Genomic DNA, 135518 nt, shown 5'->3' on the forward strand with positions numbered 1-135518 from the left:
TGTACATTTGCTTTTTGCTTAAGGAAAGAAGCTTAAAAAACTATGGCTGAAGGGATTTTGCATTGCTGTTATTCGTAAATCAGTTTCAGGTATATGTTTATCTACTTAGCATTCAGTAGGCACCCATAAGGAACTTGATTCTATTCTAGGTGTTGTCTTAGACAATTTTTGATATAGTCCCTGAACTTGGAAATAGGAGCTCTATACAAACAACCCAGTGGTGGGTTTCAATTTTTTTTAGAACTTCTTCTGTAGGTGTGGCCTGCTTTGTGGGAGTGGTTTGCTGGCCATGTGACCGGGTGGGAGTGGCTTGGCAGTCGTGTAACTGGGTGGACGTGGCTAACTTGTAACTCATTTAACAACGCTCTTGCTTATCAACCAAAATGTTGGCTCAGAAACTGGTATTTGAAGCACGCAAGTCTTAAAGCTGTCAAGTTACAAGACCCTTGCACCTCTAACCCTTTAGAAAAAAAAACCAGGGGTGTTCAAACTTGACAGCTTTAAGACTTGTGGACTTCAACTCCCAGAATTCCTCCTCCAGTCATGTTGGCTCAGGAACTCTGGCATTTGAAGCACGCAAGTCTTAAAGCTGTCAAGTTACAAGACCCTTGCACCCCTAACCCTCTAGAAAAAAAACTCCAGGGGTGTTCAAACTTGACAGCTTTAAGACTTTAAGGTTTAGATAGGACTCTTAGAGGCAGGCGGTGCAATTGGTGAGCCAGCCAATCAGTGAATGGCAGGTGGGGCAAGTGTGGTGCGGATGGGTGGGGGGAGTGAGCTGGAACCGGTTCTAAACGGCACGGTAGATTTGTGGAACCTCTTCTGGCAGGAATCCACCCTTGAAACAACCTCCGACCTCTAATGGTATCCATTGAGTAACTTTCCTTTGGAAACATAACCTGCCAGCCATTAACCAAAATATGTTTATTAAAGGTATATCAATATTTTAATGGATAATAGATTTTTTAAAATGCTGCTGTCTGATTATAGGAAATTATGTGTGACAACCACTGCTTAAAGAGCTGTATCATCCGTTGTAACTAGGTATAATTCAGTGTTTCTTCTTTAAAACGATGGGCTTTACATTTACTGAATATTGTTCTGTGCTATCTGTAGTCAAGTACTATCTGGTGATGCTTTTTAATTCATTTTTCTGTTGTGAATTGCACAGAGTTATTCATTTAAGATAGGCAACAAAACAAAACTTATAAATAAATAATTAAACAAATTTGACTGTATACAAATATAATCTCAAAAAGAAAAGAAGATCAGTAGTATACAATGGCTATAATTCCTATCCCTCTGAAGGAATTTTCCACTGAAGGTGTTCCCTTCCGCGCATTCACTGAGAGCAGAACCCCTTCAGCTGGAGTGACAGGAAGCTAAAATCCAAACAGAGTCTCAGTACAGTAAGATAAGGGGTATGGGATACCTCAGGTAGATGGGGGAGGTTCTGGAGGCCACGTGCAGGCCACATGCAAGCTTTTATTTGTTCAGGAGTTGAAAATCCTGCTTGGGTATTGGTACAGAAGATTGTCAGTTCCTGAGCAGAGCTTCCCAATGGTTTCCACTTGCTTAGTGACCTCAGTTGGAGTGCTGGGATTGTGAACACTGAGTGAAGCAGTCATGTGACAACTGGTTTGCTCAATGATTGATAATCCAATCTCAATTGTGGTCCTAACTTGAGGACTACACTGCATTCAATTAAGCTCACTTTCACATACAGCAATTTGCACATCTTTTGACATTCATTCTTTATAACAGACCATATGCTATCCATTACCAGTATGCCCATGTGTTACCAGTGCTACACAATCTACTTTGGCTGCCAGCTGTAATTCAACATGCTGGTTGTTATCTATGAAGTTCATTTGTAGCATAGGGCCTTCATAATTGAGAGTCTGCCTATTTCCAACTGTTTATGTTGACCTGGTCCATTCCAAGCAGAGTTTGGAGGCCCTTCTAAGGCCCTTCTGCTAAATGTTGTCATCTTATGGGATCAAGAAAGTGTGACTTCTCTGTTGCATAATTCAATTCTATTCACTGTATCATCTTCCTTCATTGCCTGCTTGTTTGCTTCCTTCCTAATTGCTGCCTACGTACCTCTGCATTCACAACACTGGATTTTCCCAATTTTTCTCAGTGTCACTGTCTGAACATTTTCAGTCAGAATTTACCCCAAACCTTCCAAGGCACAGTTAATAAACACATACCCCTTAGTGATTTTTTTATATTCACTCTTACTATATACATGGAAACAGCAACAACATTCTTCTAATCATCAGGCACCGATGCAGTCTTCCCACACATATTAAATAAGTCATACAGCCACTCCATAAACAAAATGCATCATTTCTGCCTGTCACATCATTATGTTTCTACCAGCCTTTCAACTCCTATCTCTCCAATTACTTCAGTTCTATCATCTACGCTTGAAACCTCACTATATTTAATATTCTCACAGCATTTATTACTTCTTTTTTGTTCATTTTTCTTGGACTCACTTCAATTCCACTTTTTTGACATATCATCATCGTTTCCATATGGATCTCTAAAATATTCCTTTCCACAAATATTCCTCACTTCAAATTAATCCAAAATTAATTTAATCACTTTTATTTTTTATTCAGTTCCATCGAGTACAAGTTTCTTGTTTGCCTCTTTTACGTATATACCAGACAGTTTTTTAAAAATTTCTGTCAAAATTGTCTTTCTATCATTCTCACTTTTGCATGAATTATTCTTTGACATGCATTATTTTTTTTCACCTGTAGCCTTTTTTACTTAATTTTACCACATTTTCCACACTTCTCAGCATATTCCAAGCAGCTTTAACATTCCAATAGAGGGGAACATCTGTGCCTCAGAATTCAATTGTGGAGTTCTTGATATTCCAAAGAGATATGTTCATGCTGTCTTTTCCCTAGAGAGGAATCAGTTATTCTCCTGCCATCCAGTCCAGAAATAAATTGTTTTGAATGTCATAATCCACATACAATAGTTTGAGATCCATCATGCAAACAAATGTTGTAGACGTCATAAAATCTAGGTTCTTCCACAACAAGTAATCCAATTGGCTAGAAATAATCTTCTCTCCATTTGACTGTGAGTGTGAGCTGTTGATGCTTACTTATATCATCCTGTTGATGGTTATAACACTTCTTCCATCAGGACAATTACAAGCCTCAGGTCAGAATTTGGCTTGTTGTCTAGTCTGCTACCCTACTCCACAAAATCAGAGCAGTACAGCTCTTCCCTTTCAGCCCTCCCAATGTGCCAGATCAGCTGCAACTTCTATTTAGATTAAGCTGTAGAATTGTCACCAGTTCCATACATACCTGTTCTGACCCCGTCCTCCATCCAGTAACGAATGCCGAGACAAGCTTAACTTTAATAGCAAGACACCAAAACCTCGGTGGCTGAAAGCCAAGCAAAACAAACAGATAAGGACCTTGGCAGCAACTCAGAAAAACTCAGGCAGCAATAAACACAGATAAGGCTTGGCAGCAATCCAGCCTGCCAAGCTCACAGTATTGTCCTCCGACATTCAATCCTGTGTTGACTTCTGCAAAGAGGGGCGTGTACACAAGTAGCTTTTTATAGTATGGAGAGGAGCCTAATGACCACCAACTGAGCACAATTACCTCCTGTAATTGCGTAATTTTTCCTGACTCCTAGTAGCTCTTCGATGGCGTGCATCCAGAAACAACTCACTACTGGTCTCCGGCTCACTCTCCCTTGTCTCCTCTCCACTGGTCCGAGGCTCAGGTGCCTCCTGGTGGCCAACCAGCCTCTCTACGCCCTGCTCGGAGTTGGAATCTTGTCTAGGGTCCTCCACATCCTCCAGAGCCGACTCGGAGGGTCCCTCAATGTCGGAGTCTGGTGGCAGCTCCAACGGCTCCTGTTGGGCCACAACACATACCATACACCATGATTTCTGCTTCTGGTAGGTGCTTGCCAACGCTTCTTGGCAGCACCACTATCCAAGCCACAGTCTTCATAGTCAGCAATCACTGATGGTTCTCATCCAGCAATAGGCTGCCAAACTAGTTCTAGAACATAAAAACATAAAAGCATAAGCAGTGCCTTCTGGATCATATCCCTGGTCCATCTAGTTCAGCTGTTCTCATACTAGCCACCCAAGTGCACAAGGAAACTCACTAGACCCAGCAGATGGTCTTCAGAGGCAGTCACATGCCCATCAATGCTAATTGCCATTGATCCTGAGGATTTTCATGAATCAGTCCAACCCATTTTGAAGCCAACCAAGCTGATAAAGAATGCTAATAGCTGACATTTTGGTTTCCCCACTGTATACTGTGGCAGTAAATTTCAAAGTTCAATTATGCATTGTATAAAAAAATGCTTTAGTCTGCCTTGACTCTTCCTAGATTCGATTTCAGGGGGTGATCTCTGATTCTAGTATCTGGGGGAGAGAAAATAGCTTCCCCTTGTTTACTTTCATCAACATCATGCCCCTCAATCATGGCCCCTCTTATTTGCCTTCTCTCTAGACTAAAAAGCACTAAATATCATAGTTTCCACTTAGAGAAGCCCTTGATCATCTTAGTTACCCTCTCTGAACTTTCTCTAACTCCACTATATTCTTTTTTGGATAATGGCTTATTCCAGTTTCTCACTTAATTAATTGACACTTTGCTTTGGGGATACTACTCAGGATTCCATCTATTAATTCAGCCACATTCTGGCCCTCACACCTCAACAAACCTCCTTTAACTCCTTTCTCTGTCTCCCACAAAAGCAACCTACTTTTTCTAAAGCCATATTGGGAGGGTAAAAAGCCAATTGCCCGAACCTTTCATTATGATGACATATATAAATGTATACCACCAATTACTAGACATATATGCTATGTCAGTTTTTCCATATCAACAATTAATCATGCTTTCAGAATGATTCCTTTGCCATGGATACACCTGAATAGACCTACCGCGATTAGTCTCTCTTAACCCAAATATTTGAAATAGATCTTTAGTTAAGCATATGAATTCTGTTCTTTTGGGGTTGTCCATGGCAAAACCACTTTTCCTTGCTCTCTTACCTCATTTTCACTCATTTGTCTATGCCACTTAACAGAATAACATGATATTTGGATCATATGTATAAATTTTGCAACATTTTCCAAAACTCGCCAATTCTTTCATTATAAGCATATTGGAGTATTAATGGAAAAGTATTACCATACTACCAATTTGTGTTTTCATACAAATCCTAACAATCTCAAAGAATCCCATTCATACTTTCTAACATACATTGCAGCCCTTTAATTTATAATTGCATCAACACTTTACTTCTATAGTCATCATCTATATTCCAGAAGAGATCACATTCATTTAAATGCTGTTAAATTCTTCTCTTTTAGTTTCAGGAGTACACAATCTATCTATTTTTCTTCTTCCATTAATTAATGGCCTTTACTGAATCTTTCTTGTGAGTTCCAACTCTTTTTGCTTTTAGCAAGAAAAATGCTGTAATGTAAATATGTTTCACATTCTTCTCAGTTCCTTCTTCTGCTCTGTCTTCTCTTCTCTGATGATCATCATCAGCATCATCCAATTTCCAAATTTTAATAAAATTATTTTTATTCACTGATGTCTTCAGGAAGTTTAATTGGAAAAGCTACCAATTTGACACTATTATTAGTAATTATTAGATAATGGATCTTTTAGAGTGGGAATGAGCATAATAGTATAATGAATAGTAGCTCTAGAAAATGTTAACGTTTCACACAAACAGTGAATGAAATTCAATTAATAAGAGCTTAATGATAATTCCTAAACCAATGTCAGAGAAGGAAACAGATAGGTCTAATCTGCAACTCCATTTGCTTTGGAAAAGTTCCATTAACTTTAACAGGACTACTTTAGAATTCATAAATTAAATTTACAGCGCAACATTCTATTTTTTTGCCTGCTTCACAAGCAAATAGTTTTCTAGGGATGAGACATTCTGACAATTGTGCCTGTCCAATTGTATACATTTATTCATATGTTTCTTCATTCCCCTTTTATATTTGGTGGTACTATGTGTCAGGCCTGCAGCCGGTTCGTTTAGGATCTTTCACCTGCCACACTCTATTATTTTACTATGCTGTTTCATTAATAGGGAATTGGGGGGGGGATAGTAAGAAGTAGAATGTATTGTTGTCAAAATAAAATCCCTTTCTAGAAAGCCAAGGTCATCTTTTGTTCTCTACACCTCTGAGCCCAACTGGAACTGGATGGGTGGAACTGCCAGTGTGGCAGTGAAAGATTGGACCATGTGATGGACTTGTGGGTGTGTGGGCAAGATCTTGAACTTTCAACTGGGTGGGGAAACTTGGAAAGCTTTCAGATTCGGGTTTCCACAAATGTGCCAACATGTCTCTCTTAATAAATTGGAACTTTGAGGAATACTTTGCCTTGGACTCTGATTTAATTTTGGATGATATTTGGAATGCTGACATTATGTGCTGCAATTACTTATAGTTTTGCTTCATGTTTAGACATTGTACCAATGTGATATAATAGCCTGGATATTAAATGTTATCATCAAATGGGACTATCAAAGTATGCTTTCTCTGTTGCCCCCACTCTGTAACAGCATCTCCCCAGAGATAAGGACAGTACCTGTTCCCTAGGGTTCCAGAAAATTGTTAAAACCTGGCTTTGTTTCCAGGTCTGGAGTTGAAGTATTACTGTATATGTTAGACCTGGAAGCCATCTTTTGCATTGGGCCTTCAGGCCTGCTACATTCAATGCTGTGGAAAAATGGGAGGGGGATTATATGGAGTATGGGAGATATATAGTCATAATAACATTCCTTTCTCAGAGAGTCAAGGACATCTTGCCCTGCACCTGGGAGGCATCTCCAGTTGGAACAGTGCCCTATTGGGCCATGTGACGGACATGTGGGTTCTGGGCTTGGGTTTCATTTGGTGGGGGAAACCTGGAAGCTTTCAGATTCAGGTTTTCCCAGATGTGCCAATATTATATCAATGATAAAATGGAACTGAGGAACTTCAAGCCTTCTTTCGTTGTGGGTGTTACTTGGAACCCTGACAGTATAATTGTGATTGTTGGAGGGTCTGTTTTGTTTGATTTGCATTGTTTGACCATTTTCAACTGGATTGTTTGGTTTGATGTTTTATCTGCTTTTATGTATTTTCAACTTTTGTATGCCACCCAGAGTTGGATAGCTAATAAATTTGAATAAATAAATGACATCAAATATAAATGGATATAAAAGGATCACTGGCTGATTCTGGAGACGTGGAAACCTCTGGACATGTCCTTCTTTGCTGCTCTTTTTAGAGAGACATTCAAACAAAAACTAATCAAGGAGAGAAGCAACTTAGAACTGAGGAGAAATTTCCTGACAGTTAGAACAATTAATCAGTGGAACAGCTTGCCTCCAGAAGTTGTGAATGCCCTAACATTGGAAGTCTTTAAGAAGATGTTGGATAGCCATCTGTCTGAAATGGTATAGGGTTTCCTGCCTAGGCAGGGGGTTGGACTAGAAGACCTTCCAACTCAGGTATTGTATTGTATTGTATTGTATTGTATTGTATTGTATTGTACTGTACTGTACTGTATTGTATTGTATTGTATTGTATTGTATTGTATTAAAATACTTTCTTGATAGTTAATAGTATTCTGACCATTCCAACACCATTTATCTTCAGTGGTTGCTTAAAGCCAAATGGATCATAGTGCAGATAGCTAAATTCTGTGCAGCAGCACTAAAAATTCCCTGGATCTTGATGAACAATCCATTATAACCATTTTCTATAATTCATGCTCCAAACCTTATGATATTATCACTATGTTGTATTTTAGTATCTAATAACTATAGGCCATCCCAAGAGCCTGTGCTCTTGTTTACATACAACCAATAGATAGGCTGCCAAATTATGATTTCAATATTGATTTTATTTATTTGTTATTTTATCCTAGAACTTTTGAATAGATACTCTGAGCATTTTTAATTGTGTTGGTCCTTGATTGTAATAAAATATTAAATTTGAAGGTGGTTTCCAGCCAAGTCAGCCATGGAAACTCTTTGGACAAGTCACTTGTTCTCACCCAAACATTATTTACAGGGCTAGTCTTCTGAGGATAAAACACAAGCAGATCACCTGTAAGATAATTTGAATGCTTCGGAAAGAGAGGATAAAAGGGGAGGAACAATCCTCTGTAAATAATGTTGTGTTTAATGGAGACTCCCCAAATTTATTAGACCTCTACTTACTGCTAGTTGAGGATGGTGGCATTTGAACAAAGAATTCTTGTGAGAATGAAGTCAGGGTAGGTTGATAATACTTAATAGCAGTAATTGTGAGAGAGATCATGGAGTCTTTGTGGTAAACCAATTAAATAAGAGGCAACAGTGTGTGGCAGCAGCCAAAAAAAGCCAACACAATCCTAAATTGCATTAACAGAGGGTTACAATCAAGATCAAGTGAGGTACTAATACCACTCTATAAAGCCTTAGTAAGACCACACCTAGAATACTGCATCCAGTTTTGGTCACCACACTATAAAGAAGATGTTGAAAGAGTGCAGAGAAGAGCAACCAAGATGATTAGGGGACTGGAGGCTAAAACATATGATGAATGGTTGGAGGAACTTGGCATAGCTAGTCTAGTGAAGAGAAGAACCAGGGGAGACAGGATAGCAGTGTTCCAATATTTGAGGGGCTGCCACAGAGAGGAGGGGGTCAAGCTATTTTCTAAAGCATCTGAAGGAATAATGGATGTAAACTGAACAAGAAGAGATTCAACCTGGAAATAAGGAGAAATTTTCTGACAGTGAGAGCAATCAACCGATGGAACAGCTTGCCTTTAGAAGTTGTGGGAGTTACATCACTGGAGGCTTTAAAGAAGAGACTGGATTGCCATCTGTCAGAAATGTTGTAGGGTCTGCTTAGCGGGGGGTTGGACTAGATGACCTGCAAGGTCCCTTTCAGTTCTGTTAATCTGTAATCTGATTTTAAAGGGTCACATATTGTAGACTTTAAGTTATACTGAGATTTTTCAGTATAACTTAATGCCCAACCCTTTTTGCATAGCAATAAAAAAAAATGTGAGATACTGTTTTTGGGGAAGGGCTATGGTTCAGATCATGCTCCAGCAGCAGTACATGATATTGTGCCTAAACCAAAAGGGAAGAATTATCTTAATCCCACAATCATCTCACAGTTCTTCAGAGTTTCCTTAAATCACAAAGTGTCATATGATAGGAAACGTCCAAAGTTCATAAGGAGACTGAGGAGACAAAGTAGAACCAAGAGACAGCAAAATGAAGGTGTTCCTTTCCTTCTTTGTTTTGCTAGAGATTTTTGGTAAGTAGAAAAAAGTACTATCTAAGATTGGGGGGGCGGGGGTTGCAGGTCAAATCATTTTCTATGTAGCATAAGTGTTGTGTAGAAGAATCAAGAATTTGATCATTTGTGATTTATTTGTAATTCAGTCAGAAAAAGGTAATTTCCATGTAGATAGGTTTTGGGGTGATTTGCAGAAGGAGCATGCTCATAGCAATTCTGCAGCTTGGATTTTTCCATTCCTTTCCTTCTATCTAAGCTTCTCCCTCCATCCTGCAGCCCCCCTATGTGTAAAGCCTGAAGCTACCACTGTGAGATAACTTCTGTTAAATATGCATTGCTATTTAAGATTCAAAGACCAAGCTCCCTTAATGCAAGAACTGATTAAAGCAGAAGTCACAATTTATTTATAGAAATTAAACACAGCAACAGTACCATAACTGTTGAGAACTGAAAATATTTTATTGCAATTTGCAACATTTTATTATATAAAATACCACAGTAATTACATTATAAAATAGAGATTGAATGTTTCTCTGGCAGTGTAATGAAAAGAATACTTAGGACTATGGAGTTGATTTCAAAACTATGATCTAATGTTTAATATAATCCCATCAAGTTTTACAACAACATTGTAATGTAGGCTGGTATTATAATCTTTAAATTACAAATAGCTGAGATGAAAAGAAATTATGGTTTGCATAAACAGAAAGTTCATTTTCCCCACAGTATATCAATTCCCATGATCATATCTATGGTGTTTTGCAAATTTGTATTTTGCTTGCATATTAATTGTAAAATGAAAAGAAACAAAATTATTTATTTACACTTTTCTAGGAATTGGTTAAACATATGTGTAAAATTTTAATTCATGGTAATGATTATCATGGTATTTTATTTTGTTTTATTCAGTGAGTGTAGCTGTACTATCTGCCTTACTGTAACTTTCTGTTTGACAAGGAGAGTAACACTTTTAATTGCAGATAGGACTTTGCTCAGCTGAATTTCTTTAAAAAAAAACCGATCTCCACAAGAAGCATAGATAACATCTACTTTATGCAACCATTTATCATACATTGGAAATCTTTCAATCCCATGATTCTTTCACCTGCATTTATCAGTGACAAAATCCAGAATCAACTTGTCAGTTAGGGTAAAGCTAGAACATGGATATTTCTATAATTTAAAGAGGCAAAAGATTTTATAATGGAGCTTGGATTTTTTTATTATCCAATGTCTCATACAGAATTAGTGTTGAATGAAGTGGAAGCTACTATTAAGTTTTCCAATACTTAGGCCATGCATCATTGAAGATTTGTTTCTATTTGAAGTCCCATCTAGTTCAAAGATTCGATGAGTGAACAGAAGTCATCATCACCAAAGAGATGTTGTACACAAATCACCAATATTTATATATTTATTTAAAACATTTATATAGCTGCCCACCTTATAACAAACTTCAGGCAGGCAAAAAGTAAAACAATATAAAAACCATATCAAAATTACAAAAAATAAACACATTAAAAACAAAGTATGTTCCTGCTTTGGCTAATTGTCTCTGCTAAGTGTAGCAAGTTATAATAATAATACAATAGCAGAGTTGGAAGGGACCTTGGAGGTCTTCTAGTCCAACCCCCTGCCTAGGCAGGAAACCCTATCCCGTTCCAGACAAATGGCTATCCAACATCTTCTTAAAGACTTCCAGTGTTGGGACATTCACAACTTCTGGAGCAAGCTGTTCCACTGATTAATTGTTCTAACTGTCAGGAAATTTCTCCTCAGTTCTAGGTTGCTTCTCTCCTTGATTAGTTTCCACCCATTGCTTCTTGTTCTACCCTCAGGTGCCTTGGAAAATAGTTTGACTCCCTCTTCTTTATGGCAACCCCTGAGATATTGGAACACTCCTATCATGTCACCCGTAATCCTTCTTTCTATTAAACTAGACATACCCAGTTCCTGCAACCGTTCTTCATACATTTTAGTCTCCAGTCTCCTAATCATCTTTGTTGCTCTTCTCTGCACTCTTTCTAGAGTCTCCACATCTTTTCTACATCGTGGTGACCAAAACTGGATGCAGTATTCCAAGTGTGGCCTTACCAAGGCATTATAAAGTGGTATTAACACTTCATGTGATCTTGATTCTATACCTCTGTTTATGCAGCCTAGAACTGTGTTGGCTTTTTGGCAGCTGCTGCACACTGCTGGCTCATATTTAAATGGTTGTACCACTAGGATTCCAAGATCCCTCTCACAATTACTGCTTTTGAACAAGGTGCCACCTATACTGTACCTGTGCATTTCGTTTCTCTTGCCTAAATGTAGAACCTTACTCTTTTCACCACTGAATTTCATTCATTTTATTAGATAGTGCCCAATGTTCAAGTTTGTCAAGATCCTTCTGTATTTTAAACCTGTCTTCTGGAGTGTTGGCTATTCCTGCCAGCTTTGTGTCATCTGCAAATTTGATGAGTTCCCCATTTATTCCCTCATCCAAATCATTGATGAGATGTTGAAGAGTACTGGGTCCAAAACAGAGTTAACTGACATTCTGTCAACGAACTAACCAGTTCAAGCCCTAGGCAGATTGTGTGGAAGTTGGAAAGGGTCTGCTCATTTTCTCTGCAGGACATTAATACAACCAAGCAAATGATTGAGTTGAAGTGTTGCTGTTGTTGTTTTGAGCTTGGTGGTGGTAGTTAATTCTTCAATTTCTGAGATCTAGGAGTTGCAGGAAGCAGCTTCTGTTTCTGTTATGTTTTACTCTGAGTCTGCCTTGTTTTCATGCAACTATTTCTCTCTTATGATTCATTGCCAAGGATCAGAGCTTTCTGGATCCCTTGTTGCCATCACTGGCTCATCTGGACATTTGCAATCCGGATCCTTGTTCTTATCCTCACCCAGACTGTTTGTTACTCTGTGGAACAGAAATTGAAGAAAAAGCCATTGATGGTTGCCTAGCAACTAGCAGACACATTTACAGTTTAAGAGTTGATGAGAAAAACATAGGCAGGGAATATCAAATATTTACTTCCTTTCTTGTAATACCACCCACGAAAGTAGAAAACCCATGCTAGCTTGAAGCATACCAGCATTGGAATTTAACCTCAAGGCTTCCTCACAACTCAGGGAATGGTGTGAGATGAAGGATCTGTGACTTCTTGTTTGCTAAGGGCCTTTGTTGAAAGTGTGAGAGGTGAGGTTAGGTTGCCCGTGTTATCAACATGCCCCGGAGCTGAAGTGCACTTTGGCCATGTATGATAGTAACCATGCATTAAATGATGGGCTGGAAAGAGAGCTAAGTGTGAAGCGGTAGATGCTGGCTGTGTTTCTTTGTGCAAGTGGTTAATTGGATATCTGCATTTGTCCTGGCCCCTCCCACATCATCCGGGTGGTGAAGAGATTGGAACAGCAATTATGTTGACATTGAGGACACCACAGTGAACAATTCCACTGAAGGGGCTTGTGGTATATGTTTTATGCTTATTGTTAAATATTAGTTAATATTCAAGATGCCAGTAACACACTCTGGGCTCTCTGATTGGCTGAGAGCCTCAGAGGGTGTTGCCGGCCGAACGTTACTGTTGATTGGCCGAGGGACTGTTGTCAGCGGTTGCTGTCCCGTCCCCGGCCGGTGATTGGTTTAAATTTAGTATAAGTACCTTGGCGCGAGTTTTGTTGTTTGAATCGCTGTCATCCAGAATAAACCGAGTTGTTAGTTGAAACCTGGCTGCGCGTCGTCCCTCCGTCAAAACTTAAAACTGGCGACGAAGGTGGGATTTGGCGATTCCACGCAAGCCTAGGTTAGAGAGAGAGAGGTTCTATCAGCTAGCTGCCACAAGTCGCTACTCGCGCCGGCACCGCACGCTGAGGAAAAAATTTTCCTGTCACGACCTCCTCCCCTCAGCTCCTCACTCATCAGCCTGCCGAACTCTTAATCAACATGAATTCCTTACCGCCATTCGCTCCTTTTGGCTCCGCCGGCGAATCCTGGGAAGGATTCATGGAGCGGTTTGAAACTTATCTAATTGCTACCAAAAATCAGGCTCAAACAGATGAGGAGAAGTGCAGCTTCTTTTTATCATGCTGCGAACCCTCTATGTTCGCCTCAGCCAGAGCTATGGCTGCCCCCAGACCGGCATATAAGTTAGGCTGGGACAACTTAATGGCGAAATTGAAGGGGCACTATGCCCCGACACCCTCCAAAATTGCCCGCAGTTTCGCGTTCCGGAGAAGAGTTCAAAAGCCGGGAGAGTCGATTAGTCAGTTTTTAGAAGCCCTGCGCACTGTGGCGTCCCAGTGCGATTTCTCAAACCTCGAAGAAAATTTAGTCGAGCAGTTTGTGTGCGGAGTGCGGGATGTACATTTAAGAAGCCGCATGTTCCGTCATCACGATATAACACTACTTCAGGCAGTGGAGATAGCCAGAGCAGCCGAGCTCTTTGAGCAATCCACCACAGATTTGGAGCGGCTGCAATTGTCATCCCAAAATCCAGGGCACGTTCAATTATCCAGGCCCAACCCCCCTGCCGGGCCTGCTCGTGAGTGGGAGGCTCCGAGAGGCCCATGGTCGCGCCTCCACATCGATTTCGCTGGTCCTTTCCACGGCCAGAACTTCCTGGTTGTGGTGGATGCCTACTCCCGGTGGGTGGAGCTAGTCCTCATGGGCTCTACCACAGCCGAGAGTACGGTTAGGGCTTTACGGAAACTGTTCGCAACCCATGGGTTGCCGGACATAATGGTATCGGACAATGGGCCCCAGTTCACATCCACATTTTCCAGGAGTTCTTGGCCGAGCAAGGGATCCGGCATGCGCCCATAGCCCCGTACCACCCGGCCAGCAATGGCCGGGCAGAACGGGCAGTCCGCTCAGCGAAGGAGGCGCTGGGCCGCATGGACCGGGGCGACTGGCAGGCGAGGGTGGCGGCTTACCTGCTAAGCCAACATTCCACCCCCTGCCCAACTACCAACAAAAGCCCCGCGGAGCTCTTGATGGGCCGGCGCCTGCGGACTCCCCTGGATAGGCTTCACCCGCTCTATTCAGGGGATCAGCCGAGCAATCTGGGGGTTCTTCCTCCCCGTTCCTTTAAGTTAGGGGATTCCGTGTGGGCCCGGTCCTTTGCGGGGGAGCCTAGATGGGTGCCAGGTTCTATCATTGACCTGACCGGCCCATGTTCTTTTAGGATCCAATTGGCTGATGGATCCCAATGGAGACGCCACCTGGATCAGCTAAGGAGGCGTCTCCCGTCGCAGGCTGGTGGCCGCGAACCCCCGAGTGACAACACCGCAGTACCGGGGTTGCAATGTGAAGCCTTCGCCGCACCAGGCCTCAACCTGCGCCAACCACAAAGTTCTCAAGCCGAGAGACCGCAAACAAGGGCCTTCGCCACACCAGGCCCCCACCTGTGCCAATCACAAGGTTCCCAAGCCGAGATACCGCAAACAAGGGCCTTCGCCACACCAGGCCCTGCCTACCCAAGCGCCAACTACAAGGGCGCTGCACTTACAGCTCAATCCGAGGACACGATCCAGAGGGTCCCTCCTACGGTCAGTGACGCGCCCCCACGGCCAAACCTACCTTTGCAGTTGAGCCCGCCTTCTGGGCCTTCCCAAAATGGCGTGCCTCGGAGCTGCACTCCCTTCGGGGAGGAGCTACCACGAGGAGGTCCTCCTCCGCCGACGACTTCCCCTGCAATAAGAAGATCTGGGCGGGTCCGGCGCCGCCCAGCATACCTTAAGGACTACGCATGCTCCGTTTCGGGCATGCGCAGAACTGGGGGAAAGGGGTGTTAAATATTAGTTAATATTCAAGATGCCAGTAACACACTCTGGGCTCTCTGATTGGCTGAGAGCCTCAGAGGGTGTTGCCGGCCGAACGTTGGCCGAGGGACTGTTGTCAGCGGTTGCTGTCCCGTCCCCGGCCGGTGATTGGTTTAAATTTAGTATAAGTACCTTGGCGCGAGTTTTGTTGTTTGAATCGCTGTCATCCAGAATAAACCGAGTTGTTAGTTGAAACCTGGCTGCGCGTCGTCCCTCCGTCAAAACTTAAAACTTATCATAAAGCAGTGGTTGGGATTTCCATTTTGTTAAAAGCTGTAGTGGAGACAAATTTTATTTGTGCATATAAATACTGCCAAGGTTGGGATTTCCATTTTGTTGAAAGCTGTAGTGGAGACAAATTTCATTTGTGCATATAAATACTGCCAAAGCTACTGGCTTATAATTGACTCAAAACTGGGGGACAAATACAGAATCAAGCTAAACACATTCTGTCACTAAATCACATGACATTAATAGAAACTTCAAGAAGAAATTAGATAAGGAAAGTCTATGTTTATGTGTAATGTGTGTGTGTGTGTGTGTGTGTGTGTGTGTGTGTGATGGAGAAGTGTTAAATATATTTTCAAGTGTTGACATTTTAACCAATATAAGAATTTGACTGATATTTTTAATAACTTAAAGCTTAAAAAATCCCAATAATTTTGGTCATCAGTAGATTCAAACATAAGCATATTACATTACATCCACTCCAGCCTAGACAATTCTCGATTTTTCTTGTTTTACAGTCAGAAATAGAATCAGAGAGATGAAGCAAGCTATTTAGGCCATCAAATCTAACCTGCTGTTCAATCCAGAAATCCAAAATGAAGCATATCCAATAGATAATTTTCCAGTCTCTGACTGAAAATAAATTTTCTCCACTAGCAAGTCATAATGCTATTCCCCTATCCTGGAAATGGCACAAAACTGTTTCAGCATGAAATGTCATGTCTTCATTGCCAATCTGTATCTAACTTTTCTTGCTCCTGTTACATTACTCGGCTTTAAGATAACAAATGACAAAAAGGAATACATTTTAAAATCTATCCTTAAATAATAGCTTGAATAAGGAAGAAAAATACTATTCTAACACTGATATAAGTATGGTTAAGTTACATTTGCATAAATCATGGGCTAGTGAGATGAAGGCAATATCACAGAGTCTTGGGAAGAAAAGGATTGTGCCGGTGATATTGTTAAGTATAGGTAGGGCATGATTTTCATCCCAGGAAGAGATTTTACACTTTCCTCAGTAACAAATCGATTTCACTATCCAAACGTCTGGGCTTTCCCACCCACCCCTCTAATTTTCAACAACAAGAGGTTTTCTTGTAATTTAGGTCAATCCCTCTTCCGCACTCTGTGGTTAAGAAAAAGATATTGACCTTCTGTGTGATACTGGTCTAGAGACTTGAAAACCTTTATCCATTCTCTCAGTTTTACCTTTTTTTAATTGATCCAATTTCTCTGCATTTTTCTTAAGGTAATGCAGAGAACCGAAGATAGGAAGGGTTCAAAATGGGACTGACTAATGCATAATAAGGTGGACTTATTATTTCCTGTGATTTTGATGTTAACAGTTCTTTTGATACAACCTAAAATGGCATTTGCTTTTTTTAGTGCTATGTCACACCTCTGAGTAATGCTGTGGATGATCAAATACAGTTCCAGTTCATACATATAATTACTATCTGCAGTCATGGCTTTTTATTTTCACTTCTGTTTTTAAGGCACCATTAATAAAAAAAATACTTTTTATTTCTTCTCTTTCTCTCTGTCCACACTGTCATCTAATCGGGATGATTTATTACATCTTTGCCCCTTAAATTTCACAAACTCCTGTTAAGTCTCCCTGATTGGGTCTGCCAGGAAGAGAACAGATTTATTTTTTAAGTTGTTAAGAATAGTTTCAAACTGCTATGATATTAAAAAAATGTATCTACCATATTTTTTCTTCTAAATTGAATCACATAAGTTGGTGAGGAGAAATTAGGATTGAAATTATAATAATGAGGGAGACTTTTTCTAACCCCTTCCTCTATTCAAGAAGTGATCCACATAAAAACATCCTCTCTGAAGTTGCTATTACTTTGGGGAGAAGTTTCCATTGATGCTATAATACATGGGTCACCAACCTTTTGGACTTCAGGGCCACTAAATTCATAATTTTAAATCCCGCGGGCCACTAATATGATCTGCCTAATGACCGGAGGGGTGGGCGTGGCAAGGTGGTCATGTGACTGAGTGGGCATGGCCAATTTGATGTCACTCACATTGAGGGGCGCCTTGACAGCCTCTACTCGCCACTCCTCAGCTACCCACCTGGGCTCCTTAGGGCCCCAACAGGAAGGAGTTGCTGGAGCTAAGCAGTCTCCATGAGAAAGATTTGGCAAATAGCTGGCTCAGTTCAAATTGGATCTGACCAAGAAGGAGGCTCAGCAGAAGCACCTAATCGAGGACTACAAGCAGAGGCTTTCCAAGGCTTTCCAAGCAGAGGGAAGACCTGCAGGACTGCAAGGCCATGTGCCAGCACCCGGAGGCTTTTTCTGTGGACCACCAAAATTTTCTCGCAGACCACCTGTAGTTTACAGACCACCAGTTGGTGACCACTGCTATAAAGGAGAATATTTGTAGCTCAGGATTGAAATGAGGGGTCCTTGTTGCTCTCCGAGGGTAATGAAACACCTGCAAGAAAACAAGTAAGCTCAGAAAGCAATAAGGGCCCCTCACTATAATATTTTCTCTTTTAGTTCTCCCTCAGCTTGGTGGCGTTTTGTTATTATACGAGATCAATTTTATTCTTCCTTAAAACTAGAAACTTGATTTTATTCTCTGTGATAGTGTTTCGGAATTAGAAGAATGCAACATAGCTCATCTTTTTTTCAAGGTTACACATACTCAACTTCTTCAGTGTCTCTTTGCAGGGATTAGATTCCAGTTCCTTGATCATCTTTGTTGCCTGTTTCTGGTTTAATTTTTTTGATTTTTTTAAAATTAAAGCTATGATTAGTATTACAAAAAATGCTGAAGGTGAGGGGTCAAGCCAAACAGACCTGTGATTTGTAAATTATACTTAGGTTAATATAGCCTAAAATTGCAATTGTTTTCTTTGCAGTCACATCACTTTGTTGACTTATATTCAGTTTACAATTACAATTCCAAGATCTTTTTCATAAACACTATAAACCAAGGCGAGCCAGGCATCTGACAAGTTTGCAATTTGATGATCCCCCTCCCCTTTTTTTGAAGCTCCCCTCTAGTCATCTGGCATTTCTCAAAGGTTACACATAAGAACTTGGTCTGATTAACACCTAACTTTTTCAATATACTTCAGCAGGGGTCTCCAACCTCTGGTCTGTGGACTGGCATCAATCCATGGCATGCCAGAAAATGGTCCACGCAAACAAGCAAAGACTCATCCGCAGGATCCAGGCAGCACATGAAGCCATGCCCCTTCCGGTCCATGGAAAACACTCTCTCCATAGAACCGGTCCCTGGTGCCCAAAAGGTTGTGGGTTGCTGTACTGCAATATAATTAATTTGTCCATGAGATTTAAACTCATCTAAAGTAAGTAATTATCCTCTGACCATCTCTGTATCAGTCACAGGCTTCATCTTCCCTGTCATCTTCTTCCCAATTTCCAGGTGAAGCAATATTTTTATTACCCCAAAGCATTGTGTCTTCTAAGCAGCTGATATACAGTTTCCTTTCCTTTCCTTCCTTTCTTTCTTTTCCTTACCTTTCCTTCTTTCCTTTCCTCCGTCCCTTCCCTCCTTTCTTTCCCTTCCCTTCCCTTCCCTTTCCTCTAGTGAACTTTGTACCTCAACTTCATTTGCTAGTGAACTTTGTACCTCAACTTTGCACCAACTCCAACTCTTCCTTCGTAACCTGGTCAGCAACACAAGTCAGAAATTTCTCAGAATAACTGTATTTACATGAGGGGAAAAATATGTTTTGAAGAGAGAGAATTGTCAACGGATTTTGTAACGTCCCTTTCTTAGAACAAAGGGTGATAGAGGAGAAAGATGGTTCATTCAAGATGATTGCTTCTGCTGAACTGACATCTCCAAAGTAGATGATGTTAAAGGTACCCAATTACTAGCCAGAGATTGTTATTTCTGGAGCAGATACATTTACAGATAATGTGCAGAGAATTAAACAAGAAATCTACTTCTACATGATTTGGTTACTTTTGTACAAGTGATACATGGATGAATGATAGCAAATAATGAAAGATTCTGTATCTAGGAATATTAGCTGTGAGAAAGGGTGAATGCAATAAAAATTTACAATTCTTTGTTATAGTTAGGCAGTTATAGACTCCACAGACCATGTCTTCTCAATAACGTATTTGTTTTCTTGGTTCTATCAACAAATCAACTTGTTTGCGGGTGTGTATGTGAAGATCCTTAAATAATCTCACATTTATTGTTTCCCAAAGAGGATTTTTTTTCCTTTCAAAGGCTGCAGTAATTTAATACTTGGCTTAACAATAATGTTTGGTCTAATTTAATGGAATATACAATTTCTAATTGTGTTGAAGCCCCTTCATCACATATTGGCATTAGAAAAAGACACTGTTCCAAATAATATAACTTGCATTTTCTAACAAAAGTAAATTGAACATATGAGAACTTTTCAGACATTAGCTTGAGTGAATTGCTATGGAAGAAAAGCTCATACTTCTTAATTTGTTCTACTTTGCTCCATAAGTTATGTGAGTGTGTGTTTTTGAGAATCTGACAAAGATTAAATGAGTATAAACTATACATGCAGGTTGCTCACACAATTATAGTCCTTGAATAGGCAAAATCTTTGATTATAAAAGGCAAACATTAATTTCAATCTTTCTGCATGTGCATTCACACAGTACAGAAGGAGCTGTGCAGGATCTACGAATGAGCAGAAGAACGAAAGAAGCATTACTTGGATGGCGAGTGATCATCTTGAGATGCTTCACCCACTGTCTAAGAATGGGCCCAACATTAACCAAGGGCATATTCATGCCACCACCATTTCATTTCTCAAGTCTTAGATGCAATAGAAAGCTGTGTATGATTACTGGATTCCCCCATTCTGATGACCTGAAATGCTGAGTACAAGGGGCAGTGCCCAAGCCATTTCAATTTCTTTAGAAACACTGACCACAACTTCACATCAAAGAGCAGGCATGTAGGGCAGAGGAGAAAAATGGAGAGAGGGAGCGAGGAAGGAGTTCTTCCATGTCAAGGAAAAGGGGGACATTAACAAAATAGTAAATAATTAATTAGTAATTTCACCTTACTTTTTTTTTTTTTGCTTGTTTGCTTCCAGCACTGACAAGCTAGCATTTTCCTTATAAGATCACAAGTTCAAGGGTTTAGGAGAAGTGGTAATTTATTTATTTAATGTATCATACATGGACTAGCAATATAAATTAACATTTCAACTAGATTAGCAGAGTCCAATATAAATATTAAATAGATATATGTTCAAATATTAATGACTAGGCCAGGGGTGTCAAACTCAATACCATCATGGGCCGTATCGGGCCATATCGGGATGGAGTTTTTTGCCTTTGAGGATCTGGGTGGGTGTGGCCTGTGCGGGCCATATCTGGCCCATGGACTGTCAGTTTGACAGGTCTGGTCTAGGCCATTGAAGTGCAGCATCATTTACCTTAAAGAAATCAGATGCTGGACTGGTATATGCCCTCAGTTTACACCCAGTCAAAATATGGTAATAATTCCCTCCAATGAGAAAATGAAACCTCAGCAAACGAGGGAAAAGTAATATCATAGCAATTTCTCCAAGCCAATGTCTTCCCAACATGGCTGACATTCTGGGAACCCAAATGTCTGGACCTTCTTTCAGACTGGTTCAGAACCCTTCTGTGGAAGGGCCCCTAAAAGGCCTCTTATGGCGGGATCCTACTGTAATAACTGGGAGCCAGAAATCTTCCTTACTTGATCTCACCTATGGCAATTCCATCTCCCAGGACAAAATTCACTCTCTGAGAAGACTAGATATGCGAGAAAGTATTTTTAAAATAATAGCAATTGACAGCTCTTCATCATAATGAGTACAAAACACTGCAAGGGTCTTCCAGGGCAGGAATTAATTCACAATTCATTTGCTATGTTTGTTTAGATCTCAATTACATTGGATGTGACAGAAAATCAGGCTGTCCAATATGTATGTATGATTATTTTCTTTGAATGTTACACAAGAAGCATGAATTGTGTGAGGAGCTGCTGACTATAGTGCTTGCTGGATTTTGCCATATTTAAAGCCTTTCTGGAAATTCTCTAGAAATCATTGTCTAAAGCAGGTAACTAAATTGCAGTGGAACAATATTTGAGTAGAAAATAAACAACACTGACAGGAAGAGGAGACTAGTTTGGCTAAATAACAAATGTGTCCCTACCCCAATTATTCTGTACTTAAAGTGAACCTTCAACATTGGCTAATTGCATGCCTGCCAAAGTATACAGAGCAGAATTACTTATAAATCCATTTGAGCATAGCAATACCAGCAATACGCATTCTGCCATAAAGCAAAAGTGCTGTTGAAAATATAACAAAGCACAACACATAGAGTTGTTAAGTCTTTGTACTGTCATCAAGGACATCAATCAGTCTGACCAGGGTGTATCAAGTGGCATTTTAATACCTGGGGTGATATCTGAAATACACAGAATGCTCATTTACAAATGAACAATATGCAGTACCTTCAACAGATGCTTTCACTTTCCATCCATTTGCCAAAAATACATGTTGCTTGGTCGCAAACATTTTTACAAAACTTTTTCTATTTCTAGTAATGCACTGTGATGCTCCACTATCAACTACCCACAAATCATGGTCTATTGGTGCATTGCTAGACATAGCCAAAGTAGACATAGCTAAGTAGACATTAGGGTTCTTCTTAGCTTTTCTAGTATTCTGTTGTTTTGCATTTTTACAGAATCTAGCTATATGTCCCTTAGCCCCACAAGAAAAACATTTTCTAACAGTATAGGCAGTCAAAGATAACTCCTCATGTTGTGGAGTTTCTCTCTCAGTTGTTCTCTTTCCATCCTTCTTCTTGACTCTTCCAACAGCCGTGCAGTTATGTCAGTCAATGTTAGTTCATTTCGGGATAGGACTTCAAGGAAAGATATAAAATCATCATAACTCTCATCCAGTGAGGAAAAAATGATGTAAACTTGATGTAGCTCTGAAAAAAATCAGTTCTTTTTCATGTAGCTCCTGGAAAACTCCTTTCATAAAGTTTAAATGAGCTAACATATCTCCACCTTTCAGAAGACGTGCCCTAAACAGTTTGCGTGTGGTATGTATATGTGCACCTACAGTGTCACATACATAAATCCTCTTCAAATTCTCCCAACATCTTGAAGCAGAATTTTCTCCACGAATATGTACTAATTGTTGGTCAGTCAGGGTAAGACCAATTATATACAATGCTTGTTCGTTGCATCATTGAAAATCTGCTATCTTCTTGGCATCGTCCTCGTCATCTGGATCCCAAGAAGTTACATCTGGTGGATTCTGTACAGCATCCCATAATCCCTCCCTACGCAGGAGTAGACTTCATAGACCAGGAAACATAGTTTGTTCCATCCAACCAGGTTATCAGTGATAGACTTGTTGATGGGTCGTGTGTCATCTTCTCCAGGATAGTAACAATTACAAAAATAAACAACTGTCTGTATACGGTATTGCATATCAATACCAACTTCAGCTACGTCTGGTATAACCTGGGCCCATAACCAATGTTGGGTAAGCTCCCCATTGGAGAACGCGTGCGTGCAGAGAAACGTAGTGAGCGTGGTGTAGAAGAACGCATAAACCAGCATATGGAGACACTGAATTGTGAAACAGATAGTGTTTTACTTCCATGGGAATAGAGGTATGTAGAGTCCAATTCATACACGGTTAAGACAGTCAGTCACCAACGTTCACAGTTAAGGGGCGATCCAACAAACACAGTCCAGAACCATATAAACAGTTCAGTACACAAAAATCGCTAACAGTTGCAAAACTCACGCTGGTCAATACACAACATATCTACAACCATCATCCAACAATCAGCCTCTAACAATCAGCCTGGCTCCATCTTATGGCCGCTTGAGGAAATAGCCATCAATCACATTTACAGCAGTAATTAAAGATACAGTATTACTATCATGGTTTATATATTGCCAACCCAACTGTTAGATTACATTCCTAACACACAACTACTTCATTTTTTTAGTGGCTTAGTAAACACACACACACACACACACACACACACACACACAATTAAAATATATTGGTGTGTTTGTATAAATGTATTTTAATAATTGGGTAAATGGTAAAGACACACACACACACACACACACACACACACACACACACAATTAAAATATATTGGTGTGTTTGTATAAATGTATTTTAATAATTGGGTAAATGGTAAAGACACACACACACACACACACACACACACACACACACACACACCATTTATTAAAGTGACATCCCATTTTTCTGTGGTCATATCTCCCCAGTCAAAACTTGTGGATATTATAGTTATTTTTCTTTCCCCCTCAGGCTCTTCAGTTGCTGTGTACAAACAGTGGATTCCAAATACAAATTTTGAAAATGCTACTAACTGGGATCAAAACCGAATCCCGTGTGCCAAGGATACCGTTCTTTTTGGGAGTACTAAGGTGCTTAATTTTTGAATCAAAACCAAATTTGTCACAGCCAGTCTTTTCAGGAATGTGGTCTTTACACGTCTTTATTCCTTCCAGATTGTATCAGTTTTCGTCCAGGCATCCCACTCTTTGACAGACATGGTAAGTATACTCATTATTGTGACATGTTGAACCAGAGTAATGCCTAAGTATATGGCATACTTAAAATTATACTGCAAGTAAGTGAGAGATTATTTTTGTGCCATTTCTATTTACAGTATGTTGTAGTACAAGTATATTGCCTTTCAGAATAATAAAGAAAAACACGCCCAAACAATTATATCTGGAGAGCTTGGTCAAAAGTATCAAGGTGGCAGTCAAACTGTGATCAAAGAAAATGCAGTCAAATGCAGTCAGAAAATGCAGTTTTTGCAGTGTGTGTGTGTGTGTGTGTGTGTGTGTGTGTGTGTGTGTGTGTGTGTGTGTGTGTGTGTGTGTGTGTGTGTATGTATGTATGTATGTATGTATGTATGTATGTATGTATGTATGTGTCTGTCAAGTCCTTGGACTTATGACCGGAGTCAGGCAGAACAAACTGGGACTTCCCTTATTGGTTCAAGTGCGCCTGTTGGCAGGCGCGGAAATTGCAGCCCTCGGTTTGGCTACCCACCTGATAGCTGTCATATAAATAGCTGTCAGACAGCCCCTGTTGTCGCTTGTTGTTCCTAGTGTTCATTTGTTAATAAAGAGCTTAACCGCAGCACAGCGTTTGTCTTACCTCAGCTTAGCGAACAAAGCAGTATGTATGTATGCAGGTCTTGGCGTATTCAGGTCTTTTCCCGTGTAAGATTGAGAGTATCTTGGCAATGTTTCAATGAGGTCCCACTCGCCATCTTCAGGCTGGTGCCTCCGGCTTCGTGCTTGTTGCGAGCAAAGCGTGATCGGTGCTGCCATCTTTCTATAAATATTGGTGGGAGGGTGTGGAGTGCTGGCTTTGTTGCTGTAAGTGGGCTGGTTCGCTGTGTTGTTACATCTTGATTAGTTGATGGTGTTGCTGTACACAGATTAGTCGGCTGCTTTGTAACATCCCGTGTGGCTGAGGTACTAGCTGTGTGCCCATTAGTCTTTTGTGTTGTAACGATCTGGGTATTGGGCTGTGTGATGACATCCTGAGCTCTAGTGTAGTGATATCCTGTGCTGCAACCTCCTGGGAGGATGGCTGCATTGTAACATCCTGAACCTTTCTGTTTTAACCTCCTGAGCCTTTGTGTTGTAACCTCCTGAGTTCTGTGATGTAATGTCCTGAGCAGATGACTGTGATGTAACCTACCGGGCTTTGGTTTGGCTCCGGGTTTGCAGTCTGGCCATGTGTTCATGCTGTGTGTCAGTTTGCTTTGTGTGGGGGCTGAAGGGGGACATGGCAGCAGTTGGTGATGCCGCTGTAGTTTGTCTTTTGGTATTTGGTATTTGGTATTTATTGTACATTTATAGGCCGCCCTTTTCCCTGAGGGGACTCAGGGCAGCTTACAATAAAAGGGGAAGGGGAGTGTAGGACAAATACAAAAAGAAATGTGAACACGAATAAATTAAACAGTAAAACACAACATTCACTCAACATTCGGGAGGGGCGAAAGTAAAAACTTATCCCCAGGCCTGACGGGCTAGCCAGATCTTGAGGGCTGTGCGGAAGGCCTGGACGGTGGTGAGGGTACGGATCTCCACGGGGAGATTATTCCATAGCATCGGAGCCGCAACAGAGAAGGCTCTCCTCCGAGTAGTCGCCAGTCGGCACTGACTGGCGGATGGAATACGGAGGAGGCCAACTCTATGCGATCTGATGGGATGCAGGGAGGTAATTGGCAGAAGGCGGTCTCTCAAATAGCCAGATCCACTACCATGGAGCGCTTTATAGGTGGTGAGTAGGACCTTGAAGTGCACCCGGAGATCGACAGGTAGCCAGTGCAGCTCACGGAGGATCGGTGTTATGTGGGCGAACCGTGGTGCGCCCACGATCACTCGCGCGGCCGCATTCTGGACTAGCTGAAGTCTCCGGGGGCTCTTCAAGGCAGCCCCATGTAGAGCACATTGCAGTATTCCAGCCTGGAGATCACAAGGGCTCGAGTGACTGTTGTGAGGGCCTCCCGATTCAGGTAGGGCCGCAACTGGCGCACCAGGCGAACCTGGGCAAATGCCCCCCTGGTCACAGCTGAAAGATGGTGGTCAAAAGTCAGCTGTGGGTCCAGGAGGACTCCCAAGTTGCGGGCCCTTTCTGAGGGGTATAAATTTTGTCCCCCCAGCCTGAGTGATGGTACGTTGGTCAAATTTTTGGGAGGAAAACACAACAGCCACTCGGTCTTGTCTGGGTTGAGTATCAGCTTGTTTGCTCTCATCCAGTCTTTAACGGCCTCAAGACCCCGGTTCATCACGTCCACCGCTTCATTGAGTTGGCACGGGGCGGACAGATACAACTGTGTATCGTCCGCATATTGATGGTATTTTATCCCGTGCCTCCGAATGATCTCACCCAGCGGTTTCATGTATATGTTAAATAGTAGGGGGGATAAGACCGACCCCTGCGGCACCCCATAAGTTAGGGGCCTCAGGGACGATCTCTGCCCCCCCACCAACACCGACTGCGACCTGTCCGAGAGGTAGGAGGAGAACCACTGCAAAACAGTGCCGCCCACCCCTATCTCCCGCAGTCGTCGCAGAATGTCTTCTGGATGGTGGTTGCATTTCTTCTTTGAGATGGGTTTGGGTTTGAGTCTGGTGAGGGTGATTGGTGGTGGCATCCTGTGTTGTTCTGAGTCCGGTGTCAGTTTTCGTGGCTGGGATTTGTTTGTTGACTAGGGCTAGTTTCCAGATGTCTGGTAGGTGGGAGATTAATTTGGTTCCTTCAAAACTGAACACTTCAACAAGAGAATAATTATGGAAGCCATTGAAATAGAGAAACACCACCACAACATGAATAAACATGACAATACCTCCCACCTACGAGACATCTGGCAATTAGCCCTAGTCAACTCAGGATGTTACAATGCAGCCAACCTCCCAGGAGGCTGCAGCACAGGACTCAGGATATCACTACACTAGATCTCAGGATGTCATCACACAGCCCAATACACATATCGTTACAACACAAAAGACTAATGCACGGAGCCAAAGGCACCAGCCTGAAGATGGTGAGTGGGACCTCGTCAAAACGTCGCCAAGATACTCTCAATCTTACATGGGAAAAGACCCGAATACGCCAAGACCTGCATACCTGTACCCATGAAAATCTACGAAAACACATACACACACACACACACACACACACATTCAGATTAGATATGTTTCTCTTATTAATTGAGCAAGATTATCATATGTTAAAGTATGCATGCCAAGTTAAGGTGCAACATTCTGAAACTGCTTCTGACACTAATTCATTTGTTAAGAAACTATTTTGAGTTTGGTTGTAAAATTCCTGGAGGTTTCAGAGAATTCTGCATGTGTTTGAAGATATTCTAGACCAGGGGTGTCAAACCTGTGTTGTCACAGCATCGTCATGTGACATAGCATGAGTTTTTTCTCTTTGGTAAATGTGTGTGGGTATGGCCAGTGCGTGACACATCCAGCCTGTGGGCCTTGAGTTTGACACCTGCACTCTAGAGATTAAAGCAGATGTGAGGCCTCACGGGAGATAAGTCAATAAAGTTAAGTATATTCTTCATCAAATTGATCACAACTCATGGTAACTACAAGGATGCAGCCATTCTGTTTTTTTCTTTGGCAAAAAGGAATTGGTCTGAACTTCCTTATTCTAGGACTCTTTTATATTATTATTTCTTAGTAAAGTCTACAGCTAAACTTTACATTCACTTACTAAGCAGCTCAGCTGTACTTAGATTTAGATCAATTTAGTAGAGCTTTGCCATTTGTGTTGGCTTTAAGTTAGTCCCTTGTTTCTTTACTTTTATGGAAGAGCAACTTGCTTCTGCTTAGTGACAAATGTCAGAATTGTCAGTGCTTGCTTAGGATTCTTGAAAAAATAATGTTGGTCAACCTGGACGGATTCAGTATTAGCTAGAATCGAATTCAGGAACTGCAGATCCTCTATGTTTAAAAATATACTATATTTTTTGGAGTATAAGATGCAGCAAGGTTTTGAAGAGGAAAATTTTTAAAAAAGTTTTTGCACTCTGCCAACTTCCCCAAAACGGCCTGTTTTTCACAAAACCAGGCCCGTTTTTTTTTAAAAAGGCATGAATAGCCCTTAGGCGGCGTGTAGAGTGCTCCGGGGGGGGGGGGGCAGAGGGTCCCAAAAATGAGCAAAAACAGCCCTTTTTTTGCAAAAATGGGCCCATTTTTGTCATAAAAAGGGCATGGATAGCCTTTAGGAAGCTTATGGAGTGCTGCTGGGGGCTGGGGGGCAAAAATGGGCCATTTCTCACTCATTTCTGTCCTCCTCAGCCCCCAGGAGCTCTCTGAAAGCCTTCTAAAAGCTATGCACCGCCATTTTGGTGAAGGGGCAGAGTTTCAGGAAGCAAAAAATGCTGTATTCAGTGTATGAGACACACCCAGATTTTCAGCCTCTTCGTTGAGGGGAAAAGGTTTGTCTTATACTTCGAAAAATATGGGAGATTGACAGCATTTTTATGGCAAATTGTTTATTTGGGTATGTATGCAGGAATAAGGTGAAGATTCATAGGTTCTCATCAGTGGTGGGTTTCTAACGGTTCGGACCAGTTCTCCCGAACCAGTATCACTGCCATCAAGCAGAGAGTGAACCCTGTTGTTTTGAAAGTGGGCCCACCCGCCCGCTCCTGGGTTATACCTACCTTTATTTGATCCCAGCTGATCAGGGGAGGCAGAATGAATTTCCTCTCCTCAGCTGTTTTCTTTGCTTTCCGAGCAAGTTTCTTTCAAGTGTAGTAGGAATGTCAGTAGGAACCCACCACTGATTCTCATAATCAGTACTCCATGCAATTCTTGTTCTTCATCTGTTTCAAGGGGAAACCATAGCATCATCAAATTTCAGCTCTTTTTCAAACCTATTTTCACAACAGATGGCATAAAAGTATGGATAAGATTTGCCTCTCCACTTGGTCTAGTATAATGCAAAATTGAGTCATCTTTCTTCTATAACTTATGATTTCTTGGGACTAATCTAACTTTTGCTGGGAAAAAAACCCCATTACCTTTGTCACATCTGAAGATATATTGGCTCAGGAAATCCAGATAAACATTCTGCTCATAGAAAACATAGTCAGAATTACATTTTGACTCTACCAACATCTTGATCAACTCACAAGCCCAAGGTATTACTTTATTGAGCTAGTTCCTGAGGTACTCAAACCAAATATTTAATGTCTTCTGGTTTGTTTGAATAAATATGGCTGCATATTTATTCTCCACTGTGCTTCTGTCATTGCATGCTTCCGTTTCCCACAAAGGATGAACTATTCTTGGAGCAGCACTTTTATGTCCATTTTTCTTTTTGTAGGTTTGGGTACATGAGTGTTGGGGGTGGTGGTTGGGTGCTGCACAGTGGTGGGATTCAAAAAATTGTATTACTGGTTCTGTGGGCGTGGCTTTGTGGGCGTGGAAAGGCTTTGTGGGCGTGGCAGAGGAAGGATACTGCAGAATCCCCATCCCCCACACTCCTGGGGGAAGGTTACTGCAAAATCCCCATTTCCTCCCCACCCCACCAACCTCCTTTCCTGCTCCATTTTTCTGTTCAGGGCAACAAAAGATCAGCTGGCAGGCTGGGAAGCAACAGGGGTGGGACCAGCCTATTTGTTGGTTCTCCAAACTACTCAAAATTGCCATTACTAGTTCTCAAGAACTTGTCAGTATTGGCTGAATATCACCTCTGGTGCTGCAGGTGTATAATTCTTTGTAATATTTATAATTATATCTTGAAGCTAGCAAGTAACAAATCTGAAGTAAGCAATTTGTTGCTGAACTACAATTCCCATCCTTGTTCCCTTACATGCTGGGGATTCTGGGAATTAGTTAATTACCACTTGGACTACCACAGGTTCTGTGCTTCTCCAATTACACCACATAGATTCCACGTTTAAAAATACCTTCAGTTTTGGCCCAATATAAATTATTTTTCTCTATTTTCCTTCTCCTCGGCTATCTCATTTACAGTGCTCTTGTTATTTCTCAGTTATTCATATCTCCTCTCAGAGTATTATTCTTTCCAAATTATGATGGGTCTCTTATTCAGAAACAAAGAGTTGCCAGGAAACTGGCAACTAACCATTAGTTCCAACTGATGGGATCTTAATGAACCTTCTGAACTGTTGACTAGCAATCAACTAAAGAAAAGAATGGAACAGCACCTTACAGCTAGAATTGTCTTATCTCTTTTCAATCTGTATACACTCTTAAAGAACCTACAATATTGAATAGGAACAATTCTGCAGTTGGAAAGAGCCAGGCTATGTAGCTAAATGCCTTCCTCTGCTTGTGTTTCCTTGTTAACACATTTCTTCTTGTTTCAAATACTTGAGCTTTTAAGAATGGGTTGTGCCCTAAAATGACCCTTTCCCTCTAATAGCTTCATTTCACTATTGCACACTTGGGCATTCTTAAAGCATTTAATAGCCTAGTCAACATGCGCAATGGAAACAAAATTATTTTGAAGCACACAGCCTTTGGTTGCTGCTGTAAACAATGATTCTGTCAACATATCTGCCTTTTCATTTACCCCCCTCAAATAGCATTCGTCCTAGGAACCTCAGGTTGCTACGGTGATTTGATTTCCCAGCGAGAGAGTTATCAACCATTAAATAGCCACATTCAAAACTGCATAATGCAACAACATGCAACCGTCTTTTTCCATATGACTATATCTCCTTGCTTCAGTTGTGACTGGAAGCATTAATTCCATCTCCTGCCACCACTTGAAGGAGCAGGAGCAGGGTCTTCTTAGCTGCAACCCTCAGATTGTGTGACTTGGTGATGCTAAGCTCTTGATTTTTATATTGGCAATGTTATATCCTGTGGGCTGTTTTAAATACATACATTGCTATTCATTTTGATGGCTTGGTTTTTTTTTCTTCCTTTGAATTTTGCACCATTTTGTTCTGCCTCTCTCCTCCCCCTCCTTACCTCCTTTCTTCCCTCCAGCATCCTTTTCTATTCTACTTCCCCTTCCTTTCTCCTTCTCCTCTCTCCTCTTTCCACTCCTCCTTATTCTCCTCATCTTCCCCCCCTTGCCCTCTGTCCTATCCTTCTCTTCCTATCTTTCTTCTCTCTTCTGCTTCCCTCTCTTCCTCTCATTCACTTGGTGTATTTCAGCTTCTGAGCAAACTCCATTCTGTGTTGATGGTATTTATACTTCCATATCAATATACTTAACATATCTTAGTTTTAAAGAAAAAATAAGAGAAGACAGTATACATGTGCAATCATATTACTTTAAAATCTAACACCCCTCGTCAAGCCTAATATACTTCCCTCCCTCCCACTCTCCCCCCCAACCCTCCCCCTGACCTTCCCTCCTCCGACTTCCCAGAACCCATACACGGTATAAATCTTTAACAAAAACAGTCTAAAATATATTTGAAAAAAGAGTAAGAAATTGATAACATCTTTAAATTGAACTTAGCTCCTCCTTGCTAGGCTAACTTTAAACAATTTATATCATTCCTGATCTTAATCATAAGCTAACTGGAATTTCTTAGTCCCATATTTATTTTGAGTATAATCAATCCATTATTTCCAGTCTCGTTTATATCTCTCGTTTGAATAGTCCTTAAGATATGCAGATATTTTGGCCATCTCGGCTAAATTTGTAACTTTCAATGTCCATTCTTGAATAGTAGGCTAATTCTGATTCTTTAAGTCATAGGGTTGGTGGGAGGAATATCCTGGTAGTGTTTGACTGGGACAAAAAAAGGACTCCTGAGGCAAGAATCAGCTCATTCCTCCGCATACCTTCTCTCAGGAAAGTTCCTTTTAAAGGAAAAAAAACTGGCTAAAATCCAAAAACAACACATACTCTAGTGTATAGCAGGTGACAGCATCTTACAAGAGTCTCCAAGTCTGATTTCCCACAGAGGTAAGAAAGAATCATTGGCATTCTAGTCTATAACCTAAGGAATGCATCATATGAGTAAGGCTATCTTAGAAAAAGTAGGTTATGGGTTGGCTGATGTGAAAACTCTGCAATGGAAAAGTCCACCCAGAGAAACATTTTCATGCTTTCCACTTGTGAAAATTACTGTGTAAGGGATGTACTCTGCTCCTAGTCCAGCACACAATGCTCTGGGGTTTCCCCCTCCCCCCTTTCCAAATATCTGTTCTCTGGCAGTAAGGCTCTGAGCCAACACGGCAGAAAGGGATTTAAAAACAAATGGATGTTGAGGGAAACCATCCAGTTTCTTCTAGTTAATATGGTTGATTCTTAGTTTATCTTGTGCCTCTTTTCTTATTTATGGTGTAGGTTTCTTTTCATTTTCTAAGGGTCATGCATGATTTCATCTGTCCAAATAACCCATATAATTTTATTTGTGATAATTTATTCAGGCTGTTTAAATTGCTAATTACTTGACTGTTTAATAGGATAACATGCTGTGTTTAACTGGTCTGTAAGCATCCACATGAGAATTGTACTTCACTGTGTATAATTATTTTAAACTTGTGGTATTTTAAGAGGCTGTATAAGAGGTAAAATGGTGGGATGTCAAAGCTAAACCAATTGTGTTTCTGCACATTATGTTATAGGTTTTTTTTTCAAAATAATGTAAATCATGAAAAAGAAATACAAATAACCAATAACAGGCAGTCCTCAAAACTTACAACAGTTCATTTAGTGACCATTTGAAGTTACAACATCACTGAAAAAGTGACTTATGACAATTTTTCACACTTATGACTATTGCAGCATCTCCATGGCCAGGTGATCAAAATTCAAATGCTTGGGAAGCGACTCATATTTATGAGGGTTCCAGATTCCAGGGTCACCTGATCAGCTCTTGTGGCCTTCCGACAAGCAAAGTCAATCGGAAAGCCAGAGTCACTTAACAATCGTGTTACTAACAACTGCGGTGATTCGCTTAACTGTGGCAAGAAAGTTTGTAAAATGGGGCAAAATTCACTTAACAACTCTCTCACTTAGCAACAGAAATTTTGGGGTCAATTGTGGTCATAGTCAAGGACTACGTGTATTGTACCAGGACAATATTTTCCACTGCCTCTCTTATCCCAACATTCTGGTTTTTCCTGAATTACTTATTGATATTATTATCATGGGACACAGCATCCCATCTATCAACATTACATCAGGGAAGAAGTATAAGGTTAGGTTAGGGTAAGCATTTATTTATTTATTTATTTATTTATTTATTTATTTATTTATTTATTTATTTATTTATTATTTGGAGTTTTTATATGCCGCCCAATCCCAAAGGACTCTGGGCGGCTTACAAGAAATATAAAAAAAAACATAACAACAAAACAATTTAAAACAGACACCCCTCATACATTCATTCTAGTCGGGGCCTGACCTCAACAGTGAGGTCAACAGCCCCAGGCCTGCCGGAACAGCCAAGTTTTTACAGCTTTCCTGAAGGCCATCAGAGTGGGTATGGTCCGGATTTCTGGGAGGAGCTGGTTCCAAAGAGTCGGAGCAGCCACCGAGAAGGCTCTCCTCCCAGGGCCCGCCAGCTGACATTGTTTGGCCGATGGCATCTGAAGGAGGCCCAATCTATGGGATCTTACTGGCCACTGGGAGGTATGTGTCAGCAGGCGGTCTCGAAGGTATCCTGGCCCTAAGCCATGTAGGGCTTTAAAGGTAATAACCAACACCTTGAATTGAGTCCGGAGACCAATAGGTAGCCAGTGCAGCTCACAGAGGATAGGTGTAACATGGGTGTACCTCAGCACACCCAATATGGCCCGCGCGGCCGCATTCTGAACTAACTGCAGTCTCTGAACGCTTTTCAAGGGTAGCCCCATGTAGAGCGCGTTACAATAATCCAGCTTCAAGGTGACAAGGGCATGAGTGACCATTAGAAGCGCATCCCGGTCCAAATAGGGCCGCAATTTACTGCTCTTTTTATTTATTTTTCTTCAAAACAAATAACATGTCCATTTTGTTCAATGCAAGGAAATATACTTAGTGAGTTATGGAGGTAGAAAAATATGTTTGTTTAGGATAGTTTGACCATGAAGTTTTTCACATCCTTTTTTCTAATTCTCACTCATTCCTTTTTTGGTCTTCCCACTTTAGAATATTAGAATTTCTGACATTGGGAAGACCAATTTTTGCCTAGTAAAAGAGCTTATCCGCTATACCTCATGTATCCTATGGACCAAGGGTCTCCAACTTTGGCCACTTGAAGACTTGAGGACTTCAACTCCCAGAATTTCTCAGCCAGCAAAGAAATGTATCCTATGGACCAAGGGTGTCCAACCTTGACCACTTGAAGACTTGTGGACTTCAACTCCCAGAATTCTTCAGCCAGCTGGCTGAGGATGTCTGGGAGTTGAAGTCTACAAGTCTTCAAGTGGCCAAGGTTGGAGACCTCTGCTATGGACAGTCCCCAGCAGCCACGGTATTACATGGTATTCAGCATTATTCTCCAGAATAGTTGCACCCAAAAGATCTTAAGAGTCCAAGCAACGGAAGGCACTCATGAATGAGAAAGCCATTTTAAGAATGTTTCCTCTGGCTTTAGAAAAACATCATGAAAGAATATTCCCAGAGTTCAATTTGATATCCTATTTATGTTTGTAAAACATTTTACTGTATGAATCTTTTAATCTTAAAAACCCCAAGAATAAATAATTGTGTGTGACAGTGCTATTATTACAAATGCTTTAACTCTGCAAAAGGTATTGCTTTGGCGTTCTGTAGTTATTGATTATTTCTATAATGTTATCCAGAGCTCTGCTTTATTTTGTTCTTGCAGCTTGTTTCTTAACAATTCTGCTAGTTTGTTGCTTGATCAATTTTTGTTTAACTGAAGTCGATCTTTTTCATCCCATTTATTTTGTGTATTGGGTCAAAGAGCTCATTTTTATTGAGTTAATGAATGAAGCTCTTGATCTTATCAATGATATTCTTTTAGAGAAAGACAAAGATAACCCTAACTTTAGCTTTCCAGTGCCCGTTTTCATCCAAATGGCTCGGTGTTGACTTATTTAAGTTACTGACAACAGAATCAGCAGAAAAAGATATGGTTGAGAAAAAGTCCCAGAGTTTTAAGATTTGCAGGTTAAATATAAGTGGCAGGTTCAGAGGATTGGAAATGATATAATGATATCATGAATAATAAAGTTAAATGGATTAGGATATATGTTACAAATTTCAAGTTTTGTGGCTAGAAGGATACAAGACTAGGTTGTTGCTTATATTATTCCACTATCTGATTGCACTTAGACAGAGGCTTTTATGATGTTCTCATCCAAATCCAGCTTCTGTTAATTATCCTGAATGAGGTGACAGGATACATGGGAAGAACGTCTGGCTCCTAAGTAGAACACGACAGGGCCCATTCTTGAAGCCTGGTGATCCTGTCTCTTTGCTCTTTGACAATCAACCTGATGCTACCTTTGTTTGCAAATGTATGATTGGCATGTAATTTCCTCAAGATCATTATCCAGCGTTAGAGGGTCACAGGAGTGGGAGTCTTTCCCTGGAGCATAGAGACAAAAAGATTCTTATTTATATTTGGCAGCAGGAAAAAGAAGCAGGTTGTTGGTTTAGGCATGTATGTGTGGAATGACATGAATAAGAGGCCACCAAGCAACACTGGCTTGTAGGTTCCCATACCTAAATTGTAGTTCATAATGCTAAAGGTTGGAGTATAATCTAGCTTCTTCCATAAAAAGGTAAAGGTTCCCTTGGTGCATATGTGCTAGTTGTTCCTGACTCTAGGCCGTGGTGCTCATCTCCGTTTCAAAGCCAAAGAGCCAGCGCTGTCCGAAGATGTCTCCCTGGTCATGTGGCCAGCATGACTAAATGCCGAAGACGCATGGAACACTGTTACCTTCCCACCAAAGGTGGTTCCTATTTTTCTACTTGCTTTTTTACATGCTTTTGAACGGCTAGGTTGGCAGAAGCTGGGACAAGTAACCGGAGTTCACTCCATTACGCGGCAGTAGGGATTCAAACCGCCAAACTGCCAACCTTTCTGATTGACAAGCTCAGCGTCTTAGCCACTGAGCCACTGCGTCCCTTCTTCCATACTAGCCACTATATGTTGCCAGTAACTCCAGCATGTCACCAAATTTTGGTAATGGTAAACAACAAAGAGTTTAAGTTCTTTATTTACACACTGGAGCTGTAGAACTGTGAATGCTTAGGCTGTTCCAACATCTGCCCTTATCTCTTCACACTGTCCATACTATGTCACATACATTACTTCCAAGTAATAGCATCAGCTCCTCTTCCTCCTCCTCCTCTTCTTCTTCTCCTCCTTCTCCTACTCCTTCTTCTACTTCCTCCCACCATCTACCATGAACTTGGTGCCTCTAGTCATCCATCTATCCCAAGCCATAGCAGCCTATCTTACTATTAGTAGACTTACCTCACCACCAGTAGTAGACTTATCTCACCACCAGTTTGAGACAATATGTATGTACATCTGTGTCACCAATTTTTGATATCAGGATGTTGTGTGTGTCTCTCTGTGTGTATGTCAGTGTATGTGTATGTGTATCCATTTATCCCTTTTATTGCTATAGGTATGATAGAGCCCCAGTCCCAGGCATTTATGTATTCCTTGTTTTAGAGTTAAAGACAGTATGGCATACCAGGTTTTCCTGAAAATAAGACCTGGTCTTATTTTCGGTCTCCCAAAGATACATTAGGACTTATTTTTTGAGAAACACAGTATCATGATGGTGCTGAGGGAACAGACCCTGCCACCCTACTCCACCCTAGCCCAGATGAGTGCCCCACCCCCAAGCGCACACAAAAGAGGTGGTGAATGCATGGGAGCCAATGGTGTTTGGCAGCAGCTGCAGCCTGCTGCCCCTTGACCGTCACACAATGAGGCTGCGCAGCCCATGCAATGCTGGTGAGTCCAAGCACTGCAACTGCTGGGCTGGCCCTCCAAGCAGCAGGCAGAGGCAGAGACATGGCGGGAGAGGCACACAATCTGGCCTGCCAGACATGCCACATCCATCCCACTGTCTGTCTTTGCTGGCCTATAGTCATAATACAGTCATGGCCGCTCGGTGTGACACCTCTGCCTTTGCCTGCTGCTTGGAGGCTGGTCCAGCGGTCAAATTGGTTGGGCTCAGCCCCACAGTGTGCCAGCTCCTGGGCTGGCGGGCTGCAGCTGCTGCCAGACACCATTGGCCCCTGTGCACTCACTGCCTCCTATGCTGGCCATGCCCGTCCAAGGGCTGATGATCATAACTGAGGCTTATTTGGGGTGTACGACTTATATTATGAGCACCCTGAAAAAATCACATTAGGGCTTATTTTCTGGTTGAGTCTTATTTTCAGGTAAATAGTAGTAATTACTATTTGCTTGTAACTTATTTTTGCCTTTGAAGTTGTTTCACAACCTGTTTGATCAGAAGAGACAGATTGTCTAAAATTGACTGTAGCTTATCATGGAATTTATAGTTTCTAGGGCAAAATTGAGGTCCACTTTTGATCCTCCCCAAGAGAGCCTGGGACAGATTATATCTGAATATATCAATGAACATTTTCAGTCCCCCAGGTAGCTGAGTCATGGCAATTGGGCTTCTTTTCTTGATGATTCAAAGTGTTTTGCTGCTCATCCAAGTAGCTTCTTTATTTTCTTTCCAATAAGAAAAGAATTCCAGTTGCCACGACTCAGCTTTCAGACAATTATAGTTGAAGTTCTACCAAACCTCATTTTTCCAGCAGGCCTTGGAGGTAGATGTGTCATGATGCTATTCCCTCTTGTAGTTTGAGGTTTTACCTATATGGAGTTTTTTATACTCTACAAAAAAATGTAGGTTTATGTTTTGTATGTATATATCAGTCGTGGGTTGCAGGCGGTATGCCCCAGTATGTGCATACTGGTGCCTGCCAGGAGCACCAGGTACTGTTCCGGTATGGTGCTCCAGAAGCCCACCTGCCTGCCCAAGCTCCTTACCTGTATTTGAGCTCTTCTGTGCTTCTGCGCATGGAGCGTACGGCGCCTGCACGACACTCTTCCGAGCAGCTGGAGCATCACGGAGGTAAGAACACATGCATGTGTGTGCACACGTGTGCACATGTGCTTGTGGGGGACGCTGGGCCCCGTTGCACCATACCGGTTGCAATGGGATCTGGAACCCACCACCGATGTATATGATTACATTTATTTACAGAATAAGATATCTAAGCTGCTCACAATATGGAGTGAATCCAGTGGAATATAAGCCCAATAAACAAACAAGTTTCCCCTAGTGAAATTCAGCATTTATTGAGCAAGACAGACCAGTTATACGATTCCTATATTTCCTAAATAATATGCACACTCATATTAAATGAAATGCCTTTAATTGGTGCAGTTGATTTCTTGATAAAACTAATAGAGAGCAAAATTAAGAATTCATTTTTTCATCAAATATTGTTGTATGTTCTAGAGTGCTAGAATTTTATACCATACTACTATGTTTTGTTGCATTCTCTTTAGCGTTGTGTTGAATAAGACTACACAGTGAATTCATGCATTGAACTAAGACTTCATTCATCCCATTCATTCACATCCATTCATCACACCTCATTTTCACAAGATATAATGACTGAATTGACAGAATAAGCTAAGGCAGGGATCCCCAACCTTTGTGGATTGGCATCCCAAATGGATGGGGGAGAAGGGAACTGGGCCACATGAGTGGAAGGCTGGTACACATGCATGCAGCTCAACTTGCATGAGGGGAAGGCTGACACGTACTCATGTGATTGTTCACCCACCCACTGGTTGTGCAAGTCACATGCGTGCGCAATTTGAGGTGTGCATGTATGTGTGCACCCCAGCCAGCCACTTGCATGGCCCAATTCCAAATGGGACACAGTCCAGTAATGGGCCTTGGCCCATAGGTTGGGGACCTATGGACTAAAGTACAAATGTGGAAAGTGGCACAAAGAAGCACAGTGGGTAAACCCCATTGTAGTTGTGAAGGTTGTGGCTCCTCAAAGCATCTTTCTATATGCACCTTTCTAAATGTTGGCTAATCAACACCTCTCTTCAATTGTGAATAAAGGAAAATAAAGGAAAATATATATTTGGTCTCAGTTCATGGCTGAGGTGATGCTAACTGCTGATAGAGCATTTACCGGAAAATCTGAGAACATGAGAAAGCCAGAGGAGAAAAGAGACTTACAGGACATCCTTGCTTAATGAACACAATTGGGACTGGAAACTCCATCACCAAGTGCTTAAACAGAAAATCATGCGATCGCAACATGACAACATGACTTCCATCCAGTCATTAAGTGAATCATGTCATTGAGCATGACGTGGCCACAACAACTTGCAATTTTACTTCTGCATTCTCCTTAATAATTTAATAACTCTGCTTATTTAAAAGCTGGTTGTAAAGCACGCAAATGGCAATCACTGTGGGAAGCTGCAACAGGTGAAAATGTAAAGCCCGGATGCAATGCTTTTTTGTGGTACATTTGAACGGTTGCTAAACAAGGCAGTCAATAAGTGAGGATTAAAAAATGACTTAAATGTTACCTGTATAGTAGAATGCGAAGCTTTTCCCCCATACTTGTCCCATCAGTGAGTAGCATCTTGAGAAACTGGTCTTTCACATCCTCATTGCTATTTATGGTGGAACGGATATGATTACTGCAGAGGAAAATGCAGAAAGTATTTCTAATAGAAATCTAGGGTGCCTATGTTTTATTCTTAGTATCCAGTGGTGGGTTCTGGATCCCGTTGCAACCAGTACAGTGCAACGGGGCTGGGCGTCCACCACATGAACGCGCGCAGGGCACACGCACATACACACAGAGTGCACAGGCGTACTTTCTGCCTATGACGCTCTGTGATGTCTCCGCGATACTCCAGATGCTTGGTGGAGCGTTGCACAGATGCCGTACCCTGCGTATGCAGAAGCCCCGAAGAGCTTAATACCAGTAAGGAGCATGGGCAGGTGGGTGGGCCCTCTGGAGCGCTGTACCAGAATGGTACCTAGTGCTCCCAGTAGGCATTGGTACGCCCGTAGCCCACCACTGTTAGCTTCCTAATTGGTATAAGAAGATTGCACTCACTTTAGAGTTTCTGTTCCTAGAAGACTGGATTACTGTAACACGCTCTACATGGGGCTGCCCCTGAAGAGTGTTCGAAGACTTCAGTTAGTCCAGAATGCAGCCGCGCGAGCGATAGTGGGTATACCTAGATACACCCACGTCACACCTATCCTCCGCAAGCTGCACTGGCTTCCCATTGGTCTCCGGACACGCTTCAGGGTGCTAGTCGTTACTTTTAAAGCCCGACATGGTATCGGACCTGGCTACCTGAGAGACCGCCTCCTGCCAGTTACCTCCCAGAGACCTATAAGATCGCACAGACTAGGCCTCCTCCAGATTCCATCTGTCGGTCAATGTTGGCTGGTGACTCCCCGGGGGAGGGCCTTCTGTGTAGCTGCTCCGGCCCTATGGAACGATCTTCCCATTGAGATCTGGACCCTTACTACCCTTCCGGCCTTCTGCAAAGCGACCAAGATCTGGCTGTTCCGGCAGGCCTGGGGCTGTTGATGTATCCAGCCCCATCCTAAGTTATGAATGTTGTTGAACTTTTAATGTTGTTTTTTTATTTTTTGTATGTCCCCCCTCCCTTTTTACCTGTAAGCCGCCCTGAGTCTCTTTGAGAGTGGGCGGCATAGAAACTAAATAAATAGCTAAATAAATAAATAGCTAAATAAATAAATAAATAAATAAATAAATAAATAAATAAATAAATAAATAAATAAATAAATAAGAGAGGTTGATCCTGAAAATGCCAACCACACTCCAGAGGAGCTGTTCTACCAAACTGAATGCCTGCTTGGCTCCAAAGAGGGGTAGAATGCTTCTGTTGGCTTTTAAAATAAGGGAAAACCCTCATTTCAGTAGCAGAATTCAGATGGACCATAGGATCTTTTGCATTAGGCTAATATGGAGTTCAGAGGAAGGAACTTTAAGGTAGGGTGAGGGAATATTTATTCACCTGTTTGTATAATTTTGGGATGTGGTGGCTCAGTGGCTAAGATACTGGCCTTGTCAATCAGGAAGGTCAGCTGCTTGGCAGTTCGAATACCTAGCCCTGTGTAACAGAGTGAGCTCCCATTACTTGTCCCAGCTTCTGCCAACCTAGCAGTTCGCAAGCATGTAAAAATGCAAATAGAAAAATAGGAACCACCTTTGGTGGGAAGGTAACAGCACTTGGTGCGCCTTCAGCATTTAGTCACGCCGATCACATGTCCACGGAGACATCTTCTGACAGTGCTGGCTCTTCAGCTTTGAAATGGAGATGACCACTGCCCTCTTGAGTCAAGAACAACTAGCACAGGTAATCTTTGATTTATGACCGTTTGTTCAGTGATTGTTCGAAGTTACGGTGGCACCGAATGGACTTACAAACCATGGCCGCACTAACAGCTGTTAAAGTCCCCACATAATGATTAAATCTGAGGACTTCACCAAACTTACAACTGCAGGGACACTTCAACTCTTCCCACCAAACAGCTCCCCATTCTATGCTATGACCTTTTGGCCCCCTGCTGCCTTGTACTTTGTTGCTCCAGCTGATCTTCACTGACCTTTGCTGTCTTCTTGCTCCTATTGGATGACCAAAGGCTGCTGGATTGGATTGGATTGGGGTGTGTCCTCACTTAAAAAACCCTGATTCTCAGATGAAGATGGCCACTGGGATTGCCATTGCTAAGTGATGTGGTCACACAAAGTCTTGCTTTACGATTGCATTACTTAGCAACTGAAATTTTGTTCCTAATTGTGGTTGAATGTTGAGGACTATCTGTAAAATCAATAGAAATTCAATAAAAATCATGAATGAATAGTTGAGATTTCAGCTGAGTGCTGAAAAGCTATAAAACTCAGCACCAACTGTAGTTGAATGGGAAGGTGGATTTTTCACTTGGTCGGGTTGATTTTCTTAATCATGACCCAAGTTTGCATCAGGAAGCACCCAAACTAGGCTTTAATAATTGGATGGGGCATAAGGAATTTCTTTTCTTTAAACCAATTAAATCATTAAAAAAATAGAAATCTAATCAATTTACCAATTAGGAATTGCAATAATTTTCTATAAAATTATACCAATGAAAATAGTAGTAAAGCAGCGAGGTTCTAAAAAATAATATCAAAATTATTTTTAAAGTGCTTAGAAATATTTAAAAAAAACTTTCGTTGAGAACAATGACAACAAAATGAAATTAAAATGGTTCTAGGCAAGTTTTTTTGAACAGGATTCCACAAACAGGGCACCACTATGAGAAACCCCGTTTTTTTCAAGATTGCTATTTCCTTCTTTATGCAGTGGCTCTAATTAACATCTTAGGATTTAAGTAGGTAAAAAGGATACACACACACACACACACACACACACACACACACAAATACATACAAATTTGTAGTGTGTGTGCGCGTGCGGACACACACACACACACGTGTGAATCAGATCCTAAAGGACATTTAGCAAAAGACACGTGCAAAGCAATTACAACAGCCAACCAAGTTAACAATGTAGCTCTTCCATTTTGAATAAGTTTCCATTTTTTTTTCTCTCAAACGCAATTCTATATTTGCTTCATGCATAATCCAAATACAAGTGAGCAGAGTGGAAATGATTGGTGTAAGGCTACCTTAGACCAGAGGAATGAAGCCACTTGGATTTTCAGTAAAATCCTTAAGACAAAAATATCCCCAAAGTGATTATTTAAAGAAAGTACAATAGGAAGAACATCACATAACCAGGCAGACAAACTATTCATTAATATTATCTTTGGCTGGGGACTTCAGGATGGAGGAAAAGGGCAATCTGACATACTCCTAAAGAGATGATGCTGAGATAGAGAATTGCAAATGGGTGGTGCGCCTGGAGGGGTAGAATTTCTCTGGGTGAGGAGAAGCCAAAGCATTTGCCCACATGCGCTTGGGAAGACAGCGCTTTCCAAGGAAGCCTGCAGAGATTCTACATGTGAATTTAGAATAAGGAGTGCCAAAAGTTGAGAAAGAAAGATTGTGCTTGCAGCCTCAGCGGAGCCTATAATGGACGTTGGGTCCAACCTAACTCCACTTTTCAAAACACATTTGCATTATAATTAAAAGTTACAGAGATCTTTGGAGCAGCCTTAAACCTCTTGGTTAATGTTCCTACAATCCAGAGCATGAATGAAAAGAAACAGAAATAAACAAGTACATGGATTTAAAAATAATCTATACCAAAAAGCTAAGAGTTTGGACTGTGAGAATTTAAAACAGATACAGGATTTGGGTGAATTTGGATTTTGCTTGTTTTCAAGTATTTTTGAAATAATTAATTAAACAAATCAATAAATCGTACAGATTTTTGTGGGAAAGTGGGTTCAAGGGCCTGTCATTAAATCGCATAGACTGTAGAACACATTAAATGGGACTAAAGAGTTAAGAAAATAGAGGAAGTGAAAAGGAAAAGAGAATGTCCTTTCTAGCTGTTGCTCTCTCTTGTTGGATAAATCCAAAGAGTGGGAGAAAAAGATGGCTATTATCACTGAAGTAGTTTAAAAAGGGAGAAGAGGATCACTAACACAGCAAAAACCAATAAAAGGCATTAAAATAGAGATGCTACCAAGGATTTTGAAGAATGGGGAAGAATCAGAGGTGGTATTCAGCCGGTTCAGACCGGTTCTGATGAACCGGTAGCACCCATGATCAGTCGGCCCTGCCCTCCTGCCCCTGCCCTATCCTGTCTTTTATTTCCTGCTTTCTAGTGCATCTCAATTGCATGGCACAGCTGATTCCCCCCCCCTTCACTGTTTTACTTACCGTTGCTGACATGGAAGGTAAGCAGCAGAGCTTCTAAATGTTCCATTTTCAGCACTGCACATGCGCACAAAGCGTGCACTCACTGAACCAGTTGTTAAACCGGCAGCATCCTACCACTGGGAAGAATGTCATAATGTCAGTAGCAATTTTACTAATGGAAGATTTTCAAATATGGAAGACATTAAATTTGTCTTCCATAAATGGTTGTTGAAGTTTTAACAGTATGGGAAAAGGAAGATGAGGTTATAGAAGTAGATGGGGTGTGCATAATTAAATACATTTAAAAAATGCTTTAAGAACTCTCTCTTAGGAAGAAATACTAAATTATGCAACAATACTTCAACACCAAGTTATATTTGCCCAAGAAATATCTATTAGAAGATTCCCTACAAAGAAGGAATACAAAGTAGATTTCTTTGATCAGAGATAAAATAATAAGTACTTTCATACAAGATTGAAAACTTTTGATTGTTGACTTGGATGATTTTTGTTTTTGTTAATTAAAAACGGTTGAATATGAGGAAAGAGGAAATATGTATGAAATTTTAAAGGTGGGAGGATAAGGTTGTAAGCTTCTATTTTCTAATAAACCTTTCTTTTTTCTTTCCTGCACTTTTTCTTTTATCTTTTTTCTTAACTTTGTTTTATATTTTTATATTACATTTATTCCTGGAAAAAATAATATATATGCAAACACACACACACACATGCACACACATACACACACAGACAATCTTTGTCCCTAGTCGAAATGCATGTTAACTTAAAAGCTTTTATTCAGCCTACTTCTCTGTCAAAGGTAGAAGCTAATACACCAAAAATAATTTGTAGGTTGTATGAGATACACTGTATATGTTAGTACAGTTCTGCTAAGTGTATGTTAGAAGCATTTTGGCCTCCAGTGTAACTCCTTCAAAACGGATATAATTTTGGTGGTAGACTATCTTAATACCAGCTTAACAATGGCATCTTTCCTTAGCTACAACCATCTTAAAGATAATACCATGTAAAATCTCCCAACTCACACCAACATTTTCACCTAATAAGTGCTAAAAACTAGAAAGCAAGTTTTATGTAAGTTTAATCAGGTTGTAATTAAGTCATCAGACTAGACTAGGGACCATGAGTTCTAGTCCAGCCTGAGGGACCACGCCAGCTAAGTGACCTTCAGCCAGACACTGTCTCCAAGCCATAGGAAAGAGGCAATGGCAAACCACTTCTGAAAACCTGCCAAGAAAACTGCAGGAACTTGTCTAGGCAGTCACGGGAGTCAACACTGACTCAATGGCACACAGATGCAAAATGCTGGCAAAATGGTGATGACAAGGGACAACAAAATTAATTTGAACTTAAAGTTTTTGTTTTTGTTTTTTAATTGCAGAGATCGTTCAGGGTGCAGACTAATTAGGAGCCTCGTTTCTCCATTGCCTAGCAACTGTATGGAGTTAAAAGAATCTGAGCTGAGTATCTTGTGTGCACTAAAGAAAAAAGGCAGGCATGTTCCGTCTTTTCAAACACATGCATATGTGTGTTTGTGTGAGGCTCTGCGTGTATGTGTGTGTCTGTGTCTATAGTATCTATCTATCTATCTATCTATCTATCTATCTATCTATCTATCTATCTATCTATCTATCTATCTATCATCTAGCTAGCTAGCTAGCTAGCTAGCTATCATCTATTATTTTCAAGCCTATTCCAATCTGAAAACAATTTGTTGCTTTAGAATTCTTTACTCTGTCTTATTTCCGTACTATGTAAAAGAAGTTCTTTTACTATGTAAAAGAAGTTCTTTGAGCAGCTGTAAAATAGGTGTTATTAATTAAAAGCAGTCTATGAAGACAATAGTCTAATGAAAATTCAGATTTATGGTTTAACTGTTTAGCAAAATAATAAATGAATGCTGAGGAGCCAAATGAATTCCTTCTGCTCATCTAGCACAGGAAAAATTAGCAAGGCACAAAGCAGCCTGATAAAATATAATAGAGAGAGATTCCTGTAGGCACACCGTAGAGGGATACTTCCAGTGCTCAGCTTAAGTAAACAGTCTTACATTTCAGTGTAAATTTCTAATTCAACCAGGAGGACAATTTCTCATTCAGTGACTCATGAGGATTTCTTCCCATCTAGAAGGTCCTGTGAGGGTTGTCCAAAAATTGGGTTTTGTTCAGAGACTGCAATTAGCTCAGCTCAACTTGGGGGTTGGCAGTCCTCCCCCATCATTTCCCTTGAGCCCCCTCCTGCCCTATTTAAAGTCCTATCCTTCTGAAAGAGTGTCCTGGAAATCATGCTTCCCGATTATTAGCCTGGAAACTAACATAAATGTGACTACTCTACACCCACACACGAGAAATTCACTGATTTCGGTTTTTGTCCTTTGAGGGGATAAAACACAAGTTTCTTTCTATATGGATGAATGCTGGCTGCATTGACGTGCCTAGAGAGAGCCGAGGTGGCACAGTGGTTAAGTGCAGCACTGCAGGCCACTTCAGCTGATTGTAGTTCTGCAGTTCGGCTGTTCAAATCTCACCGGCTCAAGGTTGGCTCAGCCTTCCATCCTTCCGAGGTGGGTAAAATGAGGACCCAGATTGTTGTTGGGGGCAATATGCCGACTCTGTAAACCGCTTAGAGAGGGCTGAAAGCTCTATGAAGCGGTATATAAGTCTAACTGCTACTGCTATTGCTATGTAATCTCCAACAGTGGTGTTCAGTTTTGATGGATGGTCTCCTTTTTAATGTTTGAAAAATGCCAAAGAAGAATTCTTTACAGTACCGGAATGGGACAACTCTCCACAGCCAATTCACCATAGTACAACTCGCCTTGGCTAACTAACCGCAGGGCAATTTGCTGCAGCACAATTCAACATATAGAAGAGTTAAATTAATTTCAACGGAACCATGGCCAATAATAATAAAATGAAAAACTCAGTACAGAAATATAAGAGTTACAATAATCTCAACCACAATTTGGTCACCAGCAATAAAGGTAACTGAATGAAATGGTTAATACAATGTTAATACAATGGCTCACGGCGAGTTGGCTATGGTAAATTGGCTGTGACCAGTTGTCCTAGACCAGTAATGGCTAACCTTTTTGTCCTTGTGTGTGGAAAGCGTGCACGTGTGTCTACATCTATAATGCACCACGCGTATGACACCTCCCCTGCGTGTTCTGTCCCCCCTGTGCATGTACATTTGACCCCCTGGTGCTCCCCTGCCCTGTGCATACATGTACAACCCCCCGTGCTCCCCTTCCCACCCCCATGCATGCACATGCGACCCCTGCACCCTATTTTGGGCCTAGCAGGCCTCCCTGAAGCCTCCTGGAACCAAAAATGGGCCAGTGGGCCAGCGGGAAGATCACGCACATACGCGGTGGAGCTGAGCTGGGGCGACGACTTGAGTGTACCTTACGTGTACCATAGGTTCGGTATCATGGTCCTCAATCTTTACAGCGCTAGTCTGAATATTAGTGCCAGGATGGAAATGAGGATTTCAGGGTCTATGTGATGAAGCCTCGGTTTAGCTTTGGAATCTAGCAGCTTGTGCTCTGTCCATTCATAGGGCTACAGGAATTTCTAGTGATAGAAAGAGGCTGGGGGTGCATTTATGGAGTCTGATGAAAGGGAAGAGGCCCAGCAGCTCTAATTCATCTACTTCTCTTCTGCTCTTCTCCGAAGTACAGTCCTGCCAATAATGTTTGTACCATTTCATAACATAAGAGTTTTAAAATCATACTGCTTGTACTATGGCAAAAAAGTGGTTTTATCATTGCAAGGGGTAGGCTTGTGTATATAGAAGGTGGGACTTTGTTGTCACTGCTTCCTCCTGAGTGGGAAAGAAAAAAGAAATGGCAGTCACATAAATAGAGAGCATTTCTTCTCTAAAATTCCCCCCCTCCAAGCTTGATCAATATGTCATTTAGCAATAGCAATGCTCCCAGGAAAATGAGCATCAATTTCACTGCTGGCAATAACCCAGTGGCAAGAAGATTGTTCCATCGGGTTGAGCAAAAATAAATGAGAGCCAAAAACGGAATCAAGGCTGCCTAATGGTATACATTTCCAGAAGCACTTTTGTGAAAATGCAGAAATGTTTCACTGGCGTTCAATGCAAAGGAAAGCAAAAGTCTTTGCAGAAAAATAAAATGAAATAAATGGAAGCAACCTAATTTTGGAAGGTGGGGTTGATTCTGGGGATGGGGCTGCCATTAAATAAGGGATAGAGGCAGGCCATAATGGGTGGTGTCAGGCATGGATGACCTTGGTGAAAGAGGAGAAGAGGTGGTGCCTAGGAAATAACCAGAGGAGACAGGCAGGAGCTCCCAGTAATTTAAATGGTCAGAGAAAGAAACTTAAGAACCTGCATTAAAGGATCAAGCGCTTAAAATATTGATGGTGGCACAGTGGTTAGAAGGCAGTACTGCAGGCTACTTCTGCTGACTGCAGTCTGCCTGTAGTTTGGCAGATCAAATCTCACCAGGCTCAAGGTTGACTCAGCCTTCCATCCTTCCGAGGTGGGCAAAATGAGGACCCAGATTGTTGGGTGCAATATGCTGACTCTGTAAACCACATAGAGAGGGCTGTAAAGCAGTGGTGGGATTCAATTATTTTTACTACTGGTTCTGTGGTCATGGCTTGGTGGGCGTGGCAGGGGAAGGATACTGTAAAATCCCCATTCCCTCCCAATCAACTGGGACTCAGGAGGCAGAGAATACATGGGGTCAGGGGCCAGTCAGAGGTGGTATTTACTGGGTCTCCAAACTACTCAAAATTTCTGCTACCGGTTCTCCAGAACCTGTCGGAACCTGCTGAATACAACCTCTGTGTAAAGCATTGTAAAGCGGTATATAAGTCTAAGTGTTATAGTGATGAGAAGTCTATTCTTTCAGACTTGCAAGATTCTGTTAATATAGCCATACAATAAGGTACAATTGTTTGTGTTTCCTGTCTGACAAGCATGGGGAGACATGGTGGGTAACAGGGAGTGGGTCGCTCTCAGGGGACATGGAACTCTTGCCTCATGCAAGTATTGTGTTCCAGATACTTGGTCTCAACCCTGATACCCTATCCGCAGATCTTCAGTAGCCCTGGACTCTGGCTGCTGGTACTGAATGCCAGTTCAGTCTGTAATAAGGCCTCCTTTTCCAGTGATGTAATAATTGATAAGAGGAATATATTACTGAGACCTGACTAGGTCAGGAAAGGTTATTCTTTCCAAATATGCCCAGCTGGGTTTCAAGTGTGACATCAGCTAAGACTCCCGGGCAGAGATAGGAGTGTGGCAATTGTCATCCAGAACCTCTTGTAGCTTTCAGGAGTACTGCATTACAGGTCAGTGGCTATGAGACCCTGTTCATTAAGTTGGGTTCTAAGGATCAGTTGGAATTGTTGCCACTGTGCCAACCTTCCCCGCTGCATTGTGACCTCCCTGTCTGTGCTCCTTGACTTTGTCTCAGTTTGGCAATGGATTTCCCCAAGCTTATGGCGAAGAGCCGAAGTGGCGCAGTGGTTAGGGTGCAGTACTGCAGGCCACTTCAGCTGACTGTTATCTGCAGTTCAGCGGTTCAAATCTCACCGGCTCAAGGTTGACTCAGCCTTCCATCCTTCCGAGGTGGGTGAAATGAGGACCCAGACTGTGGGGGCAATATGCTGACTCTGTAAACTGCTTAGAGAGGGCTGAAAGCCCTATGAAGCGGTATATAAGTCTAACTGCTATTGCTATTGCTATTGCTATGTGAGATTTCAGCTCCCTTTACTGGCAAGGTGGTCTCAGAAATTCATGGCCGCCATGTCTGTCATGGTTTTAGCACAGTCGCCCAGATCCTGACACAGGACAGGTCGCACTCCAAAGCTGATATTCCTGTCAAAGTCCTGGCTGTGTGATTTGAAATTGGGAGAGCTTTTGGACCTATCCTGTTCTCGGACCCTGCTATGTAGGGTGTGGCCTTCTCTCTTTTCCTCTTTAACATCTATATGAGGTTGCTTGTGTCATCGTCACCATGACAATATACTATGATGCCCAATTATATATACCTGCCCCTGGTGAATTAAATAATGCTATGAACATCTTATTCTGGTGCCTGGAGGTTGTTAGGGTCTGGATGGGGAACAACAGGCTTCAGCTGAACCATCCCTCTTGATGTTCTGGAACAGGGGTGGGTTCTGGCTTCTGTTACTGGCGGTTTGCTCAGGGATGCTCTTTGCGTGCACGCATGCACAGTAGTATAAAATTGCTTCTGCACATGCACAGAAACAAAAAACAAGATAGCGCCATCTATGGAGCTGCTGATAGAATCGGTTTGGGGGCGTGGCTGGCCGAGTTACTACCTACCTTTGCGTGGCTGGCCGAGTTACTACCTACTCAGCCAAACCAGTCTGAATCGGTAGGAACCCACCTCTGTTCTGGAAGCCCCCCATGACCTGCTCATGTCACCTCCAAGTCTAGTGGCCCCCAAAATCTACAGCCCCCAAATCTACAGCCACTCAGTCTTCCCAGGGTTCCATTGAAGTCTATTGCTTCCCATCCAGACCAGGAACCTGAGACATGCATAGATGATTCCTCTACTGAGATGGCTACACACACTTTGTCTTTCTCCAAGGTTTGTATATATTGTCTTAATAATATTTAACCTTTAATGCCAATTTTATATATTTTTTTATCCTGATTGTTTTTTATATGCCTTGTTTTATCTGATTGTTGTAGGTCTCCCAGAATAACTTTTTCATGAGATGGGCAGCCATAAAAGTTAATAATAAATAAAAATTAATGAACCCCGTTATAGTCTCAGAGGCATAATTGGCACCAGTTTTGTAGCATTTATCTGTGGCTGGATAGATGTCAGTCATATATAAAAACAGAAGGTATGAACTGCAGGATTCAGGCACAGTAAAGGAATACAGAAAATCACCTGATTTTGATACAGTTATGAGCTGCATTTTAATCTATAGTGTTGATCTTAATTGTGTGCATAACACACACACACACACACACACACACACACACTTACAACTCTGCATAGCATTCTACCAAATTTATTGGAACCAGTCTGCATGCAATTGCGTGCAGAGTTACTATGTATAGCCTCCATTAAACATAATGATGTTTACCGCCAACTGCATAGCCTTCATTTGTGAAATGTGTTTTTTTTTTAACAAACTCTTTTTGTCAATGAAGTGTTACTATATAAAATGCTTCTCTATCTAAGACAGAGGAACAATTAACCATTTCCTGCTTAACTATTTACCTCAGTCACTGATATCCTCCATGCTGATGGGAGAAGAAACAAAAATAAAATCTGATTTTAGAGTAGATAAGTCTTGTTACAGTCACACCTACACTCTGGCAGCCAGTTGATTCTTGGATGCAGATCTTGGTTTTAAGGAGTATGATCTATGGTCAGTCTAACCTAATTGATCATGTGGCATCAAGCAATAATGAAAACATAGATTTTCTCCCGGGCAATCTGTCCCTAACCTATTCTTTCAAGTATCCCAATGCACTCATCTCCACTGTAACTGGGTTCATTTAACTTGCAGCTAAGTGTCTTTTTCTCTTTCCTTTCACCTTTCCCAACATCAGAGCCTTCTTCAGGAGTTAAGGATAATTTGAGCCTTCATTTGTTCTGTGAATGAGGAACCTGAGTTGATTTGTTTATTGATCTATTTGTCTGTTTGGTATTCCCAGAAGTCTTCTCCAACCCCAAAGTTCAGATGTGTCAAAAAACAAACAAACCACCAGATAGAGCAACCAGCCTTAGGACTGAGAATGAGTGTATCATACTCCTAGGGAATGGGTGGTTTAGAAATAGGAAATATACTGTAAAGATGGATAAGCAAACAAGCAAACAAATAAATAGAAGTGGGAAACAAGTTTTGCCTTTATTGTGATGGTTTTACCCGTCAGCAAAGCACACTCTAAAGGAAGAGAAGCAAAGGCAGAGAAATTAAAGAATTGCTTTCTTTTTAACTTCTCTGCAATTACAGCTATAAAGAGAGGACCATTTCAAGCCTTGATATTGAAGCAGAACAACAGAATCCAAACAACAAATATCTGCAGGTATTAGAACAACCTATAATCAAAATAGTTAAAGAGAAAGTAGTCACAAACTATTTAGATAGGCGCCCGGAACAGATACAGAGACTTGTTGAAATAAAATTGTTTTAACACCCTTCACGAATGCAAGGGAAGTAAAAGCCAAGTGTATCTCTGGAGAATCATGTTCCATAAAAAAAGGACTCTTGCAAAGAAAGCTGTCATCTGATCCAAGTCCCCTTAATCTCCCGGGGGGGGGGGGGGCAGAGAGACCTTCCCTTGACATTTGAAGCATATGGCCCAGAGGTGGGTTCTGGATTCTTTTACTGCCAGTTTGCTCAGGGACACGCTTTTCACGTATGCCTAGCAGTGAAAAAACCAGTTCGGAGGTGTGGTGGCTGAGTGACTACCTACTCCCCCGAACCGGTCCAAACCAGTAGGAACCCACCTCTGATATGGGCAGAATCATGCTTGGCAATGTCTCCAGTGCCAGTTTATGTAGACCTGAGGTGATATTCAGCAGGTTCTGACCAGTTCTGGACAACTGGTAACGGAAATTTTGAGTAGTTCGGAAAACCGGTAAATACCACCTCTGACTGGCCCCTGATCCCATCTATTCTCTGCCTCCTGAGTCCCAGCTGATTGGGAGGAAATGGGGATTTTGCAGTAACCTTCCCCTGCCATGCTGACCAAGCCACACCCACCAAACCAAGCCCCGCCCACCAAGCCCTGCCCACAGAAACAGTAGTAAAAAAAATTTGAATCCCACCATTGATGTAAACCATTATAGGTGAGAATCAGCCCTCAGAATTGGGCCTAGAAACCTACTGAAAGGCAGGGCTGTATATGCCAAAAGTAACAGGCCCTCCTGATTAATAATGTGGTCATGAATGGTACTAACTGCAGCATCCAGGTTATTTTTAATGGCGATGAATTATCACAAGGTAATCAGGATGACTTTTGCTGGGATATGGGGGGTGCTTGGTGCTCTCTGAGTTTGCTTGTTTTCCTGCAGACATTTCATTACCCAAACTAGATAACATCATCAGTGCTAGGTAACATCATGGGTGCTAGTGACTAGCACCCATGATGTTACTTAGTTGGGATAATGAAAGAACTGCAAGAAAACAAGCAAGCTCAGAGAGCACCAAGGACTCCTCATGTCAACCCTGAGCTACAAATATTCTCCTTTATTAGCGTTATTGGGATATTGTAGTCTAGGTGGGGCCAATTGGTATAACAGCAGAAGCTGTACAAAGGTCCCTCTGCTCAATTTGTAGGAGCCATGGGTTCAGAAGGACCTCATGTTGCTTCTAGGAGGGCAAACCTCACCAAAGAACAAATGGAATAGATGTTAATAGATAAGCCTGATATTTATAGACATATATTCATACTGCCTTAACACGATGTAATATGAGCTTCTTCCTCCTTATCTTAAGGCTGTAGGTTTTTGTGTCTGCGGCATTTCCTCTGATCCAGGATGATGATCTAAAGCTAAGTGTTCTGTGCTTGACCTAGAGCAGGAGTGTCAAACTTGCAGCATCACGGTGGCGTCACATGATGTATCAGGACTCCCCCCCCCCTTGCTAAAGTGGGCATGGGTGTGGCCAGCGTGTGACGCATCTGGCCTATGGCCCACAAGTTTGACAGCCCTGACCTAGAGTGACAATGTATAGGTTGAATGTCACCATTGTATTGATGATCCTTGCCCCAAATTGATGGGTGACTTCTTCCAGTTGTTTCAAATATATGTTAAATAGCATGGGTTAAAAAGACTGGATGTTCCACACTGGAACATCCAAGGGCTCAGCTATTGTTTCCATGACCAACACATGCTCAGAAGTGGAACCACTTTAAAACAATGTCAGTTCCAAAATGAAAGTTACCAGGGAACTAAGTAAAATTAAGTATAACCTGTTCTGTGAAAATTTGAAGTCCAAAAAATAGCCAAAAATTGCTTCCGGATCAGTCCAAGCATCCATAAAATTCAGCTTTTAGTTTCCCCGCTCACTTGATGAATGCAGCAGTTCCCCCTGCTGGTAGCAACTAATATTTAAAGTTGTGTCACCTGTAAACATGCCCTCTCAAACCTTTTAGTGTGCTTTTAATCAAACTGCTTTTGTATGAAATGACAGTATCTATGCTACAATGTTGTTGGCTGTATTGCTTTTATATCTTTTTCAGGTAACCCACTTTACAAAGTTAGTAACAAGATGTAATAAAAATAAGTAGAAGAGCTACAAAGATGAGTAGGGGGCTGGAGGTTAATACATATGATGAACAGTTTCAAGAACTGGGTATATCTAGACTAATAAAGCGGGGCTAGGGCAGTGGTGGGTTTCAATTTTTTTTAGAACCTCTTCTGTAGGTGTGGTCTGTTTTGTGGGAGTGGCTTGCTGGCCATGTGACTAGATGGGCATGGCCAACTTGTAAAATGTGGTGAAACTCACTTAACAACACTAAACAACCAAAATGTTGGCTCAGAAACTCTGGCATTTGAAGCATGGAAGTCTTAAAGCTGTCAACTTACAAGACCCATGCACCCCTAACTCTTTAGGGAAAAAACCCCAGGGGTGTTCAAACTTGACAGCTTTAAGACTTGTGGACTTCAACTTCCAGAATTCCTCCTCTCGCTCTTCATCTTGATGATGTGCGGACGGGTAGGGGGAGGGAGCTGGAACTGGTTTCAAACGGCACTGTAGATTTGTGGAACCTCTTCTATAGAAGATGTTAGAACTGGCGGGAACCCACCCCTGGGCTAGGGGTTATGTAGTTGTCTTCCAATACCTATGGGTTGTCACAGAGAAGAGGGAGGTCAACCTACTCTCCAAAACACCTGAGGGCAGGACAATGAGTAACAGATGGAAACATATCAAGTAAAGATCCAGTCTACAATTAAGGAGAAATGTTGTGATAGTGAGAACAATTAATCAGTGGAATGGCTTGCCTCCAAAAGGTGTGGGGTGCTCCATCACTGGAGGTTTTAAAGAAGAGATTGGACAGCCATTTCTTCAAAATGATATAAGGTCTCCTGCTTGAGCAGAGGTTTGGACTAGAAGACCTCCAAGGTCCCTTTCAACTCTGTTATTCTGTATCCTTCACTATTTATTTGCCCAATCTGTTTTCTAAGCCACTGAAGTAGACACATCATTCTGCTTAGAAGTGGGAAACCTGTAGCTCCACAGAGGTTATTGAATTCCAACTTCCACCTAACTAAATTCAGCATCGTCAATGAACAGATATCACAAGTGTTGTAATGTAATGACACAATTTATTAACTTCTGGCACACAGTGAATTCTCATTTAAAAATTGTTCTCCTCTGTCTTTGAGGAAGATTCATGCCACCATTTATAAACTGGAATGTGACTTTCCTGCTCATTTTTCATCAGTGCTGGGTGAAAACTATTCACAAGGAGGAGCAAGATAAGCTTTGGATTGGATCATTTATTCATCATCATTTATTGTTTGGATCACATAGTGATAAATCAGAATTACAGAGGATTCTGGCTGTTTCACAACTGGCATGTTTGTGAATGCTTTCTGTTCACTGTCGGTGGACTCTTCTTTTGGATGGGAGCAACTTAATCAACCACAAATGAACTAACAGCCAACAATATTAAGTCAAATCCAGACTAAATCACAAATTGAAAACAAACTTTGCATTTAGCCCAAAACAAACGAGTAATCCAAAATGTAATGCAACATGAAATAGTAGTTTCTTCCCTTTGTGTTTTTAGTTGCTCAAATAGCATGACCAAGCAGAGTATGTGACTTTGGGGGAAAAAAATAAGCTTGAATTTTCAACAATTCTGATTCATTGTTTATATTTAAAGGCAACTACTAGGATGGAAACGTGCATTGCCATTTGAATTTTAGACATATGAAGCGGTGTTTGTAACATCTGGCTTTACTTAATGGTGTCTCATCTATCTCATAAACATATGTGTGAATGGGCTTTTCAAGGAGAATCTAGCTTTTGTCTTTACCACTGATGAAATCTGCATTACTTGGCTTCACAGATTTCAATACTGAGTATCAATTTATTGAGATAGTTCTAAAAAGGCTCCCAGGCCAAGTCTATATTTACCTCCTTCCCCAGATATGAACTTGAGTTTAAAAAGTAAGACTATACCAAAAAATGGTGTAAACACAAAATGTCTATACTGAGTCCTACTTTTCTCCTTCATCAATCAAGAGTTGTATCATAACTCAAACCTGGAATTTCATCTGCCCATTACATATATGAATCAGGCATATTTATATATCTATGTGAGTCAGTGAGTCAGTCAGTCTGTAGGTTGGTCTGTCTGTCTGTCTGTCTATCTATTGATAGATGATAATTTATCTATCTATCGATAGATGATAATCTATCTATCTATCTATCTATCTATCTATCTATCTATCTATCTATCTATCTATGATAATCTATCTATCATCTATCTATCTATCTATCTATCTATCTATCTATCTATCTATCTATCTATCATCTATCTATCTATCTATCTATCTACGATAATCTATCTATCTATCTATCTATCTATCTATCTATCTATCTATCTATCTATGATAATCTATCTATCATCTATCTATCTATCTATCTATCTATCTACGATCTATCTATCTATCTATCTATCTATCTATCTATCTATCTATCTATCTATCTATCTATCTATCTATCTATCCTGAGCCACAGTGGCGCAGTGTTTAGAGTGGAGTACTGCACGCTACTTCTACTGGCTGCCGGCTGTCTGCAGTTCAGCAGTTCATATCTCACCAGGTTCAAGGTTGACTCAGCCTTCCATCCTTCCAAGGTGGGTAAAATGAGGACCCAGATTGTTGGGGGGGCAATTGGCTGAATTAAGTGCTGTGAAATAAGAAATCACATTACTGCTTGGGGGGGGGGGTAAAGCACTGTAAAGTGGTATATAAGTCTAGTTCTATTGCCATCTATCTATTAGAAACCATGCTCGGCCAAAATATGGGTCCAGATAAAAATAAATAATTGAATTAAGCACTTCTAATTAAAATTAAGTGCTGTGAAATAAGAAATCACATTACAACAAAAATTGATTCTCCTCACCCCACCTACCGTATGTTAACCAGGCTCTCTCATATAGTACACACATACCAATACACATCCCCCCCCATAGCCATTTTATATAGTACTTCAAGAGATCTGAATCATTAGAATTGCTGTGGGATTACTGGGGAAGAGAACAGTGTTTAGATAAATTAATATTTTTCCTTATACACATACCTGCAAAAACAACACATTCATTTAAATCATTGCAAAGTATGTAACAAAATTGCATGTTTAAAGTAAAGACATAAAATATTTATACATGGCAATTGCATCTATTCATATCTACCACGTTGCAATTAACTCCAATTAATAATACTCATTACTGTTCATCAAAACTGTGAGTCTGGGTTTAAAAATAGAGATATCTGTAGAATCCCACTTTGGAATGGAACATTATTTTTAAACTGTCTATTTTTATTCTTATAAGGTAAGCACCATTTAAACCAATGTAAAAGCTATACTGACTTTGCTACAGGTTCACTGAATATTAACTTTTGCTAGCATATGTCTAATTAAAAAAAAAAACAAAGGAAAGAAGATTCCTGTAAAAAAAAAGTGAAAATATCAGCCTGGGGCGAAGTAGATTCATTCATGATCCTGATTTTGCATCTTGTTGAGGACATATGATATTATCTGAAAAAAATGGCAGTGTTTTTCCTGTGTTTTGTTCAGAAGAAAATAATAGTTTCAAGGGAGATTGATTGCAGTCTCATCCCCAGGGATATTTGCCAGAGCATCTGTTAGGTTACATCTACTGATTTCTACCAAAATTATCCCCTCTCAAATTGGGATTATAAACTTGGTCCTACAATACAGCGATATTCCTTCACTTTACATTCTGTCCCTAGTCTTTCAGGTCTTCCATCAGAGTACTCATTATGACTGTAACCGAGTCCATCCCCCTTTGCTGCTGGTCATCCTCTTCTTCTCTTCCACCTTTCTTAGCCTTAGAGTCATTTCAGAGCAGTGGTGAGTTGCAGGCGGTATGCCCCGGTACGGGCGTACCGGAGCCTGCTCGGGGCACCGGGTACCGTTCTGGTACGGTGCTCCGGAGGGCCCACCCGCCTTCCCGAGCTTTTTACCTGTCCTTTAAGCCTTTGGTGCTTCCGTGCACATGCATGGCGCGTACAGCGCATGCGCAACACTCCGCCAAGCAGCTGGAGCGTCACGGAGGCTTGCGTAGGCGTCGCAGGCAGGTATGATGCATGTGTGCACTGGGTGCATCCATGTGGGCAACGCCGGGCCCGTTTCAACCGTACTGGTTGGAACAGGATCCGGAACCCACCACTGCTTCAGAGAGTTAGGACTTCACATAGCGTGTCTGAAGTGACAATTGACAAGTGACAGTGACACTTGGTTGAATTGTTCAAGTAATCCATTAGCTTGCTTTCTTGGCTACCCATGGAATTCCCATGAGTCTTCTACAACATTAAGATGCAGCAATGCTAATACTGTTTTCATTTTGCTTCTTCAAATCCAACTTTTACATTTTTTGCATTTTCTAAACTTTGTAGCTGTAGACACATCATAGTATTCAAGTATCTTTTTCAAAATTCTCCTGGATATCCCATAAACTGTTCATCTGCAAGATACTGCCTCTTAATTGCTGATAGTTATTCCTACAGTTCAACCCTGAGCTCGGTTTCGATCGGAACTGGACTCCACCCCCGCAGATCCAGCCGGGACACAGGGGAACAACTTGGTAGACCATCTCTGGGTTGAGTTTCAGGATGTTGCCTCTGGGGATGTGGACAAGGCTATGCGAGCTGTGAGTTCCTCCACCTGTATACTGGACCCGTGTCCCTCCTGGCTGACTGCCAACAGCAGAGAGGTGACACGAGGCTGGATCCAGGCGGTTGTCACCGCCTCTCTTCGGGAGGGACACCTCCCCACCGCGCTTAAGGCGGCGGTGGTGAGGCCCCTCCTGAAGAAACCGTCCTTGGATCCAGCAATTCTTAACAACTATCGTCCAGTCTCCAACCTCCCCTCTCTGGGGAAGGTTGTTGAGAAGGTGGTGGCCTTACAGCTTCAGCGTACCTTGGAGGAAGCTAACTATCTTGACCCCTTCCAGTCTGGCTTCAGGCCCGGTTACAGCACTGAAACCGCTTTGGTCGCATTGACCGATGATCTCTGGAGAGCCAGAGATGGAGGCTATGCGTCCATCCTGGTTCTCCTCGACCTCTCAGCGGCTTTCGATACCATCGACCATGGTATCCTTCTGCGACGACTGCGGGAGGTGGGGGTGGGCGGCACTGTTTTACAGTGGTTCTCCTCCTACCTCTCAGACAGGTCGCAGTCGGTGTTAGTGGGGAGGGAGAGATCGTCCCCGAGGCCCCTAACCTGTGGGGTGCCGCAGGGCTCGGTTCTGTCCCCCCTGCTATTTAACATATACATGAAACCGCTGGGCGAGATCATTCGGAGGCACGGGATTAAGTACCATCAATATGCGGACGATACGCAGTTGTATCTGTCCGCCCCGTGCCAACTCAATGAAGCGGTGGACGTGATGAACCGGGGCCTTGAGGCTGTTAAAGACTGGATGAGAGCTAACAAACTGGTACTCAACCCGGAAAAGACCGAGTGGCTGTTGTGTTTTCCTCCCAAAAATTTGGCTGACGTTCCATCGATCAGGCTGGGGGGGCAAAATCTGTTCCCCTCAGACAGGGTCCGCAACTTGGGAGTCCTCCTGGACCCACAGCTGAGTTTTGACCACCACTTGTCGGCTGTGACCAGGGGGGCATTTGCCCAGGTTCGCCTGGTGCGCCAGTTGCGGCCCTACCTGAACCGGGAGGCTCTCACAACAGTCACTCGAGCCCTTGTGATCTCTAGGCTGGAATACTGCAATGTGCTCTACATGGGGCTGCCCTTGAAGAGCATCCGGCGACTTCAGCTAGTCCAGAACGCGGCCGCGCGAGTGATTATGGGCGCACCACGGTTCGCCCATATTACACCAATCCTCCGTGAGCTGCGCTGGCTACCTGTGGATCGTCGGGTGCACTTCAAGGTCTTACTTACTACCTATAAAGCGCTCCATGGTAGTGGATCTGACTATTTGAGAGACCGCCTCCTGCCAATCACCTCCCTGCGTCCCATCAGATCGCACAGAGTAGGCCTCCTCCGAATTCCATCCGCCAGTCAGTGCCGACTGGCGACTACGCGGAGGAGAGCCTTCTCTGTTGCAGCTCCGACATTATGGAACAACCTCCCCGTGGAGATCCGTACCCTCACCACAGTCCAGGCCTTCCGCACAGCCCTCAAGATCTGGCTATCCCGTCAGGCCTGGGGATAGGATTATTTCTCACCCCGCCCGAATGTTGAGTGAATGTTGTATTTTTATGGTTTAATTTCTTTTAATCACGATTCTTTTTTTCAAGTCTTGTCTTGCACTCCCTTCCCTTCATTGTTGTAAGCCGCCCTGAGTCCCCTCAGGGAAAAGGGCGGCATATAAATCCTTAATAAAATACTAAAAAAAATACTAAAAATAAATACATATATTCTTTTCTATGAAAATTGTAATCAAAGAATTACTGGGGAGAAAACCACATTCTCACCAAAATAGCAGGACAAGCTGTTGTATATAAACAGGGAGCAACCCAGAGGTGGGTTGCTCCCTGTTCGGCCCAGATCAGGCGAACCAGTAGTAGCAGTGGTGGAAAGCTCGATCCACCCACCCGTATGTTTCTGCGCATGTGCATGCACATGAGCGAACTGGTAGGAAAAAAGTTAGAAACCCACCACTGGAGCAAACCCACCCCCACTACTCACTAGCACTGGTAAAGTTACTTAGTTGGATAATAAAATATCTGAAAACAGACATGCACCAAGGACTGCACAAACTTTTATAGGTCTATCACATTCAAGGAAAAACTCTGGATTTTCTCTTGGACATATATCTGGCACTACCAGCTACAATCTCCAGAGATGGGATTTAGTTTGCAGAGCAAATGAGATTCCTAGGTACCCTGAGGCATTGGGGTTTTATGTACTCAAGCACTAGCTGAAAATGTTTTCTTCTAAGTTTATCAGCTCCATCCCAATAAAATAGTTGAGTCATAGAAAATCGGAGATGAGAAAAATGAACATTAAGTTGCCCGACTCTATCCCGAATAAGGACTAGAGGGTCATTTAAAAAGGCAGCATTTATGCTAAAGATAGTAGTGATGTTAGCATATGATATTCTATTCTAAATTGGTGAAAAGAATGATAATTTTTGCTTCTGCTTAGATGTTTTCTCTTCTTTTTAATGTTGCATATCTTTTATACTTGACCTCATGGATCAGAAAGTCTTTTTTACAAATTAAAGTGCAAACCTTTCCTTTAAAGAAGGGGAACCCCAACCCCCAGGCCATGGACTGGCACTGGTCCATGGCACACCAGAAACCAGGCTACACAAACAAGAAAAGTCCCCATCCGTGCACACAAGTGTGATGCAAACAGCACACAAAACCACGTCCCCTCTGGTCCACGGAAAAACCTCTTTTCCATGGAACCAGTCACTGGCATTCAAAAGGTTGCAGACCGCTGCTTTAAAGCCAGTGCTAACGTACTGTTTCTTGCAAAATTATCCATGTTATATTTGGACCGCCAAGTAAGAATTAAGATTAAAATACAGGCATCTGGTAGAAGCCACAATGACATCATGCAAATCACCTAATCTAAGTCACTTGTTCAGGGGTATCATGATGCATATGAGATCACTTGTTTCCCTCCCCCCTGTAGCTACCTAGGGGCAAAAATATAATATTTGTATTTAGAACTTTGGAGTCTTCAGGGCATTTCATATATATGATCTTGAAGTGCAGCCTAATTATTGGTTGGTGCTTCAGGCTCTGCAGTCATTGCTGCAATAAATACTGACTGTTATTTTTAACCTATCAAGCTCTATATGCTTGGCGCCTGCATGGCTGCAATCATCTACATGTCTCAGCCCATCTACAGTAGCATGTTCTTCAGTGGTTGGATTAAAAGGTTTTTTTTTTACTACTGATTCTGTAGGTGTGGCTTGGTGGGCGTGGCAAGGGAAGGATACTGCAAAATCCCCATTCCCTCCGGATCAGCTGGGACTCGGGAAGCTGAGAAGAGATGGGGGCGGGGCCAGTCAGAGGTGGTATTTACTGGTTCTCCGAACTACTCAGAATTTCCGCTACTGGTTCTCCAAAACTGGTCAGAACTTGCTGAATACCACCTCTGATGATCTTCCTGGGGAAAACATTTTATTACCGGTATACTCCATATGCCTTTGAGGTAAGTGGAATGGAAGCCAGGAGGCACTGTTTCTCAACTGCTGGTTGTGCCTTGTCTCATCCTTTTTATTATCACAGGAGGTCTTAACACTAAAATTTTATGTAGAACATTTGGAAATGAGTTTGACTGTGGCCATCATTTTTATTTTGAAATTAATTTATCTGCTAAGTTTTGCTTTTGTACCTTTGTTGTACCCTTTTATCTATTGGTTGTTTTATATGGTTTGTGATTATTGATTTATTTTTAATTGTTTTGCCATGAACATTTTAAATGGATGGTTATTTATCTGTATGGATGCAAACCATGGAAAGTTTCTTTATTGATTTGCAAAAACAATAAAATAGGTAATGCAATCTTAATTCTTGCAATCATCTATAATAGAGTTCTACATGGAATTGAAGGAAGGAAAGAAATAATGTTTGTTTAGAACATCAAGTTATGACTGGATTGACATACATTTTACATATATTAGGGTTTATTTAAGTTAAAAATGAAACATAATTGATTGTTTGTACGACTGCTAAAGCATAACTCTTGGCTTCCAAAACAGATAGGTTAGGTTTCTACATCATGCTAAGCCAAATCATAGTGAAAATCTTGCTGTAAGCATATTGTACTTTCATTATAGCACAAATTGGTGAAGGAGTGAGAGAAATGGATTTTTATGATGATTTAAGAGATGTGTGGATGTCCTGTCCTGGTACATGAAGGCTATAAGGCAGTGGTGAGATTCAATTTTTTTTACTACCATTTCTTTGGGCGTGGCTTGATGGGTGTGGCATGGCTTGATGGGCATGACAGTGGAAGGATACAGAAAAATCCCAATTTCCTCCCGATCAGCTGGGACTCGGGAGGCAGAGAATAGATTGGGGCGGGGCCAGTCAGAGGTGGTATTTACTGGTTCTCCGAACTACTCAAAATTTCCGCTACTGGTTCTCCAGAAGTGGTCAGAACCTGCTGAATACCACCTCTGGTAGAGGGGTTTGGATGGGAAACAGTGGGCTTTAATTCCATGCCCAGAAGGGCCTTCACACAACTTCATGTTGTGCACAAGTTGTGCCTGTTTCTGGATCCATGAGATTTTGCTCACAGTTTATCATGCCTTGGTTATCTCCTGAATTTACTACTCTAACATACTGCACATAAAGCTGCCCTTGAACAATATCTAGAAACTTTTGCTAGTGCAAAATGCAGTGGTGTGAGCAGTTATACACGTTACAAGAAGGACACACATTACGCCTCTGCTCTGTGAGCTGCATTGGCTTGCCAGTTTGTTCCTGGGTACAATTCAGAGGGCTGATTTTGACTTTTAAAGGGGGCCATGTTATTTGAGGGACCACCTCTCCTGATTACATTTATCTGACCCATCAGTTTCAGCAGAAGAGGCATGTTGTGGGTCCCATCTACTAATGAGTTTCTTCACTTGGGACCAGTGGTGGATTCCTACCTGTTTGGACTGGTTCAGCTGTACTGGCAGTGGCTTGGCGCCCTGGGTCGCTGGAACCGCCAGTGACCCAGGCCTGCCACATCCCTAAACCAGTTCCCTGGGCAGCACCATAGGCGCCGTCATCTTGTTTTCCAGTTCAGTGCATGTGCAGAAGAATTTTAATTGCACTGCGCATGCGCGCGAACCATACACACACGCACAGCGCACACACAAGCAAACTGGCAATGGTGCCTGGCGGAACCCACCCCTGATTGGAACGCAGGATATATTGTGCCTTTTGTGCTGGAACATCATCCCCACTTGGGGTGAAATTATCTCCACCCTTAGGGCATTTTGGAAATCCTCAAAATGATTTTTTTCATCAGGCCTGGAGATTCCCTGAGACTAGTGAACCCAGACATTGGTTGCACCTCTTAAACTTAATTTAACCCTCTTATAATCTTGTTTTAACTTATATTAATTACTTAATTGTTTTAACTGTTTTTTATATTCTAATTTTTGGTTTTATTGTTTGTTACTAAAATCACTTTGTATGAGATGGGCAGCTATATAAATTTTATAAATAAATAAGCAAATAAATAAAATTTGGGAATATTCCACTGAAGAATAGAGAGAAAGTACAAGTGCTGCCAAAATGCTTAACTCCTTTCCTCTTCCAAATGAAAAAAATTCCATACTTGAACATTGTTGTAAGCATTGCTCTTCCAATGTTGCCATTTTGAAAACCAGAAGTATTCCTTTAGAGCTGAAGGGCAGGGCAGAGCTGAAGATTATGCCCAATTCTTAGCGGACAAAATTGCTCGGTTTCGGTCGGACTTGGACTCCACCCCCGCAGTTCCAGCCGAGGCACAGGAGGATCAAGTAGAACAGCTCTGGGTTGAGTTTCAGGACGTTACCCCCGGGGATGTGGACAAGGCCATGAGGGCTGTAAGTACCTCCACCTGTGTACTGGATCCGTGTCCCTCATGGCTGGTTACTAACTGCAGTGAGGTGACACGAGGCTGGATCCAGGCGGTTGTAACCGCCTCTCTTCAGGAGGGGAACTTCCCCGCTGCACTGAAAGCGGCGGTGGTGAGACCCCTCCTGAAGAAACCATCTTTGGATCCAGCTGTTCTTAATAACTATCGTCCAGTCTCCAACCTTCCCTTCCTAGGGAAGGTTGTTGAGAAGGTGGTGGCCTTCCAGCTCCAACGGTCCTTGGAGGAAGCAAACTATCTAGACCCCTTCCAGTCAGGCTTCAGACCCGGTTACAGCACAGAAACCGCTTTGGTCGCATTGATCGATGATCTCTGGAGAGCCAGAGACGGAGGACACTCCTCCATCCTGGTCCTCCTTGACCTCTCAGCGGCTTTCGATACCATCGACCATGGTATCCTTCTGCGACGACTGCGGGAGGTGGGAGTGGGAGGCACCGTGTTGCGGTGGTTCTCCTCCTACTTCTCGGACAGGTCGCAGTCGGTGTTAGTGGGGGGGCAGAGATCGTCCCCTAGGCCCCTAACTTATGGGGTGCCTCAGGGCTCGGTCTTATCCCCCCTACTATTCAACATCTACATGAAACCGCTGGGAGAGATCATTCGCAGGCACGGGATTAGATACCATCAATATGCGGACGATACTCAATTATATCTGTCCGCCCCGTGCCAACTCAATGAAGCGGTAGACATGATGAGCCGAGGCCTTGAAGCCGTTATGGACTGGATGAGGGTTAACAAGCTTGTGCTCAACCCAGAAAAGACCGAGTGGCTGTTGTGTTTCCCTCCCAAAGATTCCACCAATATTCCATCTCTCAGGCTGGGGGGTCAAATTCTATACCCCTCAGAGAGGGTTCGCAACTTGGGAGTCCTCCTGGATCCACAGCTATCGTTTGACCACCACTTAATGGCTGTGACCAGGGGGGCATTCGCCCAGGTTCGCCTGGTGCGCCAGTTGCGACCCTACCTGAATCGGGAGGCTCTCACAACGGTCACCCGGGCCCTTGTGACCTCTAGGCTGGAATACTGCAATGTGCTCTACATGGGGCTGCCCTTGAAGAGCATCCGGCGACTTCAGCTAGTTCAGAACGCGGCCGCGCGAGTGATTGTGGGTGCACCTCGGTACACCCGCATAACACCTATCCTCCGCGAGCTGCGCTGGCTACCTGTCGATCTCCGGATGCGCTTCAAGGTGCTATTAGTCACCCATAAAGCCCTACATGGCAGTGGATCTGGATACTTGAGAGACCGCCTTCTGCCAATTACATCCCTGCGACCAATAAGATCACATAGATTAGGCCTCCTCCGTATTCCATCGGCCAGCCAGTGTCGGCTGGCAACTACAAGGAGGAGGGCCTTCTCAGTAGTAGCCCCGACCCTTTGGAACGAGCTCCCCGTGGAGATTCGCACCCTCTCCACCGTCCAGGCCTTCCGCATAGCCCTTAAGAACTGGCTCGCCCGTCAGGCCTGGGGACAATGATAGTTACCCCTCCCGAATGATGAATGTATGTTGTTTACTATTTTATTATATGTCTCTATCTTAACGTCTGTATTCCCCCTCCCCGATTTTATGTGAGCCGCCCTGAGTCCCCTCAGGGAAAAGGGCGGCCTACAAATATTAATAAAATCACAAAATCACAAATCACAAAAATGGTATGCCATCTGCAGGTCTTGTACCACACATATCCTTTGGCTAATTTCATGCAGTTCTTATCTAATTTCAAAAGTACTGCAGGTGATTAATTCCAACCCAGAGCAAAGATTACCTGTCCCTCCCATGGCTAGTAATTGGGCAAAAGAAGAAGGAGGAGGAGGAGGAGGAAGATAAAGATCAAAGGATTGCGAAGCGAGGAGAGGAAGGGGAAGGCTGGACATATACATTGCTTTATTTGCTGGTCTCGAAGCCCTGCACTGAGCCATAACATGGTTTTGCTTCATGAATCTTGTGCAACCTGCAGTGATTTAGAGATACATAGTAAGTCTTCACAAGCCCTTTCAGATTGATTGATGTCAACCTTTGAGTCTTGTGTCAGAAACAACCCCCAAGCAGGTCAAGACAAAAATAAACAACTTCATTTTAGTTACACTGCAATTTGATTAAAATCAAGTGTAATTTAAATGACTACTTTCCAGTCTTAACTTTTACTTTAGCATTATTTTCGATAACAACTTTTGGAAGTGTATCGAGACTTTCAATCCTGGCTTCCTGAGGCTGGAGCTACCTCACTTGATTACATGCCTACTTTATGATTTGGTATGCCATACAAAACCCAACCAATTCCATAAACCAAGATTAAACCGATTATTTGTTAATCCAATTTGTAATTCAGTAAGAAGCAGAGAAAGGGAAAGACGGTCTCGCGATGGCCTTAGTCAATGTCAGTTCACAACACCAACTGGAGACCTTCTCTTTGAGCAGCATTATTGTGTATAAGGATGGGTTTCCCAAAGACTGTCTAGGAAAAGGGGAAGTAGTTCTTATTGTATAAGGTACCAGAACACCAAGTTCTCTCTTTGCCTTTGCTCAGTGGAAGCTTTTGGTATAAATCTCAAGGAGGCAGAATCTCTGCAATGTTGGATCACTGTCAATGTGCCCAAAACGGAGTTTTATAAGGCAGCTAAGGAGAGAAAACAGAAAGATGCTGACAGCTCAGCATATTTTAAGACTTCTGGAGAGGAGAACATAAAAAGTATAGCTGTGGGTAACATACATCAATCAGTGTGCTGAAAAATGGATCCCACCAGCCGCTGCGTTTTCCATCTTTCCCCCATACCATACACAAACATTAACTGTGAAATTTCCTGTGCCTGAAAGAGAAAGTAAAGCTGTGGAAATCTAATAACTTGGAAGGAAATTTGGAGGAAAAAAAATGTATCTACTTAAAGGGCCACTGCACCCGCTTAGATGGTAGCAGGCCACAGCTGTGTTCTCTAAATTAGAACAATTCAGTGGATTTAACAAATCCACCTGACTCTAGCTAGATTGTGTGACTTATTGCAATATTTTTAAATTGCTTTGGCTGAAGAAGGTCTCTGGAAACAATATGAGGAACAAAGCACCGCATTACCATAACAAGCCCAGATTAAAAACAAAATTAACCTGGAAACAGACATTAAAATTGTTAATTTTTTAATATGGATGAGTTATCAATGATTTACCTACAAGATAGGAAAGGTAGTATTTAAGACAATGTCTGAAAATACATAGAATGCATTCAAAAGTTAATTAGGAAGAAAATGGAAGCATTTATCAGGTTTTCTTGTAAAACTGAAGATTGATGGAAACAATCCAAGGGAATGTTGGAATTGTAATGCCACCTCAAGATTAGATCCTATCTTGAATTTACTCCAAACTACTGTAGAGAGAGGTGATAGATTATACAGAAATCTAGGCATTCCCATTTACACAAGTGATTTAATCATGGTTTGTTGAAAAAGATGTAGCTACTAAGTTCATATATACCCCCTGAACTCTAAAGATCTTTTATAAACTACAGTGGCTAAATTCACATATTGTCCTAATCAACTCAAACAATTCATGTTGTTGTTTAGGCCAAAATCAGTCTAAGAGGGAACGACTACCTTGTGGAAAGTTGGCAGTGAGTCCCAGCTAAATTAGCCCATTGGGGTATGTTGGTTGAAAATGTTTTGCTGTGAAAACATAGTTTTTTCAGATAAATAGAGTATAAATTTTGGCTATAGCAATCCATCAGCCCATATCAGAAAGTTCTTCTGTCACTTATGTTGGAAAGAAATACTTGTAAAACTAATTCCTCTGGTTAAAAAAGAAAAAAGATATACCATTTCATTTTTTAAAATTACCGTACTTTTTGGAGTATAAGACGAACCTCCCCCCCCCAAAGAACATAAAAATGTTGGTGTGTCTTATACACCGAATATATACATTTTTGGCCTCCCAAAGCCCTGCCCCTGCATTTCATTTTTGTGAAAAACAGGCTAGTTTTCGCAAAAAATGGAGGCATTTTTTCCTTCCCCCAGCCTCCAGAAGCACTCTGCAGGCTTCAGCAGGGCTTTTCTTACTTACCTGTTCGAAATCTTGGTGCATCTTATACACCAGTGCATCTTATAGTCCAAAAATACGGTAATAAAACATGTAAAAATAAGCCCAATATTTTACCTATTCCACAAACAAACAAACAAACAAATCATTAATTCTCTAGTCAAGTCCCCTTTAGAAGGCGCAGGTAGCCTGATCCCACCACAAAAACATCCTGAAACTCAGTGATTGGAGGAGAGATGATATTCTTGACTGCCTTTCAGGGTCAGGCTGGAATATCATGCTGTTCACTTTTGCCATAAACAGCCTCATCCATTTTTTTGTAGTGTATTGTGCAACAGATCATTTATTGGTAATTAAGCTGTAGTTTGGAAGAATGACTATTCTTATCTTAAATAAGAAGCCGGTAATTATTTTCAGGCCATGGCAAAGATGAATATCAATTTATCTGGTCAATACCTGGCATGAATTTTGTCCACTCAACATAAATCTCCCCAAACTTTTGCAATAGATGAGAGTTATAAGCAAATAGGTCAACTTCCTTATCGTTTGAAAATCTGAAAACGAAGGCTGCTACGGTGTTTTGGAACAAAGCAGCAGAAACATCCAATAAAGTTTAGGGGTTAAGTACTAATTATTATAACACTCTCTTGAATATTTAGAGCAACACTTAGAACACATCCACATTTCCAAGTTATTCTGCCACAAATATAGGCCTCCAACCATTTCTTGAAGGTAGGAATGAACATTGCCTTCTATTTCCCATCCAGAATGTGGCCTCTACCCTTACTTCCCTTTTCCAAATTAAAAAAGAGGGTTTTCTAGCTTGTGCTTGCTCAAGAGTTGCTCTCTCATTTGTCAGTTAGACTTTGCTTTCTGCTAGATATCCCTCCTCCTGCACTTTGATAAAAGGAAGACACATTCCCTCACTTCATATTCCCTGCTCTGCCCAATAAGTTGATGCTCTTCTGAGGGCTTTCTCAATTACATAATAGTTATAGGTAAAGGTTCCCCTCGCACGTATGTGCTGGTCATTCCTGACTCTAGGGGGTGATGCTCATCTCCATTTCAAAGCCAAAGCACCAGCACTATGCGAAGACATCTCCATGGTCATGTGGCTGGCATGACTAAATGCCAAAGGCTCACGGAACGCTGTTTATCTTCCTACCAACGGTGGTTCCTATTTTTCTACTTGCATTTTTACATGCTTTCGAACTGCTAGGTTGGCAGAAGCTGGGACAAGTAACAGGAGCTCACTCAGTTACATAGCGCTAGGGATTCGAACTGCCAAACTGCCAACCTTTCTGATCGACAAGCTCAGCATCTTAGCCACTGAGCCACCACATCCCTATTTAGTTATAACTAAATAATAGTTATAACACTCCTTCAATTCAAAAGCCACTAGAAACCTTTTTACTATTTTTGAGAGCTACCCACTTTTCCAATCGGCTTGATGCACCACTAAACTAATTAAAGTTTAACAGCTATAAGCCAGAAAGCTCAAGAAAAGAAAAATAGTAATTAAAAAAAAATCTTGTTAGGCTACAGACTGGTGAAGTTCTACATGCCTGTAAAGTTTGTGATTCCTGTGTCACTCAGAAACCTGGGAGTGAAAATCACCCACAGAATTGTCTGTGTGTTTTTACATGATGTATAATAAAAGATATGCAGTTGTAGTTAGACCAGTGCCAAATGAACAGAAACACTTTTTATTTTTTTTTAGCTCTCTCCTTAACTATATTTGCATATGTAAACTGTCTGTATAACAATTGGCAGATTTTGCACAATACATTAGAATAAAACTGAACTAATCATATTATGGCTTAGTGTGATGGTATACTTAATATAATGAAGCCACCAACGGCAGACCACCATTGCCTTAAAATGCATATAATACTTTCCCCAAGTACTGTGATGAAAATATGTCTTGTTGCCAATAAGTTAACTGCAATGCAACATTGGTTAGTGCAGCAGTGATGCGACTATTCATTAAACATTCAAATAAGGGCTGGTAGGATTGAGAATAGAAAAATGTGCCTTCTGAAAAGCTACTAGGGAGCATTTCAAAAGCTTCTGGAGCATCATGGCCGGTGACCCCTCTGCTCTTTTTCTCAGTGGGGAGCCTCTATTGAATGCTTTCTTCCATGAATGGAAAAGGTCTTCTATTCCTGAAACAGCCAATCAACATCCGATCCCCAATCTTATTCATCCTTCAAAGAATGCTGTATCAGCTTGCTGCCTGGGGTAGACTGTTCTCTTAGCTAACACATTCTGTGCAAAATCCAGTTCGGTCTTTTTTTTTCTGAAGCAACTTGACAGTCTCCTCAAATCTGAAGACAGCCTAGTCAGGTCCAATTTTCTCTTTGTATGAAAAGGTCAGGTATATGTTTGCTTTGGTTTTGTTTTTTTCCCCTTCCCTGAGCATAGATTCAGTAGCCAGCAATTATTGGCAAACCTCTTATCCTTAGATTCCCTTTCCTCTTCCTCATTTCACCCCAACTGAACACAGAAATAATGTTTTATTCCATGTAAGCTGTATAGATAGATCTGACAATCTGCTGCCACCTTCTGGTAAGAACTGGCAAACACACTAAAGGAGAAGCGTAGACCACGAACAGATGGAAAGCAATAACTTGGAAATGTTAGGAATCTCTCTCTCTCTCTCTCTCTCTCTCTCTCTCTCTCTCTCTCTCTCTCTCTCTCTCTCTCTCTCTCTCTCTCTCTCTCTCTCTCTCTCCCTCCCTCCCTCCCTCCCTCCCTCCCTCCCTCCCTCCCTCCCTCCCTCCCTCCCTCTCTCTGTCTCCTATTTCCAGTTTTAATCTCAGAGGTATGCATTAATGTAAAGAGCCTTGCAGTGAGCTTCTATATTAAAAAGCTGCCTGCATCTCAGAGACATCAATCAGGGCTAGGGTAGCTAAAAGGTACTCAGCCTCGGTTTATGGCAGGGGAAGAAATTCAAAGTCGACCGTTGCCTCCAATCAGCAACACCACGCAAGCTTGATTGCGAACAAGCCCTTTTGCAGCACTCCCAAGTGGTTCCAGCACTGCAGAACAGCATGCTCTGATGATGCAGTCGGTGACATGCGAGCAGGACAACGCTGGCACGATGCAGGCAGAGCGAAAGGAAAATGGTTTTCATTTCGGAGAGGAATGAAATTAAAAATCACAGCATTACAGATGATATCTAATAGAATTGTTCCACCTTAAGAACCCTTAATACTTCCCATCTCTGACAGCTGTGTAACAGTGACTAAAAGAATTGGCTTTTGAATGTGGGTAAACCTAAACCAAGAGGGAGGGATGCGGTGGCTCAGGTGGCTAAGACGCTGAGCTTGTCGATCAGAAAGGTCAGCAGTTCGGGTAGTTTGAATCCCTAGCGCCGCATAACGGAGTGAGCTCCCATTACTTGTCCCAGCTTCTGCCAACCAAGCAGTTCGAAAGCATGTAAAAAATGCAAGTAGAAAAATAGGAACCGCCTTTGGTGGGAAGGTAACAGCATTCCCTGTGCCTTCTGCATTCAGTCATGCCGGCCACATGACCACGGAGACATCTTCGGACAGCGGTGGCTTTTCGGCTTTGAAACGGAGATGAGCACCACCCTCTAGAGTCAGGAACAACTAGCACATATGTGCAAGAGGAACCTTTACCTTTACCTTGAAACCTAAACATGAGCCCCACAAATACATTTAGCATTATTTTTGAGGAAGAAATTATTGCTGCACCCCCTTCCCCCATGTATGCGGGTCTCAGATTATCAGAGACAGAAGCACAACTGAAAAACTGTTGAACTACTTCAAATGTTGCCCTCCAGAGATCCTAAAAATGTCCGTATGGAATGGAAGCCGAGACCCACTTTGGCCATAATCAGAATCCTTTGGTGATTGCTTGATGTTATAACTGGGAACCTGCCTTGACAAACAATTCCAGCATAACTCAGTTGTTTCTTTGAATGAAAAGTTGTCATTTCAAGGCACTGAATAGACAGGAGAGAGACAGATGCTCACACTTCTGTCTAGGTGTCATAGTCATATGCTTTTGTCCTTAAAACACCTGGAAATCCACAAAGCAGCTTGGATATTAGAGATGTGGGAGTAGAGAGAAAATCCCAGATGCAGAGAAGCTGGTGGGGACCTCTTGAAATTGTCCAAAAGCTGGTAACTCTTTATCTTGCTGTTTTTCTCATCACTTCTTCCTACTATTCTTTTACCACCACCACCCCAAGACAGAAGGGAAAATGTCTGCAGGGGCAGGATCCCCTACCTGTAGATAAATAATAATCTTCAGATCTAATTTAGAAATAAGCAAAAACAAAGCGCAATCAGTAGATCCAAATAGATCCAAGAAGACTGGAGATGGAACATCTACAGGTAGTCCTTGACATATGACCACAATTGAGCCCAACATTTATGTTGCTAAGTGAGAAATTGGTTAAATGAGTTTTGGCTCATTTTAGGACTTTTCTTGCTTACATTTGTTAAGCAAATCACTGCAGTTGTTAAGTGAATCTGGCTTTCCCATTGACATTGTTTGTCAGAAGGTCACAAAACTATATCACATGACCCCAGAACACAGCAACGGTCATAAATGTGAACCAGTTGTCAAGGAGCCAGATAGCAATAGCAATAGCAGTTAGACTTATATACCGCTTCATAGGGCTTTCAGCCCTCTCTAAGCGGTTTACAGAGTCAGCATATTGCCCCCAACAACAATCAGGGTCCTCATTTTACCCACCTCGGAAGGATGGAAGGCTGAGTCAACCCTGAGCCGGTGAGATTTGAACAGCCGAACTGAAGAACTGCAGTTAGCTGAAGTAGCCTGCAGTGCTGCATTTAACCACTGCACCACCTCAGCTCTTATAAATCACATGACCATGGGGACGCTGCAATGGTCATAAGTGTGAAAAATGGTCATAAGTCACTTTTTCACTGCCATTGTAAGTACAGACGGTCACTAAATGAACTGTTGTAAGTCGAGGACTCACCTGGAAGTGCCAAAATGCTTCAACCCAATGCTCTCTAAGCAGACAAGGAAGGTTTTAACAAACTATGCCCACATTCCAATTACAGAGTTCCCAGTCATGCATGAGTCGTTACTGCCACGTTTAGGCCTTCTAGGACATCACAAGTTTAAGCACAGAAACACGATGGCAAAGTTGGCACCCTTTCCTCCTGCCGCAATGACAATTTTGAACACCTGAAAAGGGCTACTACGATGGTGCAAACATTAGCTTTAGCCAGTGGTGAGATTCAATTTTTTTTTTTACTACTGGTTTTGTGGGCATGCTTGGTGGGCATGGGGTGGCTTGGTGGGCATGGCAGGGGAAGGATATTGCACAATCCCTCTTCCCTCCCCACTCCTGGATGAAGGTTACTGCAAATTCCCCCATTCCCTCCCCACCCCACTAACCTGCTTTCCAGCTCCATTCTCCTGTTCAGGGCAACAGAAGAAGATCAGCTGGGAGGCTGAGGGGCAGTGGTGGTGGGGCCAGCCTATTTGCCGGTTCTCTGAACTACTCAAAATTTCTGCTACCAGTCCTCCAGAACCTGTCAGAACTGGCTGAATACCACCTCTGGTTTTTGCATGTACAAATAATGGCTGCTCTCATATAAAATATCAAATTACAATTTCTAACTGCTTAAATAAACCTGGTATTTATATCTTTTCTTCTCTCTCATATTCTGCTTAGTAGCTTTGTTCACGATAGGGCAGGCTGTTTGCCCATCTAGCAATATCTCTCTGATGCCTGGGTCTCTTTTTCTTTCAAATGCATAGGTAGGTGCATCCTTATGCAAAGCATGTGGATGTGGTTACCAGACTAATCTATCACTTCTTGGTTCAGAGGCATCAAGCAAGCATTGATTTGCTCTGTGCCATAACGAGCGGGAATTTCTGTGCAACAAGTCTCTTTGTGTAAGTGCCTAGCTATGATTTGGCATGATGTCTGCGCAGCACTGGTGTTTATGAACAGGGACTATTCCATTCCCCACCCTTAAAAAGGGGTCATTCAACAGCTAGCTTGAGAAAGGCCACATAGTCTTCCTGTCCTCTGTGCTATACCTAGAGCAGGTGTGTCAAACTTGATTTCATTGAGGGCCACATCAGGGTTGAGTTTGACCTCAGGGGGTAGATGGATGTGGGCATGGCCAGCTTGACAACACTTGTGTCACGGGTGCCTGTGGTGGCCCGAGCGCTCTGCCAGAAAAAATTGGCTCCTGAACACCATTTCTGGCTGCAAAAGCCTCTGCCAATGAAAATAGAGCTTGTGAGGGCCATGCACGGCCCTCCTGAGCTCCACTTTCACTGACAGAGGCACTGCAGGTCATGTGATGCTACCCTCTCTGTTTCCAGGGTGGTCTCACATGCCAGATATAAGTCCCCCATGGGCCGGATACAGCCCACAGGACTTGAGTTTGACACCCCTAACCTAGAGGGATGTGCTTTTGATTTGCTGTGTCTGAATGGCTTGGGAGACCTTTCCTGTGATTGCCTCAGTCCTGTGATATTCTATTCCCTTTGGGGTTAAGATGGCTGCTCCCCATTTTGATTTAAGGAGGATCATCTTCCTTTTTAACTATGGAAGATCATCTTCTTTAGTTGCTGTTTGGAAAGATATATTGGTATTACAGTACTTACAGCTGTTTGTTAACACTGGTGCTTATATTTCTTGCAATTGCGTGTGATGCATTATGCATTTTTTTATGATTGATGAAGTAGGTAAATGGCTATGCAGTAAATGACCTTCTCCCTGAGAATCTAACTTTCTAGAGACACTAAATAAACAGAATTTTGAATAGGAATAAATTTGGAAATGCTTAGGAAAGGAAGGGCAGATTATGAAAAAAACTCCATAAATGTAATTATGTCACAGTCCTTTGATTATTAGGAACCCAGATCCAACTGATCTTTAGTTCTCCAGGCTGTGCTGCCATCCTTCAGTGGCTTGTTCTACATTTCCTTCATTTATATTGAGATTGAGTATTGGTTGCATTCCATCTGTTGGCTTGGAAAAGAAGAGAAGATTGGTTAAAAGGAGAAAAGTTCAGAGAAAAATCAGCTCTTGGTGTTTGGCTTGATAAGTCAGTCATGCAACCTTTTAGAACATTGTAAGCCAGGTGATGGTGGGACCATCCCTACCATTAAAGGTAAAGGTTTCCCTGTCCGGTGTGTCCAACTCTAGGACATGGTGCTCATCTCTGTTTCTTGGCCAAGGAAGTCAGCATTGTTTGAAGACATTTTCTTTGGTCATGTGGCCAGTATGGCTATATGCCAAAGGTGCACAGAACGCTGTTACCTTCCCACCTATTAATCTACTCACATGTGCATGCTTTCAAACTGTTAAGTGGACAGGAGCTTGGAGCAGGAACGAGAGCTCACCCCATTGCATGGTGCTTGGGTTTCGAACCTGGGCTTTCCAGCTAACAAGCTCAGCGTCTTTAACTGCTGAGCATTTGGAAGTAGGGGTGTAGCATCATAAATATTTGAGGGCCACCTGTAATCTCTGGGTTGACGTTATATAGATCATCAAATACAAAAAAAATAGATCTGTTCTCACACACACACAGTTTTGAAACTTGGTTTTGGCTTGTACTACATAATGTACTGTTTTAAAAAATCATATTTCCATTTGAAATAAAAAGGCCCTTGTAATTATAGTTAATTTGCTTCTCTCTGACTCTGATGAATGGCATCCTGTGTCTGAGTAAACCTTTGGATTTTACAGCATTTCTTTTCTTATTAAAATGAATTATGGGCAATGATAGAAAGTTTCAAGGGGAACACTGCAACTTTCAGGTTAAGAATTCTCTGAATGTTATATATTTCACTTATCCACATTCCCCCAAGTTACTCTGAATTGTGCAGCCTAGGAGGGAAAAAAGTCACCTTTCCTTACATCAAAATAGAGGTTGTTAAAATAATTAAGACTGGCTGCCTTTAATTTCAAATGGAAATATTATATAAATAATAAATGAATCAATATTGCCATTGCTGATGATGTTTGGATAGTGCTTCTAAATAATACAAACTGGGGAAGATTGTAGTTAATGGTACATTATGGGCATAGCTGGTCTTCAGCAGTTCAGCCCAGAGAGAAATTGCAAAATTTATGCCTTTTATTTATTCTGTTTTGCTGCTTAGTACCTTCCGCTGAATGGAGAATTCATTATGGCCCCCACTGCTGGGTTTGCAGCTTTCGACGGCAATTACAGTCCAGGATGTGAGACAGGTATTGTGCTCAGCCAACCATTAATTAGTCATGCCAAATAAGCACTATGAGATTATTCCTTAGTTGTGCCTCTGTTCATTTGAGTCACTTTTCCAGTTATAATAAACTTTCCCCTGGAGTTCTCCAAAGTTTTTTGGAATTATCATCAGAGCTTTCTTTCCCGTAGTGGAAGGAAGATGAAGGAAATTATCAACACTGGCCAGGTATATGTTTTGAGACCTTTTCTGGTGGAAGTATTATGGATAAAAGGTTTGTCCTTGCTACCACTGCATTTGCTGTAGGGCAACTCACATAGAGGACACACCAGCTTATTGAATTTCTTTATTTCTACCGGTGATATTGAAATCTGCATTTTTAAGCTTCCAGGCTTTTCTTTAAGGAAATATATTGGTTTTGATTTGGTGCCAAGTCTCGGAATCTTTTTGGACTGTTGAATCATAAAGTTAATAGCCTTTGTGGGTTCTTCCACTCAAAGCTTGCACATTAAGTTGTGTACATCTAACCAAATTGATTGCAGTGGATTTAAGCATCCCATAACCCTGTTACATGCAAAATAGTTCTGGCTGTTTCTTCAATGATTTTAAGGGAGACTCAACTTAAAAGTTGACCAGGCTGAGAAACACTGAGGAAGCAACATCTCATACAACGAATGTAAGCACCTTTGCAAACTTAGAATATATATGTGTGTGTGTGTGTGTGTGTGTGTGTGTGTGTGTGTGTGTGTGTGTGTTTGACTCTTGAGTAGGATGACAATGATGGTGATTGAACATGGGGTTCAACTAATTCTAATCAATTAGGAATTTGTGATGAGATGTGGGGCACAGAAAAAGATATCACAGAGAAATAGTCCCTTGTGTTGAGTAAATAGGGAAGCCAATTGCCTACAATCTATATACTGTAGTTGATATTCCTCTGAAGGAAGAGGATGTGGAAGCTTTATCTGTACAAGAAAATCCCATGTTCCATGCAGTTCAGGAATATTAAGTGCCATAGCAAGGACTTTGGGTTCTTGTGAGTATACTGGTTTATGCATAGATGCACGACAGCTTCATAAATATTAAATAGAAAGTTGTTAATGAATTAAATATGAATTTCAGTAATGTACTGTGTATAATAGCCCTCATGCACTATAATTCCCTAGCAGAGGAATTATGATACTCAGTTATAGTTGGCATGTTTGTAAAAAAAAGGGGGGGATGGGAATGGAAAAAATGGTTAATACATTACTAATAAAATTGTCATGCTTACTGTCATCCTAGCTTCCCACAGGACTATTCACACATCATATTTATGGGAAATTCTCTCCAGCTAAGTTCTAGGTAGTGTTCTATTAAAGCCTGAGGCAATAAACCAAATTTTGCCATACTACAGTATGGTGACTCTAAGCTTTTGTCACCAGCAGGGGTTGTTTGCTCTAAAAAAAATTAATGCAGTAATTCATCCTGTTCAAAACTATAGCTCACCTTTTACCAATCTGGTATCTAGGTTGGATATTTTCCACCCACAAAGCTTGGGCAACGGCCAAGAAACCCAAAATGCTGGGAAATATGCTTTTCATAAAGTGTTTGAAGGCAGGTTGGGCAAGAATGGTATTGTCAGGCATGCCTCCTTCAATATCCAAGAAAGAAAAACCACAACTCCATTTGAACAGAGATAAAGTACTTTTACTAGATATGAATTGATAGCAGCGAAAAGGAAAGCAAGATCTGAGCCAAAAAGGCACGAATACATACATATCAAATGATTGCCCAGCCCTCACCCATGTAGGGTGCATCTTCAAAGAGCCTCATCAGGTTGGTATGTGAGACGGTTGGCCTTGACCAAGTCCAAACATCGGCCATCAGCATGCACAGAGGATGGTGAGAACAAAATTCCCTTTCCCAATACCATGCCCCCAGCCTCCCCGTTTTGATGGCAGCCAATAGCAAGCAAGCGAAGCAGAGGCTGACAGGTATCCTTATCACAAACCATTCTTCCACCCTTATCTTCCATTGTATTTACTTTTTCAATTTGTTTTATATATAAACAATTGATTATATGGGGGGGAGGTTTTAGATATATTTGATATCAACATGATAAATATTTAGATCTCTATCAGATATAAATATGATGGTGATCATATTTGTATGATAAATAAATAATAATGATAAATAAATAAGCATATTGGCTGTTTTTGGTTGGCAAACTCTCCAACCAGATTTGTAAAAGTAAAAGAAATTTAAAAAATCTTATCCCTATCCAGTGGTATCTGCCAGGGGAGTCAAAACTGGGAAGATGATAGATAGATGTAGCAATCCCTTCCCCTTTAGAATGATGACATCCCAACATCTTGTTGATTTACACACACACACACACACACACACACACACACACACACACACACATGCACACACCCCTATGGACACTACGTCCTCTGTCCATCTGTATGATAGAACCTATATGTCATAAGAAAAATGTTCGTTGTGCATAACATAGAGAGGTTCATTTTTTTGGTAATGACACTTTTCTCATAATTCTCATTCCTCTTGCCTTATACATCATAAATTGGCCCAGGAAAATCAAAGGGAGTTTGTGTGTTTCTCTATTAATTTAGCAGTTGCAACTGGTGGCAGAAAAGAAAAAGAAATAATGGCCATGCATGAGGGAGATTGCCAGAATGCTGCTACTTCTCAGATAGCCTCAACAATGATTCCTGTTATGCAGTAATTGAACAATTACAAATACATTCATTCTGAAAAATAAGGTTTTCATTACAGATAAAACACAAACTCTAATAAATCCAGTTGCACATTTATGGGATACCTGTTCATGAAACATAGGGTAAATTCAGAGAGATTAGATAAATTGAATTTTTCCTCAATTTTATTATTAGGCTAAATAACAATAGATGTAATAACAGATTTCTATGGGATGAAAAAAGCCAGTGATATTTTGGAATGCATTAGATAAAATGTGCTATATGTTATAGTTACAATTTATAAGAAGCTTTCTCATCTAGATGACATCCAGATCTATTGCTCTCTCAACTCCCAGAATTCCAAGCTGCCATGGCTAATGGCTATGCTTTTAAAAATTGTATAATCGACATATCTGAAAAGCATCAAATTTCACAGGACAGAACCATATTATTAGAAGTTCAGATTAAGAATAAACTTTGGCATTTGAAATCTAATAGTGGGACACCTAATGCCAATATCACTAGACTGATCCCTAGATTATTTTCAATTATTCTTCATTGTGAAGAAAAATCTTATGAACCAAATTGCTATGTAGATTGGACAACATATTCTACACCAGTGTTTCTTGACCTTAGCGACTTTAAGTCCTATGGACTTCAACTCCCAGAATTCCCCAGCCAGCTCTGCTCTGCTGGCTGGGGGATTCTGGGAGTTGAAGTCCACAGGACTCAAAGTCGCCAAGGTTGAGAAACACTGTTCTACACTTTCTTAGGCTATAAAAAAATAAACTTGGCGTTCGTTCCGCAGATTTATGAGCAATTTTTAAAAACCCGCTTCATCTATGGCTCTTGCTTTCTGTCATTTTCATTATTAGCTTCAGAAATCACATTTAAAAGTACAGACAATTATGAATGGTATGATCCTACGTTATGGCATGCTGCAGCCTCTTTGGAAAACTTAGATCTGGGCAAATACATTTTCCTTGTTGATGAAGAACGGGTTCCGTGCCAGTACGATGATGTTATTTTTCAGCCTGAAAGCTCCTTCCGAGTGAACATCACCTCTGAGCCAACGATACAACTGAAGAGCATTTCAATCATGGGCCAGGTAAAATAGAAGCTGCAATTTCATCACCTTACATTGTGTCTCCTTTTTTTTCCTCCAAAAAAGCTCGCAACTAGTAATATCAACTTTTTCCAATTTTATATTGAATTGCCATGGAAAATGAACTGAATTACCATATTTTCAGAGTATAAGACGCACCTTCCCCCCCCAAAAGAGCGTGGAAATGTTGGTGCATCTTATACACCGAATACAGCCATTTTTGGTCTCCCGAAGCCCCGCCCCTGCATCCCATTTTTGAGAAAAGTGGCCCATTTTACGCAAAAACTGAGGCTTTTTTTTGCCTTCCCTCATCCCTCAGCAGCTCTCTGCAGTCTTCAGCAGGGCTGGGGCAAGGCAAAAATGCCCTTGTTTTGTGAAAAATGGGCAAAAAACAGGTTTTTCACAAAACAGAGGCTTTTTTGCCTTCCCTCAGCCCCCAGCCACACTCTGCAGTCTTCAGCAGGGCTGGGGCAAGGCAGAAACGGGGGCATTTTTGCCTTGCCCCATCCCTGCTGAAGCCTGCTGAGTGCTTCTAGGGTCTGAGGGAAGGCAAAACCTTTTTTTCTTACTTACCTCTTCAAAATCTTGGTGCGTCTTATAGTCCAAAAATACGGTGCTTCCAAATATTTAGCCCCACTTTATTAACTCAATCAATTCAAGACATCCACATTCCCTTTCAGCAGTGGTTCCCAAACTTGGCAACTTTAAGACTTGTGTACTTCAACTCCCAGAATTCTCCAGCCAGCTCAGCTCTGCTGGCTGGAGAATTCTGGGAGTTGAAGTCCACAAGTCTTAAAGTTGCCAAGTTTGGGAACCACTGCCTTACAGCAAAAGCATTCATTCCAGATGAGAAAATACCAATACATATGTATGTGTGCAATAAAATAAAGAGGAAGAGTCATATCTAAGAGAATTGGATCAGGTCATTGCACAGCACATAGCCCTGCAAGGCATTCAGAATTTATATTTCAAAATATAAATATAAAGCCAGTGGCTCAGTGAGCAGGCTTAGGAGGAAAGATCACCGCATCTGTTATAAAATTGCTAAAATGTTTACAGGATCTAAAGAGGCTCATTTAAGGAGTAGCAATAAAAGACGAATTGGTGCAGGGCAGAGCTGCACTTTATGCTTGGCCCATTGCCAGGACATGGTGCTCACTATTTCCTAAATGTAAGAATGGATGATGAGGTTGGAAATGCACTGCTCATGTGTGCATTCCAGTTTTGATTCAAAAGCTGCTGTTTCCAAACCAGACCACCTTAAGCCCTTCAGTGGGGATAGAAAATATGGAAAGTTACTTCCAGTCTGAAGCATTAATATAATCTTCCCAATTTTATACCTTCCATCAGTCTAGGGCTGTGCTGGATGGCTATTATGGAATTGATTTCCTATACATCCAGAGGGCACCAAGCTGCTTTAATAGCAGTCAATTGTCTGTCTGGAGTAATACAATCCTGTGTATTTCCTAGGTGTGTGTGAGAGAGGGCAGAGGGGGAGATAGATTTCTGGAATCCACTTCAAATATGAATGGTGAAACCTAGCAAACTGAATTCCTACAATAGTGACACCAGTAGTACACAAATTTTGGTATAATGCAAATACAATTTAGGAAAACCAAATCACAGCTCTCCTATGTATGACATATGTATGATTGGTTGTCCTACTCACTGCATTCACTCCCTCTCTCCAAAACATTTGTCCTTGGTTGCAGTGCAGTTAATATTTTGAAGGGAGGGTGAGGGCATAAGTTGAATTAAACTACCTTGATGGCGATTTGCTCTAGAAGGAAATGATTTGCTGATTTTGTGTTGTCCTTTCTTTCCTGAATTGGAATTAGAACTTCACCAATGACAGTACCCTGTCAGGATACATGCAGAGCTCTTCTGCAAAACTTCAGTTCCATGGGCAAGGGACACTCCGGTTATCACATACCAGATGTCCAGACAAATCTGGCTGTGAATGTGGAAACTCAGCAGTAAGTCTTTGTGTTTAGACTTGATATCAGGGTGGGGGAACTTTGCTTTTTGCCCAGGTCACACCCCCTAGGACAGTGGTGGCGAACCTTTTTGTAAACCCGTGCCAAAATTGTGCACACCCACAATGCAATGCACCCCGCCCACCTGCGCATGCACGCATGACCCTTGCACATGCACGCATGACCTCCCCTGCACGGGGTGTGTGTTTTCACTCTCCCTGGGCTCCAGAGGCTTTCCTGAAGCCGGGGGAGGACGAAAACGGCCCCCCCTGGCCCTCTGGAAGGCCAAAAATCAGCTGGCTGGCATGCATATGCACGCTGGAGCTTAGCTCCTGTGCTGGCAGATATGGCTCCACATGCCACCTGTGGTACACATGCCATAGGTTCGCCATCATGTCCCTATAAGATGTATCATTGCAGGTTAGTGAAGGCTAAAGTGCTTTTCGTTCTCTCGCCTCCGAAGAAATAGCAAATTTCTGTTCCTATGAGTTAGAAGGAATCTGACAGAGGAGTTTTGAAATGAAGCCATGGGCAACATTAGAGCCACATATAGGCTCTCTGTGTTCTAGTTTCTGCTATTAAGGGGCTACTACTAATGAAAGGATGGAAGGAAATGGAGTGTCCTATTAGAAACCTTGTGCGCATAATGATATATTACTGAACTAATTCAGTGGATTGACTGTGTCATAAACATTCATTCAGGCAGAAAGGATTGTTGATCCTGTAAACCAGGGGTGTCAAACTCAAGGCTGCGGGCTGGATCCAGACAGAGGGTGCTTAAATCTGGCCTGTGGGGCTGGCCTGGAAATATCAAAGGACCAGCCCATGGCTCATTTTCAGCCTCCCAGGCTATTTTTTTGGCTGCCAGAGTGCTGCGGGAAGCCATGGAGGCTAAAAACGAGCCTCAGGGGGCTTCCCACTCACTCCCATTTTCACTGGGAAAGTACTGCAGGAGACATCCGTCCTATCTCCCCCTCGCTTCCTTCCCCACCGCCAGCCCACGGAGGAGAACTACAATGCTGATCCGGCCCTTGAAGAAATCTAGTTTGACACTCCTGCTGTAACTAAGAAAGGAAACTGGGCATTCCTGACTACAGAGGTGTACCCGGTAGTAGCCTAAGCCCTTGATCCGGCACTCCTCTTTAGGCCTTTAAAGACAACAGTGTGCCAACAATGTGTGTACATTGTGGGAAATATTTTAGAAATACTAGAATTACAATAATGCATTGAAGTATCTCTGCTTCAAAGTATTGATCTCTGTTATGGATTATGCCCATCTGTCAGACCTGCCTCAGCTTGTAAGCTAAGTAAGAATGATCCTTAACTCCATTTATTGAGAAAGCTATGGTTTACTCGAAGTCAAGTGAATTGCAGTAATGCATAGCCAGAACTGAAAATCACATGCCAAAATTCCCAAGTCTAACTGTTTCCTCCTTCAGTTGCCTCCCATCAATGTCCAATCTAATTCAAACAAGATGTTTCTAGACCAGTCACTTCATGCCTAGGTTTAGTTTGCAGTTGCCTTTCTGTTCCCAGCCGATTGTCCTTGAAGCCCCGAGAGATACAGTGAACTTTCAGAGAGATACAGTGAAGTTTCCCTGGAAACATCTCCCCTCTCCCATCCAGTCCCCTTAGAGTTCATGGCAGCTGATGATGAATGGTTGCGAACTGCAAGTGTGAGGTGGCATCTGACATCAACATCTATCTGGTTTCCTATAGTTTCTGTTGTGTGGTTCCATTTCTGAAACGGATGAAGGAGGGACTGAGGTTAACTTGGTCCCGAAATTACAAACGGATTGATAATGACAATGTAGTAACAGTTTTCTTATGGAACCTCTGGACAGGCTATGTTGGGATTATCAGAAGTCAATTATGTAGTTTATTTTCAATTAATATATATATGTATTTTAAATTAAAGACCCATGAGAGAATCTGTACTGCCTTGCTCCAGAAGTCCAGGAATCAATGTCCAATGGTTATGTGCAAAGATGCAATAAAGCCTACTGGTCACTGCTGTGAAATATGTGGTGAGTGGTTATTGTTACAACTGTATTGTGACATTACGTTCTTTCATTATGTGACAGAAGAACAAATTCCTCTAATCCCCTGTACATAAGGCTGATGATCTTCATATTCCCTCACCCTGGCCACTCACCTCATTGGGAAACTCCATGGTAGAACTTTCCTTGGGGACAAAAAAGATTGTATATGTGTATAAGGTTTCTGAGAATAGGAATATAACCTGGACATTGGTTAATGAAGGAAGCTTTCTAATTGTACCAGAAAATAAATGTATTTAAGGAACGACCTAATGGGGATTAGATAGGCAAAGCCAACTACTTCATTAAAAAGGAGAGCCAAGACCAAGTGCTCTGTGTGTGCAGGCATGGGAGCATAAGCAGAAGGAAATAATCTGAGATCTCAATCTCAAAGAGCAGATAGAGAGATAAATAAAAAATGACACAAATTAAAACCTTAATTAAGTACACCCCATAGTTCCTTGCAGTGAGTAGATTGTGAAGTGCTAAAAAGTCAGTGCCACTGAAATCACTTCTGTTATTCTATCATCTATCTATCTATCTATCTATCTATCTATCTATCTATCTATCTATCTATCTATCTATCTATCTATCTATCTATCTATCTACCTACCTACCTACCTACCTACACACACACACACACACACACACACACACACACACACACACAAACATGCACACTAAACTCTAATTCCCATAACTCTAATTCTCACAACTAATTAAGCAAAATGGTGCCTCATAGGGCAACACTTTTTGAAGCAAAGTATCTCTATTGGGCGAATTTACAGAATGTGTCCAACATTCAGGATTCTTGTGGGATTGAAAATTGAAAAAGTTTATAAAACATTTTATGACAATGTTATGAAAACACCCCCAACACAAGTGATGTTGAACTGGCCACACCCACTCTGGCCATGTCTACCCTGCCCCCCCCCCCAAGGCTTTCAAGAAGAGTTTGAACTGCCATTTATCAGTAATGGTGTAGGGTCTCCTGCTTGAGTGGGAGGTTGGACTAGATGACCTATAAGGTCCCTTCCAACTCTGTTAATCTGTATGCGATTTTAATGCCTCATGAGTAAAGAGAGGACTGCTGTATCTTAGTTCTCCACTGTACCCTGCTCAGCTGTTTAAAAAAAGGACACGTTTTTACTGTCTGGGCTCATTTTCACCAGATCTACTTTATTTGATTGTGTTACTTGAAAAAAAATGAATTTGGAATTTGGAACAAATAATGATAGATAGAAATTTTGGTCATATACCAGCATAAAATTAATAACATAACAATTACAATAACATAGAAATAAACATTAAGTCATATTTATAGAATAAAATAAGATAAAATTAAAATCATTAATGTAAAATTACAGAGTACAGCTATTTGAAAAGAAAAGAATCTGTACAACATTAATCAAAATGCTATAAATGACTAGGATAGATAACTAAAAAAAAGATAAAAGTAATACTATAATTTATAAAATGCTATGAGTATAAGAAAAGCTTTATAACTTATATTGTGCCTTGATAGGGCTTGCGTAGGTTAAATCCATTTGTGGTCCAATTAATTATAAAAAAGAAATCGCAAAATAAAAGATAAAATGGTATGAATCGTATTTTCTGGAGTATAAGATGCACCTTCCCCCCCAAAAAGAGGGTGAAAATCTGGATGCATCTTATATACTGAATACAGCATTTTGGGCCTCCTGAAACCCTGCCCCTTCACAAAAATCGACATGCAGAGGGTTTGGGAGGCCTGCAAAGTGCGCCTGGGGGCTGGGGAGGGCAGAAACGAGTGAAAAATGGGTCATTTTTTTGCTCTTTTTGTCCCAGCCCTCAGGAACACTCTACAAGCCTCCTAAAGGCTATGCATGCCCCTTTTTTTGGCAAAAACCAGACCATTTTTTTCCACACACACCTCCGCAAGTCCCCAGGAGCACCTTGCAAGCCTCTCAAACTCTCTGCATGCCCCATTTTTCACAAAAAAATGAGGCATGCAGAGGGTTTGGGAGGTCTGCAGAATGCAAAAACTTTTTTAAAAAATTTACCTCTTCAAAATCTTGGTACATCTTATAGTCCAGTGCATCTTCTACTCCGAAAAATACGGTATATATTTAAGAGGAAAAAGAGAAGAAAGGGGGTTGAGAAGAAAGGGTGGGGAAAGAAGAGAAAAAATATTGAATTTCAAAAGCTTAGTTAAGGAATAGTAGCATCTTATTTCAAGAGAAATACCACATTAGAAGAAATGTAGCGATGAACATTAGTTAGAACTAGTAATGATCTTAAAGTGGTTTATTGTGACCTGAGGATGTGAGAAAAAAGAGACGCCATAAAAGGAACAAATGTTCCATGGTGTTCATGGAAATTCATACAACAGCATATATAATGAGTCTAAAATCCTGTAAACTGAAAGGATTCTATTAGTGCCCTCATTATTGTCATCATATATGAAATGGAGTTAAATGGACTAATCCATTTAATATTGCCAGACAATTTCGAATATTCTTGGGAAACAGCCTTAAACATTTTTGCCGCACAGCAAAGATTCAGAATACCCAATTTGTCATATTTATCTGGCTCCTTGAGATAAAATTATTATAAAATTATTATAAAATTATTATAGCAACAAGTACAAATTAAAAGGTGTATTTTTATGGCACTGAAAATCTTCTACCTGAGGTAGATTTAAATATATTTTAAAAATCTGTTTCTACCATTCACTCAGGGAAGATCTGGATGAAAAGATGAATCTTACGTAGAGGTCTGGACAATTTAAGAGACATCTCCACAACAGTGGAGAAGAACATTCCAAAGAGGAGGCTTCACTACCAAGCTTGTACTTGTAGAACTAAATGGCATAAGAAAAACCAAGAATGATTTCCTTACAGTTTCAATTCATACTTTCATGGATGTGAGGCAGATGAACGACTGAATGTAGACAAGGAATGTCTAACAAACAGTCCAAAGGTCACATGTGGCCCTGGAGAGCAGCACAATATTTTATAAAAAATATAAAGCAATAAAGGAAGTTTGTTATTTATATACATTAACATTATATATTTTATACACTGTCCAAGATCATTCCCCTTCACTCAATGCTGCCCAGGCATGTGTGGTGTAGACATAAATAGTTGGAATTGGAAAAGACCCAAATGATTCTATTCATAGCTGGAAGAAACCTTGGAGGTCTTCTATTCCAACCCTCTGCCCACGGCTGGAGACCTTATATCCTGCCAGACAACTCTCACAATTTTGGGAAGCAAGCTATTCCACTGATTAATTGCTTTCACTGTCTTCGTAGTTCCAGGTAGTATCTCTCTTTAACAAGTTTCTACCTATTGTTTCTTGTCCTGCCCTCAAGTGCTTTGGAGAAGAAGTCAAGCCCTTCATCTATGTGAATGCCCCTCAAGCTATCCTGTCCTCACTAATCCTTCTCTTCATTAGACTAGACATACCTAATTCCCTTAACCCAGTGGTTCTCAACCTTCCCAATGCCACAACCCTTTAATATAGTTCCTCATATTGTGGTGACCCCCAACCATAAAATTGGTATCTCGGTTCCTAAGACCATCGAAAATATGTGTTTTCCGATGGTCTTAGGTGACCCCTGTGAAAGGGTTGTTCGACCCCCCCCAAAGGGGTCCCGACCTACAGGTTGAGAACCACTGCCTTAACCATTCATTGTACAGCTTAGTCTTCAGACATCTTATCATTTGTTGCTCCTCTCTACATTTCTTCTAAGGCAGTGATAGCTAACCTTTTTGTCATTGTGTGCTGACGCATGCACACGCATGCCAACACCCATAATGCGGTGCATGCATGACCCCCCCCCATGACCCCCAGCCTCCGGGCACGTGTGCATGACTCCCACATGTGCACCCCGCTCTCATGCATGCACAGCAGAGACCTGAAAACCAGCTGGCCAGTAGGAGGCATGCTCACATGTGCAGTGGAGCACATGTGAGCATGTTAATGGCTCACATGCCCGCAGAGAAGGCTCTGCATGCCACCTATGTCATGCGTGCTATAGGTTCGCCATCACTGTTTTAGGGTCTCAGTATCACAGAACCAGATACAGTATTACAAGTATGGATTCACTAGTATAGTACAGAGTTGTACAATCACAGACAGACCATCATCAATTGTATAATATTTCATTGACTTATTCTGTATTTTAACTACAGGGGTCATCATTACCTTAACATACTCTGCTGATTTTGACATTGAACTCTATCGAGAAAGAATATTCCATACTTTTCTGAATCTGGTATGTGTATTCTAAGCTTGGATATGATGGAAGTGAGCATGAAGACAATCAACTAGTCTGGAATATTTATCATTACAGAACAGTTATTTGAGACAGAACAGCCCCTGATCAAAAAAGCTAAGATGGTGACTACAATGGTGCAATTGGCTGCACTTAAAAAATAGGCAGAGCTTTAGTTACCCCATTGTGGCTGCTATCTTGACATTTTTTTTACTATACCATGTGGGCACCCCTGGAAAGGGAAGTTTTAGCGGACAGATAAATCAAGCGTACAACATCCCTTCAAGGACTCAAATGGATGGACTAGCAGCTCTTTGTTCACTGTCTCTTTTAATGGAAGCTGCCCAAGATTGAACGAGCCGAGGTGGCGCAGTGGTTAGGGTGCAGTACTGCAGGCCACTTCAGCTGACTGTTATCTGCAGTTCAGCGGTTCTAATCTCACCGGCTCAAGGTTGACTCAGCCTTCCATCCTTCCGAGGTGGGTGAAATGAGGAACCTGACTGTGGGGGCGATATGCTGACTCTGTAAACCGCTTAGAGAGGGCTGAAAGCCCTATGAAGCGGTATATAAGTCTAACTGCTATTGCTAACTGCTATTACTACTTTTAGCAGGCAGGTATGTGCTCTGCCACTGAGTTATGGCCCTTTCATAATTATCTGCTCCCTAATTATCTGTATTGTACGCTGAAAAAGAAGAGCACAAAAGGTTTTGGAGAACCATGTATTTGTGGTTTCTTCTCTGGTCACTTTTTTTTTAGGAGAGAAAGCAAGAAAAATGCAGTCTTTTATCATTTTTGTTTTGCCCGAAAGTGAAATGTATATAGATCATTAAACTGTTGCCCTAGAGTGAAATCATCTTGTCAGTGTGTTGCTGGCACAGCAGTTATACCGTCATCATTCTGAATAGCTGATTTAGATAAGTTTTAGATATAACTCTTAATACAACATTCATTGTAGCCAAGAAGGATGTGACCTAGAGGATTAACTGTGGTATCCATGCCAAAGCATCTGCTAAAATACTAAATGAGATTATTGTGAAATTTGGGTTTTCATCTGAACATGGACTATTTATCAAATTGCAGTTAAAACATAAGTACTTAACCATCGTTGCTGATCAGGTTTTTGCATGGGTTACATAGCTCCCTGTGTTAGGCAGAATCAGACAAAAGGATAAATCTGTTCATTAATCTATCAATTGATTAACTCTTCCTCCGAAACTCCTACAGAGAGATGGAAAACTAGCATAGCCCGACAATGGAGTAGCTCTAGCCACATATCTCTTATGTATGTCTCTGGGCATTCTCCTCTTTCCAGAGTGGGTGGGAGGAAATTAAGAAATAAAGAGACTAGGGAGGTGACTGTAATTTTGATCAGGCCACTCCAGTTTTATTTTATTTTTATTTTTAATGAAACAGCTTTCCAAAACATTCAGGGAGTATCTGGTGGCCCATCAGTGTAAAGGTAGTTGGGACGCCAGTGAAAATAATATTAAATCAGAAAAGTAGAACTGGACCATTGGATAAACACATTCTAATGCTTACTGTTAGGAAAAGACTTGAATGAATGATTATCTAGTCGAAAAAAGAGTTAATTGGTCATTGTCCTTAACATTTCTAGAAATGTTGCTTAACACATTGGATTGGCTTAAATAGATATATTTCTTTCTCCTTTTTCTTCTGCAAAGCCCAGGAATCAAGGTGTTCAGATGGCCATGTCCAAGATGAAAAAATTGCAGACTCCCTTGAGAATTGTGCCACGTGGCTTAGACTCAATCATCCAGATTGTGCTAATTGACAATAAAACAGGACCCTATGCTGGCACTCAGGCTGAACAGCTGGCTAATGACATCCTGAAGGATATAGCAGACCATGGTAACTCTTTCGATTATATTGCTGTAGTATGTCCTTATTCTAGAGGTCCAGCTCCAGGGAGAAAGCAGTGTGCTTTGCCTGTACAAGAGTCTTCCTTGAGTAAAAGGGCATGGGAGAATGACTTTGCATGCCAAATGTCCTTGCAACAAAAATTGAAGGATAGTATTGCCAGACACAGAGAAATTATCTGTCCAAAACCATAAAGAACCACTGGTTGTTAGAATAGGCATTAAAGTCTAGATAAAGTGTCTCATCCAGTAGCTTCCTCAATGTTTGCTTTGTGACAAACATATGAGGCAAGTGTGTGTGTGATAGATAGATAGATAGATAGATAGATAGATAGATAGATAGATAGATAGAGACAGAGACAGAGACAGAGACAGAGAGACAGAGAAAGTCAGAGGAGAGACAGAGGCAGAGAAAGAAGGAGAGAGGGGGGGAGAGGGAGAGGGAGAGAGAGGAAGAGAGAGAGATTCCCTGGCTCTAGATGTGCAAAGCTAAAGGTGCTAGAAGCCATTAATAACGCATTAAGACATTGGAAGATTCGCTAAATATTATTTCTGTTTGCCCTGCCAGGCTTTCATTAATGTACTGCTAGGAATAATTTAGCTGCTTTGGTAACATGCTTTAAACAAGCGTTTCTCTGTATGCGTGTGAAGATGCTTTTATTTTGTTATAGCATTTTGTGGTATAATTACAGTCCTTGCTGTAATGCTGTGTTTTTAAAAAAATAAAATATCACGCCTCATTTTGATATGTACAATGATTAGAATAGTGACATATAATAATTATGCTTATCACCATAACTGATAATAACAACAGCAATAACAGTGTGTATGTATCTCCTAAATCAAAAGTGCCCGACCTTTACAGTTCCGAGGACTGGCAGTGGCGGCGGAGGGAGGGAATGGTTTGTGTATGTTCACACCACTTGCGTAAAGGGAGCTTCCTGCTTTCAGCCACCCCTTGTGCTCCAATTACCAAAATGCTATGGCAGTGTTTCTCAACCTTGGCAACTTGAAGATGTCTGGACTTCAACTCCCAGAATCCCCCAGCCAGCATTCGCTGGCTGGGGAATTCTGGGAGTTGAAGTCCAGACATCTTCAAGTTGCCAAGGTTGAGAAACACTGTGCTATGGACTAGTAGCAGTCCATGGACTGGGGGTTGGGGATCCCTTTACTACAGCACTATGCCTTACTCCAGGTCAGACTTTTTTTTACCATTCAGTCCAATATTGTTTGCTCTGAATGAAAGGAAGTTTTCAATGTCCTAGAATCAGGGGTGTCAAACTCATGTTGACACGTTGGTGTCACGTGACATACCAGGACTTCCCCGCCCCTTCGCTAAACAAGGTGTGGGTGTGGCCGGGAGTTTGACAGTCCTATCTTAGATCAAGGATCTGTTCCATTATTTCTGACCTCATCCAGCAGCAGATGCCAGAGTTTGACTTTGAGTTCCTTCTCTTGCCAACTGTATACTCTACCACTGTGGTTCCTTTCTGAAACTCTCCTAATATCTTCGAAAAGGTCTTACTATATATACAGTAGTATTATTTCTACTGTTTTAATTTATAAGCACTTATATTGCAGTATATTCGTTGTCTCTTATAATTCTGTATTTTATGCACTATATAGAATTACATACTTTCCAAGACTATGGGGCACAACTGAATAAACATGAGAGTATGTTGTGCATGAGTTAACAATCCCACAGTGTTTCTTCTTTCCAAATCTGGGGAAAGTGCATTGCAGCAGTAAAAATGGGAGCAGAGGAAGACGAAGAGGTTGGTTGCTGCTTTCATTTGCTCTCTTTGGAAATAGTAGTTGTTACTTACTGGTGGCCACAATGGTCTCTGCAATGAGGAAATCAGCCAGAGAAGCAAGATGGAAGAAGAGCTATGATGAGTCCAGAAGATGGACTACTTCCTGCAATTACAATGACAAGTAACATTTGATTATTTTCCAGGAAAATTCTTTGGCATTGTGACAGTCAACCTACAAGTAGCCACTGGCAGCAGCTGGAGTGCTCAAGGAATCAGCAGCCATTTTGCCCCTATGATCACTGGGATTGTCATAGGAATCCTCATCCTGCTTTTTCTGGGAATTCTTCTTCTTCTTCATAAAAATGATACATTAAGGTAAGAGATACATGGCCTGCTGTAATATTTTTCCTTGGGTAAATATGGTGTGAATAATTATGTGTAACTTTTTTCCTACGCTTAAAAATCCTGAATGTAGAACATGATTGTTAGAGAGAAAACCAGACCTGAATACTGTCCATTAACATATTTCATTATTTATCTATACCCTCCCCCACCTCTCTCATCTATCCATCTATATTTATTAAATGCGTATGCCAGCCATCTCAACACTGAGTGGCTCTGGATGGCTTACAATATCATGAAAGCAATATACACAATTACAATAGAAGCTTTACAACATCAAGTCTTAAAATTGAAAGTTAACATTGAGAATAAGTTAAATAAAGAATCCCTGAATAAAGTGTGATTTTATTTTATTAAATTTCTAGCCACCTCAAGAATGAGACACCCCAAGCCAGTGGACACAGCCAAGATTTTAGGCCCTTATTAAAGGCCAAGAGGATTGGGGGCAGATTCACTTCTTGGGGAATGAAGTTCCAAGGGTCAGGAGCCATAACAGAAAAACATCTTTTCTTGGGCTTCATCACCTGCAATTCCTTAGTTGATGGAATCTGCAGCATGCTGCTTCTGCCACCACAAGTGGGGCAGGCCAATCCCATTGGGTGAGATACTTCTTCAGAGAGCCTTGACCCAGGCCATGAAGGGCTTTAAAGGTGATAACATACACCTTGAATAGAATCCAGAAGCAAACCAGCAGCCAGTAATGTTTGCACAACAGAGGTTACCTGGGATACCTAAAACTGTTTGTGCTGATGCATTTTGTCCAGCTGAAGCTTCCAAATATTCTCCAAAGGTAGCCTCATGCACAGTGCATTGCAGTAGTCCAAGCACAAGATGATGAAGGCATGAATGTGCAACTGGTGCACAACATGGTTGTGCAAAGGCTCTCCAAATCACAACTGCCAGGTGGCGCAATGGTTAGGGTGCAGTACTGCAGGCCACTTCAGCTGACTGTTTTCTGCAGTTCAGCGGTTCTAATCTCACTGGCTCAAGGTTGATTCAGCCTTCCATCCTTCCGAGGTGGGTGAAATGAGGACCCAGACTGTGGGGGCAATATGCTGACTCTGTAAACTGCTTAGAGAGGGCTGAAAGCCCTATGAAAGCGGTATATAAGTCTGCTATTGCTATCTGTTTTTCAAGCAGGAGTCATGAGTCTAGAGAAGAATCCTTAGGCAGTGTATGGGATAAGCTTGAGGGAAATGCAATCCTATCCAGAACTAAGGATGTTAAATTGCCCGGTCCCAAGGCCCCACGTAGTCAATCTTGTCAGGGTTCAATTGAAGCCCATTGTCCAGACGCCCCACAGCTGTCCATGATATTCACCAAAAACATTGGCATTCTTCCTTTTTCAACTTCTTAAAAGTTCAGTTTTCACTTCCATAGAATGTCACAAGCATACTACGGCTTGAACAATTATGACTGCACAGGTACACAGCATTTGAATATCTTTTCCAGGACCTTCATAGCTGCTGTACCAAGTGCTAGTCTGCGGCGTATTTCTTGAACGCTTGTTCCTTTGCTATTGCAGCTTTAGCGAGGTCTGTCAATGTAACATAATAGCAATTAAGATCTGTACAGATAGCTGTTGTAACGTCAGAAGGCTTACTGCAGAGATCTGGGTGATAAGTGAATTGGTATGACTCTACTGGTTCCTGTCACTCTTGCATTTGAGATAGCAGGTGAAGCATTAATAGATCTTTTCCCAAGGAACCCTACTGGTCAGCTAAGTATCAGCCAGAACGTGAAACCTGGTCTCCTGCATCAAAGGCACTGCTCTAACCAGAGGTTTCCCCCACTTTTAAATGACCTATTCTATGTCCTTTTTAAAAGTCAATTATCCTGGGATAGTATTTTCTACCCTTTTCAAACTGCTCTAGTTTTCTTTGTTATGATAACTGACCAGGATTTTGTACTATTTGTGTTAATATTTATATATCCCCAAAATAATGGACTAATTATGGAAATAAATTGACTGACTCAACCCACAAAGCACTATAAATAAAACAGTAGAATCTTATAGCATTTAAATACTTAAAACAATTTGATTAGATTGTAACGCAACTTTGTATATTTATAAGATCCTAAAATTAGAAGAGCATTTTCCTGCATAAAGCAATAGCAGCTGAAAGATTGTCTACAATTCTTCTGAAGATGTCAAGATTCTGGTCTGACAGTAAAAGGAAAATGGAATCATATTCAGAACAGATGTAGCTTCTTTTGTAGGTGGAGTTATCAGAGTAGGGCCTGTTGATGTAGAAGGGAATTGATGGACTCATGGACTAAAGGCTCAGGTTCCTTCAAGCCGCAGGGATAAAAAGAGCATTGTTATTTCATCCGTCCAATATCATGAAGAGCTCATTCAGGTGAGCTAAGGAGAATTTTCCATTGTGTTGGATAACTAATAGTGAATAGGTAATTTGCTAATGTTAATGGTTTTCTATTTATATTCTGACGGTATTTTTAAATATTTTTTTATTTATAGAGGTATTACAATAACTATAAAAAGTACAATACATACATACAATATACACACATGCATATACGTATAAGGCAGGGGTGGTATTCACTTAACTTAGCTACTGGTCCGCAAATGTGAGCACGCTTGCATGCGCAGAACGTCAAAAATGGGATGTGATGAAGTGCAGGCAGGTGGGCGGAGCCTCCCACCACCCCCGCTACCGGTTCGCCCAAACCAGATAAACCAGCTGAATAGTGCCACTGGTTAAAAAGAAAGACAAGAAAAGCAAGCCATAAAATCACATATTAATAATTCCTTTTTTATTTTTGTTTATTTTTGAATAAACACAAACAAATAAGACACAGCAAACACCATAAAAACATATTCCATTACAAATTATAAAAAGTGTGTCAATTGGTTACAAAGAACTTTTGTGCATCCCTTCCACAGTCATTACCTAAAATCCATATCAAATTATATTTTATATCAAATATATTTATATATATTACTATCATCATACCTCATCCTTCATATGACTATAGTTGTTTTAACATCCCTTTATAACAAATATTCCAAAATTCAAAGCAAAACCATATAATGGCATTCCATTGTCTATTTTCAATATCATCCAACAACATTCTATCTTTGCGAAACATTCTAAATAAAAATTAATTATGTTTGAAAACAAAGTTTCTAAACCTCCTTTCTTAATCACTGTTTACAATTTATATCCAATTTCAATATTATAGGCTTTCATACATAACTAAGTTTCAAACTTCTTTTCATGATCACCATTTAAAATGTATACCAAATTTCCTCTTGTCGAACCAATATATATGTATACATTATATCATTGTCAATTATTTATCTAATTATGTCCGTGATCAATCCAATTTCAATATTATAGTCTTTCATACATAACAAAATTTTTAAACTTCCTTTCATGGTCATGATTTAAAAATTTATACCAAATTTTCTCTTGTCAAACCAATACATATGTATACATTATATCATTATCAATTATCTATCTAGCTATATCCATTATCACTTCATTTTTAACATAATGCTCTAATTTTAACTGTTTAGCTAGTATTTTGTTAATAGTTTTCATATCTCAACCTGTGTCTTTCCAGTAGTAATACAGTCTTATTTCTTTTGCCTTATGTGGGATTAATCTTCTGGTTATTTCCTTAATCAACTTTGTGTGGACTTCTCTTTGCACCTTGTTGCATGTCTTATGAATTCTCGGAAACCCTCCATCAGCTTCTTTAATCAGCTTATCTTTGGTTATCAGTAGTGCTTTTGTCAAAGTTCCTCTCCTTCAATCCATCAATTCTTCTCTTTTTTTCCTTCTATACCTTGAAATCTGGAGTAGAGCTCCTTTCCATCTCTCTTCCCTTTCCATGTTCCATTCTTTCCATTTCCAACCACGCTCAGATCACTGTCAATATCCACAGTTATCTTGCCTCTTTGTTCATTTTTCCCTTGGGTTTTTGAGACTCTAACCTCCACTTTTTCCATTAGCTGGCTATCTTCAATTTCATCTAATTTTGCTATATTACCATCTATATTTTCTAATTTCTTCTCAATTCTCTCTGATGTTTCTAATAATTTTTGAATTTCAAACATAATCTGTTGTAATGTTATGGTTTCTTCTTGGTATTGTGTCATGGTCCAATTTATAAACACTGCCACTCTAGTTAAAAAACAAAGCTGTTTTTCACTTCTCTCTCACTGCCAAAGAGACATCCAAAGGGCACCTGCATAAACAACCCATCTTATCTCTTTGCAAGCTAAAACCTTTGAAGTGCTGGGTCAAAATGATCAAAGAAAAGGGAGAGAAAAATATTTCCAGAACTCAGCCTCCAGCCTCCAAGTGGCAGTGTAAATTCTTTTCCCTCTGATGATACTGCTCTCTTTATATTCCATTTATATCCTCTTTATATTCCAAGCTTAAAAGAAACAAGGCTCTTAAATGGAACAAAAGAAAAAAAAACCCATGCAAGCCAGTATTGTGAAAATAAAAAAAGATTTAATCCATAGGTTAAAAAAAAGTAGTAGAAGAAAAGCCAATACTTTCACTTTAAAAAGTAGGAAGTGTTTGCAAAACTTCCATCCATAGAAGACAATTAAAAAAAAAGGATAACACACTGTCCAAAATAGCTTAAATTCGCCGCTTATTTTCTTTTCTTTTCTTTACAAGTTTAATTTGGTTTTAATCTTTTTTGGGCAGTCTCTTTTGTAAAAATAAAATTTTCTCACCAGATGGACACACTTTCTCTTTCCGCTTTCCTCCGGTTGTGGAGCTGTCCTGACTTCAGCAGCTTGGGGTTGTGCTTCTATCACCGGCTAGAAGAGATTCTCTTGGATCAATCAGGGACTTTGCGATTCCCTGAGATCAGCAAGACGTACTCTTCCCTGCAACTGTATCTTCGGGACAGTTTAGGTCCAGATGGACACCCAGCGGTAAAAGTATCGGCTGTGATCTCGGAGCTCCGAGATAGCACATCTGTATCATCGTGATGTCAGCTCCTTCTCCACATATTAATAATTCTTTAATATTCCTCCCATATTAATCTGACATAAAACAATTATAGTTGCCATGGATAAAAAGGTAAAGGTTCCCATAGCACATATGTGCTAGTTGTTCCCAACTCTAGGGTGCAGTGCTCATCTCCGTTTCAAAGTCGAAGAGCCAGCACTGTCCAAAGACGTCTCCGTGGTCATGTGGCCAGCATGACTAAATGCTGAAGGTGCACAGAACGCTGTTATCTTCCCACCAAAGATGGTTCCTATTTTTCTACTTGCATTTTTTCATGCTTTCGAACTGCTAGGTTGGCAGAAGCTGGGACAAGTAATAGGAGCTCACTCCATTACACAGCACTAGGGATTCAAACTGCCAAACTGCCAACCTTTCTGATCAACAAGCTCAGCGTCCTAGTCACTGAGCCACCACGTTCTACTTCCCCATGGATAGCATAAGATATAAAACCAGACCATATACTTGCAAAGGCTTTAACTGTAGGTTGACTAAAAAGCACAGTTGAGGAATGTAGGTCAATTTCTCAGCTATAGCAATATGCCAAACATTCTGGTACCAGTGCTCCATGTCATAATTTTATCTTTCCAGTATTTAGCTACAGACATTCTAGCTGAAAGATTCCATCAGGATCATCCAAATTACTAAATGGAGTGCTGAATCTGAAATGCAGTAAGGTAATCAGAATAGCATCTTAGGAATCTGAACTGAGAGTTTTAGAACATTTGAGACAGGGATTTGGCTTTAAAGAGCTTTTATGATACTAGGTTTGGTCAACCTGCTCTTGAATGTGGTCATGCCATGAGTCACTGAAAGACAGCTAATTAGTTCAACAACAGAAATGTTTTTTGGCTGATGTCACTCTCATCCTAGGATAAAAATTATGAAGAATAATCTAAGAATGGGTTCCTTGGGCGAGTAGCACAAAAGGAAGATCGCTGTTACAAGTGTACACTGATTGGAGGAATTCTGGAAACTAAACTTCAGTGGAATCATGTGGGATCCCAGGAAAGATGTACTGGAAATCTCAGTTAAGCCATTTTTAAAAAATATTTGGCTTAATATTGATGCAAAAATACAATATTACATCTTTTAGAAGAAATTTTTTGGACTTTTGGAAATTTTTTGGAAGAAAGCTCAAGAAAATAAATGGAGAATTCCAAACCAAGAAAAAAAATTAGACATTTATCAAGAGTTACTTTACAAGATTGTTGGTGGCGCAGTACTGGAAGAAGGAAGAATTGCCTACTATTCAAGAATGGACGTTAAAGTAGCAAACTTAGCAGAGATGGCCAAAATCTCAGCATATTTGAAGGACTATTCAGGTGAGAAATACAAGCTGGAATGGAGAAGATGGATTGACTACATTCAAAATAAATATCGGACTAAGAAATTTCAATTAGCTTATGAATGAACAAGGAATGTTACAATTTATTTAAAGTTAGCTTAATAAAAGGGGAGTTAAAGTACAAGAGGGAGGTAGCATGCTATAGTTAGTTAGTTTATGTTAGTGTATGATTGTTAAATGTTTATACCCTGTCTTTTGCTCTGGGAGGTTGTGGGGAGGGAGGGTTGTGGGGTTGGCAGGGTTGGGGTGGAGGGAGGGAAGGGGAAATATTTGTAAAATTTATTAAAACTCTTCAATTTAAAAAAAGAGTTGCTTTAGAGGTCTGTCAGGTTAAACTGAAACCTTGGAATTGACTTGTAACATAGGCAGCGTTAAAGAAATAGAAAAAATAGGTTTGAAGTCATTATGGGATTTAAAACAGCACAAAGAAAGGCTTTGAGATGATAATGGGAAGGGACCAATTTTCAGTCTTCTCTAACTAGGTGACTTCCAGACAAGCTGGGGCCTTAGCTTTTACAGTTCCTAATCAAAAGACATCCTGGCTAGAGACAAACAATACCAGAACATCTGGAGGTAAAAGGCTCAGGAGAACGGAATAAACTGATGTACTGGAAGGAAGGAAAGCCTCAAGGAGCCCCTTTAGACAACATGAGCTTAAATGGCATAATTACAGTATTAATATAGAAGACATATAGACGATATACTATAAGCATCATGTAGTGCTCCTATATAAAATGACATTTCTATTTACTTGGTTGGCTTTTGTTTGATTTTAAAGCAAAAAATTATAATTTATAAATTCAGTACATTAATTTTTTATAAACAGAACCTTTCCCTCCCCAAAATAGAGCTCCCAGCAGCTGTTAGTAACAAGAAAAGTGAGATCAAAAGGAAAAAAAAACCTTCATACTCAGCTGGCTCAGCAGTCAAAGCAGCTCATATGCCAAAGGGCCTGTCTGAATAAAAATATCTTTCCTTGCTGGTACAAGGAGAACTGAAATGGATGGAATTGCCAGACCCATCCGTCAAGGTTTTGTCCAATTCTTCCCTTTCAGAAAGAGGAAAGCTTTAGGACCAAATGATTTTTTTCTCCAGCTAAGCTTAGGATCATACATCTTAAAGGCACCGGATACGACATTTATTCTTTGGGAGCACTTTGGTTCAGTGTAACTCAGTGTTTCTCAATCTTGGCAGCTTTAAATCTGTGAATGTCAACTCCCAGAATTCCCCAGCTGGAATGCAAGTTGAGGAATTCTGGGTGTTGGTCCACATATGTGAAGCTGCCAAGGTTGAGAAATACTGGACTCAACCAGTGGAGGGAAAAAAACACATCTTCTCAATGTTAATCAGGAGCAATGTTCCATGTATAAATACTGTAAGCTCTGACACCCTGCCATCCTTTGGGAACAAGATTCTTCTTCCCAGCAGTCTACTAAATGTCTGGCTTCCTAGCTCATTCCAGGACAAAATAGAAGCCTATAAGAAAAATCCACAATATAACTAGTCACGGAATAAGAGCTAGCACATCTAATTTCTAGGTATAATGTGAGAAGTAATAACATCTGCACTGAAATTCCATGGCTTGGCACACCATTATTTTCATGGGGGTACACATTTGGAGATCCAAGGGAGCATTGGTCTGGTTGCCTAGGCAACAGAGATGTTCCTTTTTATCCCCATCCCCCAATTGGCAGCCACACTGAGAAAAACAACAATAGCCTCCATGAAGGGTGGAAATGGGGGGGGGGCGATCATGGTGCTTTTTAAAAAAACCCCGAGATTGCCAAGACCAAACTGCACGAAAATATGGTTCAGTATAATAACAGATACATATTTTTAAAAAAGCCAGTGTGGTGTTTTGCTTAATAATATGAAAATTTGTCTCCTGCCCGTCTAATGCATATGCAGTGCTCAAGATGGCCAACAGTATTTATATTAGTACAAAATTAAAATAACTTGGTCCAAATGATTTTAGCGATCGTCTAAAAACAAAGGCCACTAAAACACTGAAAAGAATAACTAACAAGAGCGGGCAGAGAAAACAGATAACATCTTCAAGTCAAACTGCTCCTGGGGAAAAATGCCTTCCTAAAGAGGAAATCTTTGAGCAAATAATCTGAATGCCCATAAGCAATATTACGACTCTGGAGATGAGCCTCCTTGGAATACTTTCCACAGCTCAGAACAAAAAAAATTAAATTCTGCAAATATGCATGGGCATGATTTGTAGCTCCCTCTGCTACCAAAAGGACATGTCAAAAAGTCACTTGCTTCTTCCTTCATATATTAAGAATAGCCCAGCAAGACATGGGGAGTAGATATATGTATAGGAATTTCAAGAGAGCAGCTCTTCTGAGAGCTAAATTTCAGAATCCCATTTGAAATGGAACCATTATAAACAGATGATTTTGATTACATCTGTTTCATGCAGTGCCTGTTATAAATATGAGGGCTGTGCTAATCCATCACAAGAGGATTTGGAATATGCAGAGAAAGCTCCTTTTCTGAATGCAGAGACAGCCAGGAGCAGCTTCCTGAACAGCGACACAAACCTATAATGAGAGTTTAAAGATGGGATCAAATTTATTATGCACCTTGCAGGGTGACTGAGGTCATCTTAAAAGGAATAACAGCGATCTTATGGAGCTGTAGGGAATAAAAGGAGTTCAGCTTCTTATATCACCATCAAACATGATTTTCTGAGGATTTCTACCCAGGCTCTCTCCCTCCCTTCCTGAGGTGAGGAGGTTAACAATCAAAGAGACAACCTCCTTAATTACACTGCCACACTGGTGGACTATTTTGTGTGGCCCTTGTGAATCTTCATTTGCTCAGGTGTTTAATGACTGACATATTTGAAGGTGATGGTGAAGATGAGGAGGAGACGGAGGAGGAAATAATTTAGTCACAGACCAAAGTAAACAAAAAAGCAATATTTAAATACCTGAGATTTTAAAAAGGCTTATTCACACTAGGAGTTACATGTATTATATCTATATTGTCTTCTCACTTTCTTGCTTTATGATCCTGGTTATTTAATAAGAAACACCCAATTGACTGCTGAGATCAGGGCTGATAATTTGTGATTAGATGAATGATTAACTCTGTCATCCAAGAATGATAGATAGGATTTATATATGCATGTATTCTGGATAGGAAATATGGAATCTTCTGAGGACAAAGCATCTATGTATTCTCTTCTGGGTAAGGGTGCAAGGATATAATAGAAGCATTAGTGATGGGTAAAAGGTAGATACTGTACATGAGTTCCTTCTGAGGTATTAAATTGCTCTGTGCATCAAGGTTGAAAATATGCTCTGCTTAATCTTGCTCCAAGCTTTGTCACTTCTTCTGTTTCTCTACCTGTATGATTTATTGCAAAAAGTATATGTCTAAATGCAAAAATAAACAAATAAACAAACCTGCAATGTTTCCATTGGCTGCTTTATAGACAGCCATTATATATGTTACCCCAGAGACAGCCCAATTAGGACAGTCTTGAGTAAAGAACGATATGGAACTATCATTCAGTTCTAGTTCCAAAACTTATCTAGAAATTGATACTGATAGGCCTGCATATTCCACAGCATTGGAGATGGCAGGCTAAATAAATTTGTTTGTTAGTTTAGGCAATGTATATATGGCCACTCGAGGGAAATTGAATGGCTAACTTAGAATTAAAAACACAAAACAAAATAACCAAACAGCACAAACATCATAGAAACACACTGCCATTCAACACAACCAAGGCCATATCACAGCATGTTCTCATTCCAAAATCGTTTCCCAGATGGGCTCCTCCAAGAGCCTAGCCAAGTGACTGGAGAAAAAAACAGGTTTTGAAAGCCAACTTGATCTGTTCCAAAAGACGTGCTGTGTGTGGCAAAAAAAGACACACCCTACAGGGTCCCGTTAGCTGACGTTATTTCATGGCAGCTACCCAAAACTTGCCATTGCCCAGGGGATGAAGCAGTCAAATCAAAGAGAGGCTATTTTGCAAAAAGTTAGGTCATAAGGAAGATCATATACTATCAAATCAGCTATGTCTCTCGGACGTCAATTTCACTGGGTCTTGGGAACCTATTACTAGTCTTTTCCTTTCCCCTAAATGGGTGTGTTTGAGAAATCACTCAGTATCTTTTAATTGTCAAATATATGTTCTTATTAATCCAGCCTAAACTGCAGCTCTGAAGTAAATTTAGATCACATTGACATCAATTCTTGTGCAGCATAAATGTCCTGAAATTACCAAAGTATATTTGGGAGTTTATTTTACTTTTCTTGTATATTATTATGTTAGCTCACACATCTGCTACAAAGACTGCTGATATTAGTGTGGCTTCTCTTTTTGGCCAGTTTTCACAGATTTTAAGTTCTGATAACTTACTAAATTCAGTGGACTTCAGTGACGGTTCTTCAGAAATCGAATAGAATTGTCTTTGTTAATGTTCTGTCATTTCTATTTTCACAGATTTCTTTCCTCTCTGAATCCTTCCTCTTTGTGGAAACGAAAAAGGGATCAAGAAGATTTTGGTGGAACAATTGTAGAAGGGTTTGATAATCCCATCTTTGACACACCATGTAACCCAAGTGTAAGGGCTCAATTTTCTAAATATTTATGTATGTATGAACAATGCACCTCCAACAATGCGACAGGGACTTCCAGAGCTAAAAAATGAAAAACACCCCACTCCACCTGCATTATCCTGTTATATTTGCACTGACAAAGCTAAATGTGGGTGATCAACATTTTTTCCAATTTTATTTTACTCTGACAGTTTCTGTCTTGCATTGAAATCAGTGGGAGAAAAACCATATGCAGTATACAAGTGCAAAGGCTGGAATACATTCCCAATCCATCTACACCAATCCTTGATATACCTTGATAAACGTCGCATTTCAAAGTAACAAAACCCTCAAAGGTATATCTGTAGGAATGGGATAAGGGCATCTAATATGAAATCTCTTCTTGGAATAGGGTGTCAAAATTACCTAGTTGTTCCTGGACCCAACTCACTCCCAGAACTGCAATTTTAAAATATTTTTAAATTATCCTTTAAGGCAAAAAGCCTCTGAAGTTAATCATTATTGTTGCTATTTAATTAATAAAAAAGGAAAGAAAAAAGGGCAGAATACAAAAATAATATTGATACAAACATACATTATTATTAAAACACATAAAAAGTACTATAACAAAAGTGGAAACTACAACAAAAATGATATTTCATTATAATGATAAACAGTTACAGTTCTACATACTTGACAAATACAAATATTGGCCAAGACATATACATTTCTGGTACAATTATAGAGCTATTTTTAACCTACTGTACATTCTATATAAATGAGTCCTCTTAGATCAGGTGAATGAAGGCACACTCAGGCTTCAGAGTAACAAACAGCTCTTTATTAGCACAAGTCAACTATGTACAATCCAGTGAAGGTTCAGTCTGACAGCAACCCTTTTATAGGGAGCTGTCAGACCCTTCGACCAATCAGATTGAATCTCTGTTCCCTCCGGAACAGAGGACCTTGGTGTAATCATCCGCAGGCACGGGATCAGATACCATCAATATGAGGACGATACTCAACTGTATCTGTCCGCCCCGTGCCAACTCAATGAAGCGGCAGACGTGATGAACCGAGGCCTTGAAGCCGTTATGGACTGGATGAGGGTTAACAAGCTTGTGCTCAACCCAGAAAAGACCGAGTGGCTCTTGTGCTTCCCTCCCAAAGATTCGATCAATATTCCATCACTCAGGCTGGGGGGTCAAATTCTATACCCCTCAGAGAGGGTTCGCAACTTGGGAGTCCTCCTGGACCCACAGCTATCGTTTGACCACCACTTAACGGCTGTGACCAGGGGGGCATTCGCCCAGGTTCGCCTGGTGCGCCAGTTGCGACCCTACCTGAATCGGGAGGCTCTCACAACAGTCACCCGGGCCCTTGTGACCTCTAGGCTGGAATACTGCAATGTGCTCTACATGGGGCTGCCCTTGAAGAGCATCCGGCGACTTCAGCTAGTACAGAACGCGGCCGCGCGAGTGATTGTGGGTGCACCTCGGTTCACCCGCATAACACCTATCCTCCGCGAGCTGCGCTGGCTACCTGTCGATCTCCGGATGCGCTTCAAGGTGCTATTAGTCACCCATAAAGCCCTGCATGGTAGTGGATCTGGATACTTGAGAGACCGCCTTCTGCCAATTACATCCCTGCGACCAATAAGATCACATAGATTAGGCCTCCTCCGTATCCCATCGGCCAGCCAGTGTCGGCTGGCAACTACAAGGAGGAGGGCCTTCTCAGTAGTAGCCCCGACCCTTTGGAACGAGCTCCCCGTGGAGATTCGTACCCTCTCCACCGTCCAGGCCTTCCGCACAGCCCTTAAGAACTGGCTAGCCCGTCAGGCCTGGGGACAAGGATAGTTGCCCCTCCCGAATGATGAATGTATGTTGTTTACTATTTTATTATATGTCTCTATGTTAACGTCTGTATTCCCCCTCCCTGATTCTATGTGAGCCGCCCTGAGTCCCCTCAGGGAAAAGGGCGGCCTACAAATATTAATAAAATCTATAAAAATCTATAAAAACCATTACCAAAGATTCTGGTATCTAACACCCCTCCCCTCTTAGATGGGCTCAACCGACTTGTAACGTAGTCACGCAGGTAGGCAGACTTTCTGGTGCTCGCCCAGACCTGCGCAGTTCAGTTGGTGGGTGTTCTTCAGTCAGATCAGATGGACCTGTTGTCTCCGCGGCTTTGCCTGGTGGAAGCTCCTGGAACTTCTCACAGGCCGCAGCTGGAGTTTCTGGAGCCGGTTCGCTCAGAAATCGCTGCAGGCCTGCAACCATTACAGATAAGTACCCCGGTACCTTCGGGATTGAGTTATCTGTGGAAGGAGTGAATTCTTGCTCCTTTTGGGTAGGGCTTTGGCTAACTCATGCAGAAGTTACCTCTGGTTGCCTAAGACTGGAGTTGGAGATGCGGCCACGGAATTGGTCAATGTGCCATCTCCAAGTTCAACTGTCCTCGAGCTCTAATGGGTAAGAGCAAGGCCCGGTGATGCCTATTACTGTGGCAGGAATCCAAAGAGTTGCCCCAGTGTCGTTGTGGGTGTAAACCTGATCCCTTACGCTAAAGTTTCCTATTTTGCCGGTCAAATCTGGGGGCAACGCCGCAGAGTAGTTTGGGTGTAGTCGGTCTAAGTGGGAACTTAGCCGGTGACCCATTAGAAGCTTGCAAGGGCTTCTACCAGTGGCAGACCTTGGCGTGATGTGCTGTATGAGGAGGAATTGATCAACCCGTCTTTGCCAATCTCCCGGGCCCATCCTGGATAGGGCTTCTTTTGCAGGTCTCGGGGGTAGGGTCTGCAAGCAGTTCAGGCAGTGGGCATCGACTCAAGGCGTCGGCATGCCCCAAGATAGAGCCAGGTTGATGGACAAGGTGATAACTGTAGGCCGTGAGGAAGATTGTCCATCTGGTCATTCGCGGCAACAAAGAAGCAGTGGTAGGCCGGTCCCCAGCCAGCAATCCCAGCAATGGTTTATGGTCCGTGATAAGTTCAAAGTCACAGCCGTAGATGTACTCATGGAACCGTTTCACACCGGCGACTGCAGCAGGAGCCTCACGGTCCAGTTGGCTGTAGTTCCGCTCGGCAGCAGACAATGTTCGTGAGTAGTAGGCAATGGGTGCCTCGGTTCCATTGGGCATGCAGTGGCTGAGGACGGCTCTGACGCCAAACAGGAAAGCGTCGCACATTAGGACAAGTGGCAGGGTCTGGATACATTGGACCAAAAATGTGTCCACTGACAGCAGTTTCTTCACCACGGCAAATGCGGCTGCCTTCAGCTCTGCCCCAGGACCACTTGCCGCGTTTGCTGAGAAGCCGATGCAAAGGCTCAGCAAACGTGGCTTTCTGCTTGAGAAAGACACTAAAGAAGTTAAGGAGCCTGAGGAACGCCTGCAGTTCGGTCTGATTGCAAGGTGTAGGGGCATCCTGGATTGCCTTAATTTTTTTGTTGGTCGGGTGAATCCCAGAGCTGTCGATGAGGTACCCTAGGAATTCAATCCTTGGCACGTTAATTTGGCATTTTTCCTTTTTGAGGTGGAGGCTTTTGTCTCTGATTCTGGCCAGAACAGTTCCCAATCTTTTAAATAATGGTGCATTATTTGCAGCCAATACCAATATGTCATCAAAATAGGGGACAACTCCTGGAATCCCGTGCAAAAGCCGTTCCATGACACTTTGGAACAGTCCAGGGGCAATACTAACTCCGAATTGGAGGCGGGTGCATTTGAATGCACCGCTGTGCATCACAATGGTTTGAGCCTCTGCCGTGGTGCCATCTATAGGCAACTGCTGGTATGCCTGCACCATATCTAATTTTGCAAAAACTTTTCCGGGGCCTAATGAGTGCAGTAAATGCTGTACAATGGGTACAGGATAAGCACTTTGCTGCAAAGCTTTGTACTTGTCTGTGCAGATGTGGACAGACCCGTCAGGGTTGACAGGTGTCACTATAGGGGTCTCCCAGCATGCATGATCTACCAGCTCTAGGATTCCCTGGCCAATCAATTTGTCTAGTTCCAAATCAATTTTAGGGCAGAGAGCGAAAGGTACTCTCCTGGGTTTTAGCCTGATGAGGGCTACATTGGGGTCCAAGTTAAAAGATATTGGAGTCCCCTCATACTTAGCTAGACTGATGCTGAAGACATCCTCGAACTCCTTAAGGAATTCCTCAGTGCTTTCGTCTCATATGGAGTTGATTCTGGTCACTTCTAGGACCAGGGCTTCGAACCAGTCAAGCCCCAGGAGGCTCTGCAGGTCTCCATTGACTACCGTCACCGGTAGCTGGCTGCAGAAGCTCTTGAACCTCACCCAGAAGGTGCCCTGGCCCACGATGGGGACTTGGTTCCCCTGGTAGTCGCAAAGGCGGATGTCTGGAACCCACAGCTGATGCTTTTTAAGGCTAGGGATAGCCTCTTTGAGTGCTGCCCAAGACATTATGGTCAAGTATGACTCCGTGTCAATCTCCATATTGCATGGAGAGTCCTCAATGAGGACTGTGACTTTCAGCTTTTTTGGCCATTTCGTGCAGACTTGGCCTATGGAGATGTGGTAGGTGACTATGGTGTCGCCTTCTGTTCGCTGTGGTCGTAGCTGCCATGCCCCTTGGTTGGGCCTCTGCTAGCGGTTAGGTATGCTTCTGGACTTCCAGGTTGTAGCAGGGCGATCCTTCTGCAGACCTTGTGATGTGCCCTTTGAGTTCGCAGCGTTGACAGATGGCATCGCGGAAACGGCAATGTGTTCTGAGGTGGTTTCTTCCACAGCCTGCGCAAGGCGGGAAATGCGGTTCAAATTTTCACGCTGGCTTGGTGCGATCACTGCACATGCAGTAGCTGTCATCTTTGCTTTCCAAGCCTTCAGAGAGCAAACCCCCACTTGCTACTAGCACTGGTGTGGTCCCTCTTCCTGTGTCCCAAGCTATAAGTTTAGTTTGGACAAGAATGCGAAGAAAAAACAAAAAGGGACTTCTTCAGATGTGTTTGAAATAAAAGCCAGGTCAAAATGCCATGAAGTTGCAAAACATTAATGAACAATAAAAAAATAGAACTACTCAATTCACCTTTTGACTTAGTCTTTTCTGAAAAAAATGATGTGTGTTCCAACAAGCAATTCTGAAGAGGAGGATGAAATGGCAAGATGGAAAATTAAGTTTGATAGAAAAACTTAAGATAGAAAAAAATCATGTTCAATGAATATGTTACTTTGAATAAGTTTAAATCTTCAGTGTCAGATAAACTGCATACTAAGGTACTGAAAAATCATGCAAGTGATTTACCAAACCTTTATATATTATTTGAGAGAAATCCTGGAAAATGATGAAGGTTGACTCTTCATAAAAAGAAAAAAATAAGGATCCATTATCCAGTTTGTCAGTTCTACAATATATAAAGATTGAGTTGTAAGCAACTTGAAACAAGGTGCTAAATACTAGATGTCAGGTTATTGTATGTATTTCTCCAAAACAAGTCTTCCGGAACTGATCTTATCTCATGCTTTGATCAGGTAACTTCCTTGGTAGATTGTGAAATGCTGTGAGCATAATATATCTTGATTTCAACAAAGCATTTGACAAAGGACAACCATGACATTCCAATTAGCATGTTAGTTAAGTGTGGGGTGGATGGCATAATAATTATATAAACATGTATTTGGGTCAAAACTGCTCAAAGAATATTTATCAACATTAAACTAGAAAGGAGATCTTTAATGGACTGCCACAAAATTTGGTTCTGAGCTCTACATGTTATATATTAATGCCCTTTATGTGGAGTGAACACTTTACAAATTTGCAAATGACACAAGATTGGGCAGGTTAGTTAATACCGTGGAAAATGGAAATATAATTTAAATGTGAGTCAGTAGCGTGATGTAGCTGGGAAAAGGCTAAGTAGCATCAATATCACAATAAATAATAATTCCACTTAATTCTGGGCAGTACATCTTAAGAATTCAGACAAACTGACACAAGTGCAAAGAAGAGAGATCACGAAACTATAAATTAAGCTGTCTGCAAAGATTCAAGGACATTGTTAGGCTTTAAAAGATGGGGTTGATGTGCTAGAACTCTTCAAATACCTGAAAAAAATGTGACATAGAAGTAGGTGAAGAATTACTCTCAGAGTGCAGGATATTAAATAACGGGTTGATATTATAGGAAGGTAGATTTTGATTGATATCAAAGAAATCTGTCAATGGAACAAATTGTCCATATAGTGGTAGGTTCCATGTCACTAATGTGTTTGAACAAGGCAAAACAATCATCTTATTAGAATTCTTACAACTGGATTCCTCCACTGACTAGGTGGTTAGATTTGATGGCCTAAGTAGTAGTCCCTTACAATTAGCTAATAAATGAGAATTGAGTACATAGGGTGGGGGTGGGGGGAAATTTAATCATCACTCCATTGTAATCCTAATCTTGTTCAAACCTATAAATCAAACAAAAAAACACCTTTAAAAGTATTATTTGGCTGTTTATTACCTAGAGTATACTTCTGTAAAAATAAAGATTTTATGTCACCCAAGCAACTTTGCCTCTATATTATACATTTATAAAATGTGTTTAAATATAAAGTTCAAGTTTTCTGAATGCAGAAATGACATTATGTGCACAGCAAATGAACAACCTAAGTGTTACAGGTAGTCCTTGAATTATGACCATAACTGAGTCTGGCACTCATCTGTAAGTAATAATGGTCATAATTGATATGACCAGACCTGATTTTATGACATTTTCCACAGTAGTCATTAAGGAACACAGTGATGATTAAGGGAAGGTTAAGCGAATGCAATATTTGTTAAGTGGTGGTTATTAAGTGAACCATCTGTTCACTATGGGGTGATTTTTATTAGAAACCAGAATAAATGTTGGTTTCTGGAAAAATTGTAAATTGCAGTCACATGACCAGGGGCTCAGCAGGCAGCCACAAATGCCGGCTGATTGCTGAGCTTCCAAAATGTAGTAACTGCAGACATCTGTGATGTCAGAACTTTGAAACCAGGTCATAAGTAACATTTTAGCATCCTTTGTAAGTTCAAATGGCCATTAAGTGGCTTGTTCTAAGTCAAGGACTACCTTTACTTTGTCAACTATAAATACTGGACTGATAGCTTGAATTCATCATACCTTACAAGAGCTCTTTTCTGTTCAAAGCATTTAGGTTCCCAAATTAGTTTTAAAGGAATTGCATTAACATGTGGATTTTCTCTTTTTTCTTCTAGGTTTTAGCCAATAGACATTCAGTGGGGGAAACTCAAGAAGAGATGGCAAACAGAAATAGTAGACTTTATTACATTAACACTTTATATAATGAAATAGAACTTAATGCTTAAGTAATGCATTGCAAGCAGTCAAAAGACTCAATCACTGATTATTATTAGATACAGATTTCATTTGTGCAGTTGTGTGCATTATATCAAGATCAGTGTGATGTGGCCTGAACTAAATTGTGTGTAATAAACGAATGGATGGAGCTCATCATAAGGAAATCTATTTCTAATCATTTATAGTTGCATTCCCTAATTTGGTGTCCTCCATATCCTGTGACATTGCAACCCTTTTCAAGCAATGTTTTCCAATGACTCTGAAAAATTGGGGGAATGCTGTTTTAAAGAAATATTCATCAGATTTCTACAAGAAACCCCTGGCATAATTAAACAGAGTTATAACACATTGTATACTCATTCCCAGTTCTTCCATGGAGAAATTGCAATCCAGTCAAACTTTATGACCTTTGCCTCATTTAAGGAATCCTCTGCAAGTGAAGCAATCAGACCTTTGCCGGGTTTAAGGTGTTAATGCTGCTAGAGTCTGCTGGCCACAAGAAAAAAAAATGGAGAGCTTTTGCTGTTCAAGGAAGCTCATCACATTCTGAGCACAATAGTATAGAAATATCTTCTTAAACCAAATGGAATGGTTAAACCGAGGGTAGCATAGGGGATAATGGAGCTTGAAGGCATTGCCAGTGGTGGGTTCCTACCGGTTTGGACTGCTTCGACCGAACCTGTAGTGGTTTGTTGGCCTAGGTCACTGGAATTGGCAGTGACCCAGGTTTGGCACGCCCCCAAACCAGTTCTCTGGGGGCCGCCATAGGCGCCGCCATCTTGTTTTTCACTTCTGTGCATGCACAGAACAATTTTTGTTGCACTGTGCAAGCGTGTGAAGCATACATCAAGTGCACGTATGGGGGGGGGCCTTGCACATGAGTGAATCGTCAGTAGTGCCTGTTGGAACCCACCCTGGCCATGCCCCATGTCAGAAGTAGGCAACTTAGGTCCTTCTAGATTTTTTTGGCATTTCATTTCCTCCATCTTGGAGAGGATGCCTCAAGATGGGCAGACAAAGAAACTGAATTAATTCAGAGTTGGCCTCAAAGCATAAATAACCAAACGCAAATTATCTGACTTGGACACCTCATCCAAAGGTAGCTCTCTGGAGAAGGCTGTAATGCTGGGAAAGGTGGAAGGAAAGATAAGAAGAGGATGACTAACAGCAAAGAGAATAGACTCAGTTACAGTACTGGTGGGTGCGTCATTGGAATGGCTGAAGAACCAGGTTAAGGACATAAGAGCATAATGAAGAAAAAAAACTTGCGGGTATGTAATCATTCCCACCAACTCCAGCCAACCTAAGCAATGACAAAGGACTAGAAATTGTAGTTGAAAACATCTGTATACCAGGTTGCCTAGTCCTGAACGTAGGAGGAAAAATTGACAGAACTGGGTTTGCTTAGCTTGGAGAAAAGTGTCCCTTTCCCTCATTCCTGTTTATGATAATAAAGCTTTGGAAAGAGAAAGGAAGTACATTTAATTTGGGCAGGAAACATATTAGGAAAAAAAATTCAATTTCCATCTGAGCATCTCCAGTGAGCCATTATCCTGGAGACAGACTGTAATGCTTTTAAATGCTATAGAGTAGCTGTCATATTTTGGCAGCACTTGTAATGTATGTCAAAAGAGTTCCAAAATCTCTGAATAACGAAGAGGGATTCTGGTCTTGCTAAGCAGGAGGGGAGCATCAACTTGCCATGGCTTCTTGTATTTCATTGATGGCCCCAAAATATGTATATTCTTCACCTTTGCCACATGGTTATAAAAGGCAGGAGTGGGTTTTTTAAAAAATGAAATATAATGAAACACTACTTTGAATCAGACTGCCAATCCTTGTTATGAAATACACATATACACATAAACAAACAATTTTAGGTAACACGGGAAGTCAGCAAAAAATGTATCCAAACCCACATTTTGTTTCTATTTGTTTTCCTAAATTCTATTGCAAGAAACAGGAGCTGAATAGAAGTTTCTGTGAAGTGTGTTTATGTAGGTAGATTTATTGAATTTGGTAGCGACAGATCTCTTGCATTTTCTATAAGATTGGCTATTCTTTCCGAGGGTTTTGCTTTCTTTACTGTTTATTGGCTGGAACTAGAAAAATAAAAATGTTGGGTTTGCACAGTACATTAAGTTATAATTAAGGTGACCAGATTTTCAGATTGGTAAAGAGGGACACCTTTGACCCGGGGGGAGGAGGGCTTGATTAAAAATTTTATACGGAGCAACAAAAAATTTCATACAACACAAAAATAGTATTGTAATATTTTTTTATATTTCAACATAACTACAATTTACAAATATAAATTGTAACTGTTGCCAAACATCAAAATTTTGATCATGTGACCATGAGGATGCTGCAACAGTCGCTAAGTGTGAAAATGGTCACTAAGTGTGAAAAATGGTCATCAGTCACTTTTTTCAACGCCATTGTAACTTTGGTCACTAAGCCTATTATACCACCTTTCTTGCCACAGTTCTTAAGTGAATAACTGCAGCTGGTATTTTGTATTTTGGATAGAATCTTTTTTTAAATAGTCTAAGACAATTTAAAAAAAAGAATCCACACAGAATAAATTGAAGTAAAACATTTCAAACTATTCTTTCTATGCACAATATATTTCAAAGTATTGTGCATAGAATTTTTAAAAATGGTTTCACTTCAATTTATTTTGGATAGAATCTTTTTTTAAATAGTCTAAGACAATTAAAAAAAGAATCCACACAGAATAAAACTATTTTAAAAAATCCTATGCACAATAAATAAAATATTATTTTAAAATACATTAAAAAAATAAAAGAAAAAAACCCAGCTCACTTACCAGCAGGCACAAGTGAGCACTCCAAGTCAATCCAGAATGATGTAGATGTTAATACAAAGAACTGAGCAAATTAAAATGGTGAAATTAGTCAGGGAAATATTTTTCAAAGAAACTTTGCCACCATTTTTCCCACACAAGCCGACCTCCAACCTCTGTGCCCCTCCCCTCCGGAAAATCCAGGAAGGAACACTCGCTGCTTCTCTAGCCAAGTATTTCCTGGAGCTCTATGGTACTTGGTCATTTTTTCTTATAAAATGAGGTAAAAGGGGTGCGGGGAGGGTCTGTTTTCTTGCTTTAATGTTTTAATATCTTCAATGAAAGTACTGAGACAGAGAGAGGGATTAGACAGGGTGTCTTTTGTCTTGCCCAGGTTAGGATTTCTTAAGCAAATCCACTGGGCTTTCAACATGAAGCCAGAAAATCGGGACTTTTTTATAAATTGTGACTGTCCTGCCAAAATCAGGACATCTGGTCATCTTAGTTATAATGCGGTCAGCTCGGGCCTAGCTTATTGTGTGAACCCATCCATCGTGATTTGTAAATCATTATTCCTACCTTGGAATCTCACAAATGAGATGCTATTAAATAATTTCAGTTCAATGTTTCTTTACAGTCCAATTTAAGTTTAAAAACAATATAAAGGAATTAATTCACAAGGCAATAGGAACGCAAATGGAGATCCTGTTGATTTGCTGATTGCCGAGAAATATTAAATGGAGAAATATAGGGTGGATCATAAGAAACATAAAGAAGGGGGCAGGTTAAAAGATATTTTAATCTTTGACAACATCAAACTATGATATGTTCTGATATTATAAATAGCCATGGTGACACAGTGGTTAGAATGCAGTATTGCAGGCTAATTGTGCCATTTGCAAGTAGTTCAATCTTGACAGGTTGACCCAGCCTTCTATCCTTCTGAGGTCAGTAAAATGAGGAGCCAGTTTGTTGGGGGCACTATAGAAAGCACTTCAAAGCAGTATATAAGTCTAAGTGCTATTGCTATTAGGAAAGAAAAACATTTTCCATACTCTCAAAATAGAGTCACATTTTGACTGAGATGAATGAATGAATGAATGAATGAATGAATGAATGAATGAATGAATGAATATCAATGATTGCATTTTGGCTTATTAATGAAATTCTCAGAGTTTTGACATATGTGTTTCAGATAATCATCTTATTGTTCCCAGGCAAAGAGTAGATTTGGAGAAGTAAAGAGATGGTCAGACTCTGCTCTGATTAGGCAATTGATACCATCTTTTCCAAGCCTTCCTGGGAGTACAGTTATTATTAATAGGCCAGCCAGCCAACATTTCCCAGTTAAGTGGCCTGCAAATGTGTTGGAGAATAACTGTGATCTATATTTATAGATGCTTATTTGCATGAAAATGAGGGGTACATTGTGACTCTACCCTGCAAGTTAATTTAAATTCTTTTTTATGTTTATCCTCTTTAATACTAGCACAGGCTGTTCCAATCTCATGTTACTCTTATAAGTAGGAATAGAGCTCTAATAATACAAATGTCAGGCTGGTGGAGGAGAAGGAGGAAGAGCCATCTTCCATAATCCATCACATCTGAAGAATACAAGTTGGGGAAGGTTACGTTAACATATTTATTTTTCTGGAAACCAACTTGGAGGAATCTAAAGTAGCAACAAGTCAACAAATTGTGCGACTTGTATCCATGCACACTGATTACATTATGTCCCCTTGTGAATAAGAAGTGTTATGCAAAGTGCAAAAAAAATAATAATGAACAATAAGCCAAAGTAATTAAAAGCATGAGTTGGGGTATGTGGGCATGTTAAATAAATCCACTGTATACTATTCAATATATCCACTTCTATCTGCACACTATTCAATGGATCCAATTCAGTAGATCCACTTTTTCTAGCCTCACAAACTTTGCTTCAACCAAATCTATATGCTATTTCATTCATTACTTTTTGCTCTCTAATCTGGCATGTGCAGATATCTAAGTAATATGTTGAAAGAAAGGGAATAGTTACTTAACATTCTGCCTACAGGATCTAGATAATCTCAATAAGGACAGCTAGGAGAGCAGCAAATGACATTGAAATATATTTGTGCAGAGCCTACTTTTCAATGCATACAAATCATGGCCTGATTGTATTTGTAGCCCTATGATGGAAAGTCAAGCACAACAAAAGAAAATATGTGCATTCTGAAACTCTCAGAGAGAAAGTGGGTGGATTTTCAAGAATTACATCTTTCAAGGTGCCTTTGAACAATATAGAGCCATGGCAGAAAATATATTTAGTGAAGAGGATGATTCCAAACTTCCCTTAAATATTAACTCTGTGTAATTGCTAAAACTGCTACTTAATTTTATGTCTGGGCTGAGTAATTCTGTGCAATTTAACAGAAGTATGAAGATATAAAAAAATATCTATATATTCAGATTGGTCATTGACAGTAGTTCTCAGTAGAAACCAGTTCGTGGGTACAGTTACACAAATGTGTGAGAAAAATGCAACATCAGCATTTAAGAACAAAACCAAAAACTACCAAAAAAAAAAACCCATACACTGTAATTGTTATTTCTAATCAGAAATATTTTCTTTCTGATTTCAAGCTATAATCAGATCCAAATGAATTTAGTCTGAGAGTTCCGTAATGTTTCTTTAACATTCTTTTCCATCATAATTATGTGTGTCTCTCTGTGTGTAAACATTTAAAAAAAGATACAGAAGTGTTGGGAAAATACAGATGGAATATGGCTATGTTTCAATTTTCTTAAAATAGTGATAGAACTGTTGCAAAGTAAAAGCTTTGCTTGGAAGCATCTATAGACTAAGATTTAAATGCTGTTAATTCTATTGGTTTGTATATATCTTGATAAGATACATTCTTTGCATATACTATTTACAAGACTCTTAGGGGTGGGTGGATTTCTTTCTTTCTTTCAAAAAAACTTCCTTTTTCTTTATGAAAATAAAGGTTGCCGATCTGCACAGAAGTGATACCAAAAATGTTTTCCGTGATAACACCCATAATCAAAACCCATTTATTATGGTGACTGGGCTTATAAGATTTAGATATGATACAGAAGGCAGTTTTGCTTATCTCTGAGCATTATCCAGTGGTCAAAGAGAACTTAGATTACTAATTCGTCCTAAAAAAGCTCCATCCATATTTTTCATACCCTTCACACTTTCCGTTCTGGAGTTTGAACTGATTTCCTTCTGACTGTTCTATTTGCATCTCATTGATGGAGGCAATTAATTCATATGATTCCAGTGTTTATTGTTTCACAACAAGAACACGCTAACTTGGATGACTGACTCATGTTATAGTAGAAAAGCAAATGAAGATCCTTTCAGCATCAAAGAGATGCTGGCTGCTTGAAAACAACAGAAATAGTAAGAGCAGGTAAAGGTAAAAAAGGATTGTGATTTTTAGCTGCTCTAATAGACTGCAGATGCCTGGAAAACACATCTAATGGAAGTTTCCTAAGGTGACTCATCCCTGCAGAGAACTTTGGGTTCTCTTTAGGTCAGTTTGCATTCTGGCTAAGTTTCAGGGGATTTTAGGATAGATTGAAGATGCCGTGAAGTAAATGCTTTCAGCCATTAATACAAAGAAGGCAATTGATGCGATGCCTGGGAAAATGAGAGTAAAAGGGCTGAAGTGACATAGATGGGACAGCACAAGATACTTGGGGCAGAACACCCTCACAGTTACTGGTGTCAGTGTTGGAAAAGAACACTGCCTTCTGAAGCTGCCCAGGGAAAGGCAGTAATTACTGGGATTGTTGACTGGCTCTGCAGCAAAACATGATTTTTCAGGCAGCTTGAGTAACTCAGATGTCATACAAATATATCCGTACAGAATCAAGTCTGAGTCATAGGAGGATTGGATGTCAAAAGAGAGGATGTCAGAGTAAACAGTAACATGCAGCGTGACAAGAATCAGCGGCTTCGGGTGGTATAATATCAACCTAGGTTAGCCCCTTCGTACCGGGGAGTCAGGATTCCCCCTGCTAGCAAGGATTCATTTGTGATGCATTAGTATCAGTGTGAGAGCTTGAGGTCACTCACTGAAAAGATTTTAATTAAAGCCGTGATCAATTCTGTCAGCCCGCTAACAAAGCACAGTCTGTTCTTTTCCTGTGGAAGACACGTTCCATCACCCAAGAAGAAAACTCTGCAGAGGCTCCAAACTTTTCAAAGAAGTAACTAGGATGGGGATGGGAGAAGTGTGTGGGCTGAGTGGATTCAATAGGGATGCTTAATACAATACAATACAATAGCATAGTTGGAAGGGACCTTGGAGGTCTTCTAGTCCAACCCCCTGCCTAGGCAGGAAACCTTATACCGTTTCAGACAGATGGCTATCCAACATCTTCTTAAAGACTCTGGTTTCTCTTCAGATCATATAAATCTTTCGCCTTCTTAAAGACTTCCAGTGTTGGGGCATTCACAACTTCTGGAGGCAAGCTGTTCCACTGATTAATTGGCTTGGATATCATGATAGGTTTTGATCCTCTTAGTCTCTTCACACACACACACACACACACACACACACACACACACACACACACACACCAGGAGGAAAATGATATTTCTACAGCGTGTAGGTGGCGATTGTATGCAGTTGGTTTTCTTCTGCATTGGAAAGATTGCTCTTGTGGCAATGATGGGATGACAATGACCACAGATCTTGAATGTACCTGGGGGGGGGGGAAGAAACCTAAAAGTGGGTTATGTAGTACCAGGCTCCAACCCACCTGTATTTAGAATAGAACAACAGAGTTAGAAGGGACCTTGGAGGCTTTCTAGTCTAACCCTCTGCTCAGGCAGGAAACCCTACGCCACTTCAGACAAATGATTATCCAACATCTTCTTAAAAACTTTCAGTGTTGGAGCATCCACAAGTTCTGGAGGCAAGTTGTCCCACTGATTAATTGTTCTTTGTTCCTTGATTAGTTTCCACCCATTGCTTCTTGTTCTACCCTCAGGTGCTCTGGAGAATAGTTTGACTTGATTTAAATCATCCTCATTCTCATCTATGATGCAAAGCAAATGACCAGCTTCTAGCATCTATTTACAAAGATACATTTGGGTTCAACAAAGGCCCTACTGAAATGGTAGACAGCATCCTGGGGTGCAATTTCATCTTCTGATAAGCAAGTATTAACCTTCTAAAACAGATACTGTAAGCAATTTGGCTGAGGCATCATGCTAGCACAGTCTTTCTGTAGGAAGTGAACCAAGATGGGGAAGGTTATTGAAGTGATTCTCTCAAATCAGCTGACGCTACCCACGCAGTAGCATGGGGCATTGAGGTAACAATGTTGATGAGGGACAGAGGATCACAATGAACAGGGATTATCAAAAAGTGGACACACTCTTTATAAACACAAGAGGGGCAGTGGTAGGATCCAGCCAGTTCGCACCACTTTGGGAGAACCAGTTGTTAACTTTCTGAGCAGTTTGCTGAACTGGATGTTGGAATAAATAAATAATTATAAATCATTAGGGCAGAGAACCCGTTGTTAAATTATTTGAATCCCACCGATTTGAGAATTGCATTCTCTCCGATCAATTTAGGGAGTAGTTTTAAGGCCCTTTGCATTTGTTTTTGAAATTAAGTTTATTTGTGGCCTGAAGAGCCACGGTGGCACAGTGGTTAGAGTGCAGTACTGTAGGCTGCTTCTGCTGATCACAGGCTGCCAACAGTTTGGCAGATCAAATCTCACCAGGCTCAAGGTTGACTCAGCCTTCCATCCTTCTGAGGTGGGTAAAATGAGGACCCAGATTGTTGCGGGCAATATGCTAACTCTGAAAAACCACTTAGAGAAGGCTGTAAAGCACTTTGAAGCAGTATATAAGTCTAAGCGCTATTGCTATTCTGCTATCATTGTCAGTATTTCTTACCTTACCATCACAGGAGAGGATGCACTACTCTTCCACAAATGTGATTACCACAGGCTTTTTGGAGCCACGTAAAAAAGGTTCAAAGGCTGTCCGCAGCTCTGCACCCTCAGGATGCCCATTCAGGGAACAGCAGCACTGTACAGGCAATATTTTTGGGGGCTCAATTTGTCAATCTTCCCTACAGGCTGATAGGACCTGTTTCCAGAGAGATCTTGGGCTTTTCCCAGAGGATTTGGTGAATGGTTTGGCTGCGCCTTAGTTGCTCTCATGAAACTGAGGGAGACAGGTGGTCTGGAAGCATGATAAACAAACAAAACAAATAAACAAACAAACAAATAAACAAATAACTTTAAATGGCCTTGGGAGAGACCAAGTGAAAAGATGCTACCTAGGGAACAGTCAGATAGGAGGGAACATAGGCCGCAGCTGCGTAGTAGGTGAAGCAAGAAGCTCAGGGGAACCGCCGTTAAGTTGTCAGGCAGCAAAGACAATGGCTGGAAAATGGTACTTTTTGATTTGCAAGATTCTGTTAATGTGGCTTTACAATAAAGTAGAATTAGTTTCTCTGTCTGCATTTCCTGTCTGGTCTACTTGGTAAGACGGACAACAAACAAGAGTAAGGTTCTACATTTAGACAAGAAAAATGAAATGCATAGGTACAGTATAGGTGGTACCTTGCTCAATAGTAGCAACTGTGAGAGGGATCTTGGAGTCCTAGTGGACAACCATTTAAATATGAGCCAGCAGTGAGCAGCAGCTGCCAAAAAAGCCAACACAGTTCTAGGCTACATAAACAGAGGGATAAAATCAAGATCACGTGAAATGTTAATACCACTTTATAATGCCTTGGTAAGGCCACACTTGGAATACTGAATTCAGTTTTGGTTTGCCATGATGTAGAAAAGAAGTGGAGACTCTAGAAAGAATGCAGAGAAGAGCAACAAAGATGATTAGGGGACTGGAGACTAAAACATATGAAGAACGGTCGCAGGAACTGGGTATGTCTAGTTTAATGAAAAGAAGGACTAGAGGAGACATGATAGCAGTGTTCAAATATCTCAGGGGTTGCCACAAAGAAGAGGGAGTCAAACTATTCTCCAAGGCACCTGAGGGCAGAACAAGAAGCAATGGGTGGAAGCTAATCAAGGAGAGAAGCAACTTAGAACTAAGGAGAAATTTCCTGACAGTTAGAACAATTAATCAGTGCAACAACTTGCCTCTAGAAGTTGTGAATGCCCCAACATTGGAAGTCTTTAAGAAGATGTTGGATAGCCATTTGTCTGAAATGGTATAGGGTTTCCTGCCTAGGAAGGAGGTTGGACTAGAAGACCTCCAAGGTTCCTTCCAATTCTGCTATTGTGTTTTGTTTTATTGTATTGTATTGTAGTGTAGTGTATCTAGCAAGTATAAAAGTGAAAGTAGAAGATGTGTGCCCTCCTCAAGAGGTTGTCCTTGGACCCAACAATCCTTGAAAACTATTGTCCCATTTTCAGCCTTCCCTTTCAAAATTCTGTCCCAGTGCCTGGAAGCCATGTGGATTCGGAGGAAGAAGAATGATATCTATCAATTCTATCAAGCCCTCTGAGAATTTATCCCTTTGGCTGTGGGAGTTTAGACTACCTAGATCTGGAGATAATCCAAGCCTTACAATTTCTGCTCAATGAAACTGTAGGATCTCTGCACATTTTCATCTTGCACCTTATAGCATCTTTTCCTTAGTTGGGAGGGCCTTTGGGCTATTCCTCATGCCCTCTAGTCACTTTGCAGCTTGACTACTGCAAAGTGCTATACATGTACCTGCCTTTGAAAACCCTCTCAGAAGCTTCAACAGGTCCAGAATGCAGTGGCACAGGTAGTGAGGGGCATGCTTTGGTATGCCCATGTAAGTACTTGCTTCATGAGCTGCATTTTGTTTCTGGTGTGATTTTGGTGGATGGTCATTGCCTACATAGCATGGGACCTGGTTTCTTGAGGGATTATCTATCTTCCATAGTACCTGCCTGGCTAATTTGATGCAACATGGTACTCTGGATTATTTCAGTTACACAAGGCCACGTAACAGAATCCTGAAAGCACACATTCTCTGTTACAGTGAGACTGCTCACCCAGTCAGGTTGCCAGATGCTATTTATCTACCACAAGAACTTGTAGTTCTCCATGGATCAGTAAATAGCTCCAGAAGAAAAGTCTGTTTCACTATAAGCTAGAAGATTTGGTAATTATTTGAGCTCAGCAGAGCCTATCAAGTAGTCCCTCCCCCCCCCCCCCCCTTTAACCAAAATGCTTAAATTCTTTCCTTTAGCTAGACTGGGGAAATGAGATTGGGAGACAATGGGGGAAGGTAGGCAGTCTAGCTCAGAGAGAAATGCAAAATGGTGATAACACATTTGGGGGATGCTTTGTAACAAATGGCTTCTGGGAAATGCACTAACTTTTTTTTTAGATTAAACTCCTTCAAAAAGTCTTGACAGACTAGGCTGGAAAATCAAAGAAATATTCCAAAGGAAGGCATCAGCAAGACACTTTTGAATGATTGTCAAGAAACTCCATGGATATCTTCTGGAGAACTTACCAGGAGTCAAATGAGTGATTGCCTCAAAGGAGACATTGCTTTTTTAAACTGTAGTAGTCCATTAATACTTCTGATCAGTACCCATAACTTTGAATAGGAATGAGGCAGTTTACCCTCTGGTTTTTAGCAGATCTTTGAAGGATGAAGTAATAGAAGAGACATCTCGAGTACTGCTGGTGGGAAAACTAAGAGCTGACATGACTGGAGGCCCAGTCTTGTCATGCTGTCTGGGATGAGTTCAAGCTTGTTAGTCTTGAGGAAGTGGACAGCCATCTGTGTTCTAGATCCATGCCCCTCCTGGTTGATTAAGGCATTTAATTCATGGATTAACAAATGGGTCTTTGAGGTTGTGGTTCTGAAATGTGGTTCTGAAAGGCAGTGGTGCATTCCTTCTTCAATAGGCCATCACTGGTTTTTAGCCAAATCTGGTCAATTTTTATCCAGTCTCCAACCTCTTCCTTTTAGTTGTATTCAGACTAAGTTATAGTATTGAGATGGCTTTGATTTGGATATACACCTAACTACCTATTGATAATGTGTGATGAGTTTGGGATGGGAATGGTGTACCCACCCAGGCTCGCCTTGATCTTTTGGCAGTATTTGATATCATCAACCATGGTTTCTGTCTGGATTAACTTAGTGGGTCAGAAGTAGGGGCATCATTTTGCAGTAGTTCCTTTTTTTTTACTCCAGGGTCAATTATAGCCAGTGTTGTAGGAAATGAGAAGTTGAGTCCCAGGCCCCTGTTTTGCATAATGCCTCAGGGCACCACCTTCTCCCTCTTCTTTTAAATATCTACAGAAAGTTACTGCTAGTATAGATTGAAGTATCATGAATACGCTGATGGTAGTTATTCATCTCTGTATCCAAGTGAAGCTGCCAAGATTCTGTCTCAGTGTCTGGAGGAAGTAAGGACCTGGATGGAGAAGAACAGGTCTAAGCCCCGCCAGATTGAGTGGGTATGGGATCTAGGATCTGGAATGTTTCCATATGAGCAGGATGGCACTGCCCCATTCAGATTCAGTATACAATATGAGAGTCCTCCTAATCAAAGCACAGATAGCAGCTATACTTTCTTGAGGTGTATATGTTGTACAACTGCTTCTTGGATGCCAGCTTTGCCCATTCCACAACTGGGAGATCTTGCTAACAATTACATACACCTCAGTCATCTCTTGGTTGAACTATTGCAACATGTTCTACATGAGGCTACCCTTGAAAATGATCCAAAATGGTACAGTTAGTTGATCCAGAATGCAGCAGAACATGGGTACAGGTTATTAAAGCCATGTGATCCTGTTGCTCCACAGGCTGTATTGACTCTGGGTGTGATTCAAGATATCACATATCAAGGAGAGGAGGATCTGAAGTCGCGACGACACAACCTGCGATCCCGAAGTCCCGAGATTGCAGCCGATACTTTTGCCACTGGACGGTCCATATGGACCTAAACCGTCCCACAGAGATGTTGATTGGGAAGAATGTGTCTTGCTGATCTCAAGAACCCCGCAAAGTCCCTGATTGATCCAAGATAAGTTCTTCTAGCTGGCAACAAAAGCGCAGCCACAAGCTGATGAAGTTGGGACAGCTCTGGAACGGAAGGTAACAGAAAGAGAAAGTATGTACAGCTGGTGAGGAAATTTTACTGTTTTAAAAGAGACTGCCCCCCAAAAAACCTTAAAGCTCAATTATATTTGAGAACAGAAGAAATAAGCGGTGAAATTAAGCTACATTGGATTGTATTGGTCAGTGTGTTATCTTTCTTTTTAAATGCTATTTTATGGATGGAATTTGTGCAAAGCTTTTTCAAGTGAACGGATTAGTTTTTCTTCTACTACTTTTTTATTTTTGTAACCTATGGATTGAAACTCTTTTTTTCATTTCTATATGAGTTTTTTTCCTTTTTCTATTTTGCCTCATTTAAGAATTTTACTTCTTTTAAACCTGGAATACAAAAAAGATACAAAAGGAATACAAAGAGGCTTGTAACATTAGGGGGAAAGGAAGCAACACTGCCACTTGGAGGCTGGAGGTTTGAGGCTTGGAAATATTGTACTTTCACTTCTCTCTTTGATCATTTTGATTTTGTGCTTTAAGACCTTGCAGCTTGTTTACAGAAAGTGATAAGAAGAGCACAGAGTATTTATGCAGGTGTTCTTTTGAACCTTATTTCCATCTGGAGAAAAGTTAAAAAAGGTCTTATTGTGAAAGATTATAAATGAATTTGTGGTTAATCTAATAAAAAGCTTTGAAAGTCAGATTGGCAGCGTTTACCAGTTGAAAGAATGGCTGAATATCAACATCAAAAAGAAACTTTAATATTGCAAGAGATAATGTTTGAAATTCAAAAATTACTAGAAGTATCAGAGAGAATTGAGGAGAAACTGGAAAACATAGAGCATATAACAGCAAAATATGATGGAGAATTTCAATTGGAAAAAGTGAAGGCTAGAGTCTAAAAATGGAAGAGAAAAATGAGCATAAAGACAAGAAATTTGTTGATATCTACAGTGAAGAGATTAGGCAGCCAAGGTGGCGCAGTGGTTAAATGCAGCACTGCAGGCTACTGCTAGATCAGCAGGTCAGCGGTTCAAATCTCACCGGCTCAGGGTTGACTCAGCCTTCCATCCTTCCGAGGTGGGTAAAATGAGGACCCAGATTGTTGGGGGCAATATGCTGACTCTCTGTAAACCGCTTAGAGAGGCCTGAAAGGCCTATGAAGCGGTATATAAGTCTACTGCTATTGCTATTGCTATTGCTATTGAATGTGGAGTGTGGTTGGAAATGGAGAGAGTGGAATATGGAAAGGGGAGCTAGATGACCAGGAACTCTACCCCAGATGGCAAGGTATAGAAGAAGAAAAAGGAAAGAGTTGATGGATTTAAGGAGAGAAATCTTATCAGAAGCACTGTTGATGACCAAAGATCTGCTGATTAAAGAAACAGATGGAGGGTATCGAGATTATATAACAGATGCAACAAGTAATGAGCTGCGAAGAGAAGTCCGCACAAATATCATTAAGGAAATAATCAGAAGATTAATTCAACAAATGGCAAAAGACATAAGATTGCATTATTACTGGAAAGATACAGGTTGATACATGAAAGCTTATAACAAAAAAATTAGTTAAATTTAGTTAAATTTAGAGCATTATATAAAAAATGAAGTGATGATGGATATGGTTAAATAAATAATTGATAATGATAATAATGTATACATATGTAGTGGTTTGATAAAATTAATTGGATATGAATGGTAAATGGTGACTATGAGAGGAAGATTAGAAATTTTGTTATGACATAAAAGCTAATAATAAAAAATTAAATTAAATCTAGTTAAACTTTGAGCAGTAGGTCAAAAAAAATGTTATGATAATGACATGATCAAATAAATGATTGTTAATGATAATAATGTATATATATATTATTATCCTTAATAAAAGGAAATAGGATATAAATTGTAAATTGTAAACAGTGATTTGGAAAGGAGGACTAGAAACTTGGTTACTAAATATTATTGATTTTCATTTAGAATAGGTCATAAGGATTTAATGTTATTGGATGATATTGGAAATAGCTAATGAAATACCATTATGTGGTTATGTTTTCAACTTTGGAATGTTCTATGCAAAAGAACGTTAAAACAATTATAGTCAAATGAAAATTGAGCTATGATGATAGTAATATCTATAAATATATTTGATTTAAAATATATGATTTGATATGAATTATAGGTGATGACTGTGGAAGAGATGCACAAAAGCTTTTTGTAACCAATTGACACACTTTCTATAGTATGTAAAGAAAGAGGATTCTCTGTGTTGTGTTTGTTTGTGTTTATGCAAAAATAAAAATATTCAAAAAAAAAGATATCATATATCACCTGACATAGCATAAGCTTGAGTGACTTGTGGGAACACTTTCTCCCAAGATAGCTGTCTATTCCACATACTCTCATAGGGAGGACATACTTCAGATTCCATCTCTCAAACATTGTCTTCGTATGGGTTCTAGGAGGTGTACCTTCTCAGAAGTTGCCCTGTTTCCTAGAAAAATATCCCCTGCCTCCTCCTGATATATAACATCTTCCAACTCTATTTGCTTTCAGAAAAGCTGTTAACATTTGGCTTTTTCTCCAGGGTATAAGTCCAATTGAGTGAGGTCCCTTTATGGTTCTATAATTATCACACTTGGTTGCCATTCTAAATTTTATATAATGGGCTGTTTTTCAATCTTGTATTTTTTCCTGTTTATTGCTTGCTTTTGTTGTACATTGCCCAGAATTATATTGTTTGCTTTGAACAGCCAATAAAGAAACACATAAATTTTGATTGTACAAATATTGGTGGTGAAGTATCCAGCTTCCAAAAATATTATAAAATTATAAAGCCTTCAGTTCTTCAAGATGGGACCAAGTCATCCAATATAATTGTCTGAGGCCTATATTGTAGGGTTCTTTAAATGTGGGAGGTAAGAAGGTCAGGGATCTAAGGGCAATGCTTTTTTCCTGTGGTCTCCAATCTTCTGGAATACTTTCTTCAGAATATTTGACTAGAAGAAGGCTATCATTTTGTTCAGAAAATCTTTTCAACAGGATTTTTGAGGAAAATAGGTTGGTTCCACGGTATTTGTAGTTTATTAATAACAGTTTTATTGTTTTTCTTTCACTGTAAATCGCAGCAAATTAATCCTGATTCCATTACATAATACCACCATTCAACAGACCAGCAAATAATAAACGTCTTACCCCTTTCTTTTTTAACTAATAGCGGTCATTTAATCAATGAAAAGCTTGAGGAAAGTCTGCACGCATGCGTACTAGCATCTGCGTGACGCTCCAGCTGCTCAAGGAGGATCGCACAGGTGCTGTATGCGTCCTGCACATGCGTGGAAGCGCAGAACTCATCAAAACCGGGTAAGGACCGCGGGTGGGTGGGCGGGCCCTTCGCCGTTCCCGGAAGTTACTTACTTTCGGGTTCGCCGACCAACTGGTTCGCAGGGACCACCGCGAACCGGTTGAAACCCACCCCTGCTGGAAGGGCACATGCAGTCCTCCCAAGCTCCATTTTGCTGGCAGAGATACTGTGGGCCAGTCCAGGGTGGCCCAATGGGCCAGATCTAAGCACCCCATGGGCCAGATCCACAGGCCTTGAGTTTGACACCCCTGACTTAGAATGATCCTTAGGCAAGAAGTTGAACTTATCCAGAACGACCTTTGTAGTTTGGAACTGTCTTCTTAAAAATTTGTTTTTAAGAGCCAAGGTGGCGCAGTGGTTAAATGCAGCACTGCAGGCTACTGCTAGATCAGCAGTTCAGCGGTTCAAATCTCACCGGCTCAGGGTTGACTCAGCCTTCCATCCTTCCGAGGTGGGTAAAATGAGGACCCAGATTGTTGGGGGCAATATGCTGACTCTCTGTAAACCGCTTAGAGAGGGCTGAAAGCCCTATGAAGCAGTATATAAGTCTACTGCTACTGCTATTGTTTTCTTTATTGGATTTTGGAGTACCATATCTAAAAAAAACACCTACTCAGAAAAATGAAAGCAACAAGCCAAACCATGGAAGGGACAACTAGGGTAAAATATGAAGATTTTGTTACAAGTGCAGCCAGTCTGTAAGAATCGCCCCAATTCATCCAACTTGAGAAGACAAACAATTACAGAAGAGAAGCCGTGAGTGCTGTGAAGGAGAACTCTCAAAGAAGATGGATTGGAGAAACACACGCTCAGTTGTGTATATATGTGTGTGAAAAGACCCAACAGGTATTGTCAGCACTCCTTCATTGGATAATCAGGAAAGAAAACCACAAGACTCCATTGATAGAAATCAAGTGTACTTTTACTAATTATAAATGAACAGAAGCGTAGCAAAGCGAAGCCTGATTATTTAGGCGCGAAAGCAAATGATCTATAGAATAACCCATTCCCCACCCCTTGGCATCCCAGTCACAGTCCAATCATAATTCTCCCAAGTGTCAGGTGCGAGATAACTTCGAAAGGCATCACCAAGATGGAATGTCGGTGCCGTTGGCCTTGGCGGGAAACCTCCTCCGCATGCGCAGTAAGACAGGCAGCAGAAACTCCAGAATCTTCCTCCAGCACAATTAGTAGTCCCCTCCCAAATACCATGCCCCCCCTCCCCGTTTCAATGGCAGCCGAAGCAGCAGCAAATCAGAGGCTGACAGGTGTAAAATGAATCCCCAAAGGGAAAAGGTCCTTCAATCCCAGAGTGTGGACTGCAGTGATGCACATTAAAAAAACGAGGCAGCTATGGGGCAACCAAGAAGCTTTGAGATCAAACTGGACTTCTCCCAACACTCTAGACTTTGTCTGGACAACATAGTTATGATGTTATCAGGATATGATGAGTAGGATGCATGTGTTTGAGGAGCATAAATGTGCTTTGCTTTCGTAAAGAAACTCTTAAGTTATTGGGAAAACATCTCAGCATCGTTTGGCAACTTTAATTCCAAGGGAGAATTTTATACAAAAGCTTAGGAGTACACTGAATGCAAGTGTTTTCCAATAAATAAATTCACCATACACCAGGACTAGGCATAATTTCTCTCTCTGCTCTTTAGTTAGAGAAAATCCTCTCTTACTCTAAAGATAAGATAATGGCATAAAAAAGCAAGGAGAAAAAGAAGGTCCCTAGAGGTAGTGAACTGAGTATGCATCTCTAGCAGGAGAGAAACACATGAGGAATATTTTATTCAAATCAGCTTTCGGATAATCTTAGGCAGGGGTATCAAACTCAATTTCACTGAAGGCTGCATCAGGGTTGTGTTTCACCTTGGGAAGCCAGAGTGGACGAGGCCAGGGTGGGCCTGGCCAATTTGACATCACTCATGGGGGGGGGCACCTGTGGCAGCCCAAGCACTCTGCCAGCGAAAACGGGCTTCCAAGCTCCTGTTTCAGTGGGATGGCCTCCTGCAACCCTCTGCCAGTGAAAACGGAGCTTGCAAGGGCTGTGCGCAGCCTCCTGAGCTCTATTTTCACTGGCAGAAGCACAATGAGCCAGTCCTTGGCTGTTTCCAGGGCGGCTGCGGGGGCCAGATCTGACCACCCCGCAGGCCGGATCTGGGCCATGGGCTTTGAGTTTGACACCCCTGATCTTAGGGTACATTTTATAATTTATCAACTAAAGCTATTCTATATGATTGCAGATCAATTCTGCTCTAAGATTTTAATTGGGAGCCATTATTTTAGGTTCTATAAATTGGTATGCTAAAGTTCTAAATATTTTGTGCTGCTCACGAAAGAGAAGTAATGTTACTGATAGAGAAGAAAATTTGTAGCTCAGGGTTGAGGGGTTCTTGGTACTCTCTGAGCTTGTTGGTGTTTTTTTTTTTGGCAGATGTTTCATTACCAAACTAGGGGATATCCTTACCAACATCAGTGCACTGTTGATGTTACCTATTGGGTAATGAAATATCTGCAAGAAAACAACCAAACTAAGAGAACTTGTATGTCACAAGGCACACACCCTCCAAACATAACTTAGAACCATGATGGCGAACCTATGGCATGCGTGCCACAAATGGCACACAGAGTCCTCTCTCCGGGCATGTTTGCCGTTGCCTAGCTCAGTTCTATCACATATGTATGCACATCTCCCACCAGCTAGCTGTTTTTTGGTCTCTGCTGTGCATGCTCCAGGGACATATGGGAGATGTGTGTGCATGCACGGGGGTGGGGAGGGTGGGAGGAGCATGGGGGGTCATACATACATAAATGGGGGGAAGGTCATGCATGGGGGTTGTGCATACATGTGCAGGGGCACATGCATGTGCAGGGGTGGTGCACATGGGAAGGTTGTGCGCACTTTGCATTATGTGTGTAATGAAAATGTTAGCCATCACTGATCTACAAGGTAGAACAGCCATTCATGGTAAGATGTCGTGACCCGACAAATGTGTGCCCGACAACAGCGCGCTGACAAAACTGTGGCGATAAAACCGCGACGTCGACAGCGCGCCCACAAAGTCGTGCTGACAAAAGAGCGCCGACAGAAGCGCAATTACGGTTAAGGTAAGGGTTATGGTAAGGGTAAGGGTTAGGGTTAGATTTAGGATTAGGTTTAGAGCGCGCTTCTGTCGGCGCGCTGTTGTTGGTGTGCTTCTGCGCTCATTCGTTGGCACGATTTCGAACTCGCGGTTTTCTCCCTGCAGTTTCATCAGTGCGCTTTTGTCAATCGCGCATTTGTCAGTGAACCGGAAGATGTCGGTTGTTTATTTTGTTTGCCACACATTCCTGAAAGTTTTGGGTAGCTAATTATTGATAGCATTTTTTAAAAAAAAAAAACCTCTCAAAAATAATGAACTCACCTATAATACTAATTAGGTAAAGTAATACACAAAAATATAGAAAGTCATACATCTTCCGGATTCCAACCTTCACTGACAACATGCTGCCCTCCGGCATTTGAGAGAGCCAGATCTTGTTCCAGTTTGCTCTTAGAGGGGAAAGAAGACTGGAGGCAACTCCAGTGCATGGGAATGGCCCTCTCTTGAGCTTTCATCAGTTGACAATATTGTAAAGGTGGAACAGGGGCCTTCCTCTTTTCCCCTCACCCCCTTCAGCTCAGGCCACACAATGCAAAGGAAAGGAAGATTTCCCAGCTGCCTGGCTTTTTCCTGAGTGTATCTTAAAGAACTGGCCAATCCACCATAGTTGCAACTAGGACTGGTAAAACTCTTGTTCGGATTTACTACTCTGACTACTGGTTGCCATGTCTTTCTCTGTTAATTCGGGTTAATGACTTCTCTGGATTGAGGGGGTCACAAAAGCCAAGGCAGGGGTGGGACTCCTCATTGCCTCAAGCCCAACTTCTTTCTAGACTCGGCTCCCTGGCTTTGTCACTCTGCCTATAAGTAAACCCTTCTTCTGGATAGGCCCTCAGCAGAAGAGGCATGAAAGCTTGTCTGTCTTGCAGCTAAGAAGCCATGCTTTTGTGCTATAGCTATAGTTCCAGACCTTATTAAATAGGAAAAGTATCTGGGTGGATGGAGCATAAGCCCCCCCCCCAAGATTGACAAGTTCATGAAAAATGAGCCCTGTTGTTTGCACAGCAGCACTATCAAGAATGCAGCAAAGAGGGAACAGACCTACAGCACTACCATTGTCCTGAGCCTGCTGACAAGAGGAGAAAATTTTGATTTGGTAATGGTTTTGCATCAGGGGATTTAGAATTAGTATCCTGGCAACTGGTAGATAACACAAAATGGTTGGTGTCCTGAGCAATTTCATTTACTGTAGTCAATAGTCCCTCTCCTGGTTGAATCTGCAAACTACAGTTCATCAATCACATTTAATAAGAGCCCAGCAATCAACTGCTTTAGTATTCACATTTATATACGCAGTAAACAGGTGATTTATCATATGGGGCATTCTTCAGGTTTCAAAACTTTCACCATTTAAATTTTCTCTCCACCATGCTTGCTTTTTAAAAGTCTCCTCCTTTTAGGAACTTTCTTTCTTAGGTTAGTTTCTAGAACAGTGATAGCAAATCTTTTGAACTCAGCATGTTAGAAATTTGGAAAATGCCTAACTTGACTCTGCCGGCCTGTCACCATTCCCCTCCAAACAAAAGAAAAACAATTATTTACATATTCATTTATTTAAAATACAGTTCAATTATATGTAGTGCTGTGTGTTATGTAAAGACACATCACAGAATTACAAAAATGAAATGCAAGTAAACAAACTCATTTTCAGAGGGTCTGGATACTGTGTGAGACCCCATTCTCACATGGCTTCTGCAGCCTCTGAAAATTGTGCAAGAATGGGGCATGATTTCAAGGATATTGTCAGCTGTTGGTGAACAATGGTGTCACCCAAAATATCATAGTGTCTCGTCTTGGACATGTGGTAAACAGTATTTATATTGTCTCCAGGATATATCACATAGAAATTAACAGATAACAGAATAACAGTTGGAAGGGACATTGGAGGTTTTCTAATCCAACCCACTGCTCAAGCAGGAGGCCCTATACCATTTTAAACAAATGATGGTCCAGTCACTTTTTAGAAGCCACCTATGATGGAGCACTCGCAACTTCTGAAGGTAAGCCTTTCCATTGGTTTATTATTGTCACTGGCAGGAAATTTTTACTTAGTTCTTGGGTGCTTCTTTCCCTGATTAGTTTCCATCCATTGCTTCTTGTCATGCCTTCAGGTGCTTTGTAAACTAGATTTAGCCCCTCTTCTTTGTGGCAGCCCCCTAGATATTAAAATATTCAGTTCTTCAACTGAAGAAGCTTCTTGGATGAGAAGGAATGTTGGTCCTACCTGAACGTTGCTTCTCAGCATGGCGCAGGAGGGTTAACCCATTATTAAAGACTGAGGAGAAGGATGTAAGGGCAATTATGTGCTGGAGACTGTGGAGGGCAAAAACTGGCCCTACGGACAAACTGGAAGTCACCATTCCCGAACTTCTGAGTTCCCCGTAGGTCCATTTTGTGCCCTCTGGAGCCTTCAGGGAAGCTCCTGAGGCCTCTGGCGGCCATCCAGGGGACGGGGGAAGCTGTTTTTGCCCTCCCCAGGCTCCTAGAAACCTCTGGAGCCTGGGGAGGGTAAAAAAAATCACACCCAAAGTAGGGGGGGTCACTGGTCATGCATGCATGCGCGCAGGGGGTCACAGACATAGCATTATGGGTATAGCATGCCCGTGCACGAGCCCCCTGCGCTTGGCCCACTTTTGGCCCGGGAGCCAAAAAAAGTTCGTCATCAGTGCTCTAGAGGGCTCCGGAGGGCAAAAAATGGACCTACGGGAACTCAGAAGTTCGGGAATGGTGACTTCCGGTTTGCTTGTAGGGCCGGTTTTTGCCCTCTGGAGCCTTCAGGAGGCTTCCCTGAAGTCACCTCTGGTTTGTCCATAGGGCCAGTTTTTGCCCTCCGCAGCCTTCAGGGAAGCCTCCTGAAGGCTCTAGAGGGCTGTCAGGGCTTACAGCCAAACCGGAAGTGGAACTTCCAGGTTCCTTGTAGGTCCATTTTTCATCCTCCAGAGCCTTCAGGAGGCTTTCCTGGAGGCTCTGGAATTCAAAAACCGGCCCTACAAGCAAACAGGAAGTGACTTCTGGTTTGTCTGTAGGGCCAATTTTTGCCCTCCAGACTTCAGGGAAGCCCCCTGAAGGCTCCAGAAGGCGAAAACCGCCCCTACGGACAAAGCATAAGTCTGTTTCCGAATTTCCGGTTTGCCTATAGGACCAGTTTTTTACGCTCTGGAGGCTTCAGCCTCCGGAGGGTGAAAAACAGCCTCAAAAGAAGGCTGCGCCACTTTATGGTCACCTGAGGAGAATTGGTGCTGGTGTGTTCTCCTCCACTCCCCAAGCCTCAGCCTCAGTGCCAAAACAGTCGCTGTGCCATTTACCTCTGATGTTCTCTCAGGCACGATTCGCAGTGCTGTCTGCGGTCCAGCACAGCTGCTGCTGAACAGTGGCACTCCTAAACCCAAACTGTTGGACTGCTAACAATGCCACTAAAAACCAACGCTGACGTCGCCTTCGGAGCCCCAATACCTGATGCTCCTAACGGCACTCAATTCTGGCTGCAGGAGTCAGAGAAGTATCAGAAATTCTTTTAGGTTTAATTTTAGATGTTAAGGAGTAAATTAGAAGCCAATTATTGGGGGGAAAAAATACAAGCTAAAGGTTTTTCCATCTTTATCAGGCAAAAACTGAGTCGGAACTGGAGCCAAGTAAGAAAGGACTGGAGGTGTGGCTTCAATTATGACTCAGTCTCTGGGCAGATAAAGACATAACAACCCACTACTGGACCCTCCTGTGCCATCAGCTGGAGAAGCAAAATGTTTTCAAGGAAAATATCAAGAAAGTCCAGTTGCCTTTTGAAACCCATCTTTGGGACATGCAAGGGTATTTTTTCCAATTTCTATCATCTCTGGCATATTATATAAGACAAATATTTCAAAACATACATTTTTTTCTCCCCAAATCCGAACTGCAACATACCGAAGATCTTACATTCGAAAGATGCATGTATGCAGGCATTAAATTTATTATTTTACTTGAAATCCACTGAAAATGGTGACAGAACAGGAAACATTTAGCCAGTTTCTCAATTAGAGAATTTAGGATTCTTTCTAAATTTATAGCGAAAGTCTATGTTTACTGAGAAGTTGAAAAAGAATTCTGAAAGAAGACAATGAATTGCTTTTGTACAACTGTCATAAAAATATTTATAGGTGTGACCATGAAGCCACAAAGAGTCATGCTTATTGGACTTAAAGCAGACTTTTACCTTTTTAATGTTTTACTGGAGTTTCTGTTCAAAATGAAAATGTCAGTAGTATATATGCAGCTCAGGGTTACAGTTGAAGAATTATCACTTGTGACTTTTCCCCAAACACTTTATATATATATATATATATATATATATATATATATATGTGTGTGTGTGTGTGTGTGTGTGTGTGTGTGTGTGTGTGTGTGTGTGTGTGTGTGTGTGTATATATGTGTGTATATATATATATGTGTGTATATATATATATATATATATATATATATATGTATATATATATATATGTGTGTATGTATGTATGTATGTATGTATGTATATATATATATATATATATATATATATATATATATATATATATATATATATATATATATATATATATATATATATATATATATATATATATACATACATACATACATACACGCACACACATACACACACACACACACATATATTTGTTGTGAGATTAATTGTGAAATGAAAATTATGAGAATGGATAAATCTGCCTTCATAAGGTTAATGGGTCTTGGAAGTAGAACTGGAATACTGGGGTCTTTGCAACCCATGTGCTAAAGTTAATAGGTTAGTACTATAATATGTGTACTGAATTATAGTATTTGAATACTTGATGTTACTGACAGCATTCACATGTCCCTACATATAACTTTTTTTTCTTTTTATGACCCTATAATCCCTTGTTTCAGGGTGGTGTCAGGGCCACTGAATGGAGCTGAGTGTTTATTAGCTGGATGCCCTTCCTGATGCCTGTGGAGAGTTCACAGCAGATATTTTCTCTTTGCGCCCATAAACTTCTGTTCTTGCCTAGGACTGAACTCTCAAACCTTCCAAATGATTGGCAAGCATCAT

General features: G+C 41.2%; 1 protein-coding gene across 2 annotated transcripts; it reads left to right on the plus strand.

The window, feature by feature from the left end:
• Positions 1–9180: 9180 nt before the first annotated feature.
• AMN (amnion associated transmembrane protein) lies at positions 9181–113414 on the plus strand. 2 transcript variants are annotated; one of them, XM_087726715.1, is made up of 12 exons: positions 9181–9342; positions 23711–23829; positions 23914–23958; positions 76673–76760; positions 80313–80545; positions 82381–82518; positions 84437–84545; positions 88736–88818; positions 90502–90688; positions 92654–92825; positions 103666–103786; positions 110983–113414. In XM_087726715.1, exons 1-12 carry the CDS (start codon positions 9300–9302, stop codon positions 111091–111093), a joined length of 1449 nt encoding a protein of 482 aa, XP_087582841.1. In that variant the 5' UTR covers positions 9181–9299; the 3' UTR covers positions 111094–113414. The 2 variants fall into 2 exon arrangements, with proteins under 2 accessions (XP_087582841.1, XP_087582846.1); XM_087726720.1 differs by lacking the exons at positions 23711–23829; positions 23914–23958 and having other exon boundaries at positions 9183–9342.
• Positions 113415–135518: the final 22104 nt, after the last annotated feature.

This window comes from Thamnophis sirtalis, unplaced genomic scaffold (assembly GCF_051295495.1).
Source record: "Thamnophis sirtalis isolate CommonGarterSnake01/CBP01778 unplaced genomic scaffold, rThaSir2_p1.2 scaffold_1, whole genome shotgun sequence".
Taxonomy (NCBI): domain Eukaryota; kingdom Metazoa; phylum Chordata; class Lepidosauria; order Squamata; family Natricidae; genus Thamnophis; species Thamnophis sirtalis.

Coding starts and splice junctions, on each gene's coding strand:
- AMN (XM_087726715.1), top strand. CDS start 9,300: ATGAAGGTGTTCCTTTCCTTCTTTGTTTTGCTAGAGATTTTTG. Junction 92,826..103,665: donor CATAAAAATGATACATTAAG/GTAAGAGATACA, acceptor CTATTTTCACAG/ATTTCTTTCCTCTCTGAATC. Junction 103,787..110,982: donor ACACACCATGTAACCCAAGT/GTAAGGGCTCAA, acceptor TTTTTCTTCTAG/GTTTTAGCCAATAGACATTC.